Below are 117,495 nucleotides of genomic sequence, written 5' to 3'. Positions count from 1 at the left end.
TCCTGCAATATTCCAGTGAAGCCCAATGCACACCGTAGCAACAACACGCGTATTTTCCGACTAGGCACGTTACAGCCATCTGGACTCAACATTTAGTTTAACAACTTCAGATTATATATCCTAAACATTTTTGTTCCTATGCAAATGTTACCCACCTCTTGGCCGGCTATCACTAGTTTTTAAGGGTTGCTACATCTTTGCTAGCTCCACCCCATACAGTATATAAACCACCATATCTTTCCCTCTCTTTAATTCTGATGAGTCCCATGGACTTGAAACGTTAACTGTTTTTACTCCCTACAGATGCTGCGAGACCTGGGTTTTCCAGCATTCTCTTTTTTGTTTCAGGTTCCAGCATCCGCAGTATTTTGCTTTTATTATAGTCATTTCATTTTTCATAATGAACATATTCTTTTCAATGAATGGATTTTATGAAAAATCAATTACATATTGGGATTAAAGATTTGAAGACTCCTAGTACAGAGGCGGATTCGATGTGAGTGCATATTGGACAAAGGAAAGCTCAATTTACATCGTCTGATTTTCAAGTTATTAATTGCAACTAGGTAATTGAGAGGGTTGCATGTTGGAAGTGCAGATCTCCCTGATCTGATTTTCTGCCTGATACTTGTTAGTATGTGTTTGCATTGAAAGCGGAGTCTCTGAAAATTTATTCTCACTGATTTTTGTAGAGGCTATGCTGACATTTGTTAGAACACTGCTCTGTTTTGGTCATCATGCCACAACAAATTCACTTGAATGACTTCCATCTCTAGAATGGGCAATACATGCAGCCAGATTTTGAACAAATTATAAACACTTAAGTGACAGAAAACAGCAACAAAACCAATCCCAAGTTTAAAATGGCTACGCTATGCTCTAAAGAACTGAAATAAACAAATTAGTAAGACAGTAGTTAGATTGGATCTTAAAATATATAAATAATTAGCATAATAAAATAGATATCCCAAAACATCCTTTTATTGAAAGCATGATAAATTATTAAAATAGTCAACCAAGCAACAAAGCCCCAAAAAATCAAGGTTATTAAAAAGACAATTACATACAATGGTGGTAAATTAGGGGTTATTTACAATTGTATGACAGTGTATATCGGTTTCTCTTGGTACCAGTACTGCAACAATAGCAAATATGCAGCCTTAATTTGGAATCGGTCTAGACTAACACCAGACTGAACGTGTGAGATTCTCTGGAGGAATTCCACAGGTTCCCATTGTTAACGTTGGAATGCTGTTACAATGAAGTGCATGCTTTTGTTTTGGGAGCTGTTACTAATTGGGGAAAGATTAGGGAATTATTCTTGCATATATAAGAACTGATTTACACCGGTGGAAAGGGGAGAAGCCCATGTTTTGGCCCTTGCCCTGGGGCCTTGTGAATACATCTGTGTTAAGGAAAAGACTGGCTACCGTTCATCCTTTATTGAATTATGAACAATGACTTTAGCATTCATGTTCCTAGGAAGGGGACTCTCCACTTTGCTTTGGTGTCAGGTTGGGCCTCAACATACAATTAATGCTGCACAAGATTAATGTTGGTGCTAAGTAATAGTCACTTTGCAATGATAGCACATTTGTAATATAAATGCGCATTTAGAAAGATAAACTAACAGGCTGAATTACATTTTCTTATTCCGGACTTTCTTTAATTAAATTGAAGCTTAATATTGCATACATGTATCCAGAGCTAATTTTGATTAGATTGAACTTGCAACTTCAGAATTATCCTATAACATTAAATCTTTTGTAGCTGAAGCAAAAGTGTAGTTTCTACCTGTGGTTAGCCGAGTGAATCGTGATCAACAGGTGAAGAAGCAGTGTTAATACCTTATGTGAGAACCTTATTACCATGAGCAGCTAAGCTTGATTGTGTGCTCCAACTCCATGGGCACAATCTTGTTTTCAAATAAAAATGAGTGCTTCAAGCAACTTAATTTGTGCACAAAGGAGAAACAACTTCAGCAGTTGATTGAATGCAAAGGCAATCCAGCTGTTCAGTGTTTGTACTGCGTGTAACATTTAAGCCAATTTTTGAAATGAACCATTGCAAGACGGGATTTGAATTGGCCCTTATTTGCATGTCTAAAAGTTGCATATCTCTTTTCAACTGCCTTCAGTGATTCCTGTGTTTGTTTTTCTTTCTTCTGGTGAACTATGTGGACGTCATTGCACGATCCCACAAGCAAACTGCCAAGGCCATCAATGAAAAACTCTAGGAATGATTCAAAATAAATTTTAGTCATTAGCATTACTTTATCTTAATCTCTGACTTTTTACCTCCAACAACGTGGAACACGAAAAGACAGTCCATCCAAAGTGAAATTCCAGAATATCTATCCATCGAGAAAACCCATTTTACTCAATCTTACTGTCTGTACACCACACTTGAACCCACTACTTTACATGGCATATATTTTCATCTTGGATTCCACACAACCTGTATTCATTCCAATATTTAATCAGGAATTCATCAAACTCTATTTTGGAGATTGACAAATCAACAACCATATTGACTAAAAGCTGCCAGTGCTTTTTGACTGCCTGAACTTTTTTGTGATTTGTTTTTCAGAAGGCTTTGGATAAAGTATCTCTTTGTTACAAAGATTCAGGCATATTAGAAGTATAGCAACATAGAACATACAGTGCAGAAGGAGGCCATTTGGCACATTGAGTCTGCACTAGCGAAAGGGTGAAAAGCCCCCCCAAAAATAACTGGTGTAGATGAATACTGGTCTGGATCTCGCCCAAAAAACCAATGGGTATCATCCCACCAAACCTGCCCAAAATGACATTTAGTCATTTTTGGGTGAATTGCGCCCATTGTCACCATTCAATCTTCTTTCTTCTAATAAAATTCATTTTAGATTTACCTATTTCCCTGTGACACTGTGAAGCCCTTGTCACTCTTCTCTAATCTTCTCAATGCATCAATGTTCTTTTGAAAAAGTTTCGCACAGGATATCAATCCTTGGTAAAACTGAAATATTTTGTTACATAAAAAGACTTTCATGATGTGTGGTTGATTTGACAGCATTAAAGGAAGTGTATATGTCGAAGCATCGACTATAATTTCACCAGCCAACCATGTGGAAATTTGGATGGCTTGCTGCTCATCCTCAGTTAATAGAGGCCAAAATCTTCCAGCCTTTTCCACCGGTGGGGTCTTCCAGTCCCACCAATGGCCACCCCCGTTGGGGGTTCCCTGGCGGCGGAGGGTCCAAACAATGGGAAGACCCAGTGACAGGAATGGGAAATCCCACTGCCGGCCAATGGCAGGCCACCCCTGCTGCCACAAAACAGGCCGCGCAGGGGAAGAAACTCCTCCCAGAGATTCTAGTGAGCTAAGCTTTACTCTGATAACTCTGTACATCCATAGACAAAACTTGGTCAAAGTTGATTACTGCAACCAGAACTAGTGCAAACATACAAATGATACGAGTGAAGTTACCTGGATGAGCTACCCTTGACAATCGTGGGTCAAATCCAACACTCCATACCTTTTGTGTCCTGGCCAGAAAAAAATTCACCACAAGACTGGTTACCACGCAATGTGGAAACCCATCAAGAGTGTGAAAACTTCCAAATTGGGAAAATAGGCAGTCCCCATCATCATTTCCTTTTTCATACCACAACTTAAACTGGAATCGACTCCCACTCACAGAGGCCCCAACCTAGAGAAAATAATATTTCTTGATATTTGAAAAAGTGGCACATATGCAACAAAACTGATGTGAAAGTATTCATTTATTTATAGTCTAGATGTTGTAGTGTGATTATAATGTATGTTTTGTAATATTTAATGGAGGCACTTATTTAAAATAAGATGGTTAATATCTGCATTAAAATAGCAGACAAAATAATATAAAAACATGTTGAGCATTCATACTAATCTATCAGCGAACATCACTAGGTTCTGTGCTGCAAAGAAAGGCATGCCCTTGTTTAACATGCTGTTGTTTGATCATTGTTCCTTATCAAAGTATTTCAGTTATTGTTAACCCATACTGATGTATAACTAAATTCTCAGTAGATTTTAATAGTTTCAAATTAAGCAATCATTTGTAGAATATTATAGCCAAAAAACATTGATTATTCCTCCGTGCAAGATCCATTCTGTCCTTTACAATTTACATATCATTTTAGTGTCCAATGAAGCTCAAGGCAGGTTGTAACAAATACTGAAAATGTATCTTGTTCGGAAAACAAAGGTTTTAAGGGATTTACATTTGTATTGATAAACATTAGAAATACGGTATAGTTTTAAATGGGTTTAATTTAATGTTTCTGTACCTGGAAGGGTAAAACCTATAGTTAGATTCATGTTGGACAAAGGTGTTTGTATGTGAGTGGGTTGGTTAAGTTCCATCTGTTGTGCTTCGAGAGGGCTACAGCATGAAGAATAAATGGTAGTAGCAAGGGGAGTTGCTTAGCGACAGGAGGCCAATTCTAGAGGGAAGGGCTTTACTTTGTTCCTAGTTTTAAGCGAAAGCCGGAGCATCTGGAGCCAGGTCACTGAGGAATAAAAAAACTCGGAACTATGCCAGGAGAAGCTGGACAGGACAGTGGAATTGCAAAGGTGCAAGCTTCCTAAGGAACAAGATACAGTCCAGATAACCAGGGAATTGGGACAGAAAGACGGTCTAAGAAGTCTAGAGTTAAGTGAACAGAGACCAAGGTAGTGTTCAGAAGAATTAAAGGAAAAGTAAACAAAATTTTCTGAGTTAAAGAGACAATCACAGTAACATGATTTAAAGTGGGGCAGCAAACTTCAGAAGTAAATGAAAGGTTTGATGTAATTTTAATAAGAATCTGGAAATCGAGAATTAAAGCAATTGTGAGCAATTTGCAAGCTGTCAAGATCAAGAAATCCTAAAGGGATTGATGTGAAATCCTGGACTGGGTTCACTGTTAAAAGTAGATAGTTGACATCTTTTCACAAAGGTCGAGGGTCTAGAACTAGCGGGCATAGGTTTAAGGTGAGAGGAAAGAGATACAGAGGGGAAATGTTTTCACACAGGGTGGCGAGCATCTGGAACGGGCTCCCAGAGGCAGCGCTAGAGGTGGGTACAATTTTATCCTTTAAAAAGCAGCTAGACAGTTACATGGGCAGGGTGGGTATAGAGGGATATGGGCTAAATGCAGGCAAGTGAGACTAGCTTAGTGATAGAAACTGGGTGGCATAGACCAGCTGGGCCGAAGGGCCTGTTTCCATGCTGTACACATCTATGACTAAGTGAAGTAGAAGCTTTGGATGAAAGTGTCATTTGTAAGATCTGGACTGGATTTCGGAATGCAAGCGAGCAAGAGTAACCATTATTATGAGAAGATTTTAGAGTGTTTTTGGGATGGAGTTCGAAAACGCTCATGTGACAATCATTTGTGGGGATTCCGAGAAGAAAACCACGAGAGGTGTCAACCTGGTGAAGATACAACACAGGACTACTTGTATGCCAAATAAGCAGCTAGTGATAGACAGAGCTAAACGATCCCACAACCAACAGATCAAATCTAATCTCTGCAGTCCTGCTACATCCAGTTGTGAATGGAGGTGGGAAATTAAACAACTCACTGGAGGAGGAGGCTCCACAAATATCTCCATCATCAATGATGGAGGAGCCCAGCACAAGTGAAAAAGAGGAGGATGAAACATTTGCAATAATCTTCAGCCAGAAGGGCCGAGTGGAGGATCCACCTCGGTCTCCTGCAGAGGCCCCCAACATCACAAATGCCAGTCTTCAGCCAATTCCATTCACTCCACATGAAATCAAGAAACGGCTGAAGGCACTGGATATTGTAAAGGGTGTGGGCCTGACAATATTCTGGCAATTGTACTGCGGTATTGTGCTCCAGAGCTGGCCGTGTCCCTAATCAAGCTGTCCCAGTGCAGCTACAACACTGGCATCTACCCGGTAATGTGGAAAATTGCCCAGGTATGTCATGTACACAAAAAAAAAAGGACAAAACCTATCTGGCCAATTACCACCCTATCAGTCTACTGTCAATTGTCAGTAAAGTGATGGTAGAGGTCATCAACAGTGCTATCAAGTGGCACTTACTTAGCAATAGCCTGCTCACTGACATTCAGTTTGGGTTCTGTCAGGGTCACTCAAGTTCTTGACCTTCTTGCAGCCTTGATTCAAACATGAACAAAAGAGCTGAACTCCTGAGATGAGAGTGACTGCTCTTGACATCATGGCACCAAGGAGCCCCAGCAAAACTGGAGTTGATGGGAATTAGGGGCGAAACTCCCAATAGTTGGAGTCATACTCAGCACAAAGGAAGATAATTGTGTTTGTTGGAGGTCAGTCACCTCAGTCCTGGGACATCACTGCAGGAGTTCATCAGGGTAGTATCCCATGCCCAACCATCTTCAGCATCTTCAGTATAAGGTCTTCCAGTATAAGGTCAGACTTGGGATGTTCACTGACGATTACACAGTGTTCGGAACCATTTGCCACTCCTCAGACACTAAAGCAGTCCACGTGCAAATGCAGCAAGACCTAGACAGTATTGAGCTGACAAGTGGCAAGTAACATTCGTGCCACACAAATGCCAGGCAATGACATCTCCAAGAAGAGAGAATCAAACCATGGCACCATGACATTCAATGAAATTACAATCATTGAATTCCCCACTACCAACATCCTGGACGTTATCATTGACCAGAAACTGAACTGGACTAGCCACATAAATACTATGGCTACAAGAGCAGGTCACAGACTAGGAATTCTGTGCCGAATAACCCGCCTCTTGACTTCCCAAAACCTGTCCACTACCTATACGGCACAAGTCAGGAGTGTGATGGAATACACTCCACCTGCTTGGATGAGTGCTGCTCCAACAGCACTTAAGAAGCTTGACACAATCCAGGACAAAACAGCCCACTGGATTGGCATGCGCTCCACAAACATTCACTCCCACCACCACCAACACAAAGTAGCAGCAGTGTGCACCATCTACATGATGCACTGCAGGAACTAACCAAGGCTCCTTAGGCAGCAGCTTCCAAACCCACAACCACTACCATTTAGAAAGACAAGGGCAGCAGATACCTGGGTGCGCCACCACTTGGTGGTTTCCCTCCAAGTCACTCATCATCCTGGCTTGGAAATATATCGCCATTCCTTCACTGTCACTGGGCCAAAATCTTGGAACTCCCTCCCTAACAGCACTGTGGGTATACCTACACCACATGAACAGCAGTGGTTCAGGAAGGCAGCTCACCACCATCTTCTCAAGGACACTTGGGGATGGGCAACAAATGCTGGCCTCTCCAGTGAAGCCCACACCCTGTAAAAATGAATTAAAAATCTAACTTGGGTTCAGAGCAGGGTGTGTATTTGACCAACGTCATCTTGTGTGCTTAAAAATGAATTTTGATGTTAATAAGACCATTGTAGCTTAAGTTGTACTTTGTAATCCATGTTAAACTTTAAATATGTGTCTATCTGTTAAGCTAAGGGGGGGGGGGGGGGGTAAAGGAGTGTTGTATTATAATCTAATTTTTCATGTTTAATAAATATTTTTTCCTGTTGTTAAATCTAATTAGCAGTCCTGTGAGTCTGCTCCTCCATGTTTTATGAAATAAAATATAAGTTAGGGTCTTTTGAGGCAGGGTTCCGTTCTGGGATTTTCCCGTCCAGTTATAACATCAACTGGGATCATAACAATCATCCTGCACTATTGTTAATCGGCCATGCACAATTTCTCCTTAAGTATATTTGTGCAAACTGGCAGAAACAGGCGTCACATTCACAATTTAAGGTGTTAATGCTGGAAATGACAAAGTGGCATTACACTTGGGGAAATTTTCCCCAGCCGAGGCGGCTTGCCATTGGCCGCTGGTGGGATTGTCTGGTCCCAACGAAGTCGATGGCAATTTGCATGTCTCGCCTGTCCCGCTGCGGTGGGATCCAGGTCGGAGATTGACATCGGCGAGACTGGAGGATCCCGCCCATGGTTTTTCTATATATACAGTTCTCTCAATGCAGTTACAAAAGAGATCCTGTAACATTCTTATATTATTCATAAAGAGCTAGGAATTAATTCCATGAATTTATATCAGGGTGTAAAATTAACTATTGTGCTGCGGTTATGTCTGGTGTAATAATGTCTATCAGCCACGTGGCGAGATGCAAGAAATATTCTCAATGAAGCTCCAACATTCTGAGTTCAAGGTGTAATTATTCTGAATTCTGGAAGCCAGTGACATAACAGGTCCCTTACCACATCCAAGTTGGTTTGTTCCAATACATTCACCAGTCTCTCGAGTTTAGTTTCTTCTGTGAATAGAAAATCCTCATCCACCCAAAGAAGATATTTAGTTGTGACCTGAGAAGCTGCCAAGTTTCTCCCAGCAAACCATCCCTGAGAAGAAAAATAAGGAAAATGAAGATCTTTCAAAGGAGATTGGGGTGAAATTCTGCATAATCGGCGCGATGTCCGCCGACCAGTGCCAAAAACGGTGCAAATCAGTCCGGCATCACGCCGCCCCAAAGGTGCGGAATCCTCCACATCTTGAGCGGCCGAGCCCTAACTGATGTTTAAGACTAAGATTAAGACTGCCGGCGGAAGGGCGCCGCACCGGAAAACGGGGCTGGCGGGACGGAGAATCCTGCTCATGAACTTACTTTTGGTTTACATTATCAATGTTGCAAATCATAACATCCAAAGAAAATACTGTACTTTTGCAAACGGCATCATGTACTGTTCGATGTGGGGTCCTTTAATTTTTTCAGGAATTTCACTGTCATCTGCAATGATTATTGTAATATTTGGATAAAAATGACGAATGCTATTGATTAAGATCCGGAGCTTATGGTATCTTAAAAATGTCTTTGTCACTATCGTAACCAAGGAGTTGATGTTACTATCTGCAAATAAGGTAAAAGAAAACTGAAATTAGTTGTAGCAGCAAACTGCATTGACAGGTTGATTAAACTTTGACTCAAGCAAGGCCATTTAGAAATGTTTTGAAATTATTGAAATTCATTGCAAACATGCTCAATATTTACTGTCAGCTTGGATCACTTTAGTTCTGTCTTAAAACTCGGCTGACCTTCAGATTTTGGTAACATAAATTCTAATTTAGCTTGCCTGGTCCAGGATCAAATAACCGTGGCATTGGTGGTTGCCTGATGGTGATTGGAAAAACAGCAGTATGTTCTTCAAACTGAAAGTATACTTTTATGAAATGGAAACAAAGAATAACAATAGAATGATTAGCACTGAATAAAATATCTCTGGACAATAAACGTATAAAGTTACAAATGCGTAGATCAGATCTTACCATTCATACCCCAGGCTTATTGCAGGAATAATGCCCACCTGCTCTGGAGAGGGTGTCCGCGACTGTGAAACAAACACTTCATGCAGTATAATGCTCACTTCTCCAGCCATTGAAACAGGGTCAGGTTCTAGGCTGCTCAGTCATCTCCCCCCAGCCTCGATATTATTTATTTTCCTTTCACTTCATTTCTGTCTGGTACTTCTTCCCTGTCTCTTACCCGTTCAGTTTTACCAACAGCGGCAAGCTGCCAAACAACTGAAGTGTCTCTGAGCTTTTCTAAGGGCCGCAAGAACTATTGAACTTTGTCCAGCCTTTAAGTAGCTGTAGCTCTTCAAAATTTCACATGTTCATGATTTTCTGGTATCCTTAATCTAGTTCCTGAATTAGGCAAATTGTTGCAGTGGAAGCTGCAAATGACTCAGAAAGTGTGAATAAAACAAAATTACTGCGGATGCTGGGATCTGAAACAAAAACAAAAAATGCTGGGCAGTCTCAGCGGGTCTGACAGCGTCTGTGGACAGAGAAGGGAGCTAACTTTCGAGTCTGGATGATACTTCAACAAAGCTGGGGAGAACTGGAACTAGGGTCAGATTTATACTGTTTGGGGGGGGGGGGGGGCGCATGGAGCGGTGGGACTGGATAGGGGGGCCAGTGATAGGTGGAGATTTACAAAGGTGTCATGGACAGAAAGACAAAAGAAATGTAAATGGGGGTGATCAAGACTAAGAAGGTTGCTGATAGTGGCACATAAAGAGATTAGAATGTGTGAATGGCAGAACAAAGGTGAGCAGTGTGTCAAAGGACAACCTGGAACAGGGAACAGGTGGCCAAAGTAGGATGGGGGAGAGGGACAATGTTGGGGAAAAACAGATTGTTGCAAGAAATGAAAATAAATTGATAGAAATAAAAATGGGGTGAAGGTGGAGGACAGAATTCACAGGCTGAAGTTGTGGAACTCAATGTTAAGCCCGGAAGGCTGTAACATGCCTAATCGGAAGATGTGGTGCTGTTCTTCCAGTTTGTACTGGGCTTCACTGGAACATTGCAGCAGGAAGTGTGGAGTTCATACTCTACAGCTCTGACTACCTTTGTACCAGGACTTGGTAGCATTTGCCAGGCACCCAAAACCTAATTGAAAAATGAAAAAATGAAAATCGCTTATTGTCACAAGTAGGCTTTAAATGAAGTTACTGTGAAAAGCCCCTAGTCGCCACATTCCGGCGCCTGTTCGGGGAAGCTGGTACAGGAATTGAACCGTGCTGCTGGCCTGCCTTGGTCTGCTTTCAAAGCCAGCGATTTAGCCCTGTAATTCTGGATACAGGAGTATTTTAAGGCAAAATAGTAAATGCTTCGCTTACCTAAATCCACAGCATCAATCTGGTACCTTATACTTGTATACGTAACATGTTTGAGTATATTATTAATGATATCCAGGCTTGAGCTTATTATTGTCAATTCTTTTTCGCCTGCTCCATTTAACACAAATTCAGAAGTTTCGACAATTGTATTGAATACTCCTTGTGTCGCTTTCAGTTTGACCTTGGTCCAAAAAGTAAATAACATACTGTTAGTACAAAAATTTTGCAGTCTACAAATGGAGAATTTCTGTCATATAAATAAAACAGAAAAAGTTTAAAAATACATTTCCAATTAAATTGTGCCAACACGATAAGTTGTCTACATTAATGACCGATTCTCATTAAGATTGTACATACCATATAGCTCTCTCTTTGGGAGACATGCACCCCTAAACCTAAAGCAAAGTAAATTTTAAAAGATCAATTTTTGTGTGGTGTTTTAAATTTCTTTGCTGGAAAATGAAACAAATGCACAAACCTGGGATGAGAATAGAATACAATGGCATGACCTCAACTCCTTGAATAGGATAGCTTAGGGGCGAATTGGGCTGTGCAATGATTATTTTCTTCATGGTTGATTCACTCCTGTGTAGAAACAAGCATTGTTCAACAGTGAACACGTTTTGTTCATTTTCTCTACAATCATTAATAAAATGTCTGCTGCAGATTTGTGTTTTCACTTGAAGTCACACTGACACTATAAATAAAATTGCACTTGTTGAAACGGTAGAAAGAGGAACAATAAATGAATCAAATACAGCAGACAGGTGCTCCACCCATCAATCCCTTCACAAAAGAATGTTACTGTGGCATCCAAGACACCATATTTCTGTATCAAGATTGCCCTCAGTTCCTTGGAAGCCAATTGTGCAGAAGGGACAAGAATCAGATTGACCATGGATTTGGGGAATGTGCGAACTAAGAATGCTTTTCAGACATTTCCAAATAAGTAGCTGCTTTATAGAACCAAAACTAGGTGCAATATATGCAAAGAAGGTTGGGAAAAGGCACGAGGCCTGCCAAGCCCATTCAGTGCAGATGTGGTGCGACTGTGAACCGAACTCCTCATTATGTAATCTAGCAAAAGCCAGAAAACAGAGAGAGAGGGAAAAAAATCTTCTGGAAAATTTCTCTTGAACTCCCAAAGTGCTAGAGAATCTTGAGCAATCCAGACAGAAAACAGAAATGTAACATTGGAACAGCTAATGTTAAATGTACATTAATAGTGTTTAATTGTATCCAAATGGTGCATTAACTGTGTATTCACTGACACAGACTAAATTTCAGGTGTTGGGTTAGGCAATGCATGCATGTAATATGTAGTTCCTCAAATAAATGTAAAGGTGTGCAAAGATTGGCTCCAGTTCTATCTTTCACCATCTGCCTTTCTGGAGTAGAACAGCTTACTTTACAAACTGTACAGGGAGGTGCTTCCGTAGTCATGTGCAATGGAAAGTGGTCGATTACTGCCGAAGAAGATGAACATTTTAGAACAATCTGATCGGGGTGTGATTAAAAGTGGTAGAGTTCAGAAAAAACAAATCTATATAGTGTGATACCTACAACTGTAAATCATCTCTGCTCTCAACCTATATTTCAATAAAGTAAATTTCTCATAACACTTAAACTCAGAACAACTATGAATATGGTCATTTTTACTTGTACTTCTCCAGAGTATGACCACTGAGATAAGTGGAGACTAAAATTGGAATAAGTACACCAAGTGCAGACACACCAAAGCTTTATATATCCTAATTTCTACATTCTTTTTATACTTGATAATACTTGTATGAAGTTTAATAGCCCTAAAAATGTTATACTACTTGTCCACATTGAAGAACATCTCATATAGATGAGTTCATTTCCAAATCTATTGAAATTACCCTGTATTGCAAAATGTATTAAGCAGGTGGGCAGCACAGTGGCACAAGTGGATAGCACTGTGGCTTCACAGCGCCACGGTCCCAGGTTCGATTCCCCGCTGGGTCACTGTCTGTGCGGAGTCTGCACGTTCTCCCCGTGTCGGCGTGGGTTTCCTCTGGGTGCTCCGGTTTCCTCCCACAGTCCAAAGACGTGCAGGTTAGGTGGATTGGCCATGATAAATTGCCCTTAGTGACCAAAAAGGTTTGGAGGGGTTATTGGGTTACAGGGATAGGGTGGAAGTGGGGGCTTAAGTGGGTCGGTGCAGACTCGATGGGCCGAATGGCCTCCTTCTGCATTGTATGTTCTAAAGCATGTTCAGACGAGCCAAATGGCCTCCTTCTGTGCTGTACAATTCCTCCATTAAAATGTAATAGAATGCAAGATACTTGGTTGAACACTACTAAATTCTGCATGACTAATATATTGCCCTTAAAATGTTGTTCAATAAAGACAGAGTTAAAGTAAAGTTAGGCATGCCATTAATGGTTCAAGTGCGAATGCAAGTTCTCTGCACCACAATGTAACTGCTTACCAGCCAAATGGTAAAGAAAAAACTTGCAAAAATGTGGCACCTTTCCTTTTTTCAGGATCTCCTAAAGCTTTTCAGTCAATGAAACATCTTTGAAGTGTATTCACTACTGTAACATAGGCAAGTGCGGGGAGATGGTAATAGTTTATAGATGATAATAGAAAGTGAGAATGTTACTGGTAAGTAGTCCAGAGGTCCATGCTAACGATCTGGGGACCGCGGCCCAAATCCCACCACGGCAGCTGACGGAAATTTAAACATACAAATACAAAGTCTTGAATTGAAAGGTCTCTCAGTAATGGTGATGGTCCACAATAGAGAGGAGCAGAGCACAGGGTGTGATACCCAGGGCAGAAGTCAGTACTGGGGGGAAAAACAGACTATCAACGGGGGGGGGGGGGGGGGGGGGGGGGGGGAGGGATGGAAGGGGGGGGGGGGGCGGCAGACGGAAGGTACTCATGTAAAAATCTCCATAAATAAGAAGCAACTTTATTGTAAATACCAGGTGCACCATAGATTGAGCTGTTACTCTGAAAAATACCAATAAAAATATTTTTTAAAAAAGTAATGGTGACGGTGAAACTATCATTGCTTGTCGTGAAAAGCCCACCCTGTTCACTAATGTCCTTTAGCGAGGAAACCTGCCATCCTTACCTGGTATGGCCTACATGTACATAGAAAAGACAGTGCAGAAGGAGGCCATTCGGACCACCGAGTCTGCACCGACCCACTTAAGCCCTCACTTCCACCCTATCCCCATAACTCAATAACCCCTCCTAACCTTTTTGGTCACTAAGGGCAATTTAGCATGGCCAATCCACCTAACCTGCACGTCTTTGGACTGTGGGAGGAAACCAGAGCACCCGGAGGAAACCCACGCAGACACGGGGAGAATGTGCAGACTCCGCACAGACAGTGACCCAGCAAGGAATCGAACCTGGGACCCTGGCGCTGTAAAGCCACAGTGCTATCCACGTGTGCTACCGTGTTGCCAGACACACAGATGTGACTCCAGACACACAGCAATGTGGTTAACTCTTAACTGCTCACTGCAATGGACAAGCAAGCTACTCAGTTCAAGGGCAATTTGGGTGGGCAGCTAATTCTGGCCCTGCGTGCAGTGCCTACATCCCAGGAAAGAATTTCTAAATAAAGCTGATTTGCATGCAGCACAATTCCATAAGCAACAATGAGATAAACACCAAAATAATCTTTTCGTTAGGTCGGATGAAGGATAATTGTTGCCCTTACTCTTTGTCGAATAGTGCCGTGGTATCTTTATGTCTACTAGGTAGGGCAGACAGGGTTTAACATTCCATCTGAAAGATGTCTCCAACGTCATACTTATTGTTGGATTAGGTTATTGTTAGAAAGTTCATTTGGAAAGTTTTCTGAATTTAAGTTGGTACCACAGCTCAGATCATTTCCCCAGTTAATATTCATGTTCAGAAATTCCCTTTGAAAGTTAATGTATGTAGGAACTGAAAGGACAGTGACCATCAAACATTCCTCGACAGATATTCTCAACTGACCAATTTGTTAACCGCAGTGATAAGGCATTTTTATGCCACTACCCTAAAAGCCTGCATTTCTCCCTGAATGAGGTGCTGAATGCATAGAATAAATGCTGCAATGGTTGGCATTTATAAACTACCTTTTTCTATGTTGTTCGTATTGTATTCTCCTTCGTTCCTTGACTGACAAAACATCTTTCTTAATGTAAACTTTTTCAAAATCATGCAAAACCATTTCTGATTCTAAAGCTCTACAGCTGCATTCATTTTTGCCATACGTCCTGCAAAACACGGAAACATTTAAAATTGAGATTAGCCAGTTCAACAGACCCTGAGAAGAACATTCATGTCCTTCCTAAATGCACCAAATGCACCAAGTGCAATTAGAGTATAGAACTTAACTACGTTTTGCGTACAAGTCAAGAAGCAGAAGCTTTTTGAGAGATTGCTTTCTTGTTGGGAATCTTTAGGCTAAACCTGAAATTTATGAGCACTTTGCAATCTATAAATTTCCGTGACAAAAGATCAACAAAGGATATTTGCAAAAGGAGATGCTCAAAATGCTCTTTATATGCTTTTAATGTGCAAACAAAATATGTAGACCATGAAATGCAGCAGTGCCACACCCTTTCTTGATTGCTGTGATTGTCGCTTTAGTTCCAAAATGATGCCCTGCACACAACATGAGCATCACGGTGGTTTTGCCCCCACGAGGACACCATTGTTGATCTCCCCGTAGGATTCGTGGAGTACGAGCTTCCCAGATGGAGGGCGGAGGCCACCCAGCTGGAGCTCGTTACAGATTTACACAAAAGCCGGCCCAAAGCAGGGCCTGGTGTGCCTAGTTCTCCCAGCAAGGACTGGAGTGGGAGCGAGTTACTGCCGTGAGCAGAATATTGTACATAGTAAATAAATCTCTGTTCTACAGCCACTGGCTTCCTCAAGTTACTAAACTGGTAACGAGGACAAAATGAAATGAAAATCGCTTATTGTCACAAGTAGGCTTCAAATGAAGTTACTGTGAAAAGCCCCTAGTTGCCACGTTCCGGCGCCAGTTCGGGGAGGCTGTTACAGGCATTGAATCCGCGCTGCTGGCCTTGTTCTGCTTTGCAAGCCAGCTGTTTTGCCCATTGTGCTAAACCAGCCCCTGGAAAGGAAACTTGCGCATGGAATCGCTTAGCCACCCAGTCAATTACTATCCCAGAACATGGACACATAACTGTTCAGGATGCCACTGTTCTGGAAGCTGGAAGCCTTTGATGCAGGCCTGGAAGACTGGAGTCAGTATGCTGAACGCATGAGGTATTTCTACCAGGCTAAAGGGATTTTGGGGGAAGACCATCTGAAAATCATCCTCCAGACCATCTGCAGGGCCCTGACCTTTGGGATCATAAAATTGTTCTTGAGCTGAGTGGCTTGGGAGACCATTATCATAGGGCATTTAAGAAGCAGCCACATTGCTGTGACTCTGGAGTCACATGTAGTCTAGGTCAGACTACATAAAGATAGCAGGTTTCCTTCCCTGTGGAGCATTAGTGAACCAGATGGGTTTTTAAGAAGGTGGTTTATAGTCATCATTGGACCTGTAATTCAGGTTTTTATTGTATTTAAATCCACCATCTGCCTTGGTGGGATTCAAATCCGGGACCCCAGAGCATTACTCGGGTCTCTGGATTACTAGTGCACTGACAATACCACTGCACCCACCACCTCCCCGTTTTTGCGCTGACCAGACTGGATGCTGTTTTGGTGAGGGTATTAGCGTACATGCACAAGGAGCATCTGCTGGAAGTAAGCAGAGGAGGGCGCAATGGAAGCTTTTAAAAATGTTTTTTTTCTAATTGAAGGGCAATTTAGCGTGGCCAATCCACCTAACCTGCACACCTTTGGGTTATGGTGGAGAATGTGCAAACTCCACATGGACAGTGATCCGGGGCCAGGATCGAACCCGGGTCCTAGGCGCTGTGAGGCAGCAGTGCTAAACACTGCTCCACCGGGCCGCCCTGTAATGGAAGCTTTGAGCTTCAACTTGCTACATTCCTAGTAGCCACAGGATTACCAATAGAAGTTATATATAGTGTATTAGAGATGGTGTATTAGAGATTGTTTCTGGGAACAAATATGTTGTCAAACCAACCTGGGAGCAGGCTGTTTTGGATTTAGTATTGTGTAATGAGATGGGGGGTCATGATCTAATGAAAAAAAAGAGTCCGTTCTGGACAGGATTAGGGGGTCATTCCCTGCACTTGCCCCACCATCAAACAACACGCTGTTTTCATTTGGGCCTCAGTGGGAAATGCCCCGCCACGACTGCACTTAGCTCCGAGGCCTCTTGTGAGATTTATTGGCTGTGTCGCACCCTGAGTCGGGCATGGCGTGGCCGTTAGATTGCACCCAGGATTAATTAACGATCTTGCAGTAAAGGATCATCTAGGGAACAGTAATTTTCCATGCTTGGATTTCAAATTCAGTTTGAGGGCAATAGACTTAAGTCCCGCACTTGTGTTCTGGTGTTAAACTAAGTTAATTACATAGGCATTAGGACAGATTTGGCGCTAGTGGACCCCACAGGTTTGGGGGTAATATATTAGCTTGGATAGTGGATTGGCAAACCAACAGAAAGTAAAGTGTGGGGATAAATGGGGCTTTTTCTGGTTGACAAGCTGTAACTTGTGGTGCGCCACAGGGTTTGGTCCTCAGACCCCAACTATTTACAATTATATCAATGACCTGGGTGCAGGGAGAGGATGTACCAAGCCGGGAATCGAACCGTAGGAAATTAATTCATCTATATGAGATGTACTTCAATGTGGACAAGACATTTTTGGGGCTATTAAACTTCATACAAGTACCATCAAGTTATAGGGTCCCAGGTCTGATTCCCGGCTTGGGTCACTGTTTATGCGGAGTCTGCACGTTCTCCCTGTGTCTGCGTGGGTTTCCTCCGGGTGCTCCGGTTTCCTCCCACAAGTTCCGAAAGACGTGCTGTTAGGTAATTTGGACATTCTGAATTCTCCCTCTGTGTACCCGAATAGGTGCTGGAATGTGGCGACTAGGGGCTTTTCACAGTAACTTAATTGCAGTGTTCATGTAAGCCTATTTGTGACAATAAAGCTTCTGAAAAAAAATAGTGGTCTCAACAACACTCAGTACAACTGGAACAAAACATCCCAACTTTGACATTCCATTCCCTTTACAGTAAATGACAGCATTCCTCTGGCCTTCCTGATCACCAACTGTACCAAACAGAAGCACAAAGGGGGGAATAGCTGGATTTGAAACCTTTTGATTTGCAGCCAAATAGTCTACAAATTACTTATACCCCTTGCAAGTTGCTCTTAATTGTGTCTCCCCTTTCTTGCACTGGATGGACTTATGACAGGTAGGCCCAAGAACCAGGGCTTCTGACTATTGCTTTCAGACAGGAATCAGAGATTCCTGAAAGGGCTGACCATTCCCTCTGCTCTCGGACTCACAGCTTGGTTTCTACTGCCGATGTTTGGGTGCAGGAGCCTGCCAATGTCTGGGGGAGGTGGTGGCATAGTGGTATTGTCATTGGACTGGTAATTCAGAGACCCAGGGTAATAATTTGGGGACCTGGGTTTGAATCCCAACATGGCAAATAGTGAGATTTGAATTCCATAAAAATCTGGAATTAATGATGACCATGAAACCATTGTCGGTTGTTTTAAAAACGCATCTGGTTCACTAATATCCTTTGGGGAAAAGAATCTGCCGCCTTTACCTCCACCCTGTGCGATGAAGAAAATCAGGGCCATCATTTCAAAATTCAAAAACTAGGAACTCTAAATATTACATGAAACAAGGCTTACCAGTTCCCTCCATATGGAGACAGAAATTTTAACTTTTCCCATGGCATGAGGTTTAAGTGCAAGTTAGCTGTAGGATTGTTAACTTTCCTGATGGGATGTAAATTCCTTGATGCGATAAAGGTCCTGTTGATGATAACACTGATAAAAACTGCTTCCAATCCAGCCAACATGAAAATCAGGCAAAATGTCTTGTACTGCATGCTGAAAAAGATGTACGTAATGCAAATTAAACATGTAAATTAATCAGATTGAAATCAAATCGTTTTAACTGTACTGAATATGTGCAAAATGAGGCTATCCGATAATTCAGTACGTTAATGCACTGTGTGAGAGACTAATCATATTGATCAGTGGGATTCAGATATGATCCTGCAGTTAGTTGATCACTGGCCACAAGTCCGAGCAGGGTCTAATTGCATCGCTGAGCCCGATAGCAAATAGATCGCCTTAGCCCATGAAAATGCAATTTTCCTTTGCCAGAAGGCCACGATTATCATAAACAGCATCTTCATATCACTGCCATCTAATGGGAAATAGCTTCCATGCTAAATCAGATGATACCTGTTCCCCTAGAACCTAATCTAGAAGAGTGGCGGCAGCCAAAGAACTGCTCAGACGTGGCGGAGTTGGGACAGTGGTTACTCCATGCATTTCTGGTGGTTCTAGTTTTGACTCACGAAGCAAAGATCACAAATGAACCCCAACTCCATTTACACCATCAATAGAACTGATGGACATTCCTCATAATGATTTTCTTCATGGCAAGCATTCCATCGAGCGTTGGCATCTCTTCATCTAGCCACAGTGAGCTTGAAGGCTAACAAATATCCTGGATGTTTTTGCTACCTCCAGTTATAATTCTTATGCTCCACACCAAGGGGCAGCCTCTTCGTAGAATACTATCTAACAAATCTCATTGTGAATGAGATCCGTCTTTCTTGTCATTCTTCTTGTGCATTTTTTGCATGTAGCTTGCTGTTGATAGTATTGACCATATAATTCAAACAACTAACTTTTCCCTGCTGTGATGCTTATGTTCGCTGTCTTGATTGATCTCTGCCAGTGAAGTAATCAATGCAATTCTTTCTCACTTTGCTTATTGCCTTTTCTCAGATCTGATGTTGCACCTTGTTTTAAGCATGCTGTTGTGTTGTCATTCATCAAGTGCTGTTTATCCCAGTTGGCTGCCGCAGCAGAGAGTGGGAGGGGATGGGTGAAAAAACGGAAACGGTATGGGTGAAGATGGAGGAGAGTTCCTGTACAGGGACGGCCCTCCGAGCCCTCGCCACGACAGCACTCCCACCCCTGCCAACCAAGCACTCAACAAGCCCAGTGGTGGTAGCCACACTATGAACCTGGAATCAAATGAGACAGCACTTCAGCCTATCCAAAATGTCCACCATGGCCCCCATCTGCAGCAACCACAGGTTCGTCCCAGCCATGTTGGATGCCACCTTTAAGAGGTGGAGACAGGACATGGGGAAGCTGACTTTTAGGGACTTCTATAGGGGACAGACTAGCGACTTTAAAGGAACTAACAGAAAACTACAACTACCCAACGAGAACGAACTGCGACATCTGCAGGCAAAGGACTTCCTCACCAAGGAGACAACGTCGTACCCACAAACCCGAGGCACTCAATATTAGAGGAACTACTAGACACGGGCACAGTGGTTACCACTGCTGCCTCACAGTGCCATGGTGCCACCCATGAAATAAATAAGAGTAACTTAAAAAATGCAAAATATAGAGTCCACTAGTATGAGTAATTCTTACTTGTACCTGAATGAAATGAAAAATGAAATGAAAATCACTTATTGTCACAAGTAGGTTCAATGAAGTTACTGTGAAAAGCCCCTAGTCGCCACATTCCGGCACCTGTTCGGGGAGGCTGGGACGGGAATTGAACCTGTGCTGCTGGCCTGCCTTGGTCTGCTTTAAAAGCCAGCGATTTAGCCCTGTGTTAAACCAGCCCCTTAACAAAACCTCTGTTAAAACGATTGAAAACTAATCGAGTCAAAGACTATCGGAATTTTATTTGGACACTTCATGGCAGGATAGAGAAATGACCAGGTTGAGGCTGGTGGAGCCAATGATTATTAGCACATTTAAGAGAAATTAGGAAGATATTATTTTTCTACTATCCTATTATTTCAGCTTCTTCAGCAAAATAAGTCATGACTTTTTTTAAACACTGAAAACCCAATCATGAGCTGACTGAACTTTCATCACAATTTCCCCATTTCTAACCCTGATCAAAGAAGCAAAGCTGTAGTTAGAGTCATCCATAAATAGGAGAACAGTACAATTTATTTTGTTTTTAAATAGTATATTACAACCAACTTTATTACGAGGAACATCCCTGCATAACTGAAGACAATCAATCTTACCTTGAATTTGTTTCGAGTGTGGAGTTCTGGCTGCAGAAAAGATGTCCTTTAAAGTTTACCAACTCAAGACGGAAGAACAGAATAGAATAAAATAGGAACTTGAAATTGTTACAATTTCTACCCAGATCTTTTGGCACAATCCTTAGCCAAGCCAAATACAATTGAAATGGCAGAGAGTTTACCGGTTGTTTCCATTGTTTCCAGGACTGTCAGTGACCTCATCTCCTCTGGCGACCTTCCCTCCACAGCTTCCAACCTCATAATCTTTCAACCCCAGACAGCCTGCTTCTACCTTCTCCCCAAAATCACAAACGGGACTGTCCCGGTAAGCCCATTGCGTCAGCCTGTTCCTGCCCCACCAAAAAGTGGTCAAAAAGTGATGGATAATATTATTGCTCCTATTCCATTGAATTCCCATTGTGCAACATTAAAACGTATGCTACTTCACATAAAAAATAACCAATATAATTAGAGGTTTATGAACATGTAGTAAAATAGTTCAAAACATGAAATAATGCTCATTCAACCTCGATGAATTGCACTTGATTGTTTGTTAATACCAAGTTCTGTCAATGTAACAAGATGTTTTGATTTGTTTGTCGTGTTTGTGATGGTTATTTTGTTGTTTGTCGAACCGTGGCCTTCTGATTTGTTGTGTAATTTCTAATGCTGCAATGTTAGCCTCTTGGCTAGGTCATCAATGGAAATGAGAATTGCTTCTCAACTGACTGACCTGGTTAAATAGATAAATATTTCTCACCCATTTAATAAAATCCATTGCTCTGGAGTTTTCTGACTGAGGAAGCTACTCAGATTAAGAATCAATATGAATATAGACATATAAATAATTCTCTTGATTCAAATTACAACATGTATTTTGCATTCATCGTGAAAAGACTTTATTTCAAAGAATAGTTTTTAACATTTTAATTTTCTATTGTGCAAATTCAAATTTCACAACCACCACCTCCATTTAAAAAAATGAGTAAATAAGGACAGCAGAATTCAATAATACTATAATAACCAAAACCCAAATAATTTGTAATACCAAAGATACCCCATGCTAAAATTATTATTTGATATGTATGAAAAAATTGCACAATATTCATTAAAACTGATTTCCAGCGAGGGTAAATAGAAAGATTACGGATGTCCCTACTCACTAGGAATTAAGAATCTTTCTGGTTCTCGATATAGAATTTATTATTATTTTTTTAAAAATATGTTTATTCAAAGTTTTTCCAACAAAGATTTTCAACCAGTTAAACCCCCCCCGTAACAGAAAAGAAAAAGACAAAAGAGCAAAACAAAATATAAACATATCAAGCAAACATAGCACAGAACTTATACAATGGGTTTCTCCCGCACATATTAACCCTCCCCTATGTTTGTACCAATACTACCGGGGAAAAAAACCTCCCCCACCCACCCAAATATCCCCCCCGCAAAAGAAATGCCGCCCCCCGCACTCCCTGGGTTGCTGCTGCTGTTGACCGAGCTCCTTCTAGCGCTCCACGTGATAGTCAAGGAACGGTTGCCACCGCCTCAAGAACCCCTGCGCAGACCCTCTCAGGGCAAACTTTATCCTCTCTAGCTTCATGAACCCTGCCATGTCATTTATCCAGGCTTCCACACTGGGGGGCTTCGCGTCCTTCCATAATAGCAAGATCCTCCGCCGGGCTACCAGGGACGCAAAGGCCAGAATGCCAGCCTCTTTCGCCTCCTGCACTCCCGGCTCATCCGCCACCCCAAATAATGCCAGCCCCCAACTTGGTTTGACCTGGACTTTCACCACCTTGGACATAGTCCTCGCGAAACCCCTCCAGAACCCTTCCAGTGCCGGGCACGACCAAAACATGTGGACGTGATTCGCCGGGCTTCCCGAGCACCTCCCACATCTGTCCTCCACCCCAAAGAACCTACTCAGCCTCGCCCCCGTCATATGCGTTCTGTGAACAACCTTAAACTGTATCAGGCTGAGCCTGGCACATGAGGAAGAGGAATTAACTTACTCAGGGCATCCGCCCACAGACCCTCTTCAATTTCCTCCCCCAACTCCTCCTCCCACTTGCCCTTCAGCTCCTCTACCAAAGCCTCCCCCTCTTCTTTCATCTCCTGTTATATCGCCGAAACCTTGCCCTCTCCGACCCATACACCCGAAATCACCCTGTCCTGGATCCGCTGTGCCGGGAGCGACGGGAATTCCCTCACCTGCCGCCTCACAAACGCCCTCACTTGCATATACCTGAACGCATTTCCCGGGGGTAACCTGAACTTCTCCTCCAGCGCCCCGAGGCTCACAAACGTCCCGTCTATAAACAGGTCCCCCATCCTTCTGATCCCTGCCCAATGCCAGCTCCGAAACCCCCCATCTATCCTCGCTGGGACGAACTGGTGGTTCTCCCGGATCGGGGACCACACCGAGGCTCCCATCTCACCCATATGTCGTCTCCACTGCCCCCAGATCTTTAGCGTTTCTGCCACTACCGGACTCGTGGTGTACCTTGTCGGCGAGAGCGGCAGCGGTGCCGTCACCAGCACCCTCAGGACGCCATCTCCAACCTCTTCCATGCTGCCCCCTCTCCCTCTATCACCCACTTACGGATCATCGCTACATTGGCTGCCCAATAATAGCCCTCCAGATTTGGCAACGCCAGCCCTCCCTGTCCCTACTACGCTCCAGAAACCCCCTCCTTACCCTCCGGGTCTTGTTTTCCCACACAAAGCCCATGATGCTCCTACCTACCCGCTTAAAACAGGCCTTGGTAATCCTAATAAGAAGGCATTGGAACACAAAAAGAAACCTCAAGAGGACCGTCATTTTAATTGACTGTACCCTGCCCGCTAGCGAGAGTAGCAACACATCCCATCGTTTGAAATCCTCCTCCATCTGCTCCACCAGCCGCATCAAATTAAGTTTGTGCAGGGCCCCCCAGCTCCAAGCTACCTGGATCCCCAAGTACCGAAAGCTCCTTTCCGCCCTCCTCAACGGTAGGTCGTCTAACCCTCTTCCCTGGTCCCCTGGATACACCACAAAGAGCTCACTTTTCCCTATATTGAGCTTATAGCCCGAGAAGTCCCCAAACTCCCTTAGGATCCGCATGACCTCCACCATCCCCTCCGCTGGATCTGCAATGTACAGCAACAGGTCGTCCGCATACAGCGACACCCGATGCTCCTCTCCCCCTCGGACCACCCCCCTCCATTTCCTGGACTCCCTTAATGCCATGGCCAAAGGCTCAATTGCTAATGCAAACAACAGGGGGGACAGGGGGCACCCCTGCCTCGTCCCTCGATACAGCCGTAAATACTCCGACCTCCGCCAATTCGTAGCCACACTCGCCACCGGGGCTCTATATAGAAGCTTAACCCAACTAATAAACCCCTCCCCAAACCCAAACCTCCGCAACACTTCCCAGAGATACTCCCACTCCACCCGGTCAAAGGCCTTCTCCGCGTCCATAGCTGCCACTATCTCCGCCTCTCCCTCCACCGATGGCATCATAATCACGTTAAGGAGCCTCCGCACATTGGTGTTTAGCTGCCTGCCCTTTATAAATCCCGTCTGGTCCTCATGAATCACCCCCGGGCCACAGTCCTCAATTCTCATAGCCAGCACTTTTGCCAGCAGTTTAGCGTCCACATTGAGGAGCAAGGTCGGTCTATATGATCCACATTGCAGTGGGTCCTTGTCCCGCTTCAGGATCAGAGAAATCAGCGCTCCGGACATTGTCGGGGGCAGGGTCTCCCCCTCCCTTGCCTCATTGAAAGTCCTCACCAATTTCATACCCTATTATTTTATACAAAAATAATAGGGTATATCAACCAATTTCATACCCTATTATTTTTCTCTTTTTCCACTCAACGATTTAGTGTTTTGGAATTATTTATTTCACAATGTGTTGCGTGAGAAAAGAACGGGTTGAATTTGAAAAAAAATTAGAGTACCCAATTCTTTTTTTCCAATTAAGGGGCAATTCAGCAGGGTCAATCCACCTATCCTGCACATCTTTTTGTGTTGTGGGGGTAAGACCCCCACATACACGGGGGGAATGTGCAAACTCCACACAGACAGTGAACCCGGGCCGGAATCGAACCCGGGTTCTTGGCGCCGTGAGGCAGCGGTGCTAACCACTGCACCACCATGCCACTATTGAACTGACTGATTTAACACTCAGCAATACAGACCAATAGGTCTGACGTTCTTAAGATCTCAATCTTGTGGGCAGCACGGTGGTGCAGTGGTTAGCACTGCTGCCGAGGTTCCAGGTTCGACCCCGGCTCTGGCTCACTGTCCGTGTGGAGTTTGCACATTCTCCCCATGTTTGCGTGAGTTTCGCCCCCACAACCCCAAGATATGCAGTGATGGACAGGATATGTAGTCAAAACTTCAGCACTTGGTCAAGTGGGACACAGAGTCTCCAAACAGTTTGGTTGAGACAGTAACTGGTATTTGGCGTGGTGGTGGTGGGGGTGGGGGGTCGGGGGTGGGAGGTGCAATTAGAGCTGGGCAACAAAGGCTGACCTTGCCAGTGAAGCTCACATTCCATGAAAGAAATTGAAAAAAGTTGAATTGCAGGAAATTTCAGTTCATCCAGGAATTAATATCAAAGAGGCAGCATCATAGTATAGAGGGGGTAAAGAAAGTAGAAAGGCTGACAGAGGTAGTGATGAAGTTGGCCTTGGTGCCGTCACTGTATATGGGTAACCTGAGGTGGTGTTGAACCATCGCCATTAAATCCTGGTGTAACATTTTAAGTGGTTTTTGAAATAATGTAGAGCAAGTTTGTACTCCGTGTCATGTTTAGTGGGCCATCTAAATTTTGCATATTTTTGTTCAACTGCTTTCACTGAAACGTTTTCTGTATTTCTCTTCGCCTGATGGCTGATGGTGACATCATTGCACGATCCCACAAGAAGTCTGCCAAGGGCATCAATGAAAAACTCTAGGAATAATTCAAATTCAATTTTGTTGGTAAAATCATTGATATATAAAAATTAAACTTAGTCATAAAATAGCACAGAATGAAAAAGACCATTATCAATCTATCAAGCCCAGTTCTTTCACTCACAAAACCATGCTGTTATGAAAACTTCCCCTTCTATTAAATGACCTCTGGGAAAGTAGTGTTTAACTAACTCCATTCTTCAAAAATATACCAAACTAACTTCATGAAGTTTTAATTTTGGCCAACTGTGATCCACAAAACCTTCTTTATTCCAAAACGTTGTTTCCGATATTAAAATGTGTAGAATGGTGTCTGTGGGTGTGAGCCTCAAACGTAGAATCATAGAATTTACAGTGCAGGAGGAGGACATTTGGCCCATCGAGTCTGCACCGGCCCTTGGAAAGAGCACCCCATTTCATCCCACACTTCCAACCTATCCCTGTAACCCCCACATAACCTTTTTTTTTGGACACTAAGAGCAATTTAGCATGGCCATTCCAACTAACCTGCACATCTTTGGACTGTGGGAGGAAACCGGAGCACCAGGAAGAAACCCACGCAGACACGGGGAAAATGTGCAGACTCCGCACAGACAGTGACCCAAGCCAGGAATCAAACCAGGGACCCTGGAGCTGTGAAGCAATTGTGCTAACCACTTTGCTACCATGGCAATTTGGTAGCTGGCAATTTGGGGGCCTGACTGATCTCAACAGCACAAGTTCATTTGCTTAAAGTTCCCAGAGCCCCTCCAGGCACCCTATGAGGTCTACATCTGGTCTGTGATTGGGAGTGGAACATTGTCAGTAGGGCCCAAAGCAACAGTACCTGAATTCAGTGGGAAGAGGCGACTGGAGACGATCAGGAGCTGAGTCTGCATTGTGATCAAGGGTGAGGCATTGTGGGAATGAAGCAACACCAGACAGGTATGTCAATATTGCCAAACTATAACCCTTCCTATGCACCATTCTGTGTTGACTTGCATTTATTAGACTCAACTTTTCCAAATGTCAATTAATTTTGATTCAGGTTATTGTGTTTATACGTTTCCCCACCAACTGATGTTTGACCGATCAGTCGCTATTTGCGGGGTTTGCCCTTTTGCTAGCCAGCAACACCCACATCCCATGAACAAATAAAAATAAACAAATGATTTTTGTAGGATTGGTCAACTGACGGACAGAGGGTGTGCTTGCAGTTCAATAAATACAGTGGGTGATGCCAATAGAAGAGAGAGAGAGGGAGAGAGAGAGGGTGTCTCAATATGGAGGTTCTCTCTCAGCACGTTAAAAATATATGGAAGTACGGTGGTGCAGTGGTTAGTATTGCTTCCTCATGGCGCCGAGATCCCAGGTTCGATCCCAGCTCTGGGTCACTGTCCGTGTGGAGTTTGCACATTCTCCCCGTGCTTGCGTGGGTTTTGCCTCCACAACCCAAGATGTGCAGGGTAGGTGGAGTGGCGATGCTAAATTGCCCCTTAATTGGAAAAAATTAATTGGGTACTCTAAATTTATAATGAAAAAAAATATATGGAAGTAAAAATGGCGACAGATGTCAGATCACCATTGTGGAGGAGTAGCCCCTCTAAAGAGTGGGTTGAGGCTGCAGCTTTGATCATTTTGGCAGCAGTGTAGTGGTGATGGTGGAGGTGGGAGCTTAGTGGTTTAAAAGTAATCCAGAGGGGCCGAGCCTGGTCTTCCACTGGGAAGCCACTTACTTCCTATGGCTGCATTTTGGCTATATCAACATCATTTACTGTATGGAACCTTCTCGTCAGAACAAAAAAAAAAGGCCTTACTATGGTTCCTAATTAGCTCAATTGGCTACCTGCTGCTTGTGGGCAGGTTACTATCTGGACACAACCTGGCCTTGTGGGAAATGTTCAAGATTTTGGACCATGCCGCGAACAAGCAAGAAAGCCATCAATAGCGGGAAATTCCGGGCCTGCCCTTTCCTGTTCCCAGCCGCACCTTGCCTCGAAAATCCTGCCACCAGTTCATGGTGCATTTTGTACCATGTCTAGGTAACAAGATTGTTATCTAGACATCAAGACAAACAAATTTGAATAAAACCTGAATATCACCATCTAGTTGCATCATTAACATTGGGGAAGCACAAGCGAATGGTTCATTTACCTGAGTGAGCTATCCTTGCCAATCGGGGATCAAATCCAACACTCAGTATCTTCGCTGTCCTGGCCATAAAGAAGTTCACAACACCGCTGGTTACCACACAGTGTGGAAACCCATCCAGTGCATGGAAGCCACCAGGCTTGGAAAACAAACATTCTCCATCATCCTCGTTTCCTTTTTCATACCACAGCTTAAATTGGAATTTATTACCATTCACTGAGGCGCCAACCTACGGAAAATTATATTCCTTGTTACTCGAGAAGTTGAACATTGTTTCTCTAATACATTATCTATTTTTCTTATGAACCAGGGGCCGCCGATGTTATTGTCTTTTGGGCAAGTTTGAAGAAATGGATGTTTGTACATACGTCCTATAACTGCATCCCCTCATTTTCAAACAGTTCCCCCTAGTCCAGGACGCGCCCACAAGAGGAAATAGTGGCTGGAATTCTCAGGCCGCTGTTGCGCCGGCAGCGCAGCCCCGCCCATGGGTTTACCGGCAGCGTGGGGTGGCTTCAAGGGAAAAACCCATTGACAAACGCCGGGAATAGAGAATCCCGAGAAACACGCGGCTGGGCTGGGGAACTGGAGAATCCCGCCCATCCTTTTCACATTCACCACCTCAAAAATGTTTCAGGATCTCCTTTACCAAGTAGCGAGTAAACGTTTGGAAAGTTTTCTTTACATAATTTCAGCTAATTGTCTTTCAGGCCTTTGCTGGTGGAAGCTAGACTTTTACCCCATTACTGTTAGTGATCCCGTTAGCTTCCTGCTACATTTCCTACATTACAATAGTGACTACACTGAGCTAGGAGCTTGGATGCATGGGTTTCTGGAATCTTCTGCATATTTTAACTGCAGGATGTCTTTTTATTTTGATCCCTGATTGATAAGGTACCTACTGTTGGTTACGAAAGCTTGCAGCACAAGAATAAAGCCAAGCTGAGGTCTTGTAGGTCTAGTGGTGATGGGCTGGGGAGCTGGGAGAGATGGTGTTTGGGATATTTGACTGTGGGTTGGAGATGAGCAGACAGATCACACGGAGGGAGTGCACAGTTAAGGGGCGGGAATCCCCCCTTGCCCAACGGCGATATTGTAATTGCTGATCGGGCAGAGAATCGACTCCATCGGCCAAATTGGGGCTGCTGCCGGTTTGACTCTGGTCAGCCATGCTCCGCCCGCTCAGAAATGGCGTAATCATGTCGCGCTCAGTTGGTGCTTCATCTGCCGTCCCTCCTGCGATGCTCCGCCCCGATGGGCTGAGTTCCTGACGGTGCAGGACACAGGTGGTCTCAGCAGTGCGGGAACCCGGCGTGGCGGCTGCGGACTGTGTCCAGCGCCGCCACTCTCTGCCGGGATCCATGCCGCTGGCCAGAGAGGGCTTCTGCGAGGGCTGGGGGGGCTGGTGTGAATGGCCATGGGGTGGCCAGGGGGTGCGCTGTGGGGTCGCGGGTCAGGTCCTCGCATGGCTGGCGCCATGTTGTACGTCGTGACCGCTGCAGGTCGTCAGCCGCGCGCGCGCATGGGCGGCCAGGGATCCGGCTACTTTCGGCACGGGAGCCGGGAGTTGCATCCGCTGCCGGTGCTAGTCCCTCACCGGTCCCGGAATCAGTGAGGGTTTCACGCAGAAAATTCGGTCGTAAAAGACCACACATGCTCCGTTGGCTTCAACACTTAGTTGCTGAAATGGAAAATCCAGCCTCCGCTCTTTTGCACCTCTTGGCCCAAAGTCAGTTCAATAAAGACACTTTCCTTATGTATTCAACCCTTCTTGTCTCCTTTTTACCACAAGGCCAGAGAAACAGGGAAACCTAAAATGAAGGCATTCAGCATCGTAATAATATTTAAATAACCAATCTCTTCCTGAGGAGAATTGGCTACTTGCACCAAATCCCTTGTCCCACCTCTGCTGAAATATTAAGTAGGTGGATTTGAGATAAGCTGAGCTCCCATTTCAGATTTTCAGCTTTTTAGCCTTGCAGCTGAATCAAACTCATCAGTTGTTGGGAGGTAAATATAAAAATTACTAAACTATTTTCACATCTCATTCTAGGAATGGCTTTGAACGACAAGGTAATAGACGGAAATCATTTGTGTGGCTCCCAAAACATCAACATAGCACCCATAGCTATATCTTCTATACAAATAAAAGTTACATTGTGGAATGTGCCAAACTGAAATGTTCATCAGACTGGGATATTTGAACTACTTGCATTCACCCCCCCCCCCCCCCCCGCCTCCATTCCACCCCCCTCAGCACCCCCCCCCCCCACCCCCCCCGGGCCCTGCGGCTCCATGCTTACCACATCCAAGCTCGTGCTTTCCAAAACTTCCAGCAGTTTTTCTAATTTTGTGTCTTTTGTGAACAAAAAATCCTCATCCACCCAAAGAAGGTATTTAGTTGTGACTTGAGATGCCGCCAAATTTCTCCCAGCAAACCATCCCTGAGAAGAAGAAAATGAAAGAGGTTCAAGATCAATTAAATGCGGATCATTTGGTTTTTCGGAATTGGCTTGATCTCACTCTTGCCGCAAGAATGATTTTGTGTAAGGTTAAGTGACAGCAATGGCGGGAGGTCTGTCTGTTCTCTGGTACTCCACGCCCCCCCCCCCCCCGCCCCCCAATCCCCCCTCCCATGGTTCCCACCCGTTCCTCTAATTCAGCTGCAAAATCTCAGTCTTCAGTGGTGAAGGGCACTGCCCAAAATGCAGAATGGCAGGGAAACCTGAAATGCCAGTTAACAGCGAACAGGAATTGTTGAAAGTCTGCAAATCACCTCAGGGAGTGAACTCTTCGACCCTAATGAAGCAAACGGAAATAAATATTAGAGAAAAGGCACGATTAGCCTTAATAACAGCAGATATAGTGACCTGCAATTTGGCTGACACAGCCTTTTGGGAGCCGGGGTTGTGATTTGCAACTTGCCCCTGCTGCTTTCATTAGAAGTGAACTTCATGTTTGTTTGGTGCTGCCACCTCATTACTATGATCTGAGCGCAGGGCCAAGTGTCTGCCCTGCTTCTGGCTGCCTCTGCACTGTGTAAGGGCTCTGCAACATTGTGTGAATAGTACATAGTGCAGTCAGCCTTCTGTTCTTAAAGGCAGTCTGTCATTCTTACAAAAGCTGCACTGAATAATATTGCTACAAATTACAACGTGGAAAATGGAAGACAAAGGCAGAAAGGGGTTCCAGCATGATTGATTTGGCGCTGGAGGTATTAGTGGTGGAGGTGGGCAGGAGGAGAAATGGCATGATGCCATGGAAAGAAGGAAGAGCTCAAGGAACATCCTCAGAATGGAGTGGGGGCATATGGTGACAGATGTCAATTCCTAACATCTATCTTCCAGGACCTGGCAACAGTGCCATAAGAAGTCTAACAAACTCACTTGGGTGGTCAATGTCAGTGAATGCCACTTCACATGGCATCTCTTCCCACCCCACCACCAACCATTCGTGCTGTTCAAAGTACATCACCTACAACACTTATCCAGCAGCAGTTCGTGACACGCAGAACTCACACCTACCAATGCTGCCTGCGTTCCACCCACCACTCGATGCCTCCACATAGCTCCAGCTATTCAGCTATGGTAGGCAGATCACCCAAACATAGTGTGACATGATCACTGGCTTTCTGCCCTCTTTCTTGCAGGACAAGCTAGTACACAATAGAATGGAGCAAAGTAGAATTGTTAAGAGTCACAGCCGTTGGCATCTCCTGAACCTACAGAGGTTGTGGCCTCTCAGCATTATGAGACTGGTTGTCGCAGAGTCCATGGTGACAGGTATCGCTGAGAAAATCGAGGCTGAGAGTGTGTTCCTGCCTTATGCCCCTTCTCAACTTTGAGTTGACGCTCATCCTGAGATCTGGCATGACAAGCAGGTTGTCAACAATGTAACCATGGGCACCTTGTTTCACATTCCACCGTCTTTGTGCCAACCCTCTCCTTCCGGTTTTTGGACACTGATGCTCGATCAATAACTCCAGAAGCGAGATTGTTTGACAATTGAAGGCTTTATTGGACTAGATGTTTCCCCCAGCAGCGCAGATAGAGAATGCAGCTGCTAGGGAGACACAGACTCTTATACTCCGCCTTACTGGGCGGAACCAGCAGGCAGTCTTCACCAATGATCTTCCTGTCTCAGGTACCTCCCACACCAATGATCTTACAGCCTCAACCTAGGTGCCATAATACCCCTAATCTAGACTACCACAGACACCCAAGAAGTGTTGGTTGCCCGGTCGCAGCAGCCCCAGCACAAAGAGAGCAACAGGAAAGCTTTAATGAGGAGGCCTCACCACTGGATCGGACAGTCACAGCCAGATAGTGGCACTTGCATGTACTGTTATGGAGTTGTGATCGATACATGATGAGCCAGCTGTCATGAGATTTAAAAAATTTATTTATGGGATGTGGGCGTCACTGGTTAGGCCGGCATTTATTGCCCGAGAGCGGGATGCAGCCAGGCCGTGATTTGTGATAGATGCAGCTCACCAGAAGCCAAGGTCATCGTTGAGTGCTGCCGCAGAGGACTCAGATGATGACCACGATGGGGTAGCAGAGAAAAATATTGTGGTGGGCAAGCACACCTTAATGCTGGGTGCACTGGCTGGCTTGCCAGGCTGCCTCTTGTCGCCCTGGAGGAGCATGGATGAGTCTGGCTCTAACATGGCAGATACCATTGTGCAGAGCTTGCCCGTTTCTCACCCTCGAGTCCATCTCTGTCTTGTCTCCAGCGATGCTACGGAACCAAACTCATGCCTATTTACTCCAACTAAATCAAAATCAGGTGGGCATTTGGCTTCAAAAAATTGTGATCATTGTATTATTTTACTTGTGAAAAGCTACTTGCAATATTCTTTCAGGAAAGAATTAAAATCCAGGTGATTGTGCTTCCTTCAAAGGGAGCCTTTTTTCTTGCCTTAATTACTTACTGAAATTAACAGGATTCAATGCCAGGTCCTGTATTCTGTCGCTGTTTTGGGATACAGTGCTATAAATTGATCACAGCGATCCAAGTCAAACCAGAATACGACTGACGTCCAGCATTTTGAAACAAAGTCAAACGTGGCTTTGTTAAAAAAGGGCCGTCACACATGCGAAAACCTCTTCACAAAGTGATTTACCAACTAGGAGGTAATATCTGCATCGCCTTGGGTGTTGGCCCTGGGCTGCCAGTATCAGCTGGCCTTGTTCACAGAATGGAGGATGATGGCGACCCACTGTGAAATGAGCTCTGCTGCTCCTCGTTGTCTGACAAAGTCTGACTCTTGTCTTCAAGATGACATTCCACTGTCCACCCGGGTGGTCCCTGCGTGTCTACTGGCAAATCCTTCTCACGGGCCCACCTTCCTCCCCCTTCTCAGTTGGACGGTGCACAGCCCATCGGACAGGTGGTGGTGGAAAACAGTGTTTAATTGTGTGTATTTACAATAAGTGTACTTTTCCCCCTGACTATCTTGTAGCTGCTACACCCGTACCAACTTAAATGTCATCTATATTCCTTATCCTACGTGGCCTACCTCTCCTTCTATTTGTTTTCCCAGACAACACATCAGAAGTGGAGATGGCCTGCTGCTTATCCTGCCTTCAGACATGTAATGCCCTTGGCGGGCATACACTGGAGGTCCTGGACCTGGATGGGCCCGACCAACATTTGGGTGTCAAAGTTATCGCACAGTTCTGCCCGCTGCCCAAGAGCTGGGCCTGTGTCAGTTGGGGGGATTTAGAAGGCGGAAGTATTGCAGCACGTCCCTGTGGAAGACGGCGACATGGGACCCATCCCTTCCTCCTCCTTGGGATGCTGACTGGCCCCCAGGCTACTCCATGGGATGGAAGTGAAGCCGGAGTGAGCTGCGAAGGTGGACCATCAGCTGGCGTTGCAGCCCTGGAGGCCCGTCCTCAACTTTGTCATGGTCTTGATGCCCTCAGCCATGGAGCATTGAGACTGGGACATATCCCATGAGCCATATATCTCACTGCCTGTGATGTGTCCCTGAGTGACTGATCGAGGTCAGTTAGTACCTGGCCAATGCTTTTGTGCCCTCAGCCATGTCTCTTTGTGAATGAGCGAAGCTCTGGAGCATCGCAGCAATGTGCTCCTGCATCCGGGACATGTCCACCTGTGACTGGGTTCTCCTGTCCTGTACCTCAGCCATGGATAGCACAGTATAGACTTGGATATCCTGACACATTGCTCTGATGTCTTGCCCCTGGCCTCACACTGTGGATGCCACCCTTTCTGTGTTAGCCTGGGTGCCACGCATTGTCAGCAACATCTCCTGCTCCTGAAGGCAGCTGGACACCTCCTCCTGTTGCTGACACCCTCTCCGAGCAAATCCTGGCTCTGCATCTGCACCAGCGATGGGATCATATTTTCCAGAAGCGCGACATGTATCTGGACGACAGCAGTTCCCTGGGATCGGGCAGCCCTCCGACCACCCGCTGACTTGAAAAGCCCCTGCCTCCATTTGATGTGCTGCAGCATGTGTGTACCGCTCACCAGAGGGTGATCCAGGAGCCTGATCAGTAACATTACCCACTGAGGTAATGTTCTCTGCGATGGTGGATGGTGCTGTGAAAGCAGTGTCAGCCTTGCCTGATAGTGATCCTGCAAGACAAAAGACATGGGGTGAGATTGTGGGAAGGACTGCTCTGTGGGAGAGCGGTGACCCACTTCCTGTAGGGACATCTGTGTTGCACTGGGCTTTCACCTTCTTACTGTGCCGACCTCCGTCACAGCCACTGCCCTATCCTTGATCTCCCATGGGAGTTGCAGTGCCCTCTCTTCAGAGGGGTTGTGGATCCGAATATCTGGGACTCCCCTTCCCATCTTCTGGCGCTCGCAGCGGTTATGGGCTGCCTTATCCTTGGCAACACAAAAAGGACATAGTGAGACGCTGGGAGGTGAGTTCTATTGGGGGGGGGGGGATCTGCAGCCGGTGGCATGTGTGTGCAAGGTGCCTGGCCAAAGAGGACAATACATGTGTTGGGCTTTGATGGAGGGTTGGTTGTAAGAGAGTTGCAGGCAGATGGGGTGTTGTTGCCATCTAGTGGTTTGGGGGCTGATATGAGGAGTGAGAATATGGGGCAACATTCTCCCGAAATGGCGCGATGTCCGCCGACTGGTGCCCAAAACGGCGCCAATCAGACGGGCATCGCCCCGGCCCAAAGGTGCGGAATGCTCCGCATCTTTGGGGGCCGAGCCCCAACATTGAGGGGCTAGGCCGGCGCCGGAGGAATTTCCGCCCCGCCAGCTGGCGGAAACGGCCTTTGTTGCCCCGCCAGCTGGCGCGGAAATGACATCTCCGGGCGGCGCATGCGTGGGAGCGTCAGCGGCCGCTGACAGTTTCCCACTCATGCGTAGTGGAGGGAGTCTCTTCCGCCTCCGCCATGGTGGAGACCGTTGCGGAGGCGGAAGGGAAAGAGTGCCCCCACGGAACAGGCCCGCCCGCGGATCGGTGGGCCCCGGTCGCGGGCCAGGCCACCGTGGGGGCACCCCCCGGGATCAGATCGCCCCACGCCCCCCCCAGGACCCCAGAGCCCGCCCGCGCCGCCTTGTCCCGCCATTCAAAAGGTGGTTTAATCCACGCCGGCGGGACAGGCAATTTATCGGCGGGACTTCGGCCCATTCGGGCCGGAGAATCCGGGGGGGGGCCCGCCAACCGGTGCGGCCCGATTCCCGCCAGCCCCCGGCGATTCTCCTACCCGGCGGGGGGTCGGAGAATGACGCCCATGATATGTGAGAGGGTATTAAGCCCCCCACCCCTCTGCACGCTCTCAGACTCTCCTCCTTGTCGTGTTGGGTGTTCTGATGTACAAACGATCCAACACGGCTGGAGATGGTGTAACTCAATTTTATTAACTGGTTAACTGTAACAACACACTGCAAACTTGGGTAAGTGCATTACCAGCTAATCTGTGGACCTTGCCCTATTACTATCTGGGTGAGGCACTCAGCACATGGTGAATGTCTGAGTGGCAGGCTCTGAGCTTGGTGCTCTGAGCTGTTTGATTGCACCATGATATGCTGATCTAAATATCATGACACTCCTTGGACAATCCTGCTCAACCCGTGCCCTTGAAGCTTTATTTTGTGCAGAAGGTGCCCAGGTCCACCCTGAACCCTACAAACTGGAGACTGTCTCCAAAACAACCCCCATTGTGGCCATTTTGGGACGAGCTGATTTATTTGCCTGTGTCTGTGTGTGTGACACTGTGTGTGTGCGACACTGTGTGTGTGTCGGTGTGTGTGTGACTGTGTGAGAGTGTGATTGTGTGCAAGAGTGTGACTGTGTGTGACTGTGTGCGAGAGTGTGTGAGGTGCCGATAGTTAATTTGGACATTCTGAATTCTTCCTCAGTGTACTCGAACAGGCGCCGGAATGTGGCGACTGAAGTGTTGGGTACTCTGATACACAGACGAACCAACACGGTTGCGAATGGTACAACGCAGTTTTATTTCAATGAACTATTAACATATTAAACTCTGGTATTCAGCACATGGTGAACCTCTGAGTGGCTGGCAATGAGGTCTGTGCCCTGAGCCCTCTCCTGCTCGAGTGCCCAGGAAGTGTTGTGTTCCCTGCTTTGTACTGTGTATGCTCGTGTCCGTGATTGGCTGTCGTGTTTTGTGTGTTGATTGGTCCGTTGATCTGTCCATCATTATGTGTGTATGTATGTGCTGTGATGTTCACCTGAATATCATGACAGCAACTAGGGGCTTTTCACAGTAACTTCATTGCAGTGTTAATAAAGATTATTAAAGGACAGGAGTGATGCCACGGAGGCGATGACTCACCCAAGCTGCCCTAAGGAGGTCGTTCATCTTCTTACTGCATTGCGTGCCGATCCTCTTGGTAATGCTGCCAGCCTCTGCCACCTCATGCCAGGCTCTGTTGAGAAGGATGGGCTTGAGTCTCTGCCGCCCCACCCTGGGGGAAAGGGTGTCCCTCCTCTCCTCAATGGCATCCAGCATTCTGTCCATCTCCAACTCCTGGAATCTGGAGGCTGTTCTTTTAGCTGCCATCGCCTTGGCTGGAATCACAGTCTGTTGTGAGTGGTTCACTTAAAAGCTGCTCCAGCTTGTGAAGCTTTTTAATGCAAATCACGGCCCCAGCGAATCAGATGCCAGCGGGGCCTAGAATTTCTCGGGCTTCACATGGGCAGTGTGCTGGCCCATTTGCATCACCTGAATTTTAATTGCCCCGACACTCCTAGCCCAATACCTTTCAGATGGATCTGTTTGATTCATCGTGGATAAAAGTAGCCTCCAAACATGTTTCAATTAAGAAGGAAAACAGATGAATCGATTTTTTAGTTCTTCTGCATTTTGAAGTTGTTACCATATGGTCTGAATTTTATGCTCCCCCCACACCCAGTTGTTTTGGTGGCGCAAGGAGGGGGGTAGGGGTGGGGGTAGGTAGTGGACAGGATTCCTTACGGGATCCCTAAGCTGGCACGATTTTACAGCAGGGCAGATAGGGCCTTGGGCAGGAAGCCCGCCCTTGCCCCAATTAAGGCCCTTAACTGGCCACTCAATGGTCACTTCAGGGCCTTTTCCTACCAGCCTCAACTTTTAGGCTGGCAGGTGTCTGATGACTAAGGGTGGGAAACTGAAGTTCTCACCCTCAATTTGGGCAGGAAGTGGGGTGCACCTCCATCGCACAGCCCCGAAAGACTGGCGGAGCCCTCCCCTTATGAACTATAGGCTTCAGGCCCTCCATCCGCACCACGTCCTCCTCCAGCCTACCACCTGTCAGTGAAATTGCCCCCCTTGTGACCACCCCCCTCCTAGGGAAAACCACACTCTCTCCTCCCTCGGACCCCCGGAAATTAGCAGAACTAAGGTTCCCAGGACTTAGTCTCAGGCATGCACTGCAGTACCTCTTCTGGCCACTGCAGTGCTGCGCCTGGATGGGCTGGAGAGCCACGATTGGATTTCCAGCAGCAGAAATTCGATCTGCTACCGATCAGCATTCATTTGAGTGTGAAATGGCAGTGGGCCTATTAGAGTCTGCAGGGATATGTTCCCCATCGACTCTGCTGATAACGGGCGCTGAGAGCTCGGCATCCTGATAATTCAGGCCCATATGCCTAGTTTTTGCTTACGTATGCGGCACTGCCAGGGTGCCAGGATGGCATTGCCAAGGTGCCAGGGCAGTGCCCCATATCCGGCACCACTCGAGGACTATACACCCCCCCCCCCCCCCCCCCGGTCCTGGCATAATCATCACAACTGTCTTTAATTTTTCACAGCCTGTTATGATTTCCACCGTCTAATGTGACAGCTAACGTGCCCTGAACCAATGGGTGTAAGTCACTGAATGATATTAAAATACATTTAACTTCTGGCCGGAAACTGATTATGCCGCTGGCAGGGGGCAGGAAAGATCTCAAACTGCCGCGTATCCCATTATGACCCTCTTGAGAGAGTTAGCGGCCATGACGGGATTTGCGTGCACGTTGAATGGGCCCACAAAATCACACCCATAATACTTTTCATTTGATAATATCACTTGTATTACTCATGTACTGGAAAACAGATTGGAGGGGGTGTGGTGAATGTATTGCAGTAACCATTCACCATGTATGTAACTGTATCACACTGTTGCCATGGGAGGGCTCCACCTATGGACCGTTGTAAGGTATAACCTGTGATGTATCATGTTGGTGCCTTTGTGGGCTCCGCCCCTGGCTCCTCCCCTTGAGGGGAGGTATAAAGAGCAGTAGCCCTGTAGGCGGCTCTCAGTAGCAGAGCAGTCGCAGGCAGGCACTGTTCTAGTCGATTAAAGCCACAGTTTACTTCTACTCCATGTTTCGTGTGAATTGATGGTCGCATCAATTTAATCGACTACAACACCACAATGGAATCAGCCCTCAAACCTGACCGACTTGAACTCGACCCGCAAGCCACGGAGGCAAAAGGGATTTTTTCGCATTGGCTCCGCTGTTTCGAGGCCTACCTCGCAGCCTCCTCCTCGCCTTCCGTCTCCGACGATCAGAAGCTGAACCTCCTCCATGCCCGGGTGAGCCATCGAATCTCTATTCAACTTGAGGAAGCTTCCACCTACGCAGACGTGCTCGTGATTTTGAGGCGCCTATATGTAAGGCCAGTGAATGAGGTGTACGTGCGGCATCTCCTCACTATGCGCCGCCAACGCCCCGTGGAATCGCTGGAGGAGTACCTACGCGACCTCAAAATCCTTGTGCGAAGTTGCAACTACCAGGCTGTTACGGCCACTCAACATATGAACCTCGCAGTCCGGGACGCCTACGTGGCTGGAGTCCGGTCCAACTACGTGAGACAGCGCCTACTCGAGAAGGGTGCCCTAGATCTGGAAGAGACGGTAAAGCTAGCCTCCTCCCTAGAAGTAGCGTTCCAAAGACTCAACGCGTTCCCGTCTGATCACGCGACCCCCTCGTGGACCCCCGACCAAAGAGTATCCCAGGCCTGTGCCGCGCGACTGCCCGCCCAACACGGGGGGCTACCCTGCTATTTCTGCGGCCAGCGTCAGCACCCCAGGCAGCGCTGCCCGGCCCGGAACGCGAACTGCAGCGACTGCGGAAAAAAAGGACATTTTGCTAAGGTTTGCCTGGCCAGGTCAAAACCCTCAAAATCGCAGGCCCGATCTTTAGACTCACAGGCCCGCAGATCCCGCAGTGTAGCAGCTTGCCTACCGGCTCCGCCCCGGACGCGTGATCGGCCTCGTGCTGTCCGTGGGGGCAGCCATCTTCAAGCCCGCACAACGCGTGCGACTCATGGGGGCCGCTATCTTGGCCATCCTCTCCCACGCGGCCCACCACGTGCGACTCATGGGGTGGCCATCTTGGACGCCAGCTTCCTCACCGCCCGACACGTGCGACAGATGGGGGCCGCCATCTTGGCCGCCATCTGCAATGTCGCCTGACACGTGCGACCGATGGGGGCAGCCAGCTTTGGACCATCCCAGCACCTCCAACCACACCGGCTACACGCAACTCAGCGCGGTTACTCTGGACCAGTCGCGACCCAAACACCTCCGGAGCTCCATGATGACCGTCCGGGTAAATGGACACAAAACACCTTGCATATTCGACTCCGGGAGCAGGGAGAGCTTTATTCACCCAGACATGGTAAGACGCTGCTCGCTCCCAATCTTCCCGGCACACCAAACCATCTCCCTCGCTTCTGGGTCGCACTCGGTGCATATCTACACTCCTCTCCTGTTGGGACTGGATTTCCAGTGTAACCTCAAGAGCCTGACCCTGAAATTCGGCGGGCCCCTACCCCCACTCACCGTATGTAGCTTTGCGACACTAGAAGCCGACCCTCCCCTGCTCTTCGCAAACCTTACCGCCGACTGTAAGCGAGTCGCCACCAGAAGCAGGCGGTATAGCATTCAGGACAGGACTTTTATTAGGTCCGAGGTCCAACGACTCTTGCGGGAGAGGATCATTGAGGCCAGCAATAGCCCCTGGAGAGCTCAGGTGGTGATCGTCAGGACCGGGGAAAAGAACCGGATGGCTGTAAATTACAAACCATAAACCGGTACACGGATCTTGAGGCGTACCCCCTTTCCCGGATCGCAGACATGGTTAACCAGATCGCGCACTACCGGGTGTTCTCCACGGTGGATCTGAAGTCTGTGTACCACCAGCTCCCAATCCGCCTGGAGGACCGCCACTACACGGCCTTTGAGGCAGAAGGCCGCCTCTTCCACTTCCTCCGGGTCCCCCTCGGCGTCACAAATGTGGTCTCGGTCTTTCAAAGAACCATGGACCGAATGGTGGACCAGTACGGGCTGCGGGCCACGTTTCCATACTTGGACAATGTCACCATCTGCGGCCATGATCAGCAGAACCACGATGCCAACCTCCAGAGATTTCTCCAGACCGCCCAAACCCTTAACCTCACTTACAACAAGGAGAAATGCGTTTTCCGCACAACCAGGCTAGCCATCCTCGGCTACGTCGTGGAAAACTGGGTTCTAGGGCCCGACCCTGACTGTATGCGCCCCCTCCTGCAACTCCCCCTTCCCCACGGCCCTGAAAAGGTGCCTCGGGTTCTTTTCTTATTACGCCCAGTGGGTCCCCAACAATGTGGACAAAGCCTGCCCACTAATCAAGGCCACCACCTTCCCACTGGCGGCCGAGGCCCACCAGGCCTTCAGCTCCATCAAGGTGGACATCGCCAAAGCCACGATGCGCATGGTGGACGAGTCCGTACCCTTCCAGGTGGAGAGCGACGCGTCAGAGGTCACCCTCGCCGCTACCCTCAATCAGGCAGGCAGGCCAGTAGCATTTGTTTCACGCACCCTCACCGCCTCTGAAATTCGACACTCCTCGGTCGAAAAAGAAGCCCAAGCCATCGTGGAAGCCATACGGCACTGGAGGCACTACATCGCTGGTAGGAGGTTTACCCTCGTCACCGACCAACGATCAGTAGCCTTCATGTTCGATAATACGCAGCGGGACAAAATCAAGAACGATAAGATCTTGAGGTGGAGGATCGAACTCTCCATCTATAATTACAATATAGTATTTTGCCTGGGAAGCTCAACGAGCCCCCAGATGCCCTGTCCCATGGCACATGTGCCAGCGCGCAAGAGGCCCGACTCCGGGCTATCCAAACTGACCTCTGCCACCCAGGGGTCACCCGGCTTCTCCACTACATCAAGGCCTGCAACCTGCCCTACACCACTGAGGAGGTCAGAGCCATGACCAGGGACTGCCCGATCTGCGCGGAGTGCAAGCCGCACTTCTATCGTCCGGATAAGGCCCACCTGGTAAAGGCATCCCGGCCCTTTGAGCGCCTCAGTATCAATTTTAAAGGGCCCCTCCCTTCCACCAACTGCAACACATATTTCCTCAATGTCATTGACGAATTCTCCCGCTTCCCCTTTGCAATCCCCTGCCCCGACATGATTGCCACCACCGTCATTAAAGCCCAACATATTGTCTTCACCCTGTTTGGTTTCCCCACGTATGTTCACATTGACCGGGGCTCGTCGTTCATGAGCGATGAACTGCGTCAGTACCTGCTCAATAAGGGCATCGCCTCGAGTATGACTACCAGTTATAACCCCCGTGGAAACGGGCAGGTGGAGAGGGAGAATGCAACGGTCTGGAAGACCGTCCTCCTGGCCCTATGGTCTAGGAATCTCCCAGCTTCTCACTGGCAGGAGGTCCTCCCCGATGCGCTCCACTCTATTAGGTCTCTCCTTTGCACGGCCACAAACGAGACCCCTCATGACCGCCTGTTTGTTTTCCCCAGGAAATCCACCTCCGGGGCCTCGCTTCTGTCCTGGCTGAAGACACCAGGGCCCGTCCTACTTCGCAAACATGTCAGGAGTCATAATCCGACCTCCCGGTTGAGAGGGTCCAGCTCCAACCCCCAGTACGCATACATAGAACACCCCGACGGCCGACAGGATACGGTTTCCCTCCGGGACCTAGCGCCCGCAGGCTCCACTATCACCGCCACCCCAACTTACCCCACCCAACCTACGCTGACCAGAACCTACATGGCACCCGGACCCCCTCCCACCCCCCATTCCCTCTTCACCGACCCGCAGGAACGAAGCTCCGGAAGACACGCTCCTGGAGTCCACATCTGTACCCGCACCGGTAACGTCATTACCCATGCCTGCACGGATGAGTTTGACACCCTGGCCAGCTGCGATCCGGCGATCACAGCGCACGATCCGGGCGCCGGACAGGCTGAACTTATGAACCCTTCACCCCCACCGGACTTCATTTTTTAACAGAGGGTGGATGTGGTGAATGTATTGCATTAACCATTCACCATGTATGTAACTGTATCACGCTGTTGCCATTGAGGGCTCCACCTATGGACCATTGTAAGGTATTACCTGTGATGTAACATGTTGGTGCCTTTGTGGGCTCCGCCCCTTGCTCCTCCCCTTGAGGGGAGGTATAAAGTGCAGTAGCCCTGTAGGCGGCTATCAGTAGCAGAGCAGTCGCAGGCAGGCACTGTTCAAGTCGATTAAAGCCACAGTTTACTTCTACTCCATGTTTCATGTGAATTGATGGTCGCATCAAGGGGGTGTGATTGTTGTAATTGGATGGAGGGCCAGGATGACTGCCAGGATCCAAAACAACTATAAGAAGTGGTTTTAATATGTTAATAAACCATGAGGAACTTCAAGAATTTACGCAAGGCAATAAAAGAACTAGTTTTGATGTGGGTTGTTTTTGTTCAAAGGGAGACATACACAAGTTGTAAAAGTTGTAAGTAAGTGAGGCAAAGATAGGGTCAGTTTACTTTTTAAAATATGAGTTAAAGTAAATAAAGGAGTTTGATCAGTTCTGAGAGATTGGATGAACACCAGAGGGTAGAGAGATCAAAGGGGAGGAACGGATTTAAGAAAACACTGAAGCTTGTGTGAGGGGGTTGCTGCTTAGATCTCCCACATTCGGAGAATCAGAACTTGAGATTGCAATGATATGGTCGGACTTTTTTCCCATTTGCTTAGCTGAATATCTCAAGAGCAGGTGGCTTAGGTCAACTCAGGCCAAACCTAGCTCCCCAGGATTCACCCTGTTGGCAGGCTCAGTAGGTGAATTGACCAATTGCTTATCCTTCCAGAGCAGGTGAACTGTGATGATGCACCTGCTTGGTATTTGGAGTTCACTGGAATCATACAGGAGCCTGGGGTCAAACATGACTCAGAACAAATGAACAAGTGGAACTCCATCTTGGCTGAATTCCCACTTCGTTTGGGTGGTTTAAAAATAATCCCGAATAAACTTGATTTGTTTTTTATACAATGGACAATGCATGGGCAATGCATGGGCAATGTTGGTACTAGGGAAGTTGAGATTGTAGGAAATTGGTCACAAAAACTGGAAATCAGATACGATACAAATTCACCGAATTGTGCTTTGAAATCTAAATTTGGTTTAATGTCTGTATAGATTATAAATTGAATATCTTTACTGTACTTTTGCGAATGGCATCAGGTATTGTTCGATGTGGGGTCCTTCAATTTTTTCAGGAATTTCACTGTCGTCTGCAATGATTATCGTCATGTTTGGGTAAAATCTCCGAATGCTATCTATCAAGATTCGAAGCTTATGATATCTTAAGAACGTCTTTGTTGTAATGGTTACCAGGGAGTTGATGTCTCTGTCTGGATTAAGGAAAGGGAAGGCTTGTTATTTGATGAAAAAATATGATGTAAATATTCATAGCCCAAATTCAAACTGAATTTACCTTGTCCGGGATCAAACAACCGTGGCATTGGGGGTTGTCTGATAAGAATCGGAAATTCAGCAGCATGCTCTTCAAACTGAAAAGACACTTGTGTATAAAGAAAATAAAGAGGTACAATAAGCGAAAAACAACATATTTAGTGACCAGCAGTTTAAAATAAATTCACTGACTGATTGTAACAAAAATCGCAGAAGGCCTTATGGAATACAAAAATATTTGATTCCAGGTCTTAAAAAAAGTAAAGAATCTTACTCTTAAACCCATTGTTTCAACCATCCTGCTTGTCTTCAAATTCACCCAGGGCCCGGGATTCACCAGGCTCGCCAGCGAGGTCTCAACTGGGTGCTGTTTGGTACTGACTCATAAAGCCGTGAACCAGTCATGATTGAACCTCAGGGTTCTCGCTGGGGAGTTGAGGCCCCCGGGTGGTTGGCACTGGGCAGGGTGGCACTCCCCTTGGCACCTGGCCACTTGGCACAGCTAGCCCGGCAACCATCTTCAGCCAGAAGTGCTGAGTGGGTGATTCATCTCGTCCTCCTCCTGAGGTCCCCAACACGACAGGATGCCAGCCTTCAGCCAATTTAATTCACTCAACATGATATCAAGAAACGGCTGATAAGGCACTGCATACTGCAAAGGCTATGGGCCCTGACAACATCCCGGTATAGTACTGAAGAATTGCGTTCAGAACCAGCTATGCCCTAAGCCAAGCAGTTCCAGTTCAGTTATGACACTGGCTTCTACCCAGCGATGTGAACAATTGCTCAGATATGTCCTATCCACAATAATTTAATCCAGTCAGTTATTGCCCTATCAGTCCACCATTGATCACCTACAATGTGATGGAAGATGTTGCCTTCAGTTCTAGCAAGCAGCACTTACACAGAAATACAATTCCTCCATTCAGTTCTTCATCTCATTACAGCCTTGGTCCACATGAACAAAGAGCTGAACTCAAGAGGTGAGGTGAGAGTGTCTACTCTTAACATCAAAATATAATTTGACTTGAGTGTGACATCAAGGAGCCCCAGTAAAATTGTTGTCAATGGGAATCAGGAGAAAATCTCTCCACTGGTTAGAACCATACCTAGCACAAAGGAAGATGGTTGTGGTTGCTTGAGACCAATCATCTCAGTGCCAGGATATTGCCACAGGATTTCCTCAGGCCAACCATCCTAGGCCCAACCATCTTCAATTGCTTCATTAATGGCCTTCCTTTGATCAGAAGACAGAAGTGGGGATGTTATCTGATAATTGTATTGTATTTGTGACTCCTCAGATTCTGAAGCGTTCCATGTCCATATGCAGCAAGACCTGGACATTATGCAGGCTTGGACTAAAACGTGGTAAGTAGTATTTGAGCCACACAAGTGCCAAGCAATGATAATCTCCAACAACAGAGAATCTAACCATCTCCTCTTGATATTCAAGAGAATTATTATTGCTGAATCCTCCATCATCAACATCGTGAGGGATAGCATTGACCAGAAACTTAACTGGACTTATCATATAAATAGTGTGGTTACAAGAGCAGGTCAAAGGCTGGGAATTCATAGGCAAGTAACTCACCTCCTGACTCTCTAAAGCCTATCCACCAAGGCACAAGTCAAGGGTGCACTGGAATACTCTCCACATGCCTGGATGAGTGTGGCTCCAAGAACACTCAAGAAGCATGATACAATCCAGAACAAAGGACACTTGATCAGCATCCTATTCACCAACTTAAACATTCACTCCCTCCACCACAATCAAAAGGTGGCAGCAATGTATGCCACAAGATGCATTGCAGCAACTTATCAAGTTTCCTTCAACGGTACTTTCCAAACCCACAAACTCTACAACCTAGAACAAGAAGAGCAGATGCATGGAAAAACCATCACCCCTAAATTCCCCTCCAAGCCACACAGCATCCTGACTTGCAACAATATCACTGTTCCTTTACTCTCTAACAGCGTTGTGGGTACACCTACTACGGATGGACTGCAGCAGTCCAGGAAGGCGACTCACCACCACCTTCTCAAGGGCAATTAGGAATGAACAACAAATACCAGTCTTGCTCGCGATGCTTACGTCCCACGAAAGGATGGAAATAGAATAATGTTTTTTTTCCATTATGACTACAAATCTGATCTGAAAAATATCTATGCATTTCCTTCATAATATTGTACTCCCTAGAACTTTGAAGGTTAAGGGATGATTTGATCAAAGTTTCCAAGATATTAAAATAGGGTAAATCATAGATTCAGAGAATTTACAATTCAGAAGGAGGCCATTCAGTCCATTGAGTATACACCGGCCCTTGGAAAGAGCACCCTACCCAAGCCCATGCCTCCACCCTAGCCCCGTAACCCAGTAACACCACACACACTTTTGGACACTAAGGGGCAATTTAGCATGGCCAATCCACCTAATCTGTACTTCTTTGGACAGTGGGAGGAAATCGGAGCTCACGGAGGAAACCCACGCAGACACGGGGAGAAAGTGCAAACTCCACACAGTCACCCGAGGCTGGAATTGAACCTGGGACCTCGGAGCTGTGAGGCAGCAGTGCTAACCACTGTGCCACCATGCCGCTCCTTTGTCCTAGTGAATGCTCCACTATCAGATTGAGCAGCAAAGAATACGCTGTACTAAGAGAGAGCTACTGCTCTAAGTTGATCTGACGTGACTTTTAAATCAGGATTTTCAACCTGATGGATTAGAGTGGCCGCTGTGGTGAGATTGCTCCCATAGGAGGGGCTACATTCAGAGCTGAAACAGTGGGATTTTCCTCAGTGTCAGACAGAAAAAAAGGAGAATGCTAAGAAAAATGTTATATCACAGTGCTATCATGAGATTCTAATGGTTGGTCTCAATGGGTGAGATTTAATGACCTTATCCTCGAGAGTGGGCTAAGCGGTGGAAAGGATTGTATAATGGGAGGGAAGGCATGGCATGGAGTGTCCTTCGCCGACCTGATATTCCGCAATTAAGGATGAGGGCTTTCCCACTCAGACACTAAATTGAGACTTTAAAGTGGTCATTTAAGGGTCTCATGTCATCACTGCTTTTAAGAATACGATTAGTGCCACGTGAGCAATGGAGGGAGCCACTGGCAGCGAGGACTTACTCCCGATAGGGGGTTGAAGGCCTGTTGGCTCTAACCAGCTTGTCCCCCTTAACTCTCTGCGTGACCTACTGGCAGCTCGGAGTGGCAACGGGCCAGGCAGATGTCTGGTAGGCTTTTGATCACATCGGGGCTCTCTGAAGTGCTCATGTTGGGGTTACCATGGGCTTTGTCAGTGGATGGACCCATTTTGTTTTACTCATTTACAGGATGTAGTGGGGGGCGGGAGTTCCAGGATTTATCCAATGACATTAAATTCAACCCAAGAGATTTCAATAATAGATTGAATTTATATAGATGTTTAATGTAGTAAAGTATCCCAAAGTAAAAAAAGTGTCAACAAAGAGAATTTGACATCCACCGCGTAAGGAGATATTAGGGCAGGTCACCAAAATCCGATTGAAGAATTGGATTTTAAGGAGCGTCTTGGAGGAGAAGAGGGAGCCGGAGAGTCAGCAAAGTTTAGGGAGTAAATTCAAGAGCAAAGGGTTCAGGCAGATGGAAGTACCACTACCTGTGTGACTAAAAACAACCCAACGATATGCAGGTTAGGTGGATTGGCCACGCTAGATTGCCCCTTAATTGGAAAAAATGAATTTGCTCTAAATTTATAAAAAGAATGAAAATATTAAACTAAAGGCATTGGTGGACTGAGATCCAATGTAGGTCTGCGATTGCTGGGGGTGATGGTGAACTGTTCAGGCAGCAGAATTTTGGATGAAATCTATTTTATGGGAAGATGGGAATCTTGCCAGGAGTGCACTGAAGTTGCCAAGTCCAGAGGTAACAAAGACATGGATGAGGATTTCAGGAGCAGGTAAGCCAAGTTGGGATGGAGATGGATGGTTAAGTAGATCTGAATGTAGAATCTCCGTCAGGGTCAGTAGAATGTGAAGTTTCTGATCGACAAAGCGTACCCACTCTGTTAGCAGGAATATCATTGTGAGCCGCAAATAACTGTCAAAATCCTATTGTTTTGAATGCCTGCAGGAAGGTTGGAATAAGTTGCCAAGGAAATGGGTTAATTTCATGTTTGGATTGAATTGAAACGCAATTTGATACAACATTAACAAGCAAAAGATGAAGGTTTGTACTTACCAATATCAGCTGTATTAATGTGATATATTTTGCTTGTGTAAGTAATATATTTGAGTACAATATTGAGGAATTCCAAACTTGGGCTTGTTACTGTTAATTCCTTGCCACCTAATCCATTTAACACACCTTCAGGGACTTCAGCAATTGTGTTAAATACTCCTTGTGTAGCTTTTAGTTTCACCTAAATAACAAGAGAATAGATATTTAACTCCAGGCAAATGTCACTCAATGCATAAAATATGGTGCAGTGTTTCTGGAAGTCTATGGTGTGTTTGTGCAGTTGAGCACCTGGGAAAGGCAGTCAAAGGGCACGATTTACCTGAAAAATGACTAAGTGTCATTTTGGGCGTGTTTGGTGCGGTGTTTCATACCTGCTGTAATGGCAAGATCGTGGCCTGTATTCACCCGCACTTAATGCAAAAAACGAGCCCCGTTGGTTGTGCAGCCTTACCAGGAGGGCACAGCCCAATGCAGTAAGAAGCTCAATGACCTCCACCGGGAGAGCTTTGCGTCTGTGAGGCCATCAAGCCATCCTTAAATATTATGGAGACGCATCGGAGGGGCAACCACAACTGCACAGGTGGCATCTGCTCCCTGGCACTGGTCCCTCCTGCCACCCCCAGACCTCCACAGACAGGCAGCGGGGTGCCGGGCATCAGAGGCCTCACCACCAATGAGGAATGGCCCTGTAGATTACGGAAATGACGGAGGGCAAAGTGGTCACTGACAGCGAGGTTGGCCTGCACCGCAAAGATAAGGAACCACTGCCCCTCCAACCTGCCTCAAGAGGGTTGTTCATGTCAGACAAAATTATCCTTCCATCTCACTGACAACATGCATATTCTCCATTAGAATCTCCATCAGATGGTGCCGGCCCATCTATGCATCGGTGGTGGCCACCCCAACCCCCCCCAGAGACCCCCCCCCCCCTTACAAGACACACACCCAGGTGGGCAACATTAGTGGGCAGGCTTCTGGGACACATTCTGGTGAGCAACACACAGTTGATGATACAAATCATGTGGAGGCAGGAACATCGAAGGGTGTCAGCAGTCGGAGATCTGTTGGATCCCAGAGCACAGTTGGGTCCCAGCCAGATGTCGGGTCTCTGGATCAGGTTTTGCCACAGCTAATGCAGCCGAAAGAGCGTGGTCATGAGATTCAAGAGGGAATGTCAGCGACACTCCAGTGGGTCCATAGCAGATTGGGGGAGTCCCAAAGGCGACTGGCGCAGGAGATGGCAGCAACAATGTGTGGCCCTGAGGTCAATACTGCTTGGGTGGCGACCACAGTGGAAAACCTGCAGCATGATGTCAGCATCATGAGTGGTGGTGTCCGAGGCATGGCTGAGTCAGCAACAACCGTAGCATGTTTCAGTCACTGGGGAGTGTCCCAGATGCATGTGGACTTTGCCGAGGCGCTGCGGAGCGTGGCCCAATCACAGAGGAGCATCGCTGCGGGCATCGGTAGCATGGTGCAGACAATGGGGAGCCGCCAGGGCTGGCAGAGCCAGATGTCGTAGGGGCCTTCAGAGCTCGCTTCAGCTGTTCCTCTGTCCCATGGAGACCCCCCAGGGCCCATGGGCACCATCTGGGAGGAGGGGGGGCCAGAAGCCAACCTGGAGCCTTCCAACAGGGAGAAGGTAGCAGTTTCCAGCTCCCCCGAATCCCCTTCTCCAGACACTGGCACATCTCAAGGTCAGCGGGCAGAACAGGGTGCACAGTGAGGCAAGTGCCACTGGTAAGGTGACTGGGCCGTCCAGCCTCAGGCCCTGCAGAGGACACACGCGAAGGGCATCAAAGCGCACAGGCGTGGAAAGCAACAGGCTGCCTCCACCCCCGATGTGCATCCTGGGGACCGAGATGTAACAATAGAACACGGAGGACTAAGAAGATTGTGGATCACAGGCGACCCTCTGTGGAATGCACTGCAGCGCACAACCAGAGCGGTTGAGGCATCGGAACCGCATTTTGAGCAGTCCGATGCATGGCTCAATGGGTGCCAACATGGGCCTCGTTATACCGGGTCACTGCATTGATCTCCGGCCTCCGTACTGGCATCATTGGCCAGGACTCAACTTAACCCCCAAGAGCCAACCCGTCAACCTGGGATGGTCCTCGAAGATGCCGGGGATCTTCGAGTGTTCCAGGATGTAGCTGTTGTGCACACTCCCTGGGAAATGTGCACCCACATGCATGATCCAGAGGTGGTGATTGCACACGAGTTGAACATTCAGGGAGTGGAACCCCTTCCTTTGATGAAGGAGACTCCCTGTTGCCCTGGTGTCTGCAAGGCGACATGCGTGCCATCTATTACTGCCTGGACCTGGCGCATCCCGGCGATGGCGGAAAATCCTGCTGCCCGGGCACCTTCATGGGCTTGGTCCAGCTCAAAATTTGTATAGTCTGATGCCCGGGCATACAGAGGTTCCCGTGACTTCACGGATGCACTTGTGGGCTGTAGGTTGTGAAATGCCGCACAAGCCCCATTCGATCCATGGAATGAACCAGAAGCATAAAAGTTCAGGGCTGCAATGACCTTGACAGCCACCAGGAGTGCATATCATCCTCCTCCACCTGGTGCCAAGTCTGAAAGGACATGGCACAGGTGTCGCACCTCTTGGTTGAGACGGAGCCTCCTGGGGCACATGATGTCGACAACTTCTCAAATGACCAGCGACGCCTGTTCACCTTGGCCCATCGCCGGCCTCTCCCCTCTGGGTCATTCCCTAGCTTGATGGGTGTCTGGGTTCTCAGGGTGTGGGTTGGGCCCCTGCACATGGGCTGCCGCCTCGAGCATGTGTCGACGCTGCTGGCGCCGCCTTCTCGGGCGTTTGGCGGCCTGGACTGCCACCAGCACCGCGAGGGCAGGTGCTGTAGGGTCCATGATACCATCCATAATGTGATATCTGTAAGGAATTAGAGAGGGAGAGAGATCAACAGTCAATTATGGCTTCCACCCCGGGGACATCGAACGCCCATCTTTACGTTTTCACCTTCTCTCAGAGTGCCATCCAGCGAATCTCACAGGGAATGAATAAGACTACCAATAGAGCAGCAGGCCAGAGGGACGGCTTCAGGTTCTATGAAATAGCACTGGAAGCCTTAGTCCAGGAGGATATTTATCAGGGTCCAGGAGACCCTCAAGGCACACTCTGTCTTGCGAACGGGAGCATGTAGCTTTGGAGATAAATTCCATGGGCGTGGCTTGCAGTGCAAGTAAAAGTTCAATAACCTTCCATGGATGGTCGGGGTCAGAGTTGCATCTTTAAATGTCATATCCCAACTGTAATGACTTAGGCCAGGCCTTTGAGATTGGCCAATTGGAATATGAGTTCCCTGATTAGTGGGCCAATCAGGGAACCTCTTCTTTGTATATAACATGATGAGGCGATTCTGGCGTTGGACTGGCGTGAGCACAGTAAGAAGTCTTACCACACCAGGTTAAAGTCCAACAGGTTTGTTTCACATCACTAGCTTTCGGAGCACTGCTCCTTCCTCAATATGCCTTAGTCTATAGACTTTGTCTATATATATGTTTCTGGGGGACTTTGTCTATATATATGTTTCTGGAACCCACCTCTTCATTCACCTGAGGAAGGAGCAGTGTTCCGAAAGCTAGTGATTCGAAACAAACCTGTTGGACTTTAACCTGGTGTTGTAAGACTTCTTATTGTATATAACAGAGAGTGTCAGATCCTCTGCACTCCCAGTGCAGATATCAGGCTGAATGTGCATGGTCATACTGCTGTTGGTTTTGTTAATAAAAGGGATTCTGGTGAAAGGACTTCTGCCTCCGTGGACTTATTACATTAACCACTACACCATCAACGTCATCCAACTCAATGTACCACACCCCCATCACTTACCCATCAGCAATCAGAACTTGTACCTAACATTCAAATGCTCTCGCTCACCCTCACACAACACATGTTGTTAGCCTGACGCCCATATCTCACAGCTTTCAAATGCACCTAGCTATTCAGGTACACCACCCAAACAGATTGCAACACACTGCATGATACCTCTCTCTTGAGATACAAGATTGCAAGTAACAGAAAGGTTCAGCAGGTCGCTGGCAGTGGGATGCACTGTTGCATCACCTGAGCCCTTTGGAAGTTTTGTTGCTCTGAATCATTGGTGCAGCAGCAGTTAAGGATGTTGCAACTGGTGCTGTCAAGGACATCCAGGGTGACAGTATATTCCTGCCTCAATTACCTTCTCAAATCCCACTTTACCCGCATCCTGCCATCTGACACGAAGTTCAAACTTAAGATGGTATGACGGAGTTCTTGCTTTCTACCCAACACTTTTTCCCTCACCCGAACCTTCGCCTACAATATTTCCACTTTCAGATACCCAAAAGCTGCCACCAGATCAAAGGTGCAGCCATTAATGGAATGAGCAAAGGTATCCGTGAAGGAAGGATTCCCTTTTAAATTAACCCTGTTGCGACCAACTGAGGGCAATGAATAAAGAAGGGGAGCCAGCCCATTCCTCCTTACCTGGGGCATTAAAAAATTGGGGTCCCGTTCGGAAGTTAACAAATTCAGGGACTTTTTCCAGGGATTGCTCATAAGAGCAGGAATGCCATAAAGTCCATTGCCATTGTCAAGGAGCATGGCAGAGTACAGCTTGGAGCCCATCCTTTCCGGTGTGGGAGTGATGACTAAGTCTGTGACAGCACCAATGGGGCAGTGTCTTGTAATCGATGACAGCCAGTGGGGCAGTGTCTTGTAATCGATGACAGCCAGTGGGGCAGTGTCTTGTAATCGATGACAGTCAATGGGGCAGTGTCTTGTAATCGATGACAGCCAGTGGGGCAGTGTCTTGTAATCGATGACAGCCAGTGGGGCAGTGTCTTGTAATTGATGACAGCCAGTGGGGCAGTGTCTTGTAATCGATGACAGCCAGTGGGGCAGTGTCTTGTAATTGATGACAGCCAGTGGGGCAGTGTCTTGTAATCGATGACAGCCAGTGGGGCAGTGTCTTGTAATCGATGACAGCCAGTGGGGCAGTGTCTTGTAATCGATGACAGCCAGTGGGGCAGTGTCTTGTAATCGATGCTTCAGCTTCCATTGCAGCAATCTCAGCAGTTGAGTGTTCTCTTCGGGCGGTGTGTGGTCAGCCGAGCTGGGGTCCTGGGAGTCCATCCAAGATGGCGGCTCCCATTGGTCGCACATGGCTGGGGGTGCACAAACTGACGGCGCCCATCCATCGAATGTGGCGTCCGCGGGACATGATGGCGGCGCCCGCTGGCCGCAGGGGGCCGTGGAGGTTTGTGGTGGCGGTCCGCATTCGCCGCCGGAGACCGCGGCGACCGCACGGGCCTGGCATACCACCACGAAATGGCTCTTTTTACCGCATCCCTTGCAGTTGGAAGTGCGGGCCAGCCAGCGCTGGCGGGGATGCTTGGCTTGCCCGCAAAAGTAGCAGCGGGGCCTCCCGGGTTGCCAGGCCGCCTTGCAGCACAAGCTTGTGGGGGGATGGGGGATGTCTCGAGGTCGGCTGCGGAAGGGTTCCACGCTGCCCAGGCGGCTGCCGCGCGGTCGGGAACGTAAGCGCGGGCGTTTCTGGAGGCCACGTTCAGGGAACCGGCAAGGGCCCGTGCCTCCTTGAGGCCTAGGGTGTCTTTTTCCAGCAATCGCTGGCAGATCTGGGAGGACAGCATACCTGCTACAAAAGCGTCCCGGATCAAGAGTTCTGTGTGGTCGCTCGCCAAAACTTGCGGGCAGCTGCAGTTTCTCCCCAACACCAGGAGTGCACGGTAGAATTCTTCCAGCGATTCCCCAGGGATTTGTCGCCTCGTTGCTAGCAGATGTCGGGCGTAGACCTGGTTTACTGGACGGATATAATGTCCTTTTAGCAGCTCTATTGCCGCATCAAAGTCTTCCGCGTCCTCAATGAGGGTGTAAATTTCCGGGCTCACCCTCGAGTGCAGGACTTGCATTTTCTGTTCTCTTGTGGGTGTGTTTTCGGCCGCTCCGAGATACCCTTTAAAACACGGCAGCCAGTGCTTGAAGATTGCCGCAGAGTTCGCCGCGTGGGGGCTGAGTTGCAGACACTCCGGCTTGATTCAGAACTCCATCCTTTTAAATCTAGCTTATTAAATTGATGCACGATCAATGACCACTAAAGCGAGGTTGTAGTCCAACTGAAGGCTTTAACAAGCTAGATGTTTCCCCCAGCAGCTCAGGTACAGAATGAAGGCTGCTGGGGCGGCACAGGCTCTTATACCCTGCCTAGCAGGGCAGGCTACCATACAGCTTGACCAATAGGAAGCATACAATATCTACCAATGGTGTTCCAGCATTACCAGGTACCATAATACCTCTACACAGACTACCACACAGTGCAGCCTCAGACTCTGGCCATCAAGGCTGTGGATACTCCTGTTCAAAGGGCGTGCAGCTAACTGTGCTCCAGCAGATTTGTGAGAATCCTGATATGCTACCCATGGCAGTGTCATTGGTTCAGTGGAGCACAAAACTACTGCCTTCTTTCGGGATGACAGCATTTGTGTTCCCAGACTGGTACTGCCCCACAGTGCCCTTCCTGTTATCTTTCAGATGGCTGCCACCCATGCACAGGAGGTGCTATCGAAAGGCCATCAGCAGCTTATACCACTGACGGTCAGCAGCCTTCTACCAGCCATGCTGCAGCCACTGGGGTAGCACCATGTAGGAGAACTAGGACAGGAAAGGCATCTGAAAGGGTGGCGCTCAGGGAGTGCAGAAGGATGGATATTTCCTTGCCTTGAGAAGTCCAGTTTTGTATGCATTATTGGAAGCGTCATTTGGATAAAGTTGCAATGGAATGGTCTTGCTGTACTGTCTTTTTTTTTAGCAGGTTGGCCAAGTGGACGCTCTGATGGTTCGTACCAGAGGAATTGAACTATGAGGAATTGTGGAGCAGCAGTGATGTGTGAATGTGTTTTCAGGGAACCGGAGTGTGACAATCAAAGCTGATCTTCCATCTCAACTCCACTCTCCCATCTGCTCGCCATGCCCCTGGATTCCTTGAGGTACAAAAAGCTGTCTGTGTCAACCTTGAATATTCTCAGCGATGGTGTCTCCTCGACTCTCTGGTGCAGAGAATTCAAAAGATTCACAACTCTCTGAATAAGAGATTTCTCCTCATCTCAGTCCTAAATGATCAAAGTTTTATTCTTCCACTATGCCCCTGTGTTCTAGGTTCCTGAGCCAGAGGAAGCTCCCTCTCAAATGTATACTCTTTCAAGCCCTTTCTGAATCTTTTATTTTTCATTCTTCTAAACCCCAGATAGGATAGGGTCAATTTACTCAGCTTCTCATCATGGGACATCTTATTATCCCAGAAACCAACCAAGTGACCCTTCACCCCACCTCTAATGAAATATATCTTCCATAGAAATGGAGATCAAAATTTGCCAAATAATAATTTGTTGGTTGGTTGTAGAGAGCTTGAGTATTATTGAAAAAAGTGAAATGCTGTTGAAGCTTTTTGTCTTGCACTCATCAGGAAAGATGCAAGAATACCAAACCTCAAAGGGAGCAACAATCTATACTGTGTGAGGAAAGGGTGATAGTGATTGGTTGGCAAGTGACCTCTGATTAGCAGAGGCATTGCCATGGAGAATTCACCAGGGAACAGTTAACTGCCAAGATTTTGTTTAATTTCAAACCAGTTATGTTGATTCTGATTGGTAAAGACATTGCCATGAGGAATGAACCAGGGAATGGCTGACTCCCAAGCTTTTTTTTAGTTGAAAATGTATGGATATTCTCTTTTTGCTTGCAAAGGACAGGGCCCTGTTTGTGAATATATGTAGCTTCTAGCACAGGTAGGTGAACCACACTGCGTGCCCAATGGATAATCTTAAATTGATTGTTAGCTAGGAAGGAAAAGCTAACCTTATTTTTCTGAGTTGCTTTGTCTCACAGGCAGGTAGATCCCACCATTGATTGATACCTGGGTTTAATTTTTCTTTTTCCCAATTTGGTCTTCAAATTCTTCAAAGTGGCATAATTGGGGTGCTATGTCACCTGATTCAAGAATTTGATACCAATTCTGTCACATTGGGTGATTTGGTTGTAATCTTCCATTGCCAAGAGTACCAATTTGACACAATTTTAAGGCAACAGAATAATCAGAAATTGAGAGGAGCGAGAGAGAAATGAAGTAGGAGAGATAAAGAAGAGCAATAGACAGATTTTAATGGATGGGACGAGAGAAGGAAGATACAAATTTAGATAAAAAAGATAACTCTAACAAAGGATGCCAGGTAAAAGTGTGGAGTGTTTGCTGCTAATATTTTTTATAGTAATTTAATGCAATTAATAATAATAATCTTTATTAATGTCACAAGTAAGCTTACATTAACACTGCAATGACTACTGTGAAAATCCCCTAGTCACCACATTCCAGCGCCTGTTTGGGTACACTGAGGGAGAATTCAGAATGTTCAATTCACCTAACAAGCACGTGTTTCGGGACTTGTGGGAGGAAACCGGAGCTCCCGGAGGAAACCCACGCAGACGTGGGGAGAACGTGCAGACTCCGCCCAGACAGTGACCCAAGCCTGTAATCGAACCTGGGCCCCTGGCGTTGTGAAGCAACGGTGCTAACCACTGTGCTATCGTGCCACCCCCTTGTGTAGACAATCTGTTGTTACGTTGCTTTTTTTCAGATGAATATAAAAGCAACTTTAGGTTAGGGGATAATACAAAATATCGTTTGGCTTTGTCAGACAGGAATACAAAGTGAATAATGTTTCAGTGGCAATTTAATATTGACTACTTCATTTTTTTACCACTAAACTGCCATATTTCATTTTTAGTTATGTAATTAATTCAAATATTGGATAATTCCATTATTTGGTGCAACGATGACTTGAGTTAACAGGAATGGAATCTAACCTGATCCAAAAGGCACTGCCTCTGACAAGTCAGCACCGAAGCTTTAGCTTTGATTATACAGCCGGATTCCCGAACAGGACTGACTCACCCACCATCATCTGACATTGAGTGCAAACACTGAGCCTAAGTGACACACAAGGCCCTCTTGGGTTCAGACAGGCCCCTTGCTGAACATGGTGTGAAGGAGCTACCAGTAGTTGTGGAATTGTCACCCGACAGGAGTCGGTGCTTTCAGGGCAAGAAAAAAACCTGGAAGACGAAGAGAATGTACATACCATATAGTCCCGTCTTTCCGATGCAAACACACCTAATCCTGAAAGAAGAGATTTTATGTTTTATATGACAAGAAGAAGTACAAATGAATAACATTCATTGCTTTACTGAAAATTAAATTGTTATTCTCACCTGGAATGACAATTGACTGCAGCGGCATCACTTCAACCCCATTGCTAGGATAGCTTAGTGGGGAATTGGGTTGGGCAATAATTACATTCTTCAAGGGCGATTCATTTCTGTGTAGAAATAGTTAAATATTTGCCACTTAATGAATACACTCTACTTTGTTTTCACCTGCAAATAACTTGAAACAAATGTCCTCTGATCAACATCAGTTAAAATGATGTTAATCTCAAAATTAAACAGCACCCATTAAAATAGATCCATTCGTGGTGGAAAAGCATTCTTTCATTAGAAATTAATAGACTTCTCAAACCTGTTCAAATCCCAGCCTGTCTCTCAAAGAGATTTGTTTGTTTTATTTCCACACTGAGTCCTTAGAAATTCTGGTTGTGTCCCACCACCAGTTTTCTATCTGCACCCCCAATAACCCTCAACTCCCTTGTTCCATCAAAACTCTAACTAACTCAGCCTTGAATACATTCAAAGATCCAGCCTCCTTCTGGGGAAGAGAATTCCATCGACTAAAAACCCTCTCAGAGAAAAATATTTCTTCTCATCTCCGTCTTAAATTGCATCCCATAGAATCTCTACAGGGCAGAAGGAGGCCATTCGGCCCACCGAGTACGCACCGCCCTCCGAAGGATCACTCTTCCAAGACCCACTCCCCATAACCCAAGTCAATTTGAATATCTTTGGACATAAGGGACAATTTCATATGGCCAAACCACCTAAGCTGCACAACTTTGAACTATGGGAGAAAACCGGCGCACCCAGAGGAAACCCATGCAGACATGGGGAGAACATGCAAACTCCACACAGTCACTCAAGGTTGGAATCAAACCCGGATCCCTGGCGATGTGAGGCAGCAGTGCCAATCACTGTGCCACCAAGTTCTAGGCTCTCCAGTCGGATTCACTGAAGTCCTTTAGCGAAGGAATTCTGCCACCCTTACCTAATCTGGTCTACAGGTGACTCCAGATCCACAGTATTGTAGTTGGCAACAAACGGGCAGCAAATGCTGGTCTGGTCAGTGGTGCCCACATCCCAGGAAAGTATTTAAAAATAACCTCTCAGCATCCTTTCTGACAGGATCTTATATGTTTCAATGAGATCACATCACATTTAAATAAATTTTGTAAAATTCATTTACGGGATGTGGGTGTCGCTGCCCATCCCTAGCTGCTCTTCAAAATGTGGTGGTGGGTTGCCCTCTTGACCATCTGCAGTCCTTGAGGTGTAGATACAAAAATCAAAACTGGGATACACCAACCTGTTCAATCTTTCTTTATAAGATAATGTTTCAGGCATGAATCAGGTGAATTTTCAATCATCTGCTTCTAATGCAATTATATCCTTTCTCAAATAAGGAGATTAAAGTAGTTCATGGTACTCTAGGTGTGGTTCACCAAGGCCCTGTACAGCTGCAGTAACTCTTGACTACTTTTGTATTCTATTTCCTTGCAATAAATATTTCAGCACTCATACATCATTCTTACTTTCCTGCTGCTATCCCATTCCCATTCTTCACTCCTATCTCACATCAGCCTGCACCTTCTCTTTTTGCCTCTCTTTGCACAATGCGAGACCACATTGAGGCCCTCGTCATAGCTTCCACCTGCCACATCTTACTCTTTTGCTCGAGTTTCTGACCCAGTGCACCTGTTGGAGGCTCATCTTTCCAATGTCCTCTCTGCCCCACTCAGCCCGCCTAATGCTGACCCCAGGTACTCTGCCAATGTATCAGCTATCACCACCCTTCTCCACATCACGCTCCAGAATGTAGGTTATAGAATCATAGAATTTACAATGCAGAAGGAGGCCATTCGGTCCATTGAGTTTGCACTGGCCCTTGGAAAGAACACCCTACTTAATCCCATGCCTCTACCCTATCCCAGTAACCCCACCTTAACCTAGGTATTTCAAGTATGGAACGATCTGTCTGGGCTGTACGCAGAACAAAAATTTTCACTGTACCTTCGTACATGAGGAAAGGTTGAGGGAGCTAGGGCTTTTCTCTTTGGAGCGGAGGAGGATGAGAGGCGACTTAATAGAGGTTTATAAGATGATGAGGGGGATAGATAGAGTGGACGTTCAGAGACTATTTCCTCGGGTGGATGTAGCTGTTACAAGGGGGCATAACTATAAGATTCGGGGTGGGAGATATAGGAGGGATGTCCGAGGTAGGTTCTTTACTCAGAGAGCGGTTAGGGTGTGGAATGGACTGCCTGCTGTGATAGTGGAGTCGGACACTTTAGGAACTTTCAAGCGGTTATTGGATAGGCACATGGAGCACACCGCAATGACAGGGAGTGGGATAGCTTGATCTTGGTTTCGGACAAAGCTCTGCACAACATCGAGGGCCGAGGGGCCTGTTCTGTGCTGTAGTGTTCTATGTTCTATGTGACAATAAATCCAAATCTAATCCAAATGGTGGAGCAGGTTCAAAAGGCCGAATTACCTACTCCTAAGTTCTATGTCCTTTGTTCCTAAGTATTTTCTGGCTGAGTAACAGTCTATCAGGTCCTGACATGGCTGCATCAATATTAATATCAGCCAATGGGGTGGTCAGTCCTATGCAACCAGTATGTTTTATGGACTCCACAATTCAGCAGATGATACTATTCCATGGAGTCATCTCAGAACTCAGAGACGGAGTCACTCACTGGAGCCCCACTTCTTAGAACCGTCTAGACCATAGTTGAATGATGCAACCTTCTGATGCAGAAATGAGAAATCCACCATTAAATTAAATGTTCACACCTTCAGAGAGCAAGCGCGATAAACTCTTCTAATTTCCTGAAACCTTTGACGTTGAGTTCCTCATGAGCTGATTGAGCTTCTCGCTAAATCCATTTACACTATTCGCAAAAAGTACTCCTCGAGGAACTGAATTCTACATTCTTACCACTCTTTCCATAAAGACGTTTCTCCTGAATTCCCTTTTGGATTTATTAGTGGCTCTCTAATATTTTACCCAATTTGCTCCTCCCACACTCCCAGTTTGCAAGAATGCGTCTCTCATTTAAACATATAAAATTCTTAAGTGGTTTAACAAGGCAATTGCTGGGAGCATAGTTCCCTTTGCTGGGGGTCCAGTGCTATAATTCACAGTATTCAAATAAGGGATAGACCGTTTAAGACTGAGATGAATAGAAATCTTTGGAACTCTCATCTTCAGAGAGAGATGTGATGCTCAGTCATTGAATATATTCAAATCAGAGTTCAAAAGATGTTTGGACACTAAGGACAGTATGGGAAATTCTGCAGCTTTTAAAAGATATTCTTTCATGCAAGGTCAGGTAAAGTTGCCATAGTCCTAGATGGCCATAGGCTGCTTTCCCCTTTGAGGGGGAGAGCTGACTGGTGGCGGTTTAACCTGAGGATCACCACACCTCAGGTGAGAGGCTAGGTTGAGAAGATGGGGCCTTCATGAATAAGCTCAGCTGGTACGGGAATTGAACCCGTGCTGCTGGCTTTGTTCTGCATCACAAACCAGCTGTCTAGCCCACTGAGTTAAACCTGCGTGCATTATAGACGTCGCTGGCTTTATTGCCCATCCCTAATTGCCTTGAGGGGCAGCCACATTGCTATGGATCTGGAGTCATGTAGAGAACCGATAAGGATGGCAGATTTCCTTCCCTACAGGACATTAGTGAACCAGATAGGTTATTATGGACAATCGTCAGTGGTTTCGTGGTCATCATTAGGCTTTGAATTCCAGACTTTCATTCAATTCAAATTTCACCATGTGCCGTGGGTCCCCAGAGCACTACCCGAGTCTCTGGAATACTAGTCCAGTGTCACTGCCTCCCAGAGGGCAGAACAACAGCCATGATCTTATTGAATAATGGAGCACGCACAAATAGAATGACTATTCACCTGTTTCTATTTCTTATATTCTCAAATTTGCATCAATAACAGGTCAGGGAATGGAATCCATTATAATTTGGCACTGAGGCTTGTTGAGGTAGGGTAAAGGAGTTTTAATTTGCATCCTAAATTAGCATTACTTTGGGTAGACTTTGACTTCTGGGAAAATCAATTGTGCTTTTGAATATTTAAAGGAACAGTATTTGAAACCCATTACCTCTTCTTGTGTTGTTCATACTGTAGTTTTCTCCTCTTTTCAATGGATAAAATATGTTTTGAATCATAAGCTGCTAATAGAGTCCATTGTTTCCCAATGTTACAGCTGCAATTATTTTTGCCATGTAACCTGTAGAGGATTTAAAATTGACTCAAGCCAATGTGACAAAAAAAATGGTAAAACATTTCATGCATTTATTCATTATTTAATATGCATGCCGCTCCCCCGATTCAACATTCAGGTCTAAGTAACCATTGCTATGATCCTTGGCACCAGGTTTGGAAATGTTTTAATTATTCAATAATCATTATGGAGAACCTCAAGTGAAAGATTAAATGATTTGAGTTCAATTTCTGTTATTCCATTCTGTCCCTCAGCTCTTGGGTAGATGTATTTGTGAGGCTGATAAACACTTAAATTGAGTCAAGCATTGTACAAATTGCTTGTTCATTGGTCCGGATTCTCCATTTGAGCAACTAAGTGGTGACTCCAGGACTGAATTGCGGGTGTTCTACAGTCCCTGAGCAGCGCCGGTACCGGAGCAATTCAGGACATTCTAATGGGCCACACCGGCACTAGGTGGAACTAGTGCCATTCCATCTGATGCCGGCATCAGATTCGCTGTGGTCAGGATTGGCACTGGAGAGCCTGCCAAGCTGGAGCTGCAGATAAGCACCCCACTCCCCACACATTCTCATTCCAGCCAAGAAGATGCCACCCCAGAGAGCGGCCCCGAGATTCGCTGACCCAGAACTGGAGACACTGCTGGATGCTGTGCAGGACAGGCAGGACACCCCGTTCCCCGGGACTGCAGAGGTGGCTGCCACCCGCTGATGTCGACCGGGTCTGGGCGCAGGTCACAGAGGCCGTGGGTCCCAGCGCCAGGACCGGGCAGCAGTGCACGATCCCCTGATACCAGCCAGGGTGAGTCACCAGCACTATGCCCTTGGCGCCAACACCATCCCACACACATGTAGCACCCCCCCTTCCCCCAACTATAGAGCAATCGAACCCCACCCTGCACCATTTGCCTACTACCATACCACCCGCCATGGTCAGGTGTTCCACACACACAAGACACTGGCTGCGGATTCCATGTGCTGCCCTCTTCTCACACTGTGCAATATCTGTCCCCCCAGGAGAAGGGGCCCACAACTGCTATGGATCTGGTGTCATGTATAGAACAGGTAAGGATGGCAGATTTCCTTCGCTATAGGACACTAGTGAACCAGATGGCCAGACCTGAGGCCCTTCACCATCACAGATCAGAGGGCATTGGACCCGGTTGATAGGGTTGGAGAACAGCCAGTTGCCAAGGTGGAGGTCGGCATCAGAGATGCAAGTGAGCCCCAATGAATTGCAATGTCCCTATGGCACCTGTGCCATCCACCCCCCCCCCCGCCCCCTCCCCCCGCAACACGCCTACCCACAATCTAACCATGTGACTTATCTTATGTCTTACATGATCACCTAGTGATGAGGTGGGTCCATAAGGTGACCCCCCCCCCCCCCCCCCCGCTGCAATCCCGCGACACCCCAGAGCACATCTCGAGGACGACACTGGCTTTTCATCACTGCTGTCACCAGCACCCTTCACCATCCCAGAGACATTCAGCTCGGCTGGTGAAGAGGCTCCTTGGCTCTATCTGGTGCACACCACACATACAGTGGTACATCAGATGGATGAAGGAACCCCCAAGTGTCGGACAATCAGAGGGCGGCCAACCCCAGGGACTAGTTGCTATCCAGAATGGTCTCGGGCTTCAGGAAAGGATGGTCCCATCAATGTTGGAGATGCAGATGCCGAGCCGGGGACTACAGGAGGGGATGTCAACAACAATCCAGCGCCTGCAGGTGCAGTTGGAGGAGTCTAACTGCAGGAGGCTGTGCCTACCATGCGTGGCACCCAAGCCAACACCATGCAGATGGTGTCCACGGTGGAGACCTTGGGTACGAAGGTATTGGCTCTGGCTCAAGATGTCCAAGACCTGGGGCACTCTGTGCATCGGATGGACAGCGGGCAGAACAACACGCCACCTGTGACACTCGGAAGACTGCTGGGTCCATCTCGGCTCGGTCACTACAGAGGATGGCTGCCACAGGGACCCATGTTGCAGGGCGAGATATGTAGCAGGGCACCTCCACTCCGATGTACCACCTGGGGGACTCACTGGAAGGAGTGTAAGGGCACGTAAGGTCAAAAAAGTCAGAGTAGTTAAGTTGGCACAGGTGAAGCACATAGATTAGCGTTAGGGGCTAGAGCACAAGGGGCTGGTTTAGCACAGTGGGCTAAACAGCTGACTTGTAATGCAGAACAAGCTATTTCCCGTACCGGCCTCCCGAACAGGCGGCGAAATGTAGCAACTAGGGGCTTTTCACAGTAACTTCATTGAAGCCTACTTGTGACAAGACGCAATCATTATTATTATTATTACAATACTTGTATATCACAATAAATACCTGTTCATCGATGTTCTGAAATGCCTCAGCCCTCTGTATGAATGGTGTGAGGTGTGGGCTGGGCTGTGAGCAGAGGGTGTACCGGGGCGGGGGGGGGGGGGGGGGGGGGGGGGGGGGGCACGGACCGGAAACCCCTTGGCTGTCAGAAGCCACCCCGGTTTTGCCCTCAGTGGCATCAGGGAATAGGGCCAGGTATGTGCTGGCACCATGTGGTAGAGCCTACCCGATGAGTGCCTCACCACCGCACACAGCTCCGGTACCCAAGCCCACCATTCCCCCCCCCCCCCAGACCCTCTCCCCATGCCCACCACCCCATGGGTTCGACAGGACCATGAGATGGAATGGCCAGCACGCATGTAGGGATCACCCGGGTAGATGGTGGAATGTGCTACTGAGGGCAAAAGTCAGACCTTGTCAAACGATGCGGAGCCCCAGAGCACATTGCAGAGCAGGTCGCCATCATCCTCCATCCTATGGACCAGACCCGCTGATACTGCTAACCCTCTAGGTGCAGGTGGGAAGCGCCTGGATCCCAAATTTGGGAAAAGAATGTACAGGCACTGTCTGCATTGTTTATTTTTGAAAAAAAAATTGAAGGTATAAAGACGGATCCTGCAGCGGCATTATTTAAAGCAGCACGCTTCCTGAATCTAAGTAAGGTATTTTTTAAAAAGTGGACATCACTCATGCAAACTTAACTGTCGGGACGGGTGCAGGAAGTTAATGCTTCCCTGCCAGAAGGGATGTCTGAGGATTATGAGGTAAAAAGGACCACTATGGGCGCTTATGAATTAATTCCGGAGGCATATAGGCAAAATTTCAGAATTTGAGGAAACAGCCGGAACGGACTCGTGTTGAAAGGGTTAAACTTTGATGGGTGAGTATGAGCATTGTGAGCTGAAACTCCCTATAAGGCTCTGAAATAAAGCATTCGCTTGGAAGAATTTAAGAATTCACCACCTTCTGTGATAAGAACCCATGTTGAAACCCAAAGGTTTATGACCGCTAGACAAGCAATAATAATCATTGATGACTATGAATGGACCCATACATTTAAACCTTTGTTCTGTCACCCCATAATATTGAAAGGATAGGAAGTGGGAGAGTGAAAGAAAGGCAGGTAGCCAAGGCAAGGACTGGATAGCTGGGAATACTCCAAGATCTCCTTTTCAGACCAGGAAGGAAGGTATTAAGGGTAGACATGAGACTCAGAGGCCTAGGTGTTGCAATAAAGTGGGACACAGTCGTTCAGTATGTTGGAAGTTGCGAGGAAAATCCATGGGACTTGTTACGGTTCATAAGGTGGATTCTGAAAAGGACACAAAAATGGAGAATACTACAGGGCAGACTTGAGCTCTACCGAGAGCTATAAGACACAAGGTAAACTTTGCTGTGGGAGCAGGTGTGGTGAATGAGGTAGATGGGAGATATGCAGGGTTCTTGTTTAAGTCGAAGATCACCCCAGTTTTATCAAATTATGTTACCAAACACATAACCATTTTATGGGGCACAGGCGCAAACTCTCTTTCTGGAGAGGGATTTGGCTATCCCTCCAGAGAGTTCAATGAAACTCTCTTTCTGGAGAGGGATTTGGCTATCTCTCCAGAGAGTTCAATGAAAGCTAAGGTTTTAGTAAATGGGATAAATGGAGATTATCCCCCAGTTCCATTGTATAAAGTACAAATTGGAGTGTGATTTAATCTCGGGTCCAGTAGTTGTCCGAGTGATTAGGAAGTTAGTAGTAGATGGAGTCGACTTATTTTTGGGGAATGATTTGGCAGGACTGAAGGTTATAGTTCACCTCTGATTACAGAGAGTCTGAGACAGAACAGTCACAGGAACAGTTTCCAGGTATGTGTCCATCATGTGTGGTGACCAGGGCAATGGCTAAGCAAAGCCCACCACCAAAGAGGGAAGTCACATCACTATTGAATGGTAGAATAGCCGAAACTATCCATGAGGATGATGATAATTGTGAGGAAGTGTTTGGTAGGACTTCATTAATTGAGACCCAGGAGACAGACCCAGAGTTACATCGATTAGCACAGTCAGGTCTCAGAAAAGTTGAGGCTGAGGATGTCCCACAATGCTATTACATTAAGAACGGAGTTCTGATGAGGAAGTCCCAGGTTCGATTCCGGCTTGGATCACTGTCTGTGCGGAGTCTGCACATCCTCCCCGTGTCTGCGTGGGTTTCCTCTGGGTGCTCCGGTTTCCTCCCACAATCCAAAGATGTGCGGGTTAGGTGAATTGGCCAATGATAAATTGCCCTTAATGTCCAAATTGCCCTTGGTGTTGGGTGGAGGTGTTGAGTTTGGGTGGGGTGCTCTTTCCGGGGGCCGGTGCAGACTCGGGGGGCCGAATGGCCTCCTTCTGCACTGTAAATTCAATGATAATCTATGATTAATCTAGGACAAAGGTTCGGCACAACATCGTGGGCCGAAGGGCCTGTTCTGTGCTGTATTTTCTATGTTCTATGTTCTATGAAGTGGAGGCATCCTCATAGACCTGTGGACGAGGAAAGGATGATTAATCGGTACTGCCCGAATATCATGGGGGAATACTGCCAGTGGCATATGAGATATCAATGGCAGGGCATGTATGAATTCAGAAAACGCAGGCATCAATCAACAGGCATTTCTCCTGGCCAGGACAGCATAAGGATGTAATGCAATTCTGTAAAACCTGTCATACCTGTCAGGTAATAGGTAAACCACAACATGGATTAGAATAGCGTCTTTGATAACCATACCAGTATTTAAAGAACTATTTAGTCAGGTATTGGTAGATTGTATCGGAACATTGCCTAAAACGAAGGCCAGGACATTAGTACGTTCTTATCGTTATGGATCTGACCACCCGATTTCCGGAAGCAATACCTTTAAGAACAATTACAGCTGAGTTGCAGTATAAAAGTAAATGCAATTCTTCACATGTTATGGCTACCCTTAGAGGTACAATCTGACCAAGGTTCTAACTTTATATCTAAAATCTTTCAGGGCATAATTTGTAGTTTAGGTATCAAGCAACTAAAGTTGAACGCCTGTCACCCACAAACTCAGGGAACTTTGGAGAGATAGCATCAGACTCTCAAAACCATGATTAGAGCCTATTTCCATAAATATCCAAGAGTTTGGGACAAGGTATTGGATTTTTTACTATTTGCCAACTAGGATTCCCTGAACAAATCGGCTGGATTTAGCCCATTTGAATTAGTCTATGGCCATGAATTATGGGGTCCATTAAAGTTGAAGGAAGCAAAGTTTATAAAACATAAATATGTTGAAGAAGTATCATCATCGGGAAAAAGATAGGACTGAATCAGTGTGTCAGTGGGAGAGGACAGAGATAGTAAGAGTGAGGTAGGGAAGGAGATCTACAGTTAACAGAGCGACCCTCTGTGGCACAACTAGCAAATACTGTAATACTAGAACAGTTAGATACTGAGTTTGCATACTTAAATGAAGAGCAATTAAAATATCCCGTAAGGGTACTGCAAAAGCATAAGAAGATTTGTAGGACACACTGGGGTGCACTATATATTTTTTTTAAATTCGGAGTACCCAATTTTTAAAAATCCAATGAAGGGTCAATTTAGAGTGGCCAATCTACCTACTCTGCACATCTTTGGGTTATGGGGGTGAAATCCATGCAGACACGGGAGAATGTGCAAACTCCACGCAGGCAGTGACCCAGGGCCGGGATCGAACCCGGGTCCTCAGTGCCGTAGGCAGCAGTGCTAACCAATGAGCCACCATGCCACCCTTGGGGATGCACTATATTAACTGAACATGTTGTAGATGTAGGTGACTCCAACCCGGTAAAACAGCATCCATATTGTCTGAACCCACAGGAACTAGCTCAGATATAAACGCATAGAACATATGGTACAGAAGGAGGCCATTCGGCCCATCGAGTCTGCACCGACCCACTTAAGCACTCACTTCCACCCTATCCACATAACCTAATAAACTCTGCTTACCTTTTTGGACACTAAGGGCAATTTAGCCGATCCATTACATGTTGGAGAATCATTTAATTGAGCCGAATAAGAGGAGTTGGAGTTTCCTGGTCATGTTCGTACCTAAGCTGGAAGGGACAACCCATCTCTGTATAGACTACGGAAAGTCGATGCCATCAACAAAACAGATTTGTACCTGACTCCCTGATTGGAGGACTGTATCGATAGGATAGGCAGTGCCGTATGCCTTTCAAAAATCAATTTGTTAAAGGGGTGTTGGCAGGTTCCTTTAATATCCAGGACTAAAAAGATATCTGCCTTTGTGACTCCAAGGTGTAAAGTGATGCTGTTTGGATTTAAAAATGCACCGGGTACATTTCAACGACTCATACATCAAGTAGTGTCTAGGGTGCCAAACTGCGTGGTCTATTTGGACAATGTGGTAGTTTACAGTGACACATGGAAGGAGCATGTAGAACAATTGGAGGAGTTATTTAAAGAACTGCTGTTGGCCGATTTAGTCTTCAATTTGGGCAAAAACGCGTTTGCCAAAGCAAAAGGAACCTACATTGTGGGACAGGGATGAGTGGTACCCAGAACAGCCAAGGGAAGGGTGTTATTAGATTTCCACATTTCCAAAACAAAATGGGTGATGATGCGGTTCCTAGGCATATCTGGGTTCTATAGAAAATTTGGACCTAACTTTAGTGCCATTGTGGTACCTTTGACTAATGTATTGCAGAAACAAGCAATGATGCCAATGTCCGCAGAATGCCAAGCAGCTTTGGAGAAATAGAGGGCAATATCGGGTAAGCAAACCAGTGTTGGCCGCCCCTGATTTTTCCAAACCTTTTAAAATGGCCACGCAGGCCTGTGACCTGGGGGTGGGGCAGTGTTACTAGAGGGTGACGAGTCAGAAATAGAGTGGGATATTTTTGGAAGAAAATAAGTCTGTGCCAATGAAAGCACTCCACCATTGAGAAGGAAGCCTTAGCATTGCTACTAACTCTTCAGAATTTTGAAGTTTATCCGGCATGATAATAAGCAAAGCTTAGTTTATACTGACCATAACCCGCCTGCGAATGTGGAAATATTTAAAACTCGGAATGCAAGATTGTACCTTTGGAGTTTATTGTTCCAACCCTTCAACATAAAAATTGTACAAATTCCTGGAAAGGACAATATTATTGCGGATGCATTGTCACAGGTTTAAGTGTTGATAAATGGCAAATATAAGAATTGAGAGAACCTATGTAGTGGGGAAAGGAAGGATGAATGGATGTTTGTTTTGTGGTTTGTGTCATATACCTTGTGATGAAATGTCCTTGCAGTGATGTTTCATCCCTCAAAGGGGGGTGGTATGTCAGACTCTTTCCTGTTTATTTCCTTTGTTGCCATTTCTTTTATGTTATTTTCTTATTTTGGTCCATGGGCCCATAATTGGAATGTGTCTCTTTTGTAGAACACTCGAGGTTGAAGCAGTATGCTTGTCAGGACACTGTGTTCCCAGGTTTTGTTTTTAGCCAGACTCCTCAGCACCGAATTGATCTCAGGAACCAGGTTTGGAGGAAGTAGTATTGATTGGTTGGCTGTCACCCTGTGGGTTGGCCAGGGACTGTTCTGCCGGACAACAGTCTGTGATTGGTTCCTGCATGTTACTTTCTGAGAGAACTCTCTCTCTCTCTCTGAACTGAATGAACTGCTCTATTAATCAGAAAACAGTGCCTGCTAAATCCTTTGCTGTGAACTTGGAAGGATGCTGAGTCTGCAGAGAAGATAGATAACCTTGCCGGAGTAAACCAGCTCAAGCCTAAGAAGGAAGAAGTATCAAAATGAGAACTAAACTCCAGAAAGACACGAACTAGAAATCATCCCAGTGCATCACAAATCCTTACCCTTGTATTTTCTTTCCCTTACCACCACCTTTTCCTCCCTGTGTTGCTTATGTGTGTAGAGTGTGGGCGAGTTATGAAGTGTGGGGGGGGGGGGGGTTGGAAAGGGGTATTTGATGGTCAGTTACAATTTTTGTCCGTTTCATTATAATACTTTGAATAATAAAAGTTTACTTAACTTAAAGCTCCAAACCAGGTGACTGCAGTTATTGGGACCAACCAAGGACCTTGGGTATTGTAAAGAAAATGTTGGCCGGAATTCTCCGGCTGTTCGCTGGCGGTGGAATTCTCTGGTCTCTCTGGCAGCACACCCTTGTCTCACCCCCTGGACTCCCGTGTCTTCCGACACCCCGAATATTGCCACCTCTGGACGCAGAACCACCTCCACACCCAATACCTCAGATATCACGTCCGAGAACCCCTGCCAGAATCCCCTCAACCCCCCCCCCAGGTTTCATGGCAATGTGGGGCAGCTTCAATGGGAATTTCCATTGATAGTGGCAGGAACAGAGAATCCCACTCGCGAACAGCATACCACCTTCCATAGCCGAGAACCACGCGGCTGGGGGCTGGAGAATGTTGCCCCTTATTTCACCCGTGTTGCCACTCTGGGTCAAGTGCGATTGGAATTGAATGCGCACTGGCCTACGATGTTGTGATATCTGTTACTGCATTCAACATTGTCTTTTGCATGTGAGTATGGATTTTCCCAACTAAAATGGAGAAGATGTAGAATGTGTATTCATGTACATGTTGCCATGACCTGTACACAAAAAATGATGGGTTGGTAGCACGGGAGTTCTCACCAGGTGGCTTTAGGCATGTTGTGTAAGATCTGCAGAAGGTCTTACAGTAAAAACATTTGGATAGTTGTCCTTTCTCATCATTTCTACACAGCTCATCAACTTTATTAAGGGGAAATGCATGACATGTCCAAAAGCAGGGGCGGCACATGGCGCTGTGGTTAGCACTGCTGCCTCACAGCGCCGAGGACCCCAGATCGATCCTGGCCTCCTGGTCACTGTCTGTGTGAAGTTTGCACCTTGTCCCTGTGCCTGCGTGGGCCTCATCCCAACAACCCAAAGATGTGCAGGGTAGGTGAATTGGCCAAGCTAAATTGCCCCTTAATTGGAAAAAAAATTGGATACTCTAAATTTATTTTTAAAAAAGGCATGTCCGAAAGTCAATTTCTCATAGACATAAGGCGGGGTAGGGGGTCACCATAGTCAGGCAGTAGGTGTGGGATTGGGGGATCGCCACTGGTTTTAAAGATGCCATTCCACAATAGACATATTGCTGACAATTTTCTGATTTAAGTAAAGGAAAAGTGAAACATTTGAACATAATAAAAAATCGTAGTTATTTCAAGGACAGAATTAAGGATACATTGGAACATTTCTAGAATGGGGTTAATTTCAAATAATAAATATAATACAACAAGCCTTACCAACTTCCTCCATAGGGAGACAGAAAAGTTAGTTTTTCCGAAGGTGTGAGATTTAAGTGCAGGTTAGCAATGTGCTTGTTATTTTTCCTGACAGGACGTAAATTCCTCAGTGTAGTAAATTTTGTGCAAAAGAATATCACAAGCGCCAAAATCACCACCAATATGATCCGGAGAAAAATGTTGGAGGACATACTGAAAAAAAAAGAGAAATGTTAATAATTAAATATTTGAAGTAAGCAATGCAAGCAAACCTTAAGTTAGAAATGTTACAGAGTGGGGACTTCCGATAACGGCCAAGGAGAGAGTGGTCGCACATTTAGTGGCTCCCGCTCAAGGCGGGTTTTTAAATTTTTTTCTCCTACCTGAAGGGCTTTGTATTTGAGGCAAAAGGTACAGGAGCGCCTGGGGGGAAGGTAACGCTCCTCTGGTGTGGTTGGTGGATGGACCTGTGGACAAGGAGTGGTGCAAGGAAGAAAGGGCCACTGGACCAGGAGAGTCTTCGTGGTGCGCCACAGGAAAAGGTGGCGGACGAAAAGTGGCTGTGCTGCCTGTCCAGTGGTCGACAGAGCAGTTGGTAGAGTTCCTGAATGATATGTTTCGGCAACAAGGAAAGAGGCCGTGGAAGACCTAGCCAAGGCAGTGGAACTGCTGAGATCTGGGATCGAGCGAGTGGAGCAGAGGCTGGAGTCCCAGGGTCAGGCAATCCAGGAAGTGGAGGAGGCAGTGGGGGAGCACCAGGAGCAGTAGGCCTCGTTTGTGGCGGAGGTGGGAGTGATGCGAGAGAGCCAGAAGACGCTGAGGGAGAAGGTGGAGCATCTGAAGAATCGCCCAAAATTTAAGGAGGTGTGGAGGTTGCTATGTATGTGGCAAGGATGCTGGAGAACATGGTGGGGGAGGGAGCCTTTGATCATCCCCTGGAGGTGGACCGAGCACACAGGGTGCTGAGGAGGAGGCCGCAGGCAGGCATTCCCGAGGGCCATGGTGGCGCGGTTGCACCGCTTTCTGGTCAAGGAGAAGATCCTTCCATGGGCGAGGCAGACCAGGAAATGTACCAGGGAAGGGGTTGAACTGTGGGTGTACCAGGATCTGGGTGCGGAGCTCGCAAAGTGGAGGGCTGGGTTTAATTGGATTAAGGCTGCCCTCTTCAAAAAGGGGGTGAAGTTTGGGGTATTGCACCCGGCCCGCCTGTGGGTGACTTTCCAGAAGCGAGAGCTCTATTTTGACACGCCAGAGGAGGCGATGGATTTTATGAGCGACAATGGACCGGGAGGAGTGTGGCTGCCTTTTGTTACTCTTTAGGGGTTGACGGCTGGGCCAGTTGAGCGGGGGGGCGAGGGGAACTGAAGGGAGGAAGGGTGGTTGGAGGCCTTGCGGGGGGGGAACCACCATGCTAGCTGGGCGGATTAGTTAGCGGGAGTCAGATTGGAGGGTCTCCAGGAGGGAGGGTGACATGGGTGTGGTTGGTGTAGTGCAGTTGGGAAGAGATCGATGACAATGGACAGTCGAGGGCGGGCCTGGAGGGTCCCGTGGCACGGCCGTGGGCTGCCTCAAAAAGGGGTATTGCTGACCGGCAGGGGAAGGGGGTGGCGATCCCCCCCCGGCCAGGCTGGTCATGTGGAATGTGAGGGGGTTGAATGGGCTAGTGTGTTCATGCACCCGAGGAGCTTGAAGGTGGATGTGGCTTTTTTGCTGGAGACGCAGCTGTAGTGGGGGGGGAGAGGGGGGGTCAGACGAGGCTGAGAAAGGGATGGGTGGGACAGGTGTTACATTCGGGCTGGATATGAAGACGAGGGGGGTGACGGTGTTGATTAATAAGCGGGTTGCATTCGAGGTGGGAATAATTGTGGCCGATCCGGGGGGGGAGGAGATATGTGATGGTGAGTGGAAAGTTGGAGGAGATGCCGATAGTTCTTGTCCATGTTTATGCCACAAATTGGGATGATGTGGATTTTATAAGGCGGGTGTTGGAGAATATCCCGGATTTCATAGATTATCATAGAATTTACAGTGCAGAAGGAGGCCATTTGACCCATCGAGTCTGCACCGGCTCTTGGAAAGAGCACCCTACCCAAGGTCAACACCTCCACCCCATCCCCACAACCCAGTAACCCCACCCAACACTAAGGGCAATCTTGGACACTAAGGGCAATTTATCATGGCTAATCCACCTAACTTGCACATCTTTGGACTGTGCGAGGAAACCGGAGCACCTGGAGGAAACCCACGCACACACGGGGAGGATGTGCAGACTCACTCACAAAACCATGCTGTTATGAAAACTTCCCCTTCTATTAAATGACCTCTGGGAAAGTAGTGTTTAACTAACTCCATTCTTCAAAAATATACCAAACTAACTTCATGAAGTTTTAATTTTGGCCAACTGTGATCCACAAAACCTTCTTTATTCCAAAACGTTGTTTCCGATATTAAAATGTGTAGAATGGTGTCTGTGGGTGTGAGCCTCAAACATAGAATCATAGAATTTACAGTGCAGAAGGAGGACATTTGGCCCATCGAGTCTGCACCGGTCCTTGGAAAGAGCACCCCATTTCATCCCACACTTCCAACCTATCCCTGTAACCCCCACATAACCTTTTTTTTTGGACACTAAGAGCAATTTAGCATGGCCATTCCAACTAACCTGCACATCTTTGGACTGTGGGAGGAAACCGGAGCACCAGGAAGAAACCCACGCAGACACGGGGAAAATGTGCAGACTCCGCACAGACAGTGACCCAAGCCGGAATCGAACCAGGGACCCTGGAGCTGTGAAGCAATTATGCTATCCACAATGCTACCGTGGATGCTACTTGCATCGGATGATTATGGTGGGGGGGGAATTTTAATACGGTCATAGATCCGAGTGTGAATCAGTCGAGTTCCAAGACATCGAGGGTGTCAGCAGTGGCAAAGGAGCTGGGGTTTATGGAGCACCTAGAGGGCGGTTGGATCCATGGAAGTTTGGGATGCCGAGGGCGAAGGAGTTTTCATATTTCTCCCATGTGCACGGGAGTACTCCTAGATTGATTATTTCTGTTGGACAAAACATTGCTGGTGGGGTTGGCCGACTGGGAGTACTCGCCGATTGTGATTTATGACCACGCACTGTACTGGGTGGATTTACAGGTGGCCTGGAGGGGGGCCTAGTGCCCACAGTGGAGGCTGGATGATGGGTTGCTGGTGGAAGAGGAGGTGTGTGAGCAGGTGAGGGCTGCCATTTGGGGCTACATGGAGCTGAATGACATGGTGGAGATCACAGCCACCACGCTGTGGGAGGCTCTCAAGGCCGTATCGGGGGGAGTTTATATCAATTCAGGCGCAAAGGGAGAAAATGGAGCAGGAGAAAGGGCAAGACTGGTGGACGAGATTTTGAGGGTGGACAGGAGGCATTCGGAGGCGCCGGAGGCAGGACAGTTGAAGGGGAGACAGAGACCCCAGATGAAGTTTGGGCTAGTTTCTATGGGGAAAGCGATGGGGCAGCTGCGGAGGGCCAGAGGGTCGGTGTATGAGTATGGGGAAAAGGCAAGTATGATGTTGCCCATCAGCTGAGAAAGCAGGAGGTGGCAAGGGAGATCGGTGGAGTTATGGATGATAAGGATAAGGTGATGATGGACCCAGAGGGGGTGAATGGGATGTTCGAGGAGTTCTACAGGAGGCTCTATAGGCCGGAGCCCCCAACCAGGGAGGAGGGGATGCGGCAATTCCTGGATGGGTTAGAGTTTCCCAAAGTGGAGGAGGGGCTGGTTCAGGGACTGGGTGTTCCAATTGGGCTGAGGGAGGTGATGGATAGTATGAGGATGCTGCAGGTAGCGAAGGCTCTGGGTCGAGGCGGGTTCCTGGTAGAGTTTTACAAAAGGTTTGGGGCGGTCCTGGGGCCACTAGTAGTGAGGGTATATAATGAAGCAAGGGAGAAGGGACAATGCCCCCCCTACACTGTCACAGGCTCCCTTCTCCCTGAGTTTAAAGAAGGATAAGGATCCGAAGCAATGTGAGTCGTACCGCCTGATATCACCACTGAACATGGAAGCCAAGTTATTGGCGAAGGTGTTGGCTTCATGAATCGAGGACTGCGTCCCGGGGGTGATAGGTGAGGATCAGACAGGTTTTGTGAAGGGGAGGCAGTTGTCGGCGAATGTGAGGAGGCTCCTCAATGCGATTATGATGCCTTTGGAGGGGCAGGAGGTGGAGGTAGTGGTGCCGATGGACGCGGAGAAGGCTAGTGATCGGATGGAGTGGGCGTATTTGCTGGAGTGCTGGGGCGGTTCCGGTTCGGGCAGGGGTTTGTGGATTGGGTCCACTGTTATATAAGGCGCCGGTCGCGAGTGTGTGGACGAACCGAGTGAGTTTGGGGTACTTCGGGTTGCACCGTGGGACGAGGCAGTGGTGTCCACTCACCCCATTGCTATTTGCCTTGGCGATAGAGCCTCTGGCAATGGCGCTTAGGGCGTCGAGGGACTGGAGAGGGATTGAGCAGGGGTAGAGGGGGGGGGGGGGGGGGGAAGGGTGTTGGCTTTGAGCTCAGGGTCTCATTGTATGCAGATTACCTGCTACTATTATATATTTCGGACCTAGTGGGCAGCATCGGAGGCATCATGGAGATCCTGGGGGAATTGGCCCGTTTTTGGGATGCAAATTCAATATGGGAAAGTGCGAGGTGCTCCGGATAGAAGCCAGAGCGTAGGAAAGGAGACTAGGGGAGTTGCCGTTTAGGGTGGTTGGGGCGAATTTCAGGTATTTGGAGTATCCAGGTGGCGCAGAGTTGGGCACTGTTGTACAAACTGAACCTGGCTCGGTTGGTGGAGCAGATGAAGGGGGACTTTAAGAGGTGGGATGTGCTGCCGCTGTCGCTGGCAGGGCGGGCTCAGATAGTAAAAATGACGGTGCTGCCAAGGTTTCTGTTCAGATTTCAGAACCTCCCAATATATGTCCCCAAGTCATTTTTTAGGATGGTCAATGGGTTTGTGTGGGTAGGGAAGACCCTTTGGGTCAGGTGGGCTTTCTTGGAACGGGGGCGAAGGGGGTTTGAGGCTGGCATTGCCGAATATGATGAACTATTACTCGGTGGTGAATATTGCTATGGTTAGCAAATGGGCAGTGGGGGAGGGGTGGGTGTGGCAGCAGGTAGAGGCGGCATCGTGTAGGGGTCTATGTTTGAGGGCTTTGTTGTTGGCGCCTTTACTGTTCTCGTCGGCCATGTACGCGGTGAGCCCAGTGGTGGTGTCGGCCCTGAGGGTGTGCGGATTGTGGAGGCAGCATCTCGGCTGGAGGGTGCCTCGGCGTGGGCATTGATCTATAAAAACCATAGGTTTGCACGTGCGGAGCTGGATGTGAGGTTTAGGTGGTGGCGGCAGACAGGGATTGAGTGCCTTGGCCACTTGTTTACACGGGGTAACTTGTGAGGTTGGAGGACCAGGAGGAAGTGTATAAGTTGCCCGGGGGGAATGGCTTTAGGTACCTGCAGGTTCAGGACTTTGTAAGGAGAGAGATGCCATCCTTTCCTGGGCTGCCGTGCCCGGGGTTGCAGGACCAGGTGCTGTCGAAGGATGAAATTGGGGAGGTGTCAGATGTGAATAAGGAGTTGATGGAGCGGGTGGGACCCTGGTGGGGGATATTAGGTGTAAATGGGAGTAAGAGCTGGGAGGGAAGGGGGCGGGGACTGAGATGTGAGCGGAGGCCTTGCGGAGGTTAAACCCATCCTCGTCATGTGTGAGGTTAAGCCTCATCCAGTTTAAAGTGGTGCATTGGGCTCATATGACGGTGGCGAGGATGAGTAGTTTCTTTGGAGGGGTAGAGGTTAGGGCTTGGCGATTTGGGGGGGGGGGGGGTTTGAGGGGATTCTGGCAGGGGTTCTCGGACGTGATATCCGAGGTATTGTGTGTGGAGGCGGTTCTGCGTCCAGAGGTGGCAATATTCGGGGTGTCGGAAGACCCGGGAGTCCAGGGGGTGAGAGAGGCCGATGTTTTGGCCTTTGCCTCCCTGATAGCCTGGAGATGGATTTTGCTAGGGTGGCAGGACGAGGAGCTGCCGAAAGCGGCAGTGTGGGTGAGTGCCCTGGCAGAATTCCTGAGTCTGGAGATCAAGTTCGCGTTGAGGGGGTTGGCAGGGGGGTTCACCCGGTGGAAGCCGTTTATTGATTTCTTTAAGGAGGTTTGAAGGGCCAGCAATGGGAGTGGGGGGCTGGGGGGTAAAATGGGGAAGGTGGGACTCGAGGTGGGGGTCAGCATCAGGGGAGCAGGCGGGGTATGGTTGCTTATTGTTTATTGAATTGTTCTGTTGTTCTTATGCTTCTTTTGGTATCTGTGAAAATGCCTTGAATAAAAATATTTTTAAAAAAAATGTTACAGTGAAGAAAGGGGCCATTCAGCCCATCGTGCCTGCTCCAGACAAAGAAGAAGCGAGCTGCTCATTTCAGACATCTACCACTTTCTGGGTGAAAAAGGCTTTTCCTCATGCCTTCTCCAGTCCTTCCACCAATCACTTTAATGCTTCCTGCCAATTGACCCCTCAGCTAGAAGAAACAATTCTTTCCTGTCCACTGTCTTGGCCCCTCATAATTTTGTACCCCTTCATTAGATCACCACTTAGCTTTCTCTGCTCTGAGGAAAACAACATGAGCCTCTCCAACCACTCTTCATAGTGACAATTCTCAAGCGGGAAAGGCCAAAAACGAGATTCATGAACCGTTTTGCAATTCACTCAACCTGCTCCTGATGGCGAAATCCGGATCTCGTCCAAAAATGGCGAGAAGCTCATTAAGTTTAATTTGCATTCATATCAATCTCATTAGCGAGATTGAAGTCGAATGCAGGAGCCTCCTGGTAGTTACCTCACATCCCAGCAAGAAGTTACAAGGGTATCGTTTAGAACTCCTCGACAAAAATGGGGATCTGATGCAATGGCTACTGAGGGGAAGTAAGGAGGTGAGTAGCCCACTTCATTTACAAGTATGCAAGCTCAACGCACCAGAGCGTGTTCCCTAGTGCTCTGGAGGTTGGGGGTGTGTGAGGGTGGGGGGGGGGGGGCCTTAGGGGGGTTTGAGGGTGTGGTAAACCACTGTATTGCATTGTTACAGCCTGGGCTTGTCCCTGCTGGCTCCGCCTGTGGCTCCTCCCCTCGGGCTCATGTATAAAGGTGGCTGGTCTCCGCCTCTGATCCAATTTGGGATCAGAGGCCAGGAGGCTTTCTGTTTAATGTATTAAAGCCTCAGTTACGGTCACCACTCGTTGTGTGTTCAATTTAATAAACTAAACATCTAATATGAATTCATCACTCAAGCCTGATCGCTTGGAGCTGGACCCACAGGCAGTCGACGCCACTGCAACGTTCGAGCACTGGCTAAGCTGCTTTGAAGCGTATCTCGGATCTTTCACCGAAAACTTCACTGACCTCCAAAAGAAACAGATCCGCCACGCACAGCTGAGCCCGCAAGTCTTTCTTCTCATCAGGGACGCTCGTATACAGAGGCGATAATGCTGCTGAAGGGACACTATGTTAACAAGGTTAGGCACTTTCTTGCCACGAGACGACAACGCCCTGGGGAGTCACTAGCAGAATTCCTGCGTGCCTTGCGGGTACACTGCAGGAACTGTGACTGCCAGGCGGTATCGGCTACCCAACACGCGGAGCTGTTGGTCAGGGACGCTTATGTCGCAGGCATGAAATCAAACTACATCCGCCAGCGATTGCTAGAAGGGGATACACGCGGCCTCCCAGAGACAGTGCAGCTCTCAAACTTGCTGGAGGTGGCCTACCAGAACATGGAGGCCTACATTTCCGACCGCACGGCACCTTCGTGGACCTCATGGGCGCCGCCATCATCCGACCCGTGTGCGGCACAAACTTGTGCCGCGCAGCAGCCCGCCAACGCCAGAAACCCCAAGTGCTACTCTTGTGGCCAGGGTACGCATCCCAGACAACGCTGCCCTGCACGGAACGCGACTTGCAACGGGTGTGGGAGGAAGGGCCACTTCGTAAAAGCATGCCAGGCCCGATCTCTCCCTAAAGCTTCTAGGCCCAGCAGTGCTGCCTGCTGCCTGTCGGGGCCGCCCCCAGCTGCCGCGCCACCCGCTATGTGCGACCCGTGGGCGCCACCACCTTCGCCGCCATCTTCAATTTCGGCTGCCACGTGCGACCCATGGGGGCCGCCATCTTTAATGCCATTATGTACTTCACCCACCACTCGCGACCCATGGGGGCTGCCATCTTTGACGCCATCTTCGATGCCACCCACCACGCACGACCCATGGGAGCCACCATCTTGGGACCACTACGCAGCCTCCCAGGAGCCCTGCTCACCCAATCATACGCTGGCCGCCGCTACCTCCGACCGGCCTACCCATCACCTTCCGAAGCTCGCCTCCATCACGCTCGACCAGTCCCGGCCTCATCACCTCACAAAATCGATGATGACCTCCGGATCACCGGGCACGAGACGGCCTACCTTTTCGATTCCGGGAGCACAGGCAGCTTCATACATCCAGACACGGTAAGGCGCTGCTCCCTCCCAATCTTACCCACGACCCAGAAAATCTCCCTGGCTTCCGGATCACATGCAGTAGAACTCCGGGGGTACTGTGTCGCGACCCTTACTGTACAAGGCGTAGAGTACACTAACTTCAAACTCTACTTCCTTCCCCATCTCTGCACTGCCCTATTACTGGGGCTCGACTTCCAGTGCCACCTCCAAAGCCTTACCTTAAAGTTCGGCAGACCCCTGCCCCCCCCTCACCGTCTGTAGCCTCGCGGCCCTTAAGGTCGCCCCACCCTCGCTCTTCGCTAACCTCACCCTGGACTGTAAGCCCGTTGCTACTAGGAGCAGGCGATACAGTGCCCGGGATAGGACCTTTATCAGGTTGGAGGCCCAGCGACTCCTACGAGAGGGGATCATTGAGGCTAGTAACAGCCCCTGGAGAGCCCAAGTGGTGGTCATCAAGACTGGGGAGATGCACCGGATGGTCATCATCTACAGTCAGACCATCAACTGGTACACGCAGCTCGATGCGTACCCCCTCCCCCGCATATCTGACATGGTCAATCAGATTGCGCAGTATCGAGTCTTCTCCACAGTTGACTTGAAGTCCGTGTACCACCAGCTCCCAATCTGCTCGGAGGACCGCCAATACACTGCCTTCGAGGTAGATGGCCGCCTCTACTACTTCCTCAGGGTTCCCTTCGGTGTCACCAATGGGGTCTCGATCTTCCAACGGGAAATGGACCGAATGGTTGACCAGTATGGGCTGCGGGCCACGTGCCCGTACTTAGATAATGTCACCATCTGCGGCCATGACCAGCAGGACCATGACGAAAACCTCCGGCACTTCCTCCACACCGCTAAACTCCTGAACCTCACCTACAATAAGGAAAAATGCGTTTTCCGCACAACCCGCCTAGCCATCCTTGGCTACGTTGTGGAAAACGGAGTCCTAGGGCCCGACACCGACCGCATGCGCCCCCTCCTGGAACTCTCCCTCCACCACTGCCCCAAGGCTCTGAAGAAATGCCTGGGTTCTTCTCCTACTATGCCCAGTGGGTCCTCAATTATGCGGACAAGGCCCATCCACTTATTAAATCCACCGTTTTTTCCTGACGGCTGAGGCCCACCTGGCCTTTAACCGCATCAAGGCAGATATTGCCAGAGCCACGATGCATGCTGTGGACAAGTCCATTCCGTTCCAGGTGGAATGCGATGCATCGGACTTTGCGCTGGTCGTCACCCTCAACCAGGCGGGTAGGCCCATGGCTTTCTTCTCCTGTACCCTCCATGCCTCCGAAATTCGACACACCTCCGTCGAAAAGGAAGCCCAAGCCATTGTAGAACCTGTGCGACATTGGAGGCATTATCTGGCCGGCAGGCGATTCACTCTCCTCACTGACCAACGGTCGGTTGCCTTCATGTTCAATAACACACAGCAGGCCAAGATCAACAATGACAAGATTCTGAGGTGGAGGATCGAGCTCTCCACCTACAACTACGATAACTTGTATCGACCTGGGAAGCTCAATGAGCCCCCAGATGCCCTATCCCACGGTACATGTGCCTGCGCACAAGTTGACCGACTTCGGGCCCTCCACAATGACCTCTGTCATCCAGGGGTGACCCGTTTTTTCACCGAGCAGAAACTTATAGCCAAGTTCCGCACACGAGTGCGGCCTCAGCCGGGACCTGGGATTCATGTCGCATTACATTCATCCCCTACCATCTGGCCTGCAAAATCCTACCAACTGTCCTGGCTTGACACAATTCACACCTCTTTAACCTGGGGTTACCCCATCTCTGGATCTGTAAAGATTTAATCACCTGCTAATGCTCGCATTCCAAGCATTGTCTGGCATCTTTGAATCTGTCTATATATATGTTTCTGGAACATACCTCTTCATTCACCTGAGGAAGGAGCAGCGCTCCGAAAGCTAGTGATATCGAAACAACCCTGTTGGACTTTAACCTGGTGTTGTAAGACTTCTTAAAGAAGATTGATTGTCAAGTTGGGCCTGAAGGGCCCTTCAACCAGCCAGAAGGATCCAGAAGCAAGATATTTTTCCTTTCTGTAAAGAAAGTATTTGCAGCTTTTAAAAGAAAAAATATAATAATAAAATAACTTAATTTAACCTGAAATAGTGGTTATTCCAAAATCTACTTTACTTACTTAGCAATGCGGGACCCAGGATCGATGCTTCTAAGTAGTAAGTAGATGAAATCTTCGGTGAAGGTATGTGTTATACCGGGGGATAACTTGAAAGCATAGTTTGACCTGAATAGCACCCACTGAAGCTTGCATCGGAGTCGGGGAGTGAGAATCCCTGATCACCATTTAGAATGTTGGCCCTTTTTGGTATGGGGGAATTCTAAGAATAGTGGTGATTTTTCAAAACCATGGCGCCCAACGTTTTAATTAAAACCTTGTTAATTATGCCTAGCAGGTTGCTTTATTTTCTACATGGCACCTGATGTGTTCGCACTGTGTTAATTACGCCCAGCCGGTTGTTTTGTTTTCTCCATGGCATCCAGCGTGGAGGCCTAGAATATTAGAAGTTTCTTGGTAAAGCGAAGTTAGAATATTAGAAGTTTCTAGTTGAGCAGAATGGGGGCTAGAGTGGGGGCTAGAATATTAGAAGTTTATAGTTCCCAAGAAATGGTTGGAATATTAGAAGTTTCTAACCGGCACAAAGGCTAGAATATTAAAAGTTTCTGGTCTATGTGTGAGTCAGACTTTACCTGCCGAGTTTAGTCTGGAAAGTCATGTGCGATTGGCGTTTGTAAGGATATTCTGTGGATCCAGGGGACTGAAGCTCAGGTTGGGTGTGTAAAATCAGCAGACTAGAAGATGCTGACCCTGAGAAAAACTCTGTAAGACATCTTCATGACAGCAGTAAAAATCTTGCATCCATTACTGGTAAAAGGAGGCCAAAAAATAAGGCAGATTGTGAGGTTAACGCCTAGAGAAATAGGGGACGCCTAGAATCTTTAGAGACCAATAACCAATCGACCCTCAACTAAAACAGGAAGATAGTGCCTTAGTTAGCCTTGGATATGGCCCAGAAAGGGTACTCATCCTTAATTTCAGATTGCAACTGAAAGGGACAACCAGGAACAGAACTTAGAATTCCGAAAAATGGCAATTAGAATAGTCCTCTTGCTCTGAAACATGGTCAAGAGAGTTGAAGCAATGAAACAAGAGTGGAAGAAATTAACAGGCAAAAAAACTCCTGCATAAGTGAAACTTTATCAGCATGGAGGGGTCTCAATTTTTGTTAAGAGTAACTAAAACCCTACTGAATAGAGATCCAACATCTCAGTGGATAAATGTGTGTGTGTTTAATAAGGATTTGTGAAACCCTACAAAGTAGAGATCCAAGATCTGAGTGGATGAATGAGTGTGTGTATGTTTAAAAGGAATTGTGAATTTCCTTTGGTGTTCGTATTTTTAAAAAATGTTGTATTTTGTAAAACCGAGTTTCACATCAACTGGAAGTTATAAAAGGCAGGTAGAAATGTGACCAGTATTATGAGGTGATAAATCAGCATGTTCAGAACTAAATTAGTCTCAGAATAAACAGATAAAGAGTTTGCACTGGGCAGCAGTCAGCTGCTTGCAGGCTTTGAAACTGAGCATTGAAATTGACACTGTATAGCTCCGCAGGGTCCTAGTGCCCGATGAACACAAGATCCACGAGCAAAAATAATGATATTTAGAATGTTAAATACATTGAAGATGGAGCTTTAGAGAATAAAGATTTTGCAGAGAATTACTTGCAGCATAAGGAAAAGAGAATCTGATGGCAGGAAAAGATTTAATAAAAATAGATGCAGGTAAAATTAAGATATTAAAACAATTGATGACACAGAGGAAATTTGGGTGAAGCTACCAACTAAAACTGCAGGAAAAATAATCAGTGAAGCTGTAAAATGTAAAGAAAAGATTGTTCAGAATCTGAGTAAACATACAGTTGATTTAGAGAAGCATGGTGTCTGGAGCAAAAGAAATTATATCACAATTAAAACACATGACCCAATTGGTGGGAAGACAGTGAATTAAAACTTGTTAGCAGCATTTATTGGACAGATGATGAAGTTAAAATGTCATGTTTGGAACTTACCTTCATAAAAATCCGGCCATAATCAAAATAAAGTAATTAAAGTAAATGCAGTAGCAATATCAGGAATGTATCAGGGTAAGGTTTCGACAGATTGGATCAGAGTGAGCAAAAGAGGAGGAGTTTGAGATTCTTCGAATCTCACTCAGGGGTGCAATGACAGAAGGAGGAGGCTTAACAGGTTTAATTGTATGAAGGACATAAAGGATAAGGAAAATAAACCAGTTCAAAAAGAAAAAGGAAAGAAATGGTAGCAAAGAAATCCGGAAGTCCTGGAGAGGGTACGCCTGGAGTGTTCAAACGAAGATAGAAAGTATAAATTAAAGAATAGGGCCCTCTCAACCCTTGACTTATTCATGTGATTTTTCAGATGGAAAAAATAAATAACAGACAAACCAGTTCACAAGAAGGAAGAGAACTGCACTCCAGAGAAGAATGTTTTAGACAGCGTTGGGGGAAAACTAATGATACAATTGGCTACATATTTGAGGGAATTCAATGACAGAGCCCGGAGGAAAACTTTACGGGTTAGAAACAAATCAAAATATCAAATTATTACTGAACAGTGAAACCTCCGGTCAGACATCTCTAATTGGACATCAGCTGATGGATGATCTGTGGTCTCCATGCGGTATGTACTACGTGGTGGAGTTATTAAGGATCTCGGCAGACAGCAGTGACTGACGAGGAACCCCAATATGATAAAAGACAATAGTTTAAGAATTTTTGGAGCTTGATGCCACGGCGGGAAAAGTATTACCAATGCAGCAAACAATATTGCATTGAACAGCTGTAAACATTATTAAGGAAGAAATGTCATGTAAATTGGTTGGGGCTGTTATGTTATGATAATGGGGGTATGTGTGCCGTTCGAGAACTTGATCAGCATTTCTAAACTGTGTGAATGTTTTAGTAGAGGGGGAATAGTGGTAGTTTAGTGTGTTTTCTTGATTTAACTGCATAGAACATCACAAATAATATTGATGTTGTTCACACGCTATATTTAGTATGTAATGACTATGGATCCCAAAGCCACGAAGGGATGTGTCGATATTGTACTTTATTTTTAGTATTAAAATTGTGATAACAGTTGCAAATATGTAAAGTTGTAACACACGGTCTATTTGTGTGCTTAGGTAATGAGTAATGTGTTAAGATAAGACTTAAAAAAAACAACTTTGTATTTAACAATAGGGAGAATTTATTTGGAAGAAGTGATAGTTCGATGTGGTTTTGTGAATACTGTCGGCATATTGTATTGCAAATGTAAGGGAAATGATAACAGATGAAAGGGATTTGAAGGAAATTTGTCAGAAAGATATTCTCTCATGTACACCAGGGGCTGGCCGACATACATGGTTCAGGACAATGTTAGACATTAATGTGGAGAAGTCAGGGATAGAAGCAGGGTCAATTGAACCTTTTAAATTAATGAAGCAAGGGGTGGTACATGATATCATAATTTACCATTCCATTGAGAAACGGAAAGCAATTTGGATGATGGAAAAAGGGGACACTTAAGAGCCAGTGATGGATAAATGACCTTTTTGGTTACTGATGGACTGAGTTGTGTGCTGTTTCTAAGGGACATGCGGATGCTTCTACGGTGCTGCTACCCCAAGGAAGTAAAATGCTTTGGAGGTAGTGGAACACGGATAAAGCTATTGTGTTACCTTCCTGAGCGGCTGTGCCATGGTTCACGGTAATTGGACTTGAGGAAAGAACGAAAAAAGACACTGGTCTGTGATATGGATACATTTACGAATTGATTTTGGTGCACAATTTAAAATCACAAAACATGTACATACAAATGAGAAAGATCGGGGATAAATGTTAGTCAGTACAATTAGATGGGGGGATAATTGACCAAATGATATAGTAATGTTTCAAATGTCAAGACAGGGTGTTATTGAAAATATGGAAAGATGTGTCGTTTGAAACATGGAAGTGTGGCAATATCTGGTCTGAGAGAAACATGAGAGAACGTAGGAAAAGATCCCACGAAGGGTTAACAGCAGCTGCCAGGGAAGGATTGTAATATGCAGATATCCTTGATCAAGCAGGCTTAGCAAACAAGACAAACATGATTTTGAATGAAGCCAAAAACAATGGCTCACACCTTCATTGAAAGTAACTATCTTAGTAAGCATCTGGAAAAGAATGAATGAGGTTCAGTTGAATTTGGTGAGTATTCTAGGTGTGAAAATTTGCTAATACCAGGTAAATTAAAGAAAACTGGAGACTATCAGTCTACGAGAAACATAATTCAAAGCCAAAATCAAAGTCAAAATTATGAGCTGAGGACACAATTGGAAAATAAAACTATAGAAATGGTAGGAATTAAAAGTAACACCTCTATTGAAACCAAAGCATTTCGAACATCACAAAGGAAACAATGTAATCAGATCTGAGGTGAAGTCATGTCAAAATGAATACTTAGTTGGATTAGAAGGTTTAGATCAAAGATACTTTTTACAATCAAAGTGAAAAATGTTACTTTACAATAACGTCATAAAAACTTAATAACTGTTAGAAAGAGAATATAAACCTAGAGACCAGGGCAGGAACTACCAGAACCAGAAGCAGAACCAGAGGGAGAGAGAGAGAGGGGAGAAGCAGTTCAGAGTCAGATTACAGTCAGCTCGGCCATGGGAAATGGACAGGGCATAGCAGCCGAGCTAAAATAGCTAATACATCTAAGGAAGACTAGAATTTAAAGAGGAGCCAGAGTCAGCTCAGAAATAGTCAGCTCTCACAGCTCGGTACATGGGAAAGATAGGACACAGCAACTGAGTTAACCAGCGAATACATCTAAAGAAGACCAGACTTTAAAGAAGATTGATTGTCAAGTTGGGCCTGAAGGTCCCTTCAACCAACCAGAAGGATCCAGAAGCAAGATATTTTTCCTATCTGTAAAGAAAGTATTTGCAGCTTTTAAAAGAAAAAATATAATAATAAACTAACTTAATTTAACCTGAAATAGTGGTTATTCCAAAGTCTACTTTACTTACTTAGCAATGCGGGACCCAGGATCGATGCTACTAAGTTGTAAGTAGATGAAACCGTCGGTGAAGGTATGGGTTATACCAGGGGATAACTTGAAAACATAGTTTGACCTGAATAGCACCCACTGAAGCTTGCATCGGAGTCGGGGAGTGAGAACCCTTGATCACCATTTAGAATGTTGGCCCTTTTTGGTATAGGGGGAATTCTAAGAATAGTGGTGAGTTTTCAAAAACACACCCAAGGTGGGAAAATTGCCTTGTTCCAAAAATGCATGTCATCCAGGGTGGGGAGACTGTGCCATAACCTCTTTTGATAATTACTGTTGAATTTACTTTCACACCCTTTGAAACAACTTCCTGCTAAAAAACTAATTCGCCTCTCTGTTCACCTTGCTAATTAGCAATGACAATGTCAGTGGCAACAACTTATCCTTTTATTTATTCTTGCTCTATCAAAACACCACATAATTCTGAAGATGTTACTTAAAACTCCCTTTTGTGTTTCTCTGTCTGCAGGGTGGGGAAGGTTTAAATATCCCCATCGGCATTATGCGTCTCGACAAACCAGTGCAGGTAAGACAGCATCTAAACTCAGCTTGTATACAAAAAAATGTTCTCTCCATTCCCTCCCACCCCACCCTCATCTTTAAATAACCAGTGGAAAAGAATATCAAAATTAATAGCAAAAACAGATTCATAGAATCGTAGTGATACAGGACCAAAAAAAGGATTAGTACCTTATATGCTCGCTTCTCCAGAGTTTTATAATTGACCCCTATAACGTGCTTTTACCCCATGGCCCTGAACCTTCATGTATTTACCAAACACCTTTTATTTTAATAGCTGCTTCCAGTTCCGTTGAGAAAAATGCAATCCATGCAACAACTCACCGTATACCCATTACTTTCTTCATGTCATAGATTATCATGGAATTTACAGTGCAGAAGGAGGCCATTCAGCCCATCAAGTCTGCACCGGCTCTTGGAAAGAGCACCGTACCCAAGGTCAACACCTCCACCCGATCCCCATAACCCACTAACCCCACCCAACACTAAGGGCAATTTTGGACACCAAGGGCAATTTATCATGGCCAATCCACCTAACCTGCACATCTTTGGACTGTGGGAGGAAACCGGAGAACCCAGAGGAAACCCACGCACACACGGGGAGGATGTGCAGACTCCGCACAGACAGTGACCCAAGCTGGTATTGAACCTGGGGCCCTGGAGCTGTGAAGCAATTGTGCTATCCACAATGCTACCGTGCTGCCCTTGTCACCCCTGGTTCTTCTGCCAAATAGTTCAAATTGGTGTGCTCAGATCAATTATCTTTCCCGTGTGAAGGATGTGTGTCCTTCATTACTTTTTACCGAATTCCTTAAGATTTTGAACACCGCCATCAAATCTTCCTTTCGCTTTCTCGTCTGGAAGAGAGTATAACTGAGATCCCCTCAATTACGACTCGAGAGAGAAGATTGATAATTCAAAGGCTTTAATTAGCAGAGAACCAGACAGCTGCCGAGAAGTGTGCTCACTGCACGCTGCCCACTGAACATTACCTTATATACAGTTCCCTGGGGGGGGGCGGAGCTGAAGGCGGAGTCCCCCAAGGTTCCAAACCCGGCCTTAAAGGGATCATCACATTAAAGATACAGTTATCATTCATCACATTCACCCCGTTTTTAAAAAAACGCAGAGTCCGTCGGGGGTGAAGTGGAATTACATGTTCCGTCTTTTGGGTGGTCTGATTGTCCGTGTTGACCTTCTCAGCTCCAGCGGATACGGTCGTCCTCGGTGGGGGTATATCCGGGAGCACGGTTGTCTGAGCCTTTGCCCGTGTTGGAGTACGGAGGGGTATCCGGGGTGACTAGGGTGATTGGTGCCGGCGCTGGCTGGGGGGAAGGGGGCGCTATGGGGGGGGCGCTGTCGGAGTCGGCAGCCGGTGCGGGGAGGGGAGCGTCGGTAAAAGGGGGGCGTCGATGGTAGAGTCAGCGGGTGCCAGGTCCCACAGGGAAATGGTGTCTTGCCTGCCATCAAGGTGCTTGACGTAGGCATATTGAGGGTTTGCATGTAGCAGTTGGACCCTCTCGACTAGTGGGTCTGTCTTATGGCTCCTCAAGTGCCTCCGGAGTAGAACTGGTCCCGGAGTCGTCAGCCAACGTGGAAGCGAGACCCCAGAGGTGGACTTCCTGGGGAAGACAAACAAATGGTTGCGAGGGGTCTCGTTCGTGGCCATACAGAGGAGCGACCTAATGAAGTGTAGGGCATCGTGTAGGACCTCCTGCCAGTGGGCGGTTGGGAGACTTCTTGACCGTAGAGCTAGAAGGACTGCCTTCCAAACTGTCGCGTTCTCCCTCTCCATCTGCCCGTTTCCCCGCTGGTTATAGCTGGTCGTTCTGCTCGAGGCGATGCCTTGTTGAGCAGATATCGACGCAGATCATCGCTCATGAACGATGTACCCCGGTCGCTGTGGATATAAGCAGGGAAACCAAACAGGGTGAAGATGCTGTGCAGTGCCTTGATTACAGAGGCCGAGGTCATATCATGGCAGGGGACAGCGAATGGGAAGCGGGAGAATTCATGATGACAGTGAGGAAATAAACGTAGCAGTTGGTGGACGGGAGGAGCCCTTTGAAGTCCACGCTTAGTCGCTCAAAGGGCCCAGAGGCCTTGACCAGGCATGCCTTGTCTGGTTGGTAGAAGTGCGGTTTGCACTCCGCACAGATCTGTCAAGCCTTGGTCATGGCCTTGACCTCCTCGGTGGAGTAAGGTAGGTTTCGGGACTTGTTGAAATGAGCAAGCCGGGTGACCCCCGGGTGACAGAGGCGGTCTTTCTGCGCGTTGGCGCACGTGCCGCGGGACAGGGCTTCTGGGGACTAGTTGAGCTTCCCCGGACGATATGTAATATCGTACACATAGGTGGAGAGTTCTATTCTCCACCTCAGAATTTTATCATTCTTTATTTTGCCCCGTTGTGCGTTATCGAACATAAAGGCGACTGACCGTTGGTCGGTGACGAGGGCGAACTTCCTACCAGCTAGGTAGTGCCTCCAGTGCCGCACGGCCTCCACTATGGCTTGTGCCTCCTTCTTGACTGCAGAGTGCTGGATTTCCGAGGCGGTGAGGGTTCGGGAGAAGAACGCTACTGGTCTGCCCGCCTGGTTGAGGATAGCAGCCAGGGCGACGTCTGATGCATCGCTTTCTACTTGGACGGGGACGGTTTCGGCCACCGCGTGCATGGCGGCCTTGATGATATTGGTCTTGATACGACTGAAGGCCAACTGAGCCTCAACCGTCAGGGGAAAAACCATGGTTTTAATGAGTGGTGGGGCTTTGTCCACATATCTGGGGACCCACTGGGCGTAATAGGAAAAGAGCCCCAAGCACCGTTTGAGTGCCTTGAGGCTACGGGGGCAGGGAAGTTCGTTAAGGGGGCGCATGCAGTCGGGGTCTGGGCCGAGGACCCCGTTTTCCACGACGTAGCCGAGGATGGCTAGTCGGGTTGTGTGGAACACGCATTTCTCTTTGTTGTATGTCAGATTGAGAGCCCGGGTAGTCTGGAGGAACTTCCTCAGGCTTGCGTCGTGGTCCTGCTGGTCATAGCTCGTAAGCCATCATTTGATCCATCGCCCTTTGAAAAATGGAGACTCCATTTGTGACGCCAAAAGGGACCCTGAGGAAGTGAAAAAGCCGACCGGCTGCTTTGAAGGCCGTGTAGGGGCGGTCCTCCGGGCGGATAGGGAGCTGATGACAGGCGGATTTTAGATCAACCGTGGAGAATACCCGATACTGAGCGATTTGGTTTGTCATTTCTGCTATGCAGGGAAGAGGGTGCGCATCAAGTTGCGTAAAACGGTTTATGGTCTGACTATAGTCCACCACCATTCGTTGCTTTTCCCCAGACCGGACTACCAATACTTGTGCTCTCCAAGGGCTGTTGCAAGCATCTATGACTCCTTCTTTTAGTAGTCGCTGAACTTCTGACTTGATGAAAGTCAGGTCTTGGGCACTGTACCGCCGACTCCTGGTGGCGACGGGCTTACAGTCGGGAGTGAGGTACGCGAAGAGGGGGGGTGGTGCAACTTTGAGTGTCGCCAGGCTACATACCTGAGTGGGGGCAGGGGTCCGCCAAACTTCAGTGTCAGGCTTCGGTGGCTGCACTGAAAGTCCAGACCGAGCAGCAGGGGGGCGCAGAGGTGAGGGAGGATATAAAGTTTAAAACGGACGTATTCGGCGCCTTGAATAGTGAGGTTCGCGACACAATACCCCGTGATTTGGACCGAATGAGACCCAGATGCGAGGGCGATAGTTAGGGAGGCGGGATAGGTGCGCAAGGAGCAGCGTCTTACCGTGTCTGGGTGAACAAAGCTCTCTGTGCTCCCGGAGTCAAATAGGCAGGGGGTGTCGCGACCGTTGATTTGGACCTGCATCATTGAGTTCCGCAGGTGCTTCGGCCGTGATTGATCGAGAGTGATTGCTCCCAGTTGCGGGTAGTCAGAGTCCTCGGTTGAGTCGGACTCACAAAATGGCCACCGGGAGTCACAAAATGGCTGCCGCCGTCAGTCGCACGTGTCGGATTTTGAAGATGGCCTCCGCCAAGATGGCCACCCCCATGACTCACGCGAGGCCGATGACGCGTCAGAAGTGGGCATGTCTTGTTGGCAGTTGCCGTTTAGTTAATATATTATTTATTTGTTAAAAAAAAAAACGGTCATTATTATTTATATTGTTTTAAAGTTGTAAAAAGGGGAAAATCCTGTACTGTTCTTGTTTGAACGAAAAAAAATTGAATAAAATATATTTAAAAAAAAAGAAGTGGGCATGTCCGGCCGGCGCGCTGTCACGTTGCGGGGCCTGTGGGCCCGGGAGTTGGATTTCTGGGCCCGATGAGACTTTTGTTTCTGGCCATTGGGCCCAGCCAGGCAGACCTTTGCGAAGTGCCCCTTCTTTCCGCAATCGTTGCAGATAGCGGAGCGGGCTGGGCAACGCAGGCGTGGGTGTTTACCTTGCCCACAGAAATAGCACGGTGTACCCTCGGTGTGAGCGGGTCGCTGCGCGGTGCAGGCCTGTAGCGTGGCCGAGTCTGGAGGGGATCGAGAGGGGTTCGCAAGGTCCGCGGAGTACGTGCGGAGATTATGGTGGGCCGCTTCCAGAGACGAGGCGAGCGTTACCGTGCCTTGGAGATCCTTTGCCCCGTCTTCTAGGAGCCGCTGCCTGATGTACGTGGATCGGACACCGGACACGAACGCATCACGAATATGTAAGTTCATATGGACATCTGCCGTCACCTCTTTATGATCGCAGTTCCTGGTGAGTGCGGTGTCTCTTCAGATATTCGTCCAACGTTTCCCCGGAACGCTGGCGGCAGGTCGAGAGCAAATATCGGGCGTGTACCTCGTTTATCGGCTTAACGAAGCACTTCTGTAGGATTTTGACCGCTGTTTCGTACGTTGTAGCCTTCTCGATCACGGATCGAGACCCTTACTGTACAAGGCGTAGAGTACACTAACTTCAAACTCTACGTCCTTTCCCATCTCTGCGCTGCAATATTACTGAGGATCGACTTCCAGTGCCACCTCCAAAGCCTTATTTTAAAGTTCGGTGGACTCCTGCCCCCCCCTCACCGTCTGTAGTCTCGCGACCCTTAAGGTTGCCCCACCCTCGCTCTTCGCTAATCTCACCCTGGACTGTAAGCCCATCGCTACTAGGAGCAGGCGATACAGTGCCCAGGATAGGACCTTTATCAGGTCAGAGGTCCAGCGGCTCCTACGAGAGGGAACCATTGAGGCTAGTAACAGCCCCTGGAGATCCCAAGTGGTGATCGTCAAGACTGGGGAGAAGCACCGGAAGGTCATCGACTACAGTCAGACCATTAACTGGAACACGCAGCTCGATGCGTACTCCCTCCCCCGCATATCTGACATGGTCAATCAGATTGCGCAGTATCAAGTTTTCTCCACAGTTGACTTGAAGTCCGTGTACCACCAGCTCCCTATCTGCCCGGAGGACCGCCAATACACTGCCTCCGAGGCAGATGGCCGCTTCTACCACTTCCTCAGGGTTCCCTTTGGCGTCACCAATGGGGTCTCGATCTTCCAAAGGGACGTGAAATGGACCGAATGGTTGACCAGTATGGGCTGCGGGCCACGTGCCCGTACTTAGATAATGTCACCATCTGCGGCCATGACCAGCAGGACCATGTCAAAAACCTCCGGCACTTCCTCCACACCACTAAACTCCTGAACCTCACCTACAATAAGGAAAAATGTGTTTTCCACACAACCCGCCTAGCCATCCTTGGCTACGTTGTGGAAAACGGAGTTCTAGGGCCCGACCCCGACCGCATGCGCCCCCTCCTGGAACTCCCCCTCCCCCATTGCCCCAAGGCCCTGAAGAAATGCCTGGGGTTCTTCTCCTATTATGCCCAGTGGGTCCTCAATTATGTGGACAAGGCCCATCCACTTATTAAATCCACCATTTTTTCCTGATGGCTGAGGCCCGCCTGGCCTTTAACCGCATCAAGATAGATATTGCCAGAGCCGCGATGCATGCTGTGGGCGGGTCCATTTCATTCCAGGTGGAGAGCGATGCGTCGAACTTTGCGCTGGTCGCTACCCTCAACCAGGCGGGCAGGCCCATGGCTTTCTTCTCCTGTACCCTCCATGCCTCTGAAATTCGACACTCCTCCGTCAAAAAACCCTTTTCGCTACAGGCTGAGGGGGGGCTTTGCATCTGTGAGACCTCCAAGCCAACTTTAAATCTTGTGGAGACGTATAGGAGGGGTAACCACAGCTGTAGCCTGTCTGTCCTACCAAACACTTCCAGGACTGAGCCCTGCTGCAGCTTCTCGCATGAAAGTCAGTTTCACCCCCTTTGACTGTGAGCAGCCTCTAGCCAAACTTCAAAGAGTTTTCAAATTGACCCGCATTCTGTGCTTTTACCCCACGGCACTGAACATTTTCCTCTTCTTCCATTTACCCAACACCCAGTTTCAGATGAGTCTAACACTAAAGGTGGGAAAATTGCCTTTGTACAAAAATACATGTTAGCTTGGGTGGGGAGATTGTGCCATATTCGGTTCCCTTTTGATAATTACTGTTGAATTTACTTCCACACCCTTTCAAACAACCTTCCTGCTAAAAAAACCTCATTCTCCTCTCTGTTCACTTGCTAATTTATCCTTTTATTTATTCTTGCTCTATCAAAACCCCACATAATTTTGAAGATGTTACTTAAAACTCCCTTTTGTGCTTCTCTGTCTGCAGGTTGGGGAAGGTTTAAATATCCCCATCGGCAATATGCTTCTCGACAAACCAGTGCAGGTAAGGCAGCATCTAAACTCAGCTTGTATACAAAAAAATGTTCTCTCCATTCCCTCCCACCCCACCCTCATCTTTAAATAACCAGTGGAAAAGAATATCAAAATTAATAGCAAAAACAGGTTCATAGTATCGTAGAGTGATACAGAACAAAAAAAAGGATTAGTACCTTATATACTCGCTTCTCCAAAGAGTTTTCGAATTGACCCGTTACGTTCTTGTGCGTTGAAATGATTGAGTCAGTGCACCAAAGAACATCTAGTTTGTGACTAGTTAATATCTATTAAATTACAATAAAGTGGGTAGAAAACAATATTAATACTACGAATGAACATTAAACTGTTAACTAGAATACGAGAGCTAATTCAAAACACGACTTTCCATGGCAACTCCTCACCCGGACTCATGAGGTTGCAGTTTCATGTGGTGTCGTTCTACTGCCACCTGCTTTGGAGATCTAACGTACTAACATACAGAATTGCTTACGCATATCATTACAACTCCCATACCGTGCTTTTACCCTGAATATTTTCCTCTTCATTTATTTACCCAACACCTTTTATTTTAATAGCTGCTTCCAGTACCGTTGAGAAAAATGCAACCCATGCAACAACTCACCATATACCCATTACTTTCTTCATGTCATAATGTGGAGATGCCGGCGTTGGACTGGGGTGAGCACAGTAAGAGGTCACAGGTGTGTTTCGATATCACTAGCTTTCGGAGCGCGCACCTGAGGAAGGAACAGCACTTCGAAAGCTGGTGTTATCGAAACAAACCTGTTGGACTTTAACCTGGTGTTGGAAGACCTCTTACTTTCTTCATGTCACCACTGGATCTTCTGCCGAATAGTTCAAATTCCACACTTTTCACATCATGCTATCTCTGTACCATCCCTTCACCTTTAAATGGTTTCAGGAATGCAGACAAACTGGGTTTTTAATTTGAAGGACTTTTGCAGACCAAAGCCCCAATGCGAGTAAAACAATATTTAAACTCACCTTGTGTATAAAAAAATACATTGTCTCTCCGTTCCATCCTGCCCCACCCTCATCTTTAAACAACCAGTGCAAAAGAATATCAAAATTAATAGCAAAAACAGGTTCATAGAATCGTAGAGTGATACAGAACAAAAAAGAAGATAAGTATGTCATATGCTCGCTTCTTCAAAGAGTTTTCAAATTGACCTCTATACTTGCTTTTACCCCGTGGCCCTGAACATTTTCCTCTTCACGTATTTACCCAACACCTAGTTTCAGATGAGTCTAACACCCAAGGTGGGAAAATTGCCTTTGTACAAAAATGCATGTCATCTAGGGTGGGGAGACTGTGCCATAACCTCTTTTGATAATTACTGTTGAATTTACTTTCACACCCTTTCAAACAACCTTCCTGCTAAAAAACTCATTCTCCTCTCTGTTCATCTTGCTAATTAGCAATGGCAATGTCAGTGGCAACAATTTATCCTTTTATTTATTCTTGCTCTATCAAAACACCACATCATTATGAAGATGTTACTTAAAACTCCCTTTTGTTCTTCTCTGTCTGTAGGGTGAGGGAGATTTAAGTATCCCCATCAGCAATACGCTTCTTGACAAACCAGTGCAGGTAAGACAGAATCTAAACTCAGCTTGTATATAAAAAAATACATTTTCTCTCCATTCCCCCCCATCCCATCCTCATCGTTAAACAACCAGTGGAAAAGAATATCAAAATTAATAGCAAAAACAGGTTCATAGAATCGTAGAGTGATACAGAACAAAAAAGGATTAGTACCTTATATGCTCGCTTCTCCAGAGTTTTATAATTGACCCCTATATCGTGCTTTTACCCCATGGCCCTGAACCTTCATGTATTTATCCAACACCTTTTATTTTAATAGCTGCTCCCAGTTCCGTTGAGAAAAATGCAATCCATGCAACAACTCACCGTATACCCATTACTTTCTTCATGTCACCCCTGGTTCTTCTGCCAAATAGTTCAAATTGGTGTGCTCAGATCAATTATCTTTCCCGTGTGAAAGATGTTTGTCCTTCATTACTTTTTACCGAATTCCTTAAGATTTTGAACACCTCCATCAAATCTTCCTTTCGCTTTCTCGTCTGGAAGAGAGTATAACATTTCCACACTTTTCACATCATGTGATCTCTATATCTTCCCTTCATCTTTAAATGGTTTGAGGAATGCAGACAAACTGGATTTTTAATTTGAAAGACTTTTGCAGACCACAAGGAGTCAAGACTGATTTCAGTAAAAAGCATTTTTCATTTAAACTTAATGGTATTTGCAATATACATCTGATCCTAGCCGGGTCTGTTTTGTCAATTCCAGCTTTGGCTGACTTTATGTAGAACTAAACGATGATCTATCCTGGCTCTCCACCCACTTAGCGGGGGAGCTCGTATTCTGCGAGACTCACGAGGCTAGTGATTGCCCCCACCATGTAAACCTCGTGCTGGCTATAACAAAGACATTATCCAAATATCTTGTTTATCTCAAGAGGTGATCTTGCACTTGACCAGACAAATGTGACTAAGACGCCACACTGCACATTTAAAAAAATATTTGTTTTAAAATTAAAAAATTTTTTTTTGAGTACTCAATTATTTCTTTTCCAATTAAGGGGCAATTTTAGCATGGCCAATCCACCTAACTTGCACATCTTTGGGTTGTGGGGGGTGAAACCCATGCAGGCTGGGAGAATGTGCAAATTCCACATGGACGCCCAGGGCCGGGATTCGAAACCGGGTCCTCTGCGCTGCAGGCAGCAGTGCTAACTACTGTGCTACGAGCCGCCTTTTAAAAAATATTTTTATTGAAGATGTTACTTTCATAATATTTTTTTTTTTAAATTATGACAAACTAACACCACAAACAATGGATATAAAACAAAACAATATAGCAAAAACCCAACCCACCATATAAATCCGAACCAAAAGTAAAAGAAAAAAACCCACTCATCCATAAACTAACCACCCCACCCAATCAACTGATGGTGATCAACTCTTTAGTTTCTTTGTTTTTAAAAATAAATGTAAAGTACCCAATTCATTTTTCTTCCAATTAAGGGGCATTTTTAGCGTGGCCAATCCACCTACCCTGCACATCTTTGGGTTGTGGGGGTGAGACCCAGGCAAACACGGGGAGAATGTGCAAACGCCACACGGACAGTGACCCAGGGCCAGGAGTGAACCAGAGTCCTCGGCATTGTGAGGCTGTAGTGCTAACCACTGTACACCCCGTGACCAACTCTTTCAAACAGGAAGTGAATGGCTGCCAATTCAATTTAGAACCCCTCAACAAACCCCCTGACAATGTACTTGACTTTCTCCAAATGCAAAAAGTAACTTCAGGTCACCCAACCGACCTGAGGCCCTGGGCGGAGTAGATCTCCACCCCAGCAGAACTTGCCTCTGGGCTATCAAAAAGTCCTCACCCCTGTTTGCAACCCCGGTGAGTCTGACATCCCAAAAGTGACCACCAAAGGACAAGGCACCAATGGGCCGCACGGTAGCACAGTGGTTAGCACTGCTGTTTCACAGCGTCAGGATCCCAGGTTCAATTCCCAGCTTGGGTCACTGTTTGTGCAGAGTCTGCATGTTCTCGCCGTGTCTGCGTGGGTTTCCTCCTGGTGCTCTGGTTTCCTCCCACAAGTCCCGAAAGACGTGTTGTTCGGAAATTTGGACATTCTGAATTCTCCCTCTGTGTACCCGAACAGGCACCGGAATGTGGTGACGAGGGGCTTTTCACAATAACTTCATTGCTGTGTTCATGTCAGCCTACTTCTGACAATAAAGATTATGATGTCATATGTTATGTCATGTTAGGCTTCAGATCAATGTTAAGAATCGCTGACATGGTGCTGAAGAAGGAGGCCCAAAAACTTCTAGCTTTGGACAGGATCAGAATGCATGGGTATGATTGGCCGGCCCCCGGGAACGTCGCTCATATTTGTCTTCTACCCAGGGAAAGAAATCACTCACCCTAACCTTAGTCAGGTGAGCCCGATGTACCACCTTAATCTGATCAGGCTGAGCTGTATACAGGAAGATGTAGCGTTTAACCGATGAAGGGCCTCACTCCACACTTCCTCATCCAAAATAGGTCCCAGTTCCCTCTCCCACATCGCTTTCACCTCATCCACCAGGGCCGGCTTCACTGGTAGGAACTGCCCGTCGATACCTGAAATACTCCCCTCACCAGACCCTGCCAAAGAAAGAATCCTCCCAGCAGCGACAGTGGCGCCAAGGGAAATGACGGGAAGGCCTTTGGCCTTTACCAATCTTAAGGAATCTGAACAAATGAGTCCTAAAAAGTCCAAACTTTACCAAGAGCTCCTCCAGGCGGGTGAACTGTCCCTCCACAAGTAAATCCCCAATTCTCTCAAGCTCCCCCCCCCCCCCCCCCCCCCAAATGTGGAGTCTAATCTGGATGGCGCATGTTGGTGGTTATCACAGATAGGGGCCAGCAACGACATGGACCCAAGCTTAAAATACAGCCTAAATTGCTTCCATATCCTTAGAGTGGACACTGCCGCTGGATTCAAAGAATACCTTGCCGGAGCAAACAGCAGCAAGGCCATTACCAATGCACCTAACCTAGAGCCCCTGCACAAACTCGCTTCTAACTATTCCCATATGGAACCCGGATCACTGAAACACCCCAAAACAATCTCGATGTTTGCTGCCCAGTAATAGAAAAGCAAATTGGGCAACGCTAGACGCCCCCCCGGCTGTCCCTCTGAAGAAATTCCCTACGAATCCTTGGGGTCTAACCTGCCCATATAAGGGATGCTACCAACTTATTAACCTTGACAAAAAAAAGATTTAGGGCTAAAAGTAGGAAGACACTGAGAAAGAAACAAAAACCTTGGGAGAATATTCATTTTAATGGACTGGACCCTGCCTGCTAAGGGCAGGGGAAGGTCACTTTTACAAGCTGACTTAATCTTCCTCACCAGACTAGTGTAGTTCAATTTATGGAGCACGGCCCAATCATGGGCTAACATGATACCCAGATAACAAAAGTTAGACATGGCAAGCTGAAAGGTTAACACCCTCAGATTAGCTCCCCTCACTGGGGGATTAACCAGAAATTATTTGCTCTTCTCGTTCAGCTTGTACCCTGAGAAGGAGCCAAAGCTCCCCAGTAGCTTCATTATTTCATATACGATTATGATTAACATGTACCAGCCACCATCAGCTGATGAATCAGTACTCCTCCATGTTAAACACCACTTGGAGGAAGCACTGAGGGTCGCAAGGGCGCAGAATATACTCTGGGTGGGAGACTTCAATGTCCATCACCAAGAGTGGCTCGGTAACACCACCACAGACCGAGCTGGTCAAGTGCTAAAGGACAGAGCTGCTAGACTGGTACTGCAATTGGTGGTGAGGCAACCAACAAGAAGGAAAAACATACTTGACCTCATCCTCCCCAACCTGCCTGCTGCATATGCATCTGTCCATGGCAGTATCGGTAGAAGTGACCACCGTGCAGTCCTTGTGGAGACAAAGTCCTGTTTTCACATTGAGGGTACCCTCCATCATGTTGATTTTGAACAGATCTAGCAACTCAAGACTGGGCATCCATGAGGCTCTGTGGGCCATCAACAGCAGCAGAATTGTATTCAACCACAATCTGCAATCTCATAGCCCAGCAAATCCCCCACTCTACCATTACCACCAAGCCAGGGGATGAACCCTGGTTCAATAAATAGTACAGAGAGCATACCAGGAGCAACAACAGGCATACCGAAAAATGAGGTGACAATCTGGTGAAGCTACAACATAAGACTACCTTTGTGCAAAACAGCATAAGCAGCAAGGGATAGACAGAGCTAAGTGATTCCACAACGAACATATCATATCTAAGCTCTGCAGTCCTGCCACATCCAGCCGTGCATGGTTATGGACAATTAAACAACTCACTGCTCCCCAAATATCCCCATCCTCAATGATGGAGGAGCCCATCACGTATGTGCAAAAGACAAGGCTGAGGCATTCGCAATAATCTTCAGCCGAAGTGCCGACTGGATGATCCATCTCAGTCTCCTCAGGAGGTCCCCAGTATCACAGATGTCAGTCTTCAGCCAATATATTTCAGTCCACGTGATATCAAGAAACGGCTGAAGGCACAGGATACTGCAAAGGCTGGGGTCCTGACAATATCCCGGCAATAGTACTGAAGACTTGTGCTCCAGAACCAGCCGCACCCCTAGCCAAGCTGTTCTAGTACATCTACAACACTGGCATCGACCCGGCAATGTGGAAAATTGCCCTGGTGTGTCCTGTGCACAAGAAACAGGATGAATCTAACCCAGCCAATTACCGCCCTATCAGTCTACTCTCCATCATCAGCAAAGTGATGGAAGGAGTCATCAGCAGTGCTATCAAGCAGCACTTACTCAGCAATAACCTGCTCATGGATGCTCAGTTTGTGTTCTGCCAGGATCATTCAGCTCCTGACCTCATTACAGCCTTGGTGCAAACATGGACAAATGAGCTGAATTCCAGACGTTAGGGGAGAGTGACTGCCCTTGACATTAAGGCAGCAATTGACCAAGTATGGAATCAAGGAGCCCTAACTAAACTGGAGTCAATGGGAATCAAGGGGAAAACTCTCTGTTGGTTGGAGTCATACCTGACACAAAGGAAGATGGTTGTGGTGGTTGGAGTTCGACCATCTCAGCTCCAGGCATCACTGCAGGAGTTCCTCAGGGTAGTGTCCTACGCCCAATAATCTTCAGCTGCTTCATCAATGACCTTCCTTCCATTAGAAGGTCAGAGTGGGGATGTTTGTGGATGACTGCACAATGTTCATTTGCGACTCCTCAGATAATGAAGCAGTCCATGTCCAAATGCAGCAAGACCTGGACAATATCCGGACTTGGGTTGAGAAGTGACAAGTTACATTTGCGCCACAGAAGTGCCAGGCAATGACCATCTCCTACAAAGGAGGATCTAAACATCGCCCCTTGACATTCAATGGCATTACCATCGCTGAATTCCCCACAATCAACATCCTGGGAGTTACCATTGATCAGGATCTGAACTGGACTAGCCATATTAATACTGCGGCTACCAGGGTATGTCAAAAGCTAGGAATCCTATGGGGAGTAACTCACCTCCTGACCCCCCCAAAGCCTGTCCACCATCTACAAGGCACAAGTCAGGAGTGTGATGGTATACTCTCCACTTGCCTGGATGAGTGCAGCTCCAACAACACTCAAAAAGCTCAACACCATCCAGGACAAAGCAACTCGCTTGATTGCTCCCCCTTCCACAAACATTCAAACCCTCCACTATTGATCAACAGTGGCAGCCTTGTGTGCCATTTACAAGATGCACTGCAGTCACTCACCAAGGTTCCTTAGACAGCACCTTCCAAACTCACGTCCACTACCATCTAGAAGGACAAGAACAGCAGATACCTGGGAACCCCACCACCTGGAGGTTCTCCTCCAAGTCACTCACTAACCTGACTTGGAAATATATCGCTGTTCCTTCACTGTCGCTGGGGCAATATCCTGGAACTCCCTCCCTAACAGCACAGTGGGTATACCTACACCTCAGGGACTGCAGCGGTTTAAGAAGGCAACTCATTACCACCTTTTGAAGGGCAACTAGGAAGGGGCAATAAACGCTGGACTAACCAACCACACCCACACCCTCAGTGGTCTGGGGGGCTCTGAAGGCAGTAGTAAAGGGGGAGATGATCTCATTTAAGGCTAAGGTGGACAAGGAAGAGAGAGAGGAGTGCAAGATTTGATACAGGAGATGCTGGAGGTGGATAGGAGGTACGTGGGGGATCCAGGTCCGGCCCTTTTGGCCAGGAGAAAGGAGCTTCAGGCAAAGTTTGACTGGTTGTCCACAGGGAAAATGGTGCGCAGTTGAGAAGGGCGAGAGGGGCAGTCTATGGACATGGGGAGAAGATGTATGTTGGCCGGCCTGCTTCGGACGGAGGCGGCGAGGAAGATAGTCCGGGTGCGGAATAAGATGGGGAAGCTAGTGGTGGCCCTGGAGCAGGTCAATAAAGTTTTTGAGGCGTACTATGTGAAGTTGTATCGATCGGAGCCACCGGGAGAGGAGTGAGAGATGAGGGAGTTCCTGGACGGATTGGAGTACCCAAGGTTGGGGGAGGAGGACAGGGCAGGGTTGGAGGGGCCGGTGGGGGTGCAGGAGGTAAAGAAGGCAATTCGGAAGATGCCATCAGGGAAGGAGGCAAAATCCGATGGATTCCCAGTGGAATATTATAAGAAGTTTAAGGACAAGTTGGCACAGCTGATGGTGGGAATGTTTGAGGAGGCGATTGGTAGGGCGGTCTTGCCATAGATGTTGGGGCAGGCTTCGATTTCCCTGCTGTTAAAGTAGGTAAGTAGATGCTAAGATATTGGCAAAGGGTGCTGGCGGCAATATTGGAGGGGTGTTTCCCGAAGGTGATAGGAGAGGATCAGACGGGGTTCGTGAAGGGAAGGCAGTTGTCTTTGAATGTGAGACGGTTATTAAATGTGATCATGTCGCCGGCGGAGGGAAAGGAGGCAGAGGTGGTGGTGGCACTGGATGTAGAAAAGTTGTTTGATCGGGTAGAGTGGGGTTATTTGATGGTGGTATTGGAAAGATCTGGAATGGGGCCAAGGTTCGCGGTGTGGGTATGGCTGTTGTCTAGGGAGCCGCTGGCAGTGTTCGCACTAATAATATGAATTTGGGGTACTTTGCACTGCACTGGAGTACTAGGCAGGGGTGACCTATGTCCACCTTGTTGTTTGCATTGGCTACAGAACCTTTGGTCATCGCGCTAAGGAGCTCAGGATTGTGGAAGGGGATAGTGAGGGGGTGGTGGAGCATAGGGTATCCTTATATGCTGACGATCTGTTGCTGTACATCTCAGAGCCAAGCACGTCGGTGGGGAATATAATGGGGCTGCTCCAAAGATTTGCATCATTCTCGGGTATAAATTGAACCTCGGTAAGAGCGGGTATTTTACGGCGCCGAGGTCCCAGGTTCGATCCTGGCTCTGGCTCACTGTCCGTGTGGAGTTTGCACATTCTCCCCCACAACCCAAAGATGTGCAGAGTAGGTGGATTGGCCAAGCTAAATTGCCCCTTTATTGGAAAAAATTAATTTGGTACTCTAAATTTACAAAAAAAACAAGAAGCGGGTATTTTACCGTGTCCCAGCTCCCCGGAGTGGGGTCGGGGCTGCCATTTCATATGGCGGCAACCCACTTTAGGTACTTGGGGGTGCAGGTGGCACGGGTTTGAGGTGGGCTCCGAAGGTATAACTTTACTAGTTTTTACCGGGATTTTTGTTCTTAATTCAGTCTGCCAGTTTTGCTACCAAAATCTTTCTTCAAGGTGGACAAATTGGTTACCTTGTTTATTTGGGAGAGCGGGGGGGGGGGGGGGGGGGGGGGGCGGCTGGCCAGGGTTAGGAGGTTGGTCTTGCAGAGAGGAAGGCCTCCCAAACGTACAGTACTATTACTGGGCAGCGAACGCGGAGAAGGTGTGGGCTGGGTTAAAGTGGGGGGGGGGGGGGGGGTCCTGATGGGTTAAGATGGAGGACTGTTCATTTCAGGAGTTGGGGTTGCGGGCACCGTCAACGGCGTTGCTCCTGATGGCACCGGGTAAGTATTCGGGGAGCCCAGCGGTGGTGGGCACTTTGAAGATCTGGTGGTAGATTAGACAGCACTTTAAGATGGGGGTCGGGTCAGGGGGGGATGCCATTTAGGGGGATATCATGCGTTCAAGCCGGGGAGGGTGATGCGAGGTTTTGGGGGGTATCGGCGATTTATGGGACGATTCTGGAGGAGGATAAAGTGTCCATGGAGGGGGCTAAGGTGAAATGGGAGGAAGAGCTGGGGAGGGGCGATGGAAGAGGGGCTGTGTCGTGAGGAGCTGTGAAGAGAGAACGCCTCAACCTTGTGTGTGAGGTTGGGGCTGAAACAATTGAAGGTCGTGTATTGGGCGCACCTCTCTAAATCAAGGATGAGCCGGTTGTTTGAGGGGGTGGGGAATGTTTGTGAGCGATGTGGGAGTGGCCCCGCAAACCATGTTCATATGTTTTGGTCTTGCCCGAAGCTGGAAATATATTGGCGGGAGGTATTTAGCATTATCTCGGGGGGGGTGTTGCATTCGGATGTGGAGCCTGAGAAGCCATTTTTGGGGTGTGGGACCGGCCCATGATGCAGGCGGGTGCGGGGACAGACATTTTAGCCTTTGCCTCGCTGATCGCTCTTAGGCAGGTCCTGTTGGAGTGGAGGTCAGCTTCTCCGCTCTGTGCCTCGGCATTGCAGGGGGACCTGCTGGAGTTTTTGACCCTGGAGAATGTGACGTTTGAGCTGAGGGGGCAAAAGAGGCGTTCTATAATTCTTGGGGTTTGTTTACCTTGTACTTTTGGGAGATGGTTGCCGTTGAATGTTAAGGGGGGAGGGGGTTTGTTTGTATCTCGTTTTTGATTTATGAGTTGATGTTTTAGGTTTTACATTGTTGGGGTGTTTTGTTGTTTTCTTTCTCTGTATGGCGAAGAGGATGAAAATATGGCGAATAAAAATATTTTTTAAAAGGAAAAAACAAAGGAGCTGTTGACAGATCCTGTGCCCTTTTTCCAGTGAGTAGAAGAAGGGTGCGCCATGGCCCAGATCCGTGAGGAACTGGATCTGCGACCTCACAGGTTTCAGGTCCCTCAGAGCGCTCTTCGTACATCAGCCATCAGGCCGGGCCCTCCTCTGGCTCACTGAGATATGACTCCAAGTCGAACAACTCCTTCTCCAAATCCTCGATCCTGGGTTTCCATTTCTTTGTCAACCCCCTCGTATACTCCTGAGAGAAGACACAAGCGTGAGTCTTACCCATGTCCCACCATAGCTTTAAGGAGGGGAAATCTAAGATAGATACATTTTTCTTCAGCAAATGGGTAAATTTAGCATGGCCAATCCACCTAATCCACCAGAGGAAAAACAACACAGACACAGGGAAATAGTGATCTCTGCATGTGTTAATACATGTTCAGTTAATGTAAAGTAAGTACAGACAAATGATCACCAGATGGCAACACTAACAGGACCTATAAAAAGGTGTTTCCCGCTCTTTCTTAGTGTGTATGAGTTAGTGTGTGTAGAGAGCAGCTAGAGTGAAGACGTGATCAGATCAGAGTGCAGTGTATTATAATTATAATTGTTAATTTAATATAAACTTACTTACTTGTTTTACTAGTTTAGTTTAGTGAAAGAACTCACTAGTTTATTATATATTAGTCAATAAACATTTTGTCATCATCTGGAAGACTTCAACTATTGCTCAGCAGAATTCAAGACAACTCGGCAAGACAAAAGAGTAATATTTATAATACAATTTAGTAAAATAACAGGGGGGAAAGTACAAACTCCACACAGTCACTTGAGGTCGGAATTGAACCTGGGTCCCAGATTTGTAGGTGAACCAGCTTAGAAATCAAACCAAAGCAAAGCGTAATCAAAAGGAAATCTGGCAAAACTAAGAAATAGGACAGCAGCAAAATCACAAACAGAATGAAAGTGTTTGTGTTCCGGTGGAGGGGGACGGGGGGGACGGGGGGGGACGGGGGGGGGGGGATTGGGGGGGGGGCGCTTTCATCCTGCCTTGGATGACAAATTGATAAAAACATATTGTCCGACTATCCTTTTTTGCCCATATGACGAGTGTAAAATCACACAATGTAAAATCTTGGTTAATAAGCTTTGTAATGGCCTTAATTGGCTTTTATTATCCAGGTGGGCTCCAGCCCTGCATGCACCCGCCAGCCGCAATATTACAAGCGTGTGCGATTGTGGTGTTGGGTGCTCTGGTGCACAGATGAGCCAACACAGTTGTATGTGGTACAACTCTATTTTATTATAACTCTTATAATACAGTTCGTTCTGGATACTCTGCACGTGCTGTCTCCCTAAGTGTGTTTGGCAACAGATGTGTCCTGGTTCTCCCCTGCAGCTAATACTGACCACCGGGGGTCGTGTCTGTGCTTTTATATCTTTCTGTCATTGGTTGTGGTGTTGTGTGTTCTGATTTGTCTGTTGGTGTGTCTATCATGATGTGTGTTTGAATATCATGACAGCGATGACGTTGGGATGCATGCCTGATGTAATTTCACACAATTTTACGTGCATTCGGGTTCAGCACATGACCATCCTTAGAATGTAAAATTCAGGTCCGCTTCTCTGGAATGTCTAAATGGATTGATTTATATCTTGAAATGTGTCAAAAGTTTCAGAAATGAAAAAATTGGAAAATGGGATTACTTGGTCGACATGAACGCAAGAGATGCTAATTGAATCATCTCCCAGGAATATACAGAGAGGAGTTTGAGTAAGCAATTCTGCCAAGCAGTTTCAGAAAGAACAAATAGCAGCAGAAAGAAACAAGTCAGCCATTTAAACACTGCTAGAAAGGAACAGGAAAGATCTCTCTGTATCGATCTGGAAGCTAAGAGGATGTCTTCAACATAGCGCAGCCGTTAAAAATGTCAAATCTAAAATTCTATAGGAAATTGGGGCAGCACGGTAGCGCAGTGGTTAGCACTGCTGCCTCATAGCGCCGAGGTCCCAGGCTTAAAACCGCCCCGGGCCGGACTTCCGGTTGCGGCGATGACCAGCTAAGCCGCACGTTTCGGCACCTCCCGTTTCAACGGACTTTTGGGCTCTTATCGGGAGCCCCTACGGGAACTTTTTTCGGCCAAACCCACTGTGAGGTGACAAAGGAAGGAGTCCCCCCCGGGGGTGGATGGAAAGGAGCGGCAGTAGCGGCCAGATTACGGAGGATCCTTTGGAGCAGCGGCAGAGAAGAGAAGGGAGAAGCAAGGTGGCGGCCGAGGGAGCCCAGATGGTATGGGGCCCGGAACAGCAGGAGTTCCTCTGATGATGTGTGGAGGAGCTAAGAAGACACGGAGTAGCAAATGGGAGAACGCGGTGAAACGCGTGTATCAAGACTGGAGTGCGGAGGTGGCGAGAAGGAGGGTGAGTTTCAACCGGGCCAAGCCAGTGCTCCATAGGAAGAAAGTCAAATTTGGGATGCTGCAGCCGGCGAGACTGTGGGTCACGCATTAGGGCAAACACCACTACTTCGAGACGGCGGAGGAGGCATGGACATTTATTCAGGATGAGAAATTAGACTAGACTTGAGAAATTGATGTCGGGAGGGAGGTAGCGAGGTGGTGGCACAGAAATGTAAAGTGGGGAGAGGGAGGGCTACTGTATAATAATGTTGGACAGGGAATTTTTCTCCCCCCGATGGGGGGGACACGAAGAAATGTGGGCGCCGGTGGAAAAGGGGACAGGGAAGGGGCATGAGGGAACTGCGCCATTAGGGGCAGGGCCGAGAGGAAAGCGCGGGTATTTTCCCGCGCTATGGAAATTATAGCGGGAAAAGGGGCGCAGGAAGGAAGGGAGCCTCACACGCAGGGAGGTCAAAGAATGAACAGGGGAAGCCGAGGTCAGCCAGAGTTAGCTGACTTCCGGAAGCAATATGGGGGGAGTAATCAAGCTAGAGTGGGATCTAGCAGGGGGGGGCGGGGGATTAACTGGGTTGCTGCTGCTGAGGGTAAGGGGGAGCTGATACGAGATGAGGTGGTCGGGACGGGAGGGCGCCGTCTGGGGGACAGACTGGTGCGTGAAACCTGGGTGAGGAGATGGCTTAAAAAAGGGGATGGCTAGTCGACGAGGGGGGGGGCGTAAATGGCCCCCCAATTCGGCTGATCACGTGGAATGTGAGAGGTTTAAATGGGCCGATTAAGAGGGCAAGGGTGTTTGCGCACTTAAAGAGACTGAAGGCAGACGTAGTTATGCTCCAGGAGACGCACCTGAAGTTGGCGGATCAGGTTAGACTAAGGAAGGGATGGGTGGGACAGGTATTCCACTCAGGGTTGGACGCGAAAAACAGAGGGGTGGCGATACTGGTGGGGAAACGTGTATCGTTCGAAGCTAAGACCATAGTGGTGGATAGTAGGGGCAGATATGTAATGGTGAGTGGCAGATTGCAGGGTGAGGCGGTTGTGCTGGTGAACGTATATGCCCCGAACTGGGATGATGCGGGATTCATGAAGCGAATGCTGGGACGTATCCCGGACCTGGAAGTGGGAAACTTGTTAATGGGGGGGGGGACTTCAACACAGTGCTGGACCCAGGGCTGGACCGGTCCAGATCCAGGACCGGGAGAAGGCCGGCAGCGGCCACGGTGCTTAAGGGATTTATGGAACAAATGGGGGGAGTAGATCCGTGGAGATTCGCCAGACCGATGGATAAAGAGTTTTCCTTTTTCTCCCACGTCCATAAGGTATACTCCCGGATAGACTTTTTTGTTTTGGGAAGGGCACTGATCCCGAAGGTGGCAGGAACGGAGCACTCGGCTATAGCCGTGTCAGATCACGCCCCGCATTGGGTGGATCTGGAACTGGGAGAGGAAAGGGAGCAGCGCCCACTCTGGCGATTAGACATGCGGCTACTGGCGGACGAGGGTGTATGCGGAAGGGTGAGGGGATGTATCGAAAGATACCTGGAGTTCAATGACTATGGGGAGGTCCAGGTGGGGGTAGTATGGGAAGCGCTGAAGGCGGTGGTTAGAGGAGAGCTGATCTCCATCAGAGCCCACAAGGGGAAACAAGAGGGTAAAGAAAGAGAGAGATTAGTGGGGGAAATTTTGAGGGTGGATAAGAAGTATGCGGAGGCCCCAGACGAAGGGCTATACAGGGAGAGACGAAGATTACAGACGGTGTTTGACCTGCTGACCACGGGAAAGGCAGAGACACAGTGGAGGAAGGCACAGGGGATACAATATGAATATGGGGAAAAGGCGAGCCGGCTGCTGGCCCAACAACTTCGGAAGAGGGGAGCGGCGAGAGAGATCGGAGGAGTTAGGGACGAAACGGGAAAGATGGAGCAGAGAGTAGGGAAAGTGAACGAGGTGTTCAAGACATTTTATGAGAGGCTGTACAAGTCCCAATCCCTGGAGGGGAAAGAAGGAATGATACACTTTTTGGATCAGCTAGAGTTCCCGAGGGTGGAGGGGCAGGAGGTGGCAGGTCTGGGGGCGCAGATTGAGGTGGATGAGGTGATCAAAGGAATAGGGAACATGCAAGCAGGGAAAGCCCCGGGACCAGACGGGTTCCCGGTGGAATTTTACAGGAAGTATATGGACCTGCTGGCCCCGCTCTTGGCGAGAACCTTTAATGAGGCTAAGGAAAGGGGGATATTACCCCCGACAATGTCAGAGGCGACGATATAGCTAATTCTGAAACGAGACAAAGACCCGCTGCAGTGAGGGTCATACAGGCCAATCTCCCTCCTAAACGTAGACGCCAAACTGCTGGCCAAAGTGATGGCGACAAGGATAGAGGATTGTGTCCCAGGGGTGGTACATGACGACCAGACAGGGTTTGTAAAGGGGAGACAATTGAATGCCAATGTACGAAGGCTGCTGGGGGTGATGATGATGCCCCCACCGGAGGGGGAGGCAGAGATAGTGGTGGCGATGGATGCAGAGAAGGCATTCGATAGGGTGGAGTGGGACTATCTGTGGGAGGTGCTGAAGAGATTTGGGTTCGGGGAGGGGTTCATTAGATGGGTTAGACTCTTGTACGGGGCCCCGGTGGCAAGCGTCGTTACAAACAGGCAAAGATCGGGATACTTTCGATTACATAGGGGTACAAGACAAGGGTGCCCCCTGTCCCCGTTACTGTTCGCATTGGCAATTGAACCATTGGCCATAGCGCTGAGGGACTCTAAGAGGTGGAGGGGGGTGCTTAGAGGGGGAGAGGAACATCGAGTGTCACTATATGCAGATGACTTACTGCTATATGTGGCGGACCCGGTAGAGGATGCCAGAGGTAATGCAGATACTCAGGGAGTTTGGAGAGTTCTCGGGATACAAATTAAATATGGGAAAGAGTGAGCTTTTTGTGATGCACCCCGGGGAACAGGGCAGGGGGATAGATGCTGTGTCGCTGAGGAGAGTGGCAAGGAACTTTCGATACCTGGGGATTCAGGTGGCCTGGAACTGGGGAATCCTACATAAACTTAACCTGATGCGACTGGTAGAGCAGATGGAGGACTTTAAGAGGTGGGATATGGTGTCCCTGTCATTGGCGGGCAGAGTACAGGCGGTTAAAATGGTGGTCCTCCCGAGGTTTCTTTTCGTGTTTCAGTGCCTCCCCATCCTGATTACAAAGGCCTTTTTCAAAAAAATAGACAGGAGTATTATGGGCTTTGTGTGGGCGGGAAAGACCCCGAGGGTAAAGAGGGGGTTCCTGCAGCGCAGTAGGAACAGAGGGGGATTGGCACTGCCGAGTCTGAGTGACTACTATTGGGCCGCTAATGTGTCGATGGTCTGTAAGTGGATGAGGGAAGAAGAAGGTGCGGCATGGAAAAAGTTGGAGATGACGTCCTGTAAGGGAACGAGTCTAAAAGCGCTGGTGACGGCTCCGCTACCGTTCTATCCGAAAAGGTACACCACAAACCCAGTGGTGGTGGCGACCTTGAAGATCTGGGGGCAGTGGAGACGACACAGGGGAGTGACGGGTGCCTCGGTGTGGTCCCCGATAAGGAATAACCACAGATTTGTCCCGGGGAGGATAGATGGGGGGATTTCAATGTTGGCAGCGAGCAGGGATTAGGAAGCTGAAGGACCTGTTTGTAGACGGGATGTTTGCGAGTCTGGGAGCATTGGAAGAAAAATACAAGTTGCCACCAGGGAATGCTTTCCGATACATGCAAGTGAGGGCATTTACGAGGCAACAGGTGAGGGAATTTCCGCAGCTCCCGATGCAAGGGATCCAGGATAGAGTGATTTTGGGGGCATGGGTTAGAGAAGGTAAAGTGTCCGAAATATACAGGGAGATGAGAGACGAGGGGGAGGCGATGGTAGAGGAGCTGAAGGGAAAATGGGAAGAGGAGCTGGGGGAAGAGATCGAGGAGTGGCTGTGGGCAGATGCCCTAAGTAGGGTAAATTCTTCGTCCTCGTGTGCCAGGCTTAGCCTGATTCAATTTAAGGTTCTACACAGAGCGCATATGACGGGAGCAAGACTGAGCAGGTTTTTCGGGGTGGAGGATAGATGTGGAAGGTGCTCAGGAAGCCCGGCGAATCATACTCACATGTTCTGGTCGTGTCTGACACTGCATGAGTTCTGGGAGGGTGTGGCAAGAGTGATTTCAAAGGTGGTGGGGGTCCGGGTCAAACCAGGCTGGGAGTTAGCTATATTTGGGGTTGCAGAAGAACCGGGAGTGCAGGAGGCGAAAGAGGCCGACGTCTTGGCCTTTGCGTCCCTAGTAGCCCGGCGAAGGATTCTACTTATGTGGAAGGAAGCGAAGCCCCCGGGCGTGGAGGCCTGGATAAACAACATGGCAGGGTTCATAAGACTGGAACGAATAAAATATGCGTTAAAAGGATCGGCTCAGGGGTTCACCAGGCGGTGGCAACCATTCCTTGACTATCTCGCGGAACGATAATGGAAAAACAGAAAAGACAGCAGCAGCAACCCGGGGGGTGGGGGAGGGGGGGGGGGGGTGGAAGGAGTATTATCCCGTGTTTTTGTTTTTTGCCAGTTGTTGATATTTGCTTTTTGGTTTATCTCTTTTTTCATTTGTTGTTAGTTTAATATATTATTCAAATAATGTTTAATGTATATTCCTTTATTAAGCTGTAAAAACGGAAAATTTCTGTTTGAAAAATTTCAATAAAATATATATATTTTTAAAAAACGCCCCGGGCCACTGTCCATGTGGTGTTTGCACATTCTCCCCATGCTTGTGTGGGTTTCACCTCCCAAACCCAAAGACGTGCAGGGTAGGTGGATTGGCGACGCTAAATTGCACCTTAATTGGAAAAAATGAATTGGGTACTCTAAATTTATTTTTTTAAATGAATTCTGTAGAAAATCAGTTAACTTCAAATGATTGCAATGTTCAACAATGTACACCTCAAAGACAAGCAAAGGACATAATTGTATAGTGTTTTTGTTTTTTATTTCACTCTAAGTTTCTTACTTCTGATGTGTGTGTGTATTTGTGTGTGTGTGGTGTTATCACATCGTTTTTTTCTGGGGTTCAGTAACCAATAAGCAGACTCTTTCTTTGAACTCAAGAAAATCTGCATTGATTGCTTCCTTATTAACAAATAAATAGATTTGGATTGGGAAAGGAATTTACAGGGAAAGGGTAGATACATTTCTGATAAGAAATGGGTTAAAGGGATATGGGGAACAGGCGGGGAGGTGGATTTGGGACCAGGAAGAGATCAGCCATGGACTGATTGAATAACAGAGCAGGCTCGAAGGGCTGAATTGCCTACTTCTGCTCCTTATTCCTTGATGTGTTATGTATGTTGGATTAACACGGACTGCAACTTGATGCAGAATCAGTTGAAAACAGGCTTCCAACGCTGTAGATGGTTCAACACTGCTTTATTGAACTTGCCGAGTAATGTACACAGTTCACTGTGGGTCAACACTCTATTAATCTAAGCTTGCTAACCTTGGTCTGGCTTGCCCAGACTTGCTCTGTGCCATGTGTAGTAGGTGCTGACTGTACATTGCACCCCGACTGTTGCTACAGCTATCACCAGTACGAAAAGGCCGAACCTTCCTGCCTCGTGTGTTTTATACTGGTAATGTACCCTGTAGTGTCCTGCCTGATGATTGGTTGTTCTGTATTCTGTGTGGTGATTGGTTCCTGTGTGTGTCCATCACTGCCTGTCTGTATCTCATTATGAACATGAGTGCATATTATGACATCTCCCCTTTTAAAATAAATTTTGGATGCTTGTGGCTGTGTGCTTGTATTTACATGTGTGACTATGTGCAAAATGGTGAGTGAGTGAACATATATACATGGGAAGGTGTCTATCGTGAATATACAGAACAAGGTGAACAAAATTTACACAGTTAAAGTCTATAAGTCCAGTCTTTGTGGTGGCCGACGGATTCTTGTCGACCGCCTCAGAGATGGCGGGGGGGATGCCGGCGTCTCGACAGGTGGAGTGCTGCCAGATTGGCGGGCTCATGGTTTGAAATGTCCGGAGGAGGCGTCTCGACATATGGAGGGTTATGGTCAGGTGGTGGTGGGCAGGCAACTTTGGTCACCCAGAAATTTGATTGATGACAGACCAAATGAGCATTTGGCCCTGTTTAGCTTGAGGCCATTCTCGTGGACCATTTTAAAGACCTGTTTGAGCCGATCTATGTGCTCTCGGGGGTCGTAGACCAGATTATCACGTCATCCACATAGACTCGCACACCCTCGATGCCCTCCATCATTTGCTCCATTATGCGGTGAAAGACTTTGGAGGCTGAAATGATACCGAAAGGCATGCGGTTGTAACAGTACCTGCCGAACGGAGTGTTAAACGTACAGAGCTTCCTGCTGGAGTCGTCTGCCAGAAACTACGTGTATCTGCCAGAAACCACGTGAGGTGTCCAGCTTGGTAAAGAATTTGGCGTGAGCTATCTCAGAGGTTAATTCTTCCTGCTTCGGGATCGGGTAGTCCTTCCTCATTATGTTGCGATTGAGGTCTTTGGGATAGGTACACATTTGTATTTCGCCTGAGGGCTTCTTCACGCAGACCATGGAGCTGACCCAGTCTGTTGGTTCCGTGACCCTTGAAATGATCCCCTGGCTTTGGAGCTCTTGCAGCTGCGCTTTTAAACGATCCTTTAGAGGAGCCGGCACCCGGCGTGGGGCATGAATGACTGGGGTGGCATCCGGCTTGAGTAGTATTTTGTAGTGATACGGGAGCGTGCCCATCCCATCAAACACATTGCGTGAGGATGTCGTCTATGTCAGCCTGTAGATTCACATGAGATGAGGCAGTCAGAGGTGCAGAGGACATGGCATGGATTCGCTGTACCAGATTAAGGAGTTTACATGCCCGGGCACCGAGCAGGGATGCCTTGTCAGGCCTGACAATCTCGAATTTTAACGTCGCCGTGATTGCCTTGTGGGATACAACTAGATGACACGATCCACTAGCAGCTAGTGGATGGTGTCATCTAGTTGTAATCAAGGAGCTGGCAGGCTGGTGGAAGAATTTTGGGTTGGTCTCGGATGCTGTCGAGCTCTGCCCGGGATATGAGGTTTGCAGACACACCAGTGTCCAGTTTGAATTGGATTCTGCACTGATTCACTTTTGACGACAGCGCGCCATTTATCACCAGAATCCACACTTAGGATTGAGAGGCGCTTTGCATGAGTGGAGGAGACATTCTCACGTGTGGTGATAATGCCCACCTGATATGGAGACTCGAGGCAGTCATCATTTGGATCCGTTGGGCTTTCGGGATCGGAATTCTGTATGCCTTGCTGTATGCAGTGGACAGGTCTGCGTTGCAGCTGGGATCGCTGGCTTTTGACCGGTGGAGCAGACTTGCATAAGGCCGCATAATGCCCAGGTTTTCCATATTGTTGACATCGTCTTCCTTTGGCTGGCCCATTTGTTGCCTTAAATGGGCGGAGCCACAATTTTGGCACGTCATGACGCTGATGTCAGTGCATTCCGTGCGCCTGTGCAGTGCGGTCGGCCGACGTTCGCACATGCGCAGTAGGGTTTTTGGCCACATTGTCCTCCCAGTCGCGGTGCGCCTGCGTGGGGCCCCATGGAAAGCCCGCGAAACGGCCACTGAACCCTGCGAAACGGCCACTCTCCTCAATGCTCAGGCCCTGTAGCCTAGTGATGGCCTGTACACTTTCTGCCTTGTGGGGGGCTTGCTTTGCCGTTTCTGCCGCCTTTCTGGCATGTTCATGGACAACGCACGTTTCGAACGCGATCGGGAGGGTCATACATTTGATTTTAAGGAGCTGCTCCCGCGGGGAGTCGGAATGGACGCCGAAAACGGTCTGATCCCGGATCATGGAATCAGCAGTCGAGTCATAGTTACATGACTGCGCTAAGATGCGGAGTGGGTCAAAAAGGAGTGAAAAGGTTCATCCTTACCCTGAAGCCTCTGTTGGAAGATGTACCGTTCAAAGCTCTCATTCGCCTCGACTTCACAGTGGCTGTCGAATTTTTGCAGAATGGTCTGGAACTTTGCTTTATCTTCTCCTTGGGCAAACGTGAGCGAGTTAAAGATGTGGATGGCGTGAACCGCGCCGTCGACAGGAGCAGCGCGATTTTCCTGACATCTGATGGTTCCTCAAGGTCGGATGCCGCGAGGTGTAGGCGGAACTTCTGTCTGAAGACCCTCCAGTTGGCGCCGAGGTTGCTGGAGATCCGGAGCTGTGGAGGGGCCTGGATCTTTTCCATACCGCTGGCTGTTTGCTACTTGCTTTCCGGTCGTTTCAGATTTACTCGAGGTAGGTCCGTTAGAGTTAATAGTTTCCTGGTACCATGCTGTGTTATATATGTTGGATTAACACGGACTGCAATTCGATGCAGTGTCACTTGAAAACAGGCTTCCAACGCTGTAGATGGTTCAACACTGCTTTATTGAACTTGCCGAGTAATGTACACAGTTCACTGTGGGTCGACACTCTATTAATCTAAGCTTGCTAACCTTGGTCTGGCTTGCCCAGACTTGCTCTGTGCCATGTGTAGTAGGTGCTGACTGTATATTGCACCCTGACTGTTGCTACAGCTATCACCAGTACGAAGAGGCCGAGCCTTCCTGCCTCGTGTGTTTTAGACTGGTAATGTTCCCTGTAGTGTCCTGCCTGGTGATTAGTTGTTCTGTATTCTGTGTGGTGATTGGTTCCTCTGTGTGTCCATCACTGCCTGTCTGTATCGCATTATGGACATGAGTGCATATTATGACATTCCTATGTTCCTATATTTTAATATCTTTTATTGCAGCCTCCAACTGATGGGGCTCAATAGAATAAGTGCTAACTCGTTCCTCCTAATCGGTTCTAAAGAATGTGAATAAGATTGTAATAGAATAGAAAAGTACATTTGGAATAATTCTTGAAATTTTACTGTGAGACTGGACTACTGGAGCACTAGAGGTGCAAAATAGAATTTGAGGATTTATGTCAGAAAGCTCTTCAGTGAATATCAACATATGGAGCAGACCTCAAGTTAAAGTTCTTAAAGCAAATTCCCTGAATTAATTTTAGAAAGAGTTGCCGACTAGGGGTAAGGCGGGAGCCCTTTAGGATCCTTTTAGTCAGATGACCTTTCCCATTCATAATTACATTCTGGCTTGTGAGCACATTTCTTGTGCACAGTTTCGGCTTATTGTTGTAAATATCTTCCAGGCAACTGCCTCATTACCTTATCGGACAAGACAAAATGTGATTGAAGTTTTATTCTCCAAAGTTAAGGAACACTGATTGGGGAGTACAGCAACATTTTGTCTTTCTCACCCGCATGAAAAGAAACAAATTGTGAGACGATTCTCCTGTCGAAGAATAGGCAGTGTTTAATCATTTCCAATAATTTCTTAATCTTACTTGAAATTTACTTGAAGTCTGCGGATGAATTGAGCAGTTTTACTATGTTAAAGACGATAGATACATGTAGTTGATGGTTGATGTTAAGGGAACGAGGAACTCATTTTTGGTTAAACATCTTTGGAAAGATTCAAAAACCAGTGTAGAAGATTTAAAGGCTTATTGCTGTAGTACCTGTATTAAAAGATTAGAGATATAAAGGAAAATTCATTTCAACCAGTGGATTGGAATTCTTTTGCACATGAAATAGAACTAAAGACAAAAAAAGAGAATTGAGGTGATGCTAAAGGGAAAGGCATGCACTCCTCACATCTAACAATCCAAACATAATCAATGTACAAAAATGACCAGGAACGTCAATTGATTTGCAATTACGATATAAAATTTCCAATGTCGGGTGGAAATCCCCAGCCCCCTTGTGGCGGGTTTTCTCACTGCAGTGGTGGCTTGCCATTGGCCACGAAGGGGACTTCTGGTCCTGCAGAAGTCAATGGCGATTTCCATTCCTCACCTGTGCCACTGTGGGTCAACTTCGGCAGAACAGGAAGATCCCACCGGCAGGAAGGGCTGGAGAATTCTTCCCATAGTCTTTACCTAGGCATACAGAACACAATTAAAGCATTGTTTTACAGTATTTTCCTCCAGATTTATTTTACTCTCATTGAGATTAACATTAGTAAAAACAA

The 117,495-nt window shown here is 47.4% G+C and overlaps 2 protein-coding genes and 1 long non-coding RNA gene across 9 annotated transcripts in view; all 3 read right to left on the bottom strand.

Moving 5' to 3' along the window:
* Positions 1–965: 965 nt before the first annotated feature.
* LOC140398461 (beta-1,4 N-acetylgalactosaminyltransferase 2-like) lies at positions 966–18,734 on the bottom strand. Its single transcript, XM_072487163.1, has 10 exons — positions 18,467–18,734; positions 14,774–14,914; positions 11,146–11,252; positions 11,025–11,062; positions 10,668–10,848; positions 9,117–9,203; positions 8,706–8,893; positions 8,247–8,387; positions 3,469–3,691; positions 966–2,232 (listed from the first exon to the last, which is right to left on the bottom strand). The coding sequence occupies exons 1-10, from the start codon at positions 18,664–18,666 to the stop codon at positions 2,015–2,017; spliced, it is 1,524 nt and encodes a 507-aa protein (XP_072343264.1). The 5' UTR covers positions 18,667–18,734; the 3' UTR covers positions 966–2,014.
* A 6,443-nt stretch (positions 18,735–25,177) lies between these two features.
* LOC140398460 (beta-1,4 N-acetylgalactosaminyltransferase 2-like) lies at positions 25,178–96,638 on the bottom strand. Of its 7 annotated transcripts, none has more exons than XM_072487160.1 (12): positions 96,338–96,638; positions 94,578–94,688; positions 71,495–71,686; positions 61,735–61,863; positions 57,654–57,760; positions 57,524–57,561; positions 48,353–48,533; positions 44,149–44,235; positions 43,878–44,065; positions 30,238–30,378; positions 27,938–28,163; positions 25,178–25,802 (listed from the first exon to the last, which is right to left on the bottom strand). In XM_072487160.1, exons 3-12 carry the CDS (start codon positions 71,683–71,685, stop codon positions 25,591–25,593), a joined length of 1,500 nt encoding a protein of 499 aa, XP_072343261.1. In that variant the 5' UTR covers position 71,686; positions 94,578–94,688; positions 96,338–96,638; the 3' UTR covers positions 25,178–25,590. The 7 variants fall into 7 exon arrangements, with proteins under 7 accessions (XP_072343261.1, XP_072343262.1, XP_072343256.1 ...); XM_072487161.1 differs by lacking the exon at positions 96,338–96,638 and adding an exon at positions 95,027–95,219; XM_072487155.1 differs by lacking the exons at positions 94,578–94,688; positions 96,338–96,638 and adding exons at positions 87,981–88,007; positions 88,368–88,452.
* A 16,175-nt stretch (positions 96,639–112,813) lies between these two features.
* Positions 112,814–117,495, bottom strand: part of LOC140398459 (uncharacterized) — a 15,793-nt gene continuing 11,111 nt past the window's right edge. The window contains exons 3-4 of the long non-coding RNA XR_011937495.1: positions 117,321–117,403; positions 112,814–116,983 (exon numbers count right to left, since the gene is read on the bottom strand). This is a non-coding gene — a long non-coding RNA (uncharacterized lncRNA). The remainder of the gene's footprint in view (positions 116,984–117,320; positions 117,404–117,495) is intronic.

The sequence above is a fragment of the Scyliorhinus torazame genome, chromosome 21 (assembly GCF_047496885.1).
Source record: "Scyliorhinus torazame isolate Kashiwa2021f chromosome 21, sScyTor2.1, whole genome shotgun sequence".
NCBI classification, from domain to species: Eukaryota; Metazoa; Chordata; class Chondrichthyes; order Carcharhiniformes; family Scyliorhinidae; genus Scyliorhinus; species Scyliorhinus torazame.
The sequence above is the reverse complement of the archived record's forward strand: the minus strand, read 5'-3'. Positions and strand labels throughout refer to the sequence as shown.

What these genes read in the sequence shown, in the direction of transcription:
- LOC140398460 (XM_072487157.1), bottom strand. Translation starts at nt 96,360, where the DNA reads ATGAAGAAAGTAATGGGTATACG. An exon ending in TCTCCCTATGGAGGAAGTTG is followed by an intron (nt 61,864 to 71,494) that starts GTAAGGCTTGTT and finishes AATCCTCTACAG; the next exon opens with GTTACATGGCAAAAATAATT. An exon ending in TATGAACAACACAAGAAGAG is followed by an intron (nt 57,761 to 61,734) that starts GTAATGGGTTTC and finishes ATTTCTACACAG; the next exon opens with AAATGAATCGCCCTTGAAGA.
- LOC140398461 (XM_072487163.1), bottom strand. Translation starts at nt 18,666, where the DNA reads ATGCAGTACAAGACATTTTGCCTGATTTTCATGTTGGCTGGATTGGAA. An exon ending in GATTGATGCTGTGGATTTAG is followed by an intron (nt 9,204 to 10,667) that starts GTAAGCGAAGCA and finishes ATTTCATAAAAG; the next exon opens with TATACTTTCAGTTTGAAGAA. An exon ending in GTCAAGGGTAGCTCATCCAG is followed by an intron (nt 2,233 to 3,468) that starts GTAACTTCACTC and finishes AATCATTCCTAG; the next exon opens with AGTTTTTCATTGATGGCCTT.